The sequence below is a fragment of the Stegodyphus dumicola genome, chromosome 2 (assembly GCF_044657685.1).
Source record: "Stegodyphus dumicola isolate Sdum_Otavi_A_Nest chromosome 2, ASM4465768v1".
In the NCBI taxonomy this organism is placed as follows: domain Eukaryota; kingdom Metazoa; phylum Arthropoda; class Arachnida; order Araneae; family Eresidae; genus Stegodyphus; species Stegodyphus dumicola.
In genome coordinates, this window is record NC_140769.1 from 69,301,872 (window position 1) to 69,446,050 (window position 144,179).

The following is a 144,179-nucleotide window of genomic DNA, read 5'->3' on the forward strand; positions in this document are numbered from 1 at the left end:
GTAATGGTTATGCCACAACCAAGAGAGAATGAATGGGAAAAAACAGGTATAAATATATGTAGGCACACCTAAATCTTTTAAATGCTAAAGGACTCTAAAAGTCTTAATCCCTGACTATCACTAATTAGATTTTGTTCTAAGCCTCATTAATTGAAAATTACCTACAATGAAAATTATTTAAAACACAATATTCTAAATTTTTAAAACATTTTAATTCACAAATCCTAATTCTGAAATCTAATAAATTTACTATGAGCATTTTGATATTTTTAAGGATATTTCAGAAGCATATTACTGTAATATTTTTGAAAAATATAATAATATTCACACAGGAAAAATAACACTTCAAATATAAAATTTTAATTACATTTTAAAAATTTAAATATTTACAATGAGGTGTTATCTACATATTTAAATAACTGCTAAATTAACACTTGAAGAACTCTTCTAGCTCTTTCAAAAACTGTAAAATCAGCTTCACCTGAAATAAAAATATTCAATTTATAAAAATTTAACGTTTTTTATAAAAAATACATACGTTGGGGAAGAGGGGGGAACATGCACTGCATAAATTTGTTTTAACTATTTTCAACTCTTTATGTTCAAGTTTTGTAGAAATATAATATACATTTACTTTAAACATTAAAGCTGAGTTGCTAAATAGTAATAAAATAGCTTTCAGCTAAATAGTAATAAAATGCAAACACAATGAAATTACAAGGGAAGGGGAAAAAATGAAATTAAAAAAAAATATGAAAAAATTAATTTAAAAAAAATAACTCTCTCACTCACACCCAAACAAAAAATTATTTCTTTTTTAAATAATGCATGGTTATTAAATACTTAATTACTTCTTCTATGAAACCTATTTATATTATAAAAATCTTTAATGACATCTTCAAAACCAAATTTCAATAGTTAATGTTATTGGGTTATTCACAAAATCTTGATATCAGCTGTTGATATGTCTCACATCAACTTTGAAATACTAATTAAATGGCATAAAAATTTCTGAGTTCATTAAAGACAAAAGTCCAGAAGACAGTGTGCGAAATCATATAAAAATATTGTAATATATCAGCCAAAGTATCTCTTACTTAAGCACAAGTTTGCTCAAATGCTATCACGGAAAAGTAATTATTCTAGTTTAAAAGTTATGCATGATTATAATTTAAAAGTTATGCAAAATAATTGATTCAGATCAATTTTAGTTAACAAATGAATTTCGATATACAAGGTTCTTAAAATGTTTGTAGTATTATAAAGTCAAGCTCTAAATGAGAGGTTCCTCAAAAATCAAGGTGAGAATTCTTTGATCTCAGATTAGTAGACAAAAACTATTACAAAAAGCTCGAAGCAAGAACAGATAAGATGTAGTTAAAATCACGACTTCGAAATGCTGAAAAATAGAAAATAGGTTCTTTCCGATAATCTGCACATCTTGAAAAGTATTCATAAGGACACAAGGTTTCTAAAATATGCAAAATCTGATGTCTCCCAAATGTATTTATGTGGCAACTCAGGTATGTGCATGCCTGTGCATGTGCATAGCTGGATTGCCACAAAAGGTGGAAATATTCAAATTTGAGTTGCTTTTCTCATAAATATTTTTTTTTTTTTTTTTTTGTTTCCATCTGAGTACATTTTTTTTGGGTCACCCAGATGGTATAGTGGTTAGGGGAGCCTACTGTGATACTAGTGTGGCCCGGGTTCAAATCCTGGAAAATCCATGGACATTCGTAAATGTATAGTTTCTCTGCAGCATGGGGGCACTCTAAATATGCAGCAAGCCAAAAGTTCTCCCAAACGGTTGGTGGTAGGGAAAGAGGGGTGGAAGATGCTCAGACCCATCCCTCTGGGTTGCTCTCCTTCAAAATTAGGGTTGGAAATGAGTGAAGTTGTATTGCCACATGTATGGTGCTGAAGGCTTTGCAAAACGACAGATGCAATCTACCTCTCCTAGCCATGATGAATTCCGTGGACTTGTTTTGATGTCAATGTCAGGGAAGTAAGAAAAGTCACAGCCACACTTTTTTTGTTCAAAAATACAGAATATAAAAATTTGCATTTCATAAAGAAGTACTTCGTAATGATTGGAATTTGCATGAGATGTCAAATTTCTGCAATTCTCTGATTTATTTTTTTTAAAAGATAAAACAGAAAAGAAAAAAGAAAAAGAAAAAAAAAAAAAAGAGTTCTTACGGATGTCTTTCTCATTTTTAACTTCGTTAATTATTTGTTGTTTTATGTAGTTCTTAGTGAGCTGCTATTTTTGAAAACGGTTGTTGCATTTACTGCCTTAACTTAGAAATTGGTTGCCAAAGGTTCGCCACTTTTTGGGAGGGGAATATGGTTAATCATAAAGTACAAGAAAATACTAATTTTAGGCATCATGTAATTGAAGCAAGATGAACAGAAACACTTCCTTATTTACAAATTAATAAATATGTGAAGTAACAACTATATGGGAGATGAGGTAAGGTGACAGAGAAATGCAGTGGTGCTATGCTGAACAATTAAGATTTTTTAGAACACCAAAAATTATATTTTGCAAACATATTTTATAATTCCATGATCTTTTGTTTTTACATGAGCACCCACAGCACTAAATACTTCAAGACTAGCCCTATGAATAACCTTAAATGATATGTATGTTTTATCATTTGAAATGCACTATGTAATTAATTATAATGAAAATGGCAATGAATTTTAATACAATTCAAATACAAAATTTAATACAAATTCTGCCCAGTGGCAGAATTTTCTGTGAAAGACAGTATTATTCACTTATAAAACATTACAGTATATATAATTATTCACTTATAACAGTATTATTCACTTATAAACATTACAGTATATATTCACTTATAAAACATTATTATAGACAGTATTATTCACTTATAAACAATTAATTCTAGAATTTTCTGGAATATAGAGGTGCTACAACATTGAAATGTGGGCTCTCAGATGAAATTTACCACTTATGTTCATTGCGTAGCTGCCAACTTTAAAATACAAAAAACTGAGAGTTCTGGGAAAATTTCAGGCTGCATTATGGCATCATTTAAAAAATAACCCAAGCTGATTTAAATTTGCTTTCTAATGCATAATTCAGGTTTTTCAACAACATTTGAACCCTACTACATTGAACTTATAAGGGATCAAAAATTTGGTTCACTACATCTGATCTGATTAAAAAAAAAAAAAAAAAAAATGGACAACCTCACAAAATAGTGTGAGTGCCACATCTCTTAAAAAGCTGTTAATAACTATTTTTGAAGTGTATTTAAAGTTAATTACAATTATTAGGTACCTTTAGATTATCTGCCTAACCCTGAAAGAATTCATCAGGCAATGCACTGTCACCAAGAGAGGGAACTCAAAACATTATTGTTACGAATTTGGTATTTAAAAAAGCTAATGTTAGTTCAATTATAAATTAAATGGTTTTATTTCTCGCGCAGTGCAGATGTCCAGGCCCGGTTTAAGGGGATGCACCGTTCTGCACGAAAGCGAGTCAACTTGGCGACGGAGAAAGTGAAGCCCAGATACGACACGCGAGCTACTAGACATAGATCCAACAAAGGAGACAAGGTGTGGTTGTGGAATCCGACTCGACGGAAAGGACTTTGTCCAAAATTACAGTCACCTTGGGATGGTCCGTACACAGTCCTAAACAGGCTGAATGACGTCGTGGTTCGGATCCGTAAGTCTACGAACTCTAAACCTAAAGTCGTTCATCACGACAGGTTAGATCGTTACTATGGCCATAGTACATAATGTAAATAATTGTAAATAATATAAGACCATGGTCCATTTTGTTTTTAAATGTGTATTTGATTTGATTTGTATTTAGTATTTGATTTGCATTTTGTATTTGATTTGTATTTGATAGTATTTGATTTGTTTTATTTATTGCATTTATTGTTCATGTTGTTTATTATTGTAATGTAATGCTTATTAATGCATTTACGCCACAATTGTAAGTTTGGCTTCCTGTCCAGGGATTGTACTGCCCGGGACGTGCAGTCCTTGGGAAGGGGGCAGTGTTACAAATTTGGTATTTAAAAAAGCTAATGTTAATTCAATTATAAATTAAATGGTTTTATTTCTCGCGCAGTGCAGCGCGTGACGAATATTAAAAGAAAGCTAACCCGGAAAATTGAAAATACAAGAGCGTGTGCATTAAATAAATAAATATCTCTTTTTGATTTCGAGAAAGTACTGGAAAATTCTAGCGCGTGATTTTAAAATCTTATAAAAGGAGGAAAACATCTCAGTTTGTAGTAGTTGCTTAGTTTGTTGTTGTTTAGAAAACTGCTCTTGTTGATTGTAGCGAATTCGCGGATTAGCATTCTTTAGCTGTTTTGAATTACGTTATATTGGACATTTGAGTAGTTAAAAGATAACTACTGTGAGATATTGTAATACTGCATGATAATTTGAGAAAATTTAAGCATTTTTGTTGTGATAATAATAAATTTTTGTTCATTTTTCATCGGACTTGTGCATTCATTTCATAACGAACCCGTACGCACGCAACATTATGAAAAGGTTATGGGATTAAATATTTTGATTCAAAATGCAGTAATCAAGGTATGCACATGTATGTAGCATATAGGCGTAGATTTCAGCTTTTCAAATATGAATGTCATTTTTCTGGTTAGTGCTGTTTCGATTCGTGTTTGACAAGTTTAAACAACTATTTTCATTGTAAGGAATCATAATGGGACTGTGGAGTTTGCTAGCTGCTGACAAACAAAGCACTGCATTGCTTTTGAAATATGCCATGCTGACACAACTGAATTTGTGCACTGATACTGCAATATGTGAAATGCCCTTTTTCAAAGAAATTTTTCTAATGTGAAAGCAGATCAATATTATATGTTCTTGGAAAAACAACAGCCTGTCTAAAATCATTTGTGCTATTCTTTTCTTTTCTTTTTTTAATGAAAAACAGATCTTAGTGTAGATGGGAAAATGACAGTGTGCACCGTGGGAAAATGACCATGTTGTGTATGATGTCAAGTTTCTACAAATCTCTAACTTCTTTTAAGGTGAAACATATTGCTGTGTACACTGGGATAACAGAAAGAAAAAAAGGTAACTGTTTCGTTATGGACATTTCTTGCATTTTCAACTCTGTTAATTGTTTGTTGTTTTAAGTAATTCATAGTGTGCAGTTTTTGAAAATGGCTGTTGTCTTTTGCATCTTAGTTTGGCTAAAATTTAGACTAATCATTGGTGACTTTTTGAAGGGTTAAGTGGCTAATAAGAAAATATCAATTATTATTATGTGCAGTTACTAAATTTCTTTTCTTTTTTTTTAATCCCAGTTTTACCATGCATTATTAAATTTACACAAAAAATTACTTAGCTTAAAAGTCCTGCTTTAAACCTGTTTTATCAATTATATATTTCCATTTAAAATACGTATTTTCAATTCTGAATAACCATCAGCCCTGAACATAGTGATATCGCAGAGCTCAGTCAAAAAACTTCAACGGAATCAAAAAACCAAGTCAAGCTCTTGTCCCATGGATTAAGGGTTCTTCGGCCCAGTGTGTGACACAGTAGGATTTCCTAGGATATGTTTATTGTGTGTCCTGGTTTGCAATTATTCATTGCTATACCTAGTTCACTACAGCCTTTTGTTTAGACTGCAATAAAGGATGGGGGTGATGATGAAAGAACAGTAACCTATAGGTACATTTTTTCATTCAAACAACAAGACGAATTTAAGGATTAGTAACCCTTTAGTCAAAAATTGCAGAAATCATGCGAAAAAAAAGTGGAAACACACACACAAAAAGTTTTCTCTTGACGATATCCACAAAATTCATTATACCTGATTTTAACATATTTGATGTTTACTATCACATTCGAAGCTTACATATAAAACAACATTATGCGTATAAGAAATCAAACTTGACCAAAATGTTCATTCGTTACATCAGAGGGTTCGTTACGAGCAGGGTTTGTGAGGTTTCAATGTAGCATACTCAAACCTTGCTGAATGTACTCTAGATATTCTAAATTTTATGTTCTTTGGCTAATTTCATTTTGTAATTTTCATACACTTTTATATTAAGAAACTCCTACATAGCCTGTAAGGATCTTAAGTTTTACTAACGTTTATTTTATTTTAAATCTTTACTATCACTTCTTATTTTCTACTTCCGGCCAGAATTATAAGCGTGAAGGTTTTTATGCAAAGTTTGTCTGGCGAACGCCAAGTATTTAAGTGTGGCCTTTTTGCCAAGCGAAAGAGAGGAAGCAGTGAGTCAACGCAGGCCGCTTACCTTAGAAGTTACGCAGTTGCTGTTTGCCTTCCAGGCCAGAGGTTTTAATCCTCTTGATAAATTAAACGTATTGTAGTGTTCACAGTCTCTGTGCTACATACGCTTCATGTTATTATAAGGCCAATCTTCCACGTGTATTATTCTAAAGTTAAATTAGAGTTTAGTTTTATTTTTATACTTTTATGTTAGACCCCGAGTGGCGGGTCATTGTATTCCGAAGTACGGAAGTTGTTGTATATAGAGAAAAATAAAGGGTTTTGTATACCCTTCGTCTGTATCCTGTCTACTTACCACAATTAGTGAACATAGCTTTAGTAAGCTCTCTGTTCCGAGTCAGGTCCTTGTATGTTCCCGAAGAAGGTTAGAAGGAACATTGACCCTGATAGTGGCGCCCAACGAAGAAGAATAACCATGGCCGAGTTTCAAGAAGAACCTGTGCTGCCTGCAGAAACGGCTCAGAATCCAGAAATGCCAGCTGCCGCCCTGGAAGGATTCGGTTACATCGTCCAGACCATGCGCGCTTCGATAAAACCAGAAGCAACGTTTAACGGAAACTCACCGGTAACCAGTTTTTTAGAAAAATTGGATGACCACTTCATGCTCTACCCCGTGCACGAGTTTCAAAAAGTTACCTTAGCTACCAGCGCTTTGAGGGGCCAAGCGCTTAACTGGTTCAAATGTATAGGCAGAAGTCTCTTGGGTCAAGCAGGAAGTCCCACCTATACTTACGAAAATTTCAAGACTGCCCTACTAAAAGCCTTCCCTGTTGTAAGGGATTGTGTGAAATTAGAAACGGAACTTTTCAGTGTATATCAACAAAGAATCGAAAACCTCTCGAGCTTTATTTTAAGAAAAATTCACGTTTTCAAGCTCTTGTATGGAAACCGTCCGGATCCTGAAATAATTCAAGTGATTTTGCCGAGGTTACTGCCGCAAGTGCAAGACTTTATTGAATTAAGAAATCCGACTACACTGGAAAAGTTATTTGAGCTAGCAATCCAGTTTGAAAGTAGAAGAACGGCGGACGTCGAAAGAAGATGCCAATATCAACAGCGAAACCAATTTGGTACGCCAAGACTACAGCAAACTCAAGCACATGACTACGGAGAAAAAGTGAATCAGTGGGCAAGGAAACCCGAGCATTCAAAAACAGCCGGCGAACGTCGACAGTTCAATAGCAACCCAGGAAAAAAGTCTCAAGGCCAGTGGAAAAAGAAGGAAAGCACGGAAAGAAAAAATAATTTAAACTAAAACGGATTTCTGCTGACGAGAGGGTGCGGAAATCCGAAGGCCACGAAAAACCCTCTTCCTACAAGTTAAATACAGTAATGGTGAAAAATTTGACTCTTCCGAAGATTGAAGTCTTGGTGAATAATATCCCGGCCACCGCACTCCTGGATACCGGCGCGCAGTGTTCCTGTGTGGCAGAGGAGTTTTTTAGAAAGTATTTTCGCAAATACCGCATATATAATGCGGATAATACGACAGTATTAGCGGCACAAGGAGAAAAATGTAAGTGCGTAGGTAAAGTACCTTTGTATATCCGTATCAAGGACGAACAAGTAAAGGTGATGTTTTTTATAGTAAAGAATCTGCAAGCACATTTGATCTTAGGAATAGATTTTCTTTCAGACGCACAAGCTACACTGGATTTTAATGAAGCGTCCCTTAAGCTGACAATGAAACCAGTGCGTGTAGAAAAGGCTGAACCGCCAAGGTTAAATCTTGACCACCTGCCTAATGACGAGCAAGATAGAATCCGACAAGTGGTAAGTGAATTTGCTTCGTTATTTAGTGATATTCCAGGATTTACTCAGGTTACTAACCATAGTATTGACACCGGAGATGCATTGCCAGTTCGTCAAAAACCATACCGGTATGATAAGAATAAGGAAAAAATTATAGAATGGCATATTACCGATATGCTACGTAAAAAAATCATAACGCCCATCTTAAGTAGTTATGCTAGCCTGGTGGTTTTATATAAGAAAAATAATGATTATCCTTTGGAGCATCCAAAAAGGTGGAGATTCGCTATTGATTACCGTAAATTAAATTCCATAACGAAATATCCGGTATATCCCTTACCGATCATAGAAGAAATTTTAAGGAACATAAAATCAACCAAATTTATGACGACTTTAGACTTAACGACTGGTTATTTTCAAATAGGGGTGAGGCCTGAGGACGTGCCTAAGACTGCTTTTATAACCAAGTCTGGCACTTATGCATTTTTGCGTATGCCGTTTGGCCTTTCAGGCGCCCCAGCAACATTTCAGCGATGCATGGACATTGTGTTAAGACCTGTTCTTGGAAAGTCCACATTTATCTATTTAGACGATATCATTATTACTAGTAATAATCTCGACCAACATGTACAGGATTTAAGACAGGTGTTTTCTTTATTAAATGAGGCCGGTCTAAAAGTTAACGTCGAAAAGTACAAATTTGCAGCCCCTGAATTAAAATATTTAGGTTACAAAATATCTCAAAAAGGGATCGAGACAGATGAATCAAAAATAATCGCTGTACAAAAGTATCCGACTCCAAACACGGCAAAGAAGCTCTCTTCTTTTCTAGGACTTTGTTCATATTATAGGTCCTTTATAAAAGATTTTGCGGCTATCGCTGAGCCATTGTTAAAATTAAAAAGGAAAAAGGCAAGATTCTCGTGGACGGCCGAAGCCAATAGTGCTTTCGAAAAATTAAAACAAGCATTAACGCAAGCCCCTGTGTTGAAATTTCCTGAAAAGGATGAAAATTTAGAAATTTCAGCGGATGCTTCGGATTATGCGGTAGGAGCGGTACTTTCGCAAAATCAGCAGCCCGTGGCATTTTTTAGCCGAACTTTAAATCAAACACAAAGAAATTCCGCGACCGAGAGAGAGGCACTTGCAGTTCTGTTAGCAGTGCAAAAATTCCGAGTCTATTTTGGAAAGGCGCCGATAACAGTATACTCTGATCATGCGGCGGTAACTAGATTGTACTCAGGGAAAAATTTATCCCCAAGGTTAATAAGATGGGCACTCAAGCTGCAAGAATATAATCTGGTAATCAAGCATACCCCTGGAAAGGAAAATATCGTAGCAGATGCCCTATCAAGGATTAAAATAGACGAACAAGGCAATACCGTAAAGATGGCAATGCTTACAGCGTGTACAATAAATTCCCGAGAAACTGTAATAACAGAACTAGGTAAGGATCCTGAATGGAAGTATTTATGAGTATTTGAAGGATCCTGAAAATTTTAGCCACCAAGATATTGTGGCGATAAGAAATAGGGCGGCCCATTACGAACTAATAGATGGTCTATTATTCTATACAAAAACTACGAATTCCAACAACGAATTTCGACCTGTTATCCCAGCTAGTCTTAGATTAAATATCCTGCAGGAGCTCCATGACAGCCCTTTAGCTTCTCATGCTGGTATTCGAAAAACTATCCAACGCGTACGCGAGGCAGTCTACTTTCCTGAACTGCAAAAGTTAACAAGGGCGTATGTCCAGTCCTGCCCAACATGTCAAGCCATTCATTATATTAATTTCCGCCCGGCCGGGTTTCTAAATAGTATTAAATCCGAATTTCCAAATGAAATAATTGGCATCGATTTATTGGACCCTTTCCCAAAAAGTCAGTTAAATAAAAGTCGCTATCTCCTTGTTATGGTTGATCATTTTAGTAAATGGACTGAAATTGTTCCCTTAAAACGAGCCTCCGCGAAATTAGTTACTGATTCTATTTTAAATAAATATATTTTAAAATACGGGGCGCCCCTAAAAGTTATATCGGTTAATGGTCCTCAATTTGTAAGTAATATATTTGAAGACATGTGCCACAAACTGGGAATACGTCATTTAAAAATGGTCCCGTATCTGCCGCAATCAAATATAGCGGAACGGGTCAATAGAAATATAGTGAAAATTATCCGTAGTTATGTTAAAAATTTTCATAAAAGCTGGGATAACTATGTCAATGAATTTGCTTTCGCCCTTAGGACCGCAAAACATGATACAACGGGCAAAACTCCTGCTGAGTTATTTCTAGGCAGAAAGATTATAACACCGTTAGATAAATTATTTTATGTGCAACAAAGAGCCCCAGAATTTAAAATGGGTGATATAGAAAAACTAATAAAAGAAGCAAAAAAGAATACGGACGTAGCACAAAGAAAACAGAAGCTATATTATGATTTGAAACGACGGGGAGTAACTTATAAAGTAGGGGATGAAGTTTTAAAAATTAAGCATTCACTTTCTTCAGCACCAGAAGATAAAACTGACAAATTTTTTCCACGATTTGAAAGACCATATGTTATAGAAAAAATAACTCACGCTGTTGTAGTGTTAAAAGCCAGAAATGGTGAAACCTGTTCCGCAAACATTGATCAAATCAAGCCCTACTTCGATCGTAATAAAATGCAAATCTTTTCAGATCTTTTGCAGGATCCGGCACGGCAGACACCGCAGGTACAAGCTTCAGAGGTGGAAAAACGACAAGTACAAGGGCAAGCCAATGAGAGACAGAAGCAAGTGAAAAGAAAATTGCCCCGCGGAAAAATTGAAGGTAACAAGAAAAAGAAGCCGTTCCACCGTCCAGAAAAGAGAGTTCACGAACACCCCCAGAATGAAGAAGGGAGAAGGGCAACGTATGAGAAGAGAACCAGGAGAAGTGACGGCAACTATAACCCGGCTTTAAGAACGGCCAGCAACGAGGTCCAAGCAAGAACACGGAAGAAATCTCCCAGTTCCGCCAAGACCAGCTGCCATCAAACGGCCAAGACCACAAGCAGAGGAGAAAAGGAAAGTATTCAAGGGTGGCCGAACTGGCGAAAAAAGGAAGCTTCCAGAGGAAAGCACTGAAGGGCGAGCCCGTACAAGAAGGAGGATAAATCAAGCTACTATCTGCAGTACCTTTAAAGACTGGGCCCAGAAAAGGATGTCCGAATATTACAAAGATAAGTAAAATTTTATGTTACTTTGCAAACTTAAGTTAATCTTTCATTCTTACTGCAAGTTTGAGATTTCAAGAAGTTTTACCTCATGCGAGGTCTACCTTTATCGCCAAAAGGGCGAGAAATGAGTTGTGACCGATTTTCTTATTATGTTTTCAATTACTCGCGCGTAAAACTAAAGTTGATGTATAATAGCGTTGTGTAAAGACTTAAATATTGTAAAAAGTTATTGTATAAATTTTATTTAAAACATTCTAGCAAGAAAGAAGTTTTAGTCTGAAAGACTTTTTGAAATGTAGTATTTCAATGTAGAAAGAATTGGCACTTGCTTTGAAAAGAATAGAAGTTAACAATGTACTACTAATGTATGTTTTCAAATGTGTAAAATTAACAGCATGTTGATATGTTCTTATATACAATGTGAACTGTTATTTTAAATGTTAAGAAATACCGTGATATGGTAAAAGTGAAAGTAATGTTAAAAATTTGTTATTCGTGTGACTGTAAAGACTAAATCATGGCGAATATGTGTTAAAGGTTGAATGATGTAGTTAGGCTCTCTGACGTTAGAATAGTACCTCAGGGTTTAGAGTTGAAATTAGGGTGTGTTAAGAGGTCTCGTTATGTTGAATTTTAACACGTTAGTGTTTTGATTGTAGGAGGAAGTGTGGCACACGTAGACAGAAACACATTCGTGTTTGGTGTTCTTTTACAACACATGTCAGATAGCACGGGGAGAGATAATTAAAATAGTCATGAATGAAATAAGAATGTTAAGAGCAGTATAACTGTATATGTTACTTGCCATGTCATTGTGTAACATTTCATTAAACTAGTTTTCCTTCCAGATCTCTGGAAGGAACCAGAATTGAATAAAAGCTCCTGTTTAGATGCAGTACAGATGAAAAAAAAATTTTGTATCCTGGGAGCTGCTATTGTAACAAATTTCTTTCTTTTAAATTTCTAGTTTCTAGCGAAGTGTGTTTGTAAAAGGTTGGCCTCGCGTTAGATTCTAGAGCTAAAAGTTTTCAACAAGGTCGTTTTAGACCTCAGTTTCAAACTAATTAACTCTGGCGGGAAGTATGTAAGGATCTTAAGTTTTACTAACGTTTATTTTATTTTAAATCTTTACTATCACTTCTTATTTTCTACTTCCGGCCAGAATTATAAGCGTGAAGGTTTTTATGCAAAGTTTGTCTGGCGAACGCCAAGTATTTAAGTGTGGCCTTTTTGCCAAGCGAAAGAGAGGAAGCAGTGAGTCAACGCAGGCCGCTTACCTTAGAAGTTACGCAGTTGCTGTTTGCCTTCCAGGCCAGAGGTTTTAATCCTCTTGATAAATTAAACGTATTGTAGTGTTCACAGTCTCTGTGCTACATACGCTTCATGTTATTATAAGGCCAATCTTCCATGTGTATTATTCTAAAGTTAGAGTTTAGTTTTATTTTTATACTTTTACGTTAGACCCCGAGTGGCGGGTCATTGTATTCCGAAGTACGGAAGTTATTGTATATACAGAAAAATAAAGGGTTTTGTATACCCTTCGTCTGTATCCTGTCTACTTACCACAATTAGTGAACATAGCTTTAGTAAGCTCTCTGTTCCGAGTCAGGTCCTTTTATGTTCCCGAAGAAGGTTAGAAGGAACATTGAACCTGATAAGCCAATTTATTAATGTACTTTTAAAGACAATGAAAATAAAATTACAATCGATGCACATAATATTATGTGGATAAACTTTGTAATGTGCCATACAGTTATGTAAAACAAAATTAAATACAAATATTAACTGCTGTCCACATGTAATGTAAATACAATTCAGGTCAAAGACAATGTAATAATAAATTATGCTGAAAATCACTAGGTGTGAAGGAATGAAGTTTGCACAATTAAGTTTCACTTATTGCTGCAAAACATTTTCCTTAGTATAGGCTAAAAATTAAAAACTTGGGAGGTTTAGCAGCTATGCTATTGCTACAATTTTTCACATGAAAGTGTTCCCAGTTGTCACACCAGAGTTATTTCACTAAGTTTCATTTCATATCACCTGAAATGGTGGAAGATTCAGCTTTGCACTGATTTGGGAGATCAGGCTCCTAAATTATTTTCAGTTTGATGGGCCATTCTTTAAAAACTCCTGCATCTTGATTATTAATTTATAAAACCATGTAGCCTATTGATGTATTTGTTTTTGAAGGCTAATAACTCTATAGAAGCAATTTTAAAAACTTTACCATTTTTTGGCATACCTTTTTGACAGTCCTACCTGTGATGGTGACTTTCATAAGAAAAGGTCATCTTGCCAGTTTTTATCTGCATCTAATGTAAAAGGGCTAAGTGGAGAACAAAGGCCAAGTACTCTAAAGAAAAATAATTTTATTTTTAAGCACTGATGTGATGTTTTAGGTTAGATTTGTCAGTAGGCATACTCTGTACAAAAAAAAAAAAAAAAAAAAAAAAAAAAAAAAGGAGGACGGTTCTGTATCTCCTGTTCTACTGAGCCAACATGTCTCAAAATGCGGATTTAGGATATATATTAGATTTATACACATAATTGCCCTAACATATGCATTTTGACACAAAATTGGACTTTTTTCTGAAATGCCATACTGATTTTTTTTCCATATTTCAATTTTACAACTCACATTATGCCAGAATATTAAATTTTGTAAAATTTGATGAGAAACTTACCAAGAAATTAAAAATTTATCTAGTTGCACTTTTTTCAATTTGCACCAAGAATAATTCACTTGACGAAATTCTTAATTCATGGTATCCTATTTTTCTTTCCTTTTTGTTGTGCACAAGTGGGAAAAAAAGGTACATATATTATAAAAGGTACATACAGGTCTTTCAAATAATTTTAGTAAAGTGTGCAAGCCCCATGTGGGTATGCCAGAAATATATCTACTAGGTGACGGCAGAAATTTTATAATTCAAAATTGTTTTCAAAAAATTTATAAAAATTACTAAAGAATAAAAATTGTAAAAATAAATCAGAAAACATCTGCAAATTTTATTCGCATTGATAAGTTTAATAAAAAAGAGATATTAATAGATATACACCATATTCAATTAACATCGAGAAGCTACAATTTTGAGAGCAAATTTTTTAAAAACCACTCGTGTGATTTTTACAAAACTTGGTACTTTGGCATAATTTGAGCCATAGAATCAAAATATGGGAAAAAAATCGGTATGTCATTTCAGAAAAATGTCCAATTTTGTGTCAAAATACCTATGTTAGAAGAATGCTATACATAAATCTAATATATATCCTAAATCATGCTTTCGAGACATCAAAATTGCAGGTTTAGGGAAGGAACACTTTTATTTATCAAAATACTTTTAAATGAGATAAAAGTAACATTTATAATTAACACACATACTATTGTGAGAATAACTGTATTAATATACTATTTATGGATCTAATACAAAATTAAATAGGGATATTAAAACGATTCAAGATTGGTTGAATCTTTATATAAGATTTCACAAATATTTGTAGTAGGTTAAGAAAACTCAGATAAATAAAATTTAATAAAAAAAATTATGCTGAAAATCAATAGGGGTGAGATAGCAGAATTTAACAATTTATGCTTCAGAAATTCAATAAATTTTATTTATTGATGAGAAACATTTTTTTAGTAAAGACTTAGAAATTAAACTGGATGATTCAATGATCTCTATAAAATTATTATAATAATAAAAATTATACAGCTTACCCATGGAATTTTTTGACTTTTCTTCATAGTCTTTCAGAATATTTTCAGCAATGTCATTTAATCTAGATTTTGCTCCTCCCTTGAGATCAGTTATATACAGTAACAATATTTCAAAATCATTCTCTGAAATCTTTAAACATAAATCAGAATTAAATCTAACGGCATGAGAATAAATCAATCTAAATTCAATTAACTAACAAATATTTAAAAAATACTGTAAAAATTTTGGCTGCTCATACTCAGATCTCCTTAATATTTAAAAAAGTTGTTTTTAGAGAAATAAACAAGAAGTGAAATTTATCAACAATACAGCTGACCAGCTGGAGATATTATTCAAAATTTACAAACTAAAAAATAGATAATTTGAAACTAAATATAACATGGATAACTAGAAAATAGATAATTTGAAAATATTCTGCATATTATAAAAAATGAATTCTTTAGTGAATTTAAAGGAATGACAGCAGTCAAAACTGAATTATATCTGTAAAGTCAATTTCTGCCAGAATATTATGCTCTGTTTCATCAAATAGAGACAATTTAAATGTCATTGTTTCATTAATATTTTCTGAACTTGCCTTCCACTTGCACTGGTTACAAACATTAAGATAAACGCACATCTAGCAATCTCCATATTAGAGGATGCCAAACTAAACATTTTCAGTTTTCAAACTGGAAAACTCTTTATGATAGCGTTTAAAATTTCATTATATGCATAATTGTTATTATGTTATTGCCTAAACAATAATTCAAATAAATAATAGGATAAACACACTTTTTTCTTAAAGCCTGCTATTTAATAATTTTAATTTAGAGGCTGTTGGTTCCCTTTCAGAGACTGTATATGTAAATTACTTACAGGATCTGTAAAATTAGTTGAATAATTTACAGTCTGGTGCATGCTGTATCCTTTTCTGTTTAAAAAAGAACATGCTCTCCAGTCACAAGTATTGTAATACCTTTGCTATAACTTTTTTAATTAAATGAAACCAATTTCACTTGTTTATATAACAAATAAATCATAAAAATATTATATGTAGTAGTAAAAAGAATAGGATGAAGAAATTTGAATAACAAAATAAGATAATACATGCAGAAAATGCATTCTTGGCATTGCCAACATAGAACTACACAAAAAAAACCTGCTATAGTGAACCCAGTTTTTTAAAAAAATATTTTGGTTCTGTCAAGTTTCTATCCATATAATGTTATTTTATGCGGTTATCGTGAACCTCCATGATTATATGAAAATCAGACACAACAAACTTCATGGTAATCTTAAAATGAAATAGATTTCTTCCTATTCTTCATAATTTTTTCCAGAATTTTTGGAAGTTTTAACTGAAAAATTACGCATCCTTAAGGGAAAACTGTGTTACGTGAAATTAATAAGTTTTTATCCAGATAAACTATAGAACTGAAAGCAATACAGTTTTTAAATTTTGGGATAAAATTTTCTTGGAATCTGCATTACATCACCAGGAAATTACAGATTATTTTAGTACTCAAAAGAAAAATTTGCATACATTTTTACACTAAGCAATTTATTAACAAATGGCGAAAGTCAAAAAAGAATTAAAAACAAAATTTAATGACAATTGCAATTAATATATAATGAAGTTTTTTAAAAAAACACTACAATTAGGAGAGCTCAATTTTTTAAATTAGAAGTACTGAGCCTTACGGAAGATTTTCAAGAAAGATATTTAAAAAATAAATATATAAAATAATAAATAAAATATAAACAGATAAATAAGAATTAATTAATTAAATTACATTAATGATAAAGAGTAAGATAATAAATTAAAATACCAGACTTTAATTTATTTGGGGTTCAGAGTAGAATTACGATTTCAAGCAAAAACAGAGAACCTAATTCCAGTTGAATTCAAACTTCAAGAGTTACTACTCACTTCTTGTGATAGCCATGACAATGTTAATTAGCAGTTTCTTCTCTTATGATTCATCAGTCAATCTCTATCTTTTTATAAGATAATCCATTTTTTTTATTGAACTGGATAAAGTGAATTGATCTGGTCTTTTGAAGTTCAATGTAGTGAAGTTTATCCCTATTCCTTTTTGATATTTGCATTCAGAAAATTATTTGCGAAAGTATAATCCAGGTTTCAAATTCATTTACACCAAAAGACGATAGATATTATTAGATTAGTTAAAGTATGTTAAAAGATTAAATAATATACAATGAATATACACAAGAGCTAACATTAGAAACTTCAATACACATTTTGATGTCACATACATAATATTTAAAAAAAATAGCTTATACTGCATTTTGATTATTAATTATTGCATACCATGTGACAGCTGTCTATCCAAGATGCAAATAATCTTGAGAGAGATTTTTGGCTTATGTTTTCTTGGAGTTAGCAAGTAAATATAGGTGCTACTTTGGTAGACGGTTGTACGGCTTTTGGCGATTTTTTTTAGGCTAGCAATTCGACTTATTGTAAACCCATTGCTAGCCAAGTTATTTATGGTAACTGATACTTTGCTGTCATTTTATTTTTAAAATAATGCATTTTATTATGCATAAATTCTGTGCTTTAAATATTATTTATGGCTTCAAAATATTAAAAATCAATTTAATTTTGCATTTTTAATTGAAATAAAAATTTTATTATTTATGATATTTTATGTTGTGGATGATGTAATGAATGACGTCATATTACTTTACAGTCAAAAGTCGTTAACCCATTAATCGCTAAAACTACAAGGAATGTTTCTTTTCTCACGAAAATAATAACAATTACTAAATTAAACATTTATAACATCAATTTACATTGGAAATTAAAAAAATGCTCTTATTTGTGGAAAAAGAGAGTGTTGCGTTCACGCAACGTCAGCGGAATAAGACTACGGATGTTTAGTGAGTAGGACTGTACTCGTGCGATGTTTCTTTTGAGTGGAGCGCAGGATTACTTTTTAGCTGCATAACGTTTCATAAATCTACAAATCACTTGTAATTATCAAAATCGTAAAAAACAACCTTATATTTAGCGTAGGTATAATGAAACACTCAATCGTCCTAAAGGTCCCTCCTCATCAGGAGAAACAAATACATAGAAAGAAGAAAATAGGAGAAGGAGTCACAGAAACACGTGGTCCTTATCAGCACTGCACGTGGTTATAACTAGATTTTTAATCAGAGTTGCACTGGCCGCCTACTTTTACTGAGCCAGGCTATCTGATCAAGCATAAAGAAATATTAGCGAAGTTAAAATAGGGAGCGAGGGGCAAATGAAACCTTACGCTCAAAATCTGAACTTCAAATAATGGAAAGCAACCACTGAACAGATTTTTATAACCTCTGGTAGTACCAAGCGCGAGGAGGTAACGCCATCTATCGTCAAAAATAACTGAATTAAGATAGTAGAATTTTAAAGGCATTAGGAAGGACTGGATTGGACTTCAAATCATTAACTAAACTTGCTAAATCTTTGTGAATGTGAAAAGCCTCAAGAAAATCCAATTCACCTATGGAAGAAGCCTTTTGGATGATTTTTGCAGGCCCAAAATCAAAATTATGGTTAAAAGTCCAACTATGATACGCTATTGAAGACTTGTTAATTTCGCCCTTTTTGACAAAAGATTCATGTTCCTTGATACGAAACTTCAACGCTCTTTTTGTTTGGCCAATGTATCTTAAACCACACTGACATGATATACTATAAATTCCCCAAGAATTCAAGACAGAAACGCAATCTTTTAGAATCGAAGGGTGAATTTTATTAATAGGGAAGAAACCGACTTGAAAATTGAATTTCTGGAGAATCCGTGCAATTTTATAGCTAACAAAAGGATAAAATGGAAGCACGACAAGGTCATTAATATTATTTCTAACAGTGGAATGTCTTCTTTGATGGGAATCTGAAAACTTTTTAACGGCTTTATCAATAATCACGGGAGAAAATCCACGATCAATCGCAACTGCTCTCAAATAATTAAGTTCATTGGTAAGCAAAGATTCAGAGGAACAAACTTTAAGCGTGCGGAAAACATAATAGTAAAAAGAAGCCATTTTTTGCTTAACAGGTGGTATGACTTGGCATGGGGTGGTAAACAAACTGCAAAGGGTTTATGGTACACAGTGGTGCTAAAATCGGTTTCATTGCGGATTATAAGAATATCGAGGAAGGGGATGGAATTGTTGGATTCAATTTCAAGAGTGAATTGGATGGATAGATCAATTGAATTCATAATAGATAGAATCTCGGATAAATCCTCTTTATAACCGTCAAAAAGGGCGGAAGTGTCGTCAACATACTGAATCCAAAGACGAAAAGATAATTTATCAAATAATTTCATCTCAAAATAGTGCATATAAATGTCAGCAAGTACCGAAATGAGAGGATTACCCATAGCCAATCCTTCAACTTGACGAAAATATGCATTTTGCAAAACAAAGTGGGTTTGACTTAGAGAAACTTTAGTAAGCGAAACCAACTCATTAATTTCAGTATGTGTGAAGTGAAATTCCCGAAGCCTAGTTTCAAGACAATTTAGTGCTCTTTCGACTGGAACATTAGTAAACAATGAGTTGACATCAATTGAAACCATAATGGAACGAAGTGGGGAAATATTTTTAAGTTTATCAATGACTTCAACAGAATTTTTTACAGTGTGAATATTGTTAGCAAGTAGAGGAGAAAATCTGGAAACTAAATATTTGGCCAAAGGATATGAAGCAGTACCTATGTTGGAAACAGTTGGTCGAAAAGGAATACCGGTTTTGTGGACTTTTGGAAGAGCATAAAGTCTAGCGCAATTAGTAATAGGCGGAATAAGTGATTTCTTCAACTGAGTTGGCAGAATGTGGGAAGATTTAATAGCACTTTTTACTTTCATGAGGTCATTTAATAGCACTTTTTACTTTCATGAAGTTGAAGGATCTTTAGGGATTGAGCAGTATGGGCCTTCATTTATCAATTTAGAGACTCCAGTAATATATGTGTGTTTGTCCATAAGAACGATCTGTCCGCCCTTATCAGCTTTAGAGATAATGATATTAGTATCAGAATGAATTTCACGTAAGATCTCATTTTCCTTTTTGCTAAGATTAGAACCCAAAGATTTATTGTTAAAATTAACGTTATGAGTAATTAGGTGGCGGATTGTATCCTTCTGCGTTTCCGAAATTTTGGAGAATTTAAAGGCTTTCTCTATAGGGGCGATGATTTGAGGAATTGAAGGTTTAGATGTCTTTGAAAAGTTGAAATTATATTTTAATACTTTTAACTGATCCTCCGAAAGATTACTATTGGAGATATTAATGATCGAGTTAACGTTTACAGTGAGAAGATCAGCTAGATAATTGAGACTATCCGACTGGTGTGTGAATTTTAGGAATTTAGAAATGAGCACAAGCACATTTTTATGCCGTTGACAAACGGTATCGGTTCTGGATGTATGTTCAAATGAGGAAAAATTTTCAGTGGAATTAGCAATTTTTAAATGGAGGTAATATAATTCAAATTCAATTTTAGATAAACGTTTGCATGTGTCCCTTATAATGTGACGAAGAAGTGCCAATTTGAATTTATGCAAAATTTTTTAAATGTGAACGGAAGCTTTAAGGCTACATTTCACATGTATAAATTTGGGAATGAAATTTTGATGTTTGCATTTAAGTAGAAACTGTAGATGATTCAAGAATTTCGTACGCTTAAGGCGTAACTTACAAAATAGGTTCCTGTCAGTGGACATATTGTGAAAAGGGCACAAGCAAGAAACAAGTGAACAAAAGAAATGTAATTCCGAAAGTCCAAACAAGTAATTACTTATAACATGAAAAAAACACCAATAAATAATGAAGACAATTTTGATCAACATATGACAAAAACATTCCAAAAGGAGAGAAATATCCAATACTAAAAACCAATAGCCACGTGGAAAGAAGCAACAAAAGTCAAAATCGTGCACGTGGTAAACAGAAAAAAAAAAAAATATATAGAATTACCTCGAAAATGCCGGTTGATAGCATAAACCAAATCCGAAAAAATGATGGCCACGTGGAAAGAAGTAAATAAAATGGTGCACGTGGTAAAACAATAAACAGTAAAATATTCTCGAAAATGCCGGTTGATAGCACAAACTAGACTAGAAGAGAAACACGCTAATGTGACAATCAAAATCGTAAAAAACAACCTTATATTTAGCGTAGGTATAATGAAACACTCAATCGATTTCGAGGGCAGCTAAAGGTCCCTCCTCATCAGGAGAAACAAATACATAGAAAGAAGAAAATAGGAGGAGTCACAGAAACACGTGGTCCTTATCAGCACTGCACGTGGTTATAACTAGATTTTTAATCAGAGTTGCACTGGCCGCCTACTTTTACTGAGCCAGGCTATCTGATCAAGCATAAAGAAATATTAGCGAAGTTAAAATAGGGAGCGAGGGGCAAATGCACCTTACGCTCAAAATCTGAACTTCAAATAATGGAAAGCAACCACTGAACGGATTTTTATAACCTCTGGTAGTACCAAGCGCGAGGAGGTAACGCCATCTATCGTCAAAAATAACTGAATTAAGATAGTAGAATTTTAAAGGCATTAGGAAGGACTGGATTGGACTTCAAATCATTAACTAAACTTGCTAAATCTTTGTGAATGTGAAAAGCCTCAAGAAAATCCAATTCACCTATGGAAGAAGCCTTTTGGATGATTTTTGCAGACCCAAAATCAAAATTATGGTTAAAAGTCCAACTATGATACGCTATTGAAGACTTGTTAATTTCGCCCTTTTTGACAAAAGATTCATGTTCCTTGATACGAAACTTCAACGCTCTCGCTCTTTTTGTTTGGCCAATATATCTTAAACCACACTGACATGATATACTATAAATTCCCCAAGAATTCAAGACAGAAACGCAATCTTTTAGAATCAAAGGGTGAATTTTATTAATAGGGGAGAAACCGACTTGAAAATTGAATTTCTGGAGAATCCGTGCAATTTTATAGCTAACAGAAGGATAAAATGGAAGCACGACAAGGTCATTAATATTATTTCTAACAGTGGAATGTCTTCTTTGATGGGAATCTGAAAATTTTTTAACGGCTTTATCAATAATCACGGGAGAAAATCCACGGTCAATCGCAACTGCTCTCAAATAATTATGTTCATTTGGCATGGGGTGGTAAACAAACTGCAAAGGGTTTACGGCACACAGTGGTGCTAAAATCGGTTTCATTGCGGATTATAAGAATATCGAGGAAGGGGAGGGAATTGTTGGATTGAATTTCAAGAGTGAATTGAATGGCTGGATCAATTGAATTCACAATAGATAGAATCTCGGATAAATCCTCTTTATAACCGTCAAAAAGGGCGAAAGTGTCGTCAACATACCGAATCCAAAGACGAAAAGATAATTTATCAAATAATTTCATCTCAAAATAGTGCATATAAATGTCAGCAAGTACCGGACTGAGAGGATTACCCATAGCCAATCCTTCAACTTGACGAAAATATGCATTTTGGAAAACAAAGTGGGTTTGACTTAGAGAAACTTTAGTAAGCAAAACCAACTCATTAATTTCAGTATGTGTGAAGTGAAATTCCCGAAGCCTAGTTTCTTCTAGTCCTTCTAGTCCACTTGTAATTAATTTAATATTAAAATATACATTGTATTTCTTTTACAAATACAGATTATTACAACTGAAAGCTTCAAGCATGAAAAGCTTGATTACAATCATGATGTAAAGCTACATTACATAATTTGCATCTGTAAACAGTCTGGCTATGATACTCTTTACAACAAAGTCTTTTTTTATCAACGGACTTTACGATAAAATGTCTACCATCTCCATTCAATGGTTTTTGAATGCCGAATTTACTAGGTCTTCCAGTTGCTGATCTATTTCTAGCTAATTCTACACTCTCAATAGGAGTTTGCAAATGGAATAATGCATTCTCGTGTCTGAAATCTAAAAGAGACTTTTTATTTCCAGTATTAAAAAGTGCTGATATTTAGTAAGTTTGGATACAGTCTCACCTCATATAATTTATCAGTATTGTCAAATTGACTATTGTCAAATGCAAATTCTGCTTCATATTCCTGTACTGCAAACGTGATATCGATTCTCGTACAACAGGAACAGAAATGTCCTTATCAAAAGACCAATACATTTTTTTCTTGAGGTAAAGAATGATATCCGGTAAGCAATAATATTCCAATAAATCTTCTCATATAAGCTTCAGATGCAATAAATTCTGTTTCCCCCCCCCCTGAGTTTATATATGTGTCTGTTCAACGAGAAAAGAGTAAATGTCTAAACCAAAAAGAAAATTGAAAATCGCACTAGTTTTACCTTGTATTTTGTCTTTCATAATTTCTCTTCTATCTCTTTCTTTATGTTCTTCCTGAGGCATAACTAACAAATCCTTTTTTATCCACTTCAAGCTTTCAGTCTTCTGCTTTTTAAACTTTTTAGTATGACTATAACTGCTTTTAGAAGGCTGAAACTTATCTCTTACGTGAATTTCAACTTCCCCAGCAGTATCATTTGGTAAAATATCATTATCATTACTTAAAACATTGCTGTTCCTTTCCTTTTGTCACCAGCTTCTGCAATTTCTGGGGGAACAACAACAATATCAGTTTCATTCTGGTCATTATTAACATTATCATCATCTGTTTCTTCATCAAAAAATCTTTGAAGGGCTTCTTCTAATGTAAGATACCTCGTTCTAGGCATTTTTAAACAACCAGAACATCGAAAGGAATGAGTGATAAAGGAGATTGACTACCTGTTTCCTGCTGACGTTGCGTCAACGCAACACCTGTTTTTCCTTTCTTCCCAACACAAATATAAACATCTGACTGATGTAATGTTCTGATAAACGGTGACCTTGACTAAAAATAGATCACTCATAAAGACAGAGATTCTTTCGTTAAATATTTTCAGCAAAAATACCCGGTCGAAAATTTTGCTTAAAGTATGAGATTAATTATTATAAACAAAATGATTGTTGAAGGCAAATATTTTTTTACAGAAATAATCTTCATAATGTTTCCTACACAAAATCTTTTGCTGGTATAAAATATCTTAGGTAGTTATATTTATATACCTATTGATTTTGACCATTGCGTCAACGCAACACCAGCGGCTAATGGGTTAATCCGGACTCGTCAGGACTTCGGCGATTCCGGATTATCGATTTTTCCGGATTATAGATCACCAGTTTAAATCTGGTAAGATGGCATGCAGAAATTGTAAAATTAGAAATATGAAACCGTAATTTATGAAATAAAGAACAATTATGATCTAAAGAGTATCAAAATTTACAAAAGGAAAAAGCTTAATATTTATTTGCTTACTTTATTAAACATTTCTTTCAATGTAAGTTGTTTAAGTTGCTTTGTTTCATGTGATAATACTTTCTCTTTAATTCTATACACAGACAAAATAATTTCTTGTTCAGTTACAAAGTTCCGCTGTTCAAGTTCTATAATTGCTGTGTGGAGAATACCGACTAATTTATCAATCGAAATTCTTTCATTTTCGAAGTTTCTTCGCTATCGGAAGCGAATTATAATGATGAAGAATTTGATTTAAATCATATCAAAGACAGAGTTCATCGAGATGAAATACTACATTTAGTAAGGAATTACAAGCCAAATAAAATAAAAACATTTGCCCTGAAGATAAGGATAGTGCTGACAGATCAACTTTCAGTTCATTGAGCGGCACAACGTTCCCCCCCCCCCACATACACGCAGAGCAGCGTGAATTTGATAAACAGATTTCAGAATGGTTAGATAAACAAATCCATTATCCTTTATCCATTTTTTGCAGCAATTCCACTTTTTGTTTAATGGACTTCGAAACATACTTTCGCTTTGTAGATCCTTTACATATTAGTAAATATATATCAGAAATTCTATTTGACATTTGACATAATCGAAAGTTCAAGCTTACTTTTATAAAATTGCTCTAACAGTCTGCAAAAAATAATAAGCTGGATCCAATTCGAAGATTAAGGAACAACGCAATCTTTATAATTGTATAATTCAATTTTTATTTAAAAAATTAACACATTGTTTTCAAAAATTGCCGAGATATTTATTGCCACATATGTTTTAACGTTAAAAATATCATAAACTTATTTTAAAGGATTTGAATTTAAGTAATATTTTAATTCTTTTAAACATTTGTGTGATGTTTATAATTCAATTTAAGTAATATTTTAATCCAATTAAACATTTGTGCAATGTTTTTATTCTATTTCTTTGCAATATGAAAGTAATAATTTAACCTTACTTAAGTATTTTATTATCATAGTAAATGTATTTATTTACATTTGCTTGCCATCTTAAAAAACGACATTTGCAACAAAAAATTAATCCATTATTTTTTACAATATTTATTTTTTAAAGTTTCGAATACTTTACTATGCATAAAATACTTAAAAACAGTGTTTTTCAAGATGGCTGACGATTGTAAAAACAGTGCCAACATAAATCTCCAAAAATCCGTGCAACCGTCTACCAAAGTAGCACCTAAATATCTCCAGTGAAATTTTTTAATATTTATCAGTTTACAAGCTGTAAATATTTTGATGTAGGTAATTATGGACAGTACAGCCCAAAATTCAACAATATTTACAAATCGGGATTTTTCAATGCAATTATTAGAAGCTGTGAACTTCTATCAAACTGTAAATCATAAATCTGATTTGGTTAATTTAACTCGGACATACATTCAAAACACTGAAAGGCTTTGGAGCTGCATAAAATAGTGCAACAAGAAACAGGAAAGTATTGGAGAGCAGCACCTAGACACATATTTAACAGAGTTCCTATATTGTTAGACCTGGAAGATGAAAATTCTTTCAATGCAGTTATAGCGGCAACAGGAATGATTTTTAATTAGAAGCAATTATTTTGTGAAACTATTTTATAGCATTTTAATTTCAATGTATGACAGCATTTTTTTTTTTTTTTTTTGTGTTTTATCTTTAGTGCAGCACGTAATTTTTCTGAAGTTAATTTGAGTTCTCTAAGCTAATTTTTTGCTTATTTTTACTTATGGTGCCCACTTTTGATGTTTGGAAATCTATATCAATACATTTCATTGCCAGCAAATTAACCCGAAGTGAATGATTAAAGTTACACCAAATTTTTGCAAGCTTTTCTTATACTGAATATATATGTACATATAATAAAACAATGTGTCAGGTAACCCCCATATTATATTATAAATACAGTAGATGTCCAGAAATCCGCAAAGCTTGGGACCAGAGGTTGTGCGGATTTCAGGACAGAAAAGGAAAATCATAATATTCAGACTCAAAGTGCAAAATAAATAAGGCATATTAGATATATTTAATTAAATTATTATATACATTAAATAATTATTACATATATAAATTGATTATATTAGTCATTGTATTATATGTACACAGTATCCAGGTTTGCTGATTTCGCCTCATGCAAAGTTTTCTGGTTTCGGATTCCGGTGGTAGAATCACTGTTGCTGTAAAATTTCAACAGCTTTTCTTTATTTTTCCATATATCATACACAATCGTATCGCAATTCCATACGATTCTGCTATAAACTGAGGAGTGGAACCTGCCTTCATCTTTTGCAGAATTTGCACTACCATCAATGTTTACGTTTTTCAACATTGCAAGCAGTAAAACCAAGAGTGCGTTTCTTATCTGTCACTGTATTAAAAAGGGCTGAAATTTAAAATATTCTTAAGTTATTCACAAAATATCCGGATTAAAAAAAAAGGCAACACTAAAAATCTTGTGAAACAACAAAGTTCAGAAAATACAACAACGTGAATCGAAGAGTTGAGTGAATCGTCTGCTTTTTTACCTCGATGCAGATTAGAAGGAAAAAAACTTTTATCATGATGCCAATAATTTGGCATTTCTGTTATGACTCATTATTATTCGGTAATTATGATGTCATTATTCGGTAAGTATTTTTCTTCAATATTTCGTACGCAATGTTGCGGTTTCCGGAACCTATAAAATGATTGTTTATATTTTGAGATGCAACGCGGATTTCAGGAGTTGGCAGATTTCAGGTCAGCGGATTTTCAGTATTTGACTGTACTATATAATTAGATATACAATTACTAAATTGCATACACAATTTTAATTTACTCCTCTACTTTCAAAAGAAAGAATAATTCAGAAAATTGAATGGTTGTTCATTACGCACACAATCATAACACCTAAAATGGTTACTCAAAATTTCAGATTATAAAAGACTTATTAAAACAAAATTAACTTACAGTGTTAATATTAAATATATTGCTAAGTAACCAGAACTGCTGCTTCTTTTTGAAGCTCCATGTATTCCGTGAAGTGTTCCATTCGTGAAGATAATTCAAAGCTAATTTTTTGGCCTCAGACACATCCTTTTTTATACTCTTAGCTCTTGCTTCTTTTTTACGTTGTCTCTTTAACCGAGCTTTTTCACGCTTTCTTTCTTTATCAGCCTCTGTTGCTTTCCGAAGAACTGTTTCATTTATGTTATTGTCTTCTCCAAGATTCAGATCTTGCACTGTATTATTATTCCTAGTACATGCTTGGGCTGCTTTAGCAAGAACCAAATTTTTTATACTTGTATGAAGCTTTGATTTTGGTTTCATACTGTTTCTTGGTAGTTACTAAAGGAGAAAAAAAGGCATTAATAAACTGAATACAAAACTATAATCAGACATCTAAATTTATTAAAAAGATTAAATGAATACAGTCAAAAGTCATTAATCCGGACTCGTCGGGACTTCGGCGATTCCGGATTATCGATTTTTCCGGATTATAGATCATCAGTTTAAATCTGGTAAAATGGCATGCAGAAATTATAAAATTAAAAATATGAAACCATAATTTACGAAATAAAGAACAATTATGATCTAAAGGTTATCAAAATTTACAAAAAAAAGCTTAATATTTAATTGTTTACTTTATTAAACATTTCTTTCAATGTAAGTTGTTTAAGTTCCTTCGTTTTTTATGTTATAATACATTTTCTTTAATTCTATAAACAGACATAATTTCTTGTTCAGTTACAAAGTTCCGCTGTTCAAGTCCTATAATTGCTGTCGAGAATACCGACTAATTTGTCAATCGAAATATTTTCATTTTCAATAACCTCTGTCACTTTCTTCGCTATCGGAAGCGAATTATAATGATGTGGCATTTGATTTAAATCATATCAAAGACAAGATGAAATACTACATTGAATAAGCAATTATAAGACATTATTATAAGGATAGTGCTGACAGATCAACTTCCAATTCATTGCACGGCGCTGCGGCGTTAAAGATAAACAAAGTTTAGATAAACAAACGTTAAAGTTTAGATAAACAAAGGATATGCTTTTATCCATTTTTTGCAGCAATTCCACTTTTTGTTTAATGGACTCCGAAAGATACTTTCGCTTTGTATATCCTTTACATATTAGTAAATATATATCGGAAATTCTATTTGACATAATCAAAAGTTCAAGCTTACTTTTATAAAATTGCTCTAACAGTCTGCAAAAAATAATAATCCAGATCCAATTCGAAGATTAAGGAACAACGCAATCTGTAATATTAACGAAAATAGATAATTAGATAATTTTAGCTTAGCTTATCCCGTCCGTTATACATTAAACGCACATTCGTAAACGTATTTTGCGCATGCGCACATGCAAATTCGCAGTGGTGAAGGTCTTATGCGCATTATAATTAATGCGTCAACGTGACGCATGCGCAGAAAGTTTGTAGCTTTTAGGTCCGGATTATAGATCATTCCGGATTATGGGTGTCCGAATTAACGACTTTTGACTGTATATGAAATTCAATCAATATTTAACAAATAAGTTTCAATATAATTTTTAAATGACAGATTAAGAAAATGGATATATTTATGGGTTTCTTCACAGAGAAGATGTTGACTACAGTATTTTTATTCACTAATGGCTCATCAGCAACGATTTCAAACATGATATTAAGCATATATAAGTCAAATGTAGCTTTTTAAATAAATTATTTAGCATATATGAATTAAAGTTAGGAGAAGTTGTACGGCATTAAGCATATGCAAGTTAGGTAAAAATATTTTTACGGGTACCCCTTGGTGAAAATTGGCGGCACATGGATACTGAGTTTGTGAAATTCTTTGACTTGTGTAACGGCGATTTTTGCACCAAAAATTGTCGTCAAAAAAGCCAGAATAACAAGACAAAGAATTTCATACACTCTGTATCCATGTACACATCGACCTATTTTCCCTTAAAAAGTCAAAAGAGCAGACAACAATATATATATATAGGCGTTAAATACTCACTCTAAATCATTTAACTGATAGGGATATGATAATTTATTCCTAAACCTGAGAAGGCGGTATAAGTTGGATGACTGTCAGTTGAAAGATTTGTATATAGTGTAATTACTCAATTGTATATATTGTAAAAAGCTAATTGTCTTCAGACATATACTGTTACTATACTGTTACTAAAAAAATGGGCCTATTTCCTGCCTTTAGACTGTCTACTAGCTCTTGGATAGCGAAAATGCCTTTTTCCTTTCTTAAATTCTTAATCATTGCAACACGACAATTAGCCAGAAATTAATTAATTTCCATTCACTAGTATTTTTAAAAAAATCTTAACAGACGGTCTCTCTCAGATAAGAACTCCACAAAATACATCCCTCAAGAATTCCAAGTCCAACCCACTACCATAAATTTCTTCACCCAAGTCTTGCCGACTGATATAATTCAAAGCCCCTACTGCCGCTAAGAATTTTCGGACACCCTACACTTCTGAGTCAGACACGAAGAGAACACACTGCCAACTCCCCCACTAGAAAGAATGTAAGTTACTTAATACCTTTCTGGCCTTTATATCTTCATGTACATTCACTGATCTTATTTATATTATTTTCTATTTTATTTTTATATTATTTTTATATTATTTTTATGTTCTCTTTGATTTGTTTTTGCAAAGTTTGCATTATTTATCTTTTTTATAATCTTCTATGTTTATTTCAACTTTACTTTGATTTCGATTTCATAATGACAATTTCCAATGTTTAATTTCTACAAATAATATAGTACTCAAATACATAAAGATGATAGTGTCGGGGACGATTACTCGAGTTTTACAAGATTTCTCTACAGTAATTGATTTTTACTCCAAATTGAATTGACTAAAATGCTTCATGAGAATCAGTTCTTTGAGTAACAACTATTCGCGGAAATATTTGGCCTGACTAGAATTGCCGGTTTGGCTTTAATTTATAACTCGAGTAAAGACGAAACACTTTCATATTTACGTATTTCTATCAATTATTGATCATTGAACGGGAGTTGGTTTGTTCCCCTTGAAAAGTCAACTAATTTCCGATCAATGACAATAATTACATGTTTTAATTTTTACTTTTACAATTGTAATATTATTCTTCGTGATGATTTAACTCCAGTCCCCGTTAAAACATTATTAACATTTTGCTTTCAAATTACTTCAAAACATCTTTCAAAATATAACTTACCAGTATGGATGCACACTTTTAAAATAATTCTACTTTAATTAAACTTAGGAGATAATATAATCAATTAATCAATACGGTTTAGGAAATAAATTATTATTAACTAACTTTGCAGCAATTGCGCAAGTAATAATAACTTGTATTCGCACTAAATGGATTTAAGTTCATACAACATTTGATATGCTAAATAGCAGCTATTAGTGCTATTTATCTCTTACCTAATGTACCCACTTTATATATTATCTCCAACCTTTTTAAGTTTTAAAGTTCTTATACAAAAACTTTACTGTATTGAAGGTTAGCAGCCTCCTTACTTTTATATCTTGCTAGTTTAACTCATATTGAAATCACTAAATGTCATTCCACTAGATGACAAACTTGAAAATTTAACGCCATGCCTGCTACAGGTAAACCCAAAAAACAATTTCTATGAAAAACATTTAACTGTATTTACATGATTACATGCGGTACTTGACATATTAAATATATAGGACAGACTAAAAACAATCTTAACTTTCGAATCAATAACCATAGAGCTCAAATCAAAAAATTCAACGCACAAAAAAATAACATTAAAATAAGTACACCATCACAACTTAATACAGCAGAATTAGAACACTTTAAACACCATGACTTCAACTCTATTCAACTTCAGATACTAGATATAATACCCAATCACAAAACACGAATTTTTCAGGAATCTCTCTATATACTAAAACAACGTTCACTTTATCCATATGGACTTAACACTTATATACATAGTCATAGAGATACTTCTAAGAAGTCTATTTTCAGCCAATTTAAACTCTACAGCATCAAAACGCAAAGAGAAAAAAGAGGAAGCAAAATAAAAAATAATGCGAGATTTTTATCCACTTTGGATACACTTGCATTGAAAAAACAATTGAAATGTTTTTTTGACTCAGACTGTTTTCCCAAGAAACTTCTCAACTGGTTACACTCCTGTACTAATAAATTCCTTATCAAACTAAAAAAATTCATTCAAGAAAGCTACGACGACATACAAATCATTAAAGACATGATTCTTGATTTTAGTCTTTTCAGACTCTCTAATAGTCTCACTCAACGCAAAATTTATTTTAAAGTCAATTTTCTGCATCCGCAGTTTGACAATATTCATTTCTCAAGAATCATCAGAGATTGTAAAGATTACTTCCCCGCAGTTGACACTATACCAATGATTGCATTTAAATATCAAAGGACCTTAAGCAACTTGCTTACTAACCACCATGAAATAGATGAACCTGCAGACACCAATTTACAGCAATTACGTAGATTCTCATCACCAGCACATAATTACTGGCAACCTGAATATCATACAAAACCATCAACTAAAAACACTAATGAGTTATGGTACAAAATTTAGACCAGTCAGAAACATGACTACAAATTACTGTTACAAGACTTTCGAAAACAACATCAACGAATTTATAGTTAAAGCAAGCTATCAACTGAATTTTCCCATAGATACCTTCTTAAAATGGAAAGCTAAAATTCTTCAACGCATATCCACAGAAATCAGTCACCTCAAATTTAAAAGTACACTGAACTGGTCGCAACTTACATCTGATATTAGTAAATTAAAACAGCTTTTTACTATTACAAAAATAGATAAAGCAACTAATAACTTTAGCATTATATGAAAACAATTCTACACTGAGATTATTCATAAAGAACTTCTCAACGCAACTACTTATCAATCAGCCAACCTTACAGAAACATCTATAATAAACAGGATTAAAACTTTTCATAAGAAACTCAATATTACTTTCAATGCAAACTACAACAGATTTACTAATCTTTATGCGATTCCCAAATTCCATAAAACACCATTAAAATTTAGATTTATAGCTAATGGAACTAATAATTACAAGAAAAATATAGACTATTATTTTTCAATTCAACTTAATAAAATCTGTAAATTTATTTTCAATGATTGTAACACTAATCATAACTATTGCTGGATCATTCATAATAACACTCCTGTCATTAATACCATTCATACCATTAACATCCAAAACATTAACTGCTATGATTTTGAAAACTTATATACCTCACTTCCTCTAGAAGAAATCTATACCAGTCTACTTGATCTACCAAAACTTTTCCCTAATATACTCAATATCATGACTCTTGACAAATGGAAAACCTACCTAAAATGCACACTTTTTCATAACTACATCAAGTTTCAAAATCAACTTTTTAAACAAGTCAGAGGATTGCCAATGGGCTTACATTCCAGCACCTCGATCTGTAATATCTTTTTATTTGTCAAAGAATTTAACTTCCAAAAAAATCTACAACCACAAGAGTTAAATTACTACAAACACACCTACAGATTTATTGATGACCTTATTACAATTAATAATTTTGGTAAAATTGAAAACTCCAACATTTATCCGAATTGTCTTAAACTTAATAAAACTAATAATTCACAAAATAGCATAGACTTTCTAGATCTTCAAATCATTAACTACAAAAAAATTTTACTTTTTGACAAAACAAGAAACTTCAATTTCAATACTAACAAATTAATAAATTGGAACTCCAACATATCCAAAAAAGTAATTAACAATACTATAATTAATCAAATACAACGAATTAAAACTATATGCACAGATACAATAGATTTACAACGCGAAATTTTGATCCTTATCAAAATTCTCAAAAATAATCTAATTCCCTTTCAATTTATCAACCATTGCCTTAAAAGAGCAAGCGTTAAATACTCACTCTAAATCATTTAACTGATAGGGATATGATAATTTATTCCTAAACCTGAGAAGGCGGTATAAGTTGGATGACTGTCAGTTGAAAGATTTGTATATAGTGTAATTACTCAATTGTATATATTGTAAAAAGCTAATTGTCTTCAGACATATACTGTTACTATACTGTTACTAAAAAAATGGGCCTATTTCCTGCCTTTAGACTGTCTACTAGCTCTTGGATAGCGAAAATGCCTTTTTCCTTTCTTAAATTCTTAATCATTGCAACACGACAATTAGCCAGAAATTAATTAATTTCCATTCACTAGTATTTTTAAAAAAATCTTAACAGACGGTCTCTCTCAGATAAGAACTCCACAAAATACATCCCTCAAGAATTCCAAGTCCAACCCACTACCATAAATTTCTTCACCCAAGTCTTGCCGACTGATATAATTCAAAGCCCCTACTGCCGCTAAGAATTTTCGGACACCCTACACTTCTGAGTCAGACACGAAGAGAACACACTGCCAACTCCCCCACTAGAAAGAATGTAAGTTACTTAATACCTTTCTGGCCTTTATATCTTCATGTACATTCACTGATCTTATTTATATTATTTTCTATTTTATTTTTATATTATTTTTATATTATTTTTATGTTCTCTTTGATTTGTTTTTGCAAAGTTTGCATTATTTATCTTTTTTATAATCTTCTATGTTTATTTCAACTTTACTTTGATTTCGATTTCATAATGACAATTTCCAATGTTTAATTTCTACAAATAATATAGTACTCAAATACATAAAGATGATAGTGTCGGGGACGATTACTCGAGTTTTACAAGATTTCTCTACAGTAATTGATTTTTACTCCAAATTGAATTGACTAAAATGCTTCATGAGAATCAGTTCTTTGAGTAACAACTATTCGCGGAAATATTTGGCCTGACTAGAATTGCCGGTTTGGCTTTAATTTATAACTCGAGTAAAGACGAAACACTTTCATATTTACGTATTTCTATCAATTATTGATCATTGAACGGGAGTTGGTTTGTTCCCCTTGAAAAGTCAACTAATTTCCGATCAATGACAATAATTACATGTTTTAATTTTTACTTTTACAATTGTAATATTATTCTTCGTGATGATTTAACTCCAGTCCCCGTTAAAACATTATTAACATTTTGCTTTCAAATTACTTCAAAACATCTTTCAAAATATAACTTACCAGTATGGATGCACACTTTTAAAATAATTCTACTTTAATTAAACTTAGGAGATAATATAATCAATTAATCAATACGGTTTAGGAAATAAATTATTATATATATATATATATGTAATGCTATTTTTAAATCAATTGATTAAATTAAATTCTAATCATATTGCTTAATAATGTGTTGGCGATTCTTTACCTAAATTGCATCCCTGTTCCTAAATAAACGTATCACTTTATATTCCAAAATTTGTCTCATTCCTGTTGCCCCGGCTACACAACACAAATAACGTACAAGATTCTACATTTCATATATATATATATATATATATATAATCTTAATAAATTACATTTTAAATCAAACAATGAAATGACATAAAAAAGGAGATTCATCTTTGCACTACACAAAGGAAATGTCCATTTACCTTATTTACAAATTAACATGTCTTCAGTCAAACAAAATTCCGTAACAACATCCAAAAACTTCCTAAAATTATTTGAACTAGAATCTGTATACTGGCATCGCCACATAAATTCACAAAATAAGAGTCAAAAATATCCTCTGTAGCCCTGTTTATCATCCGACTTTCGACCATACACATTTCCTTCCTACAAACAGGACACTTAATACTGGCTACTAAGTAAACCCTCATTTACACACCAGCCAAGTAATGTTCTTCCTTTCTTCCCAAATTGCACAGAAACTTCAAATTAATCTTACTACATTCAGCCATTTTACCATCTAAACCACAAAACAAACAACATGCTTCCTAACCAATACACACACGAGCCCTTTCGAATTTACAACAATCATGCAACCGATTACGCCATAATAGGATTTCTATAACATTCAACTAATGTGTTGGCGATGTCAACTATTCAGGCTATCATAAATGAAACAACTTGGTGATAAATGAAACAACTATTTCGCGATAATACAAGGGGTATCCTTCTCTTTGCTCTAAACACAAGTTAAATTTATATTTAAATGAAAAAACATGATATTAAGCAATGTCAAAAAGTTAACTGCTGGAACATGATATTAGGCTTAAAGTTAGAAGGAAAAGCATAATATTAAATTAAATTTAGCAGGTTAAACATGCTACTTAGTACATATGAACTAAAGCAAGGAAGAAAAGAAGTATATTCAGCATACAAAAATAATTCAGCTCATACTTAATATGTATGAGGGTAAGGTGAAAATTTCTCAGCCTTACTCAGAGATAGTGCTCCAATCAACAAAACTTTATGTTTCCCGCCTGGGTGCTGGTGTCATTAGTTTATATGACAAGTTTCAACTTATTCTCAAAAGTAGTAGTTTATTGACACGGATTTTTGCAGTAGATGTCTTGAGTGTAATTCGTTAACACTAGAATGGTGGTAGGGGTCATTTTGACCCCTGGACACTTTTGACCATTGATTACTTTTGTTTTACTGGAAGAAATAGTTTGGAATTTTTTGAATTTTCCAAAATAGATAACAAATATGTGTAAAAAAATTTTCAGCATTCTAGGTTTGTTAGTTTTTGAAATACTGGCATGTATTCCTAGAACGGCAGACAGGGGTCATTTTGACCCCTTTACTTTTATCCCTCTTTCTGCTCAAGGCATTGTCAAATAACCCATAAAAAACATTCACTGATAAGGATTTTTCGATTGCATTCATTCTATCTCCCAGAGGGATAAAAACATGGATGGTCTCATGACTATGTAATGTCTACATAAGTTGCTGTTCCTTAGTTTGCAGTTATTTATTCATTTGAAGAAAATACTGCAAGAAAGGTAGATGCAGGGTTTTTCCTGTTTACATTTCTTTTCAAAAATAGTTTATTTTACAGATGTATTTTACCGTTTGTTAGTTCAGCTTACTTACTGCAGGAGATAACAGTTAGGATAGATGTTTCCTTTGTAATCCCAAATCAGTATTTCAGTACATATGAATTCTGCCATCAAGTTCATTATCACCTTTCCTTTACACTGTGAGAATCATATGCTAAAATATATTCCCTATCGTTTTCTGATAGTCCGGTATTTTTCTACTTTTTTCAACTTTTACAAAATATGCCTAATAAGCAGAAAAGAGGTCTTACAGATGAAGAAATTAAAAAATTGTTGCAGGAGCTATCTGAAAATGAGTCTGACGGAGATGAAATTTCTAATTTTTCTGTAGAAACTGAAGATGAATTCCAGACACAAACTATTAGTGAATCCGAGGACAGCGAAGTAAACGAAAAAGAACTCGTCAGAAATAAACGGGCAAAAATGGATCAGGGTATTTGCAAAATTATTTTTACAGCTCCTGATAACATTACATGAAATGAAAAAATTCCAAAAATTCAGTCCGCGGCCGTGTTCCTGCTTATAACGTTCTAAACGAAACAGCAGGACCAATTTTTTTTGCAAAGAGTCGTGTTTCTGAGGACAAAGTGTCTAGTGTTTTCAAGCTTTTCATTGATGATGATATCTTGCTACAAATAAAGAAATGTATAGAATCCGAAGCTCACTGGCAACTTGGAAATAAAGACTGGAAGTTACCTCTGGCTAAGTTAGATGCTTTTGTCGCTATATTGTATGTTCGAGGAGTAATAGGAGCAAAGGGCTTAGATTTATATTCTTTGTGGTCCGAAGCATAGGGAATACTTTTTTGCAAAGAAACTATATCAAGAGATAGATTCAAAGAAATAAAACGATTTTTAAGGTTCGATGAAAAGACAACAAGATCTACTCGATTACAGACTGATAAATTTGCTCTTGCGTCAGACATGTGGAACAAATTTATTGAAAACTGCAAAACGTTCTACCAGTTAGGACAAAATATTACAGTTGATAAACAATTATTACTATCTAAACCTAAGTGTAGATTTACACAATATATGCCTAATAAACCTGATAAATTTTGAATAAAATTTTAGTTATCTGTCGACGTTGATACTAAATACCTCTTGAAAGAATTTCCTTATCTAGGAAAAGATGAAACAGCTAACGGAGCCACATCTAAACAAAGGAATATTACCACGAATAACTATTTTACTAGCATTAAATTATCAGAAAAGCTAAAATCAAAAAATACAACTATGGTTGGCACAATGAAAAAGAACAGAAGAGAAATTCCTATATCTTTGAAAAATATGTGTAGTAATCTTTATTCATAGACAATAGTGGAACATGATAATATCACACTTATCATCTATCAAGGGAAAGGAAACAAAAGCCTTTTTCTACTAAGCTTATTACATTCTACTGTAAAAACTGAAGACAGTCTCAAGAAGTTACACAATTCAATAGCATTTTCAAACGCAACAAAGTATTCAATTCAAAGATTCAACAAGTATGGTGTGGATATTCGTGATCAGATGTGCTGAAAACATTCAGTTACATCGGCTTCTAGATGATGGCCTGTACATACCTTTTTTCAATATTTTGGATCATGCAGCTTTGAATGCCTGGATAATTTATAAAAGTGTAATAGGAAACACCATTAACAGGAGAGAATTTCTACTGAAATTAGAAGAGTGGTACATATGGCTTCAAAACTCCCAAAGATCCTTCCTGAGTCTTCAGAAAAACACATGTAAAGAAAATGGATATAGAGAGAAAAAAGTGTCAAGTACAGAGATGCAATGGAAACAAATCTCAAGAATATTGCACATCTTGTTCCAAAGTTGTGTGTGGAAAATGCACTGGAAAAATTGTTAAAAATTATTTTTGCATCACCTGCATTAATTTTTAATATGTATGTGTAATCTCTAATATTTTGAACATTAAACAGAATTGAAACGAAATGATTTACATATTCCATTCAGCTACATATATAATGATATAGCTGAAACATCAGAGAACATTTCTCTGATGTTTCAGTTATCAGTTAAATCAATAAATTATCATGTGATATTAAATATAAATTATGAAATATATATAAAGTATGTATTTGTGCCAATGCATGGCATTTAAAATTGTTTTACAGTTGCTATTTCAGTACTTTCATCGAAGGGTCAAAATGACCTTTTACCACCGTTCCAGTAGGTAAGTTTTCCCGCCGTTCTAGTGTTAATCAAGAATGTCTATGTATAGCTCTACTCTTATATGCGCCCTAAGATCACCAAATGTTGCCATATGTGTTCTGTGCTGGTTTTTGACACGTTTCCATGCTGTGGGATGGTCTGGTAGATGATGCTGTTTGTATGGCAACTCTTTTGATGTTGAAACTTAACTCATTTGCTGCAGTTGTTTAATTGCTCGTTGGTTCGTGTCGTGCATGTTTTGAATGTTGCAATGAAAGACGTGGTGGCAAGATTTCAGTCACATATTTTAGACTGTGTGCAAAGTAAATTTAGTATTAAAAGGTACAATGTTGGAATTGTGGACGAGTCTTTTGTTCACAGGTGTGTTTATATGGATAAAAGTGCATTTTTGGAATTTCTGTGGGAGTCAGGACTTTTAAAACAAAGTTTGGCATGTCCAAAATGCAAAGCTGATATGAGAACTCGAACGAAGAATGGTACTTCTGGATAGACTTGTGTGGGTTTGCAGTCAAATGGTTGCTGCTAAAGTATGTTGCTGTCAGCAGAGTTTAAGATTTGGATTGTGGTTTTCGTGCAGTAAGTTAACTTTGGAGGAAGTTTTCATCGTTACTTTCGAATTTTGAATCACGGAAAGACATGTGATACAGCAAAACCGTGCCACTTTTTTTGTTCAGACGTTGTGTGACTGGCAAAATTTTATTCACGTATGTATTATGGTAAGTGCATTTTATTTTATTGTTTTTACTTTGTAGAATGTTAGTTCATTATGTTTTTACTATCAATTTCTGTTGTTATTTGAATTGTTTGTAATTTTGTTGATTTGTGCACAATGCCTAGATTGTGCAATTTGTAAATTTTTTTTAAAGTTTAAACAGAATGCTGTGTACATGGTATTCTTTGAAATTTATTGTTATGTTAATTTATTGAAGCGAGGTGTGCATAGTTCATAGATTCTTTCGCTGCCTAGATTGTGCAATTCGTAGATGTTTTTTTAAGTTTCTCGTAGATGTCTTTTCAGATATTTTTGGTTAGAAACTTTACATTTTTGGGCTAATCTTTGGAATATGGTAACAGGCAGTTTGGCGACATTTTGGTAGGCGATAAAGGTTACTACCTAGGATTTGGCAATAATGTGAGAAGTACCCAGTTCCAATTACGGATTATTTTGCTGAGAGAAATGAGATATCATGAGATATGTCATGTGACATTTATGGACGAATGACAGCTCTTTAATCGGAAAAGGGGGAAAATTTGGAAAAATATCTGCAGTACTTTATAGGATTTTGTATTTAGCTTCACTCTGTGTTGTATGAAACAGTGTTGGTTAATTTTTGGATCCCATGGCCCTATCTAAAGTGAATTCGAAATTTTTACTGCGTTTATCTGATAATCCAAAAGAATTGCTTACATATTGTATGAGTGTAGGATTAATTGCAGATAAGTATGAATGTCCAACATGTGGGAATAAAATGAGATTGTGTGAAAGGAAGGATATTACAGATAAGTTTGAATGGCGGTGCAAAAAATCTGGTGAAAATGGACATTTTGTGATCCGCTATGCACTCAAGATTCTGTAGAAGATTAGGTAAGTTAGTATTTTTAATCATTTGAGGATAATATTTTTATGCATTGTTCTAAATATAAGGAATAAATAAATTAATATGCTATTACTGGAAAATTTTTATTAGCAATGAATTAGTTTAAAGTAATTAAGATTTTAAGTTAATTTTTATTAATTTAATGTATGTGTTTATTTATATTTTAAGTAGTGTTTTTAATTTAATTATATTTTAATTAAATGTTAGTTATTTTGTGAATTATATGTTTGTAGCATTTTGGAATACATTTCAGTAGAAGTAAACGTGCATGGAAATAATTTAAATATTTGACATTAAGTATTTGCAACCATTTTGAATGTCTGCGTTATAAATTTGCAGGTGACGTTTACATTGATAAATTAGTGGGAAAAGTTTTTGGATATTTTATTTATTTTATACATGCAAATGTTCATCCTTGGAAAGGGTATATACTTTTTGGCGATCAGGTAATTTCATATATGTCCTTTTTACAGACTTTAAAAATTCACAAAATTTTCTTGCATTTTCGTGCAAATTTTTCTAATTTGTGAGAAAAAAGGAGTGTACATGGATAAAGTCAAGAGTGTGTGCAATGCCATTTTCGTGCAATTCTGGGATTTTTTTCAAGTAAAAATAGGTCGACGTGTACATGGTTTAATTATATTTTAATTAAATGATAGTTATTTTGTGAATTATATGTTTGTAGCATTTTGGAATACGTTTCAGTAAAAGTAAACGTGCATGGAAATAACTTAAATATTTGACACTAAGTATTTGCATAGTTGCCAACCTATGACACTCAAAAATCAGGAGATTTTTCACAATGTTAAAAAGACTTTTTAAATGATAAAAATATAGTTTTTAATAATGAATTAACTTTAAATAGTTACTAAGTCTTAAATGCAAGCAAAACAAAAATACCTTAGGCATAAAAAACATTTTTATTACTTTCATCGTTTAAAAAAAAAAAAAAAAGGCACTTTAATCAGTTTTCATACAAATGTTACGGACAGTGGCAGATTTTGCTCTCGTTAAGAAAGAAACTTCATAATTTTGTTCATAGCAATTGCCACGTAGACCTGCTTTCGCTAATAAAAGTTTTTCTAATGTGTCATCACTAATATTAGATCTAAATTTAGTCCTCATTTTCGCAACAACACTGAAAATCCTCTCACACTCTGCATTACTATGGGGAACTGTCAAGATGGCCAACATAATTCTAGAGAGTTCACTATATTTTAAAATTCCATCAGCACCTTTCAATTTTCCAATTAACCTCCACTGGGTGTCAATCTTAGCTGATTTTATAACTTCATCCAAGTTTTCTAATTGTAAACTGCGAAATTACTACTGCAATTTTTCAGTTATAACATCATCTTTCATGACTAAATGAAGTAAGACTGGAAATATATTCGAGAAATATCTTATATCAGAAAAAGATGCATTTACTAGAGCAGAAACATCTGTAACGTTAGCATGCAAAATCATTTAATCGTTGATTCGAAATTTATGAAGTATGCAATCACGTACTCGGCAGAAGTAACTTCTAAAATAGATATAAAACTTATTTTTGTCTTAATCAGAAAGGTCTTTAACAATTGCACCTGTTTTGGTCCTTGCACTTAAGTATTTCTTAGCGATTTCACTATCGGGAAACATTTTTCTATATAAAGCTGCAGCGTGATCCGATGCATTCAGTGACAGGTTGTGCTCCAGTAAAAAGGCAGAGAACAGACATTCTGTATTAATCACTTTTTGGTCTTTTGTTTCCGAAGAAAAAATTAATTTTTCATTTTTTCAAAACAACTCATGTTGTCCTTGTGTTTTTGTGTACGCACATGTTTGAGAACATCTGCCCTTCCACCAAGCGAAATCGAAAAATCGCAACGACAGATGGTACACCTTGCAAATTTATTACATTTCCTTGAAGAAATAATGGAAGGAAAGTCAACTGTGTACGATTTTTGAAACGTGCACGAGTATTTCACCTTTCTCGCAGACATATCAAAAGACGATAATTTCTAAAACTATTTCCTAAAGGCACGTGTACTCACGCAACTCAGGACAAGATGAACGAAATAGCGAAAGAACATCCAAAGAACGGCCAATGGCCTTGAGCTTGCTTTGTGCTCATTGGCTAATATATGCCAGATGACACGCAGTGGAGCTCGATGCCCATTGGACAACTGGAGAACGAAGTTTCTGGATACGTATGCTGTCGATCACAAAGCAGAAATTCTCATCTGATTCGCAAGGTTTCATTTTAGATATAATCTAGAGAAGAATCACTTTTTTTTTTTGTTCATATAACGAAGTATTAAGCCAAGTTCCATAAAAATCGTGAGAAATATTAAGAATAAGAAAAAGTCGGGAGAAATATATTGTAAATCAGGTTGGCGGGAGAGCGGTCGAAAATCGGGAGTCTCCCGCCTAAATCGGGAGAGTTGGCAACTCTGTATTTGCAACCATTTTCAATGTTTGCGTTATAAATTCGCAGGTGATGTTTATAATAGATAATTTAGAGAGAAAAGTTTTTGGATATTTTATTTATTTTACACGTGCAAATGTTCATCCTTGGAAAGGGTATATACTTTTTCGTGATCAGGTTATTTCATATATGTCCTTTTTACCGACTTTAAAGATTCACAAAATTTTCCTGCATTTTCGTGCAACATTTTCTAATTTGTGAGAAAAAAGCAGTGTACATGGATAAAGTCAAGTGTGCGTAATGCCATTTTTGTGCAATTCTGGGATGTTTTTTTTAAGTGAAAATAAGTCGATGTGTACATGGTTACTGTGTATGTGCGATTCTGAAAAACGTGGCAAGGAGTTTGCGATTCTGCACTTTCTCCCAATTTTGCAGTTAATATTCGTCATGATTAAGCAGTTTTGTTCCATAAAATTTCGGTGTAATTCAACTAGCAGATTGTTGGAAAAAATGTTGAGTAAATAAAAAGAAAAGAAACCTCTCTTTACTTTATGAGGACAAAATGGCGCCGAAAAAAAAAGTAGAAGGTAGCTGTAGCAGGGTTGGTTGCCAAATTTTCGCCAAAAATTGCCAAGTTACCATAATCCAAAGATTAATGCATTTTTGCTATCTAATATTTTTGTTTTGGAGTTTTAGCTAAAATTGTGTGTTTAAAACGTGGTTCTGCTGTGCAAAAACCCCGTTTGTGGAGACATTTTAACCTTAAAGTTCGAAATGTAGACAACAAATTTAGATAGTAATTTGGCGACCTGACGGCACATATAAGAGTAGTTCCCTATGTACATATTCTTTGTATTAATGATGAGCAGTAACTGAGTCATTTCGGTGATGGCGACAATTTTCAAAATCGTGCCAAGGCCATATGGTATACAGTCAAATACCAAAAATCCGCATTGCCTCTCAAAATTTAAACATTTAGTTTATAGGTTCCGGAAACTGCAACATGGAATACGAAATATCGAAGAAAAAATACTTACTGGATAATGATGCCATAATTACCAAATAATAATGAGTTATAACGAAAATACCAAATTACTGACATCATGATAAAAGTTTTTTTTTCCCTTTAATCTGCATCGAGGTAAAAAAGCAGACGATTAATTCAACTCTTCTTTCAAGTTCATGATTCATGTTGTTGTACTTTCTGAGCTTTGTTATTTCATGAGATTGTTTAGTGATTTTTTTTATCCATATATTTTTTGGATAAATTAAGAATATTTTAAATTTCAGTGGTTTTTAATACTATGACAGATAAGAAATGCACTCGTGATTTTACTGCCTGCAAGGTTGAAAAATGTAAACACGTTACATTGACGGTAATGAAATAAGTGGAAATTCTGCTAAAGATGGAAACAGGTGCTACTGATCGGTTTATAAGAGAATAGTATGGAATTGCCACACGGACTGTGTATGATACAGTCAAAAGTCGTTAATTCGGACACCCATAATTCGGAATGATCTATAATCCGGACCTCAAAACTAAAAACTTTCTGCGCATGCGCCGCGTTGACACATGCGCATAGGCGTTTACGCGTGCGCGTAAGACCTTTTACGACTGCGCATATGAGTGTGCGCAAGTGCACAATACATTTTCGCGTGCGCGTTTTATGTATAATGGATGTATAAGCTAAAATTATCTAATTATCTATTTCAGTTAATGTTGATGATTGCGTTGTTCCTTAATTTTCGAATTGGATCCGGCTTATTATTTTTTGCAGACTGTAAGAGCAATTTTATAAAAGTAAGCTTAAACTTTCGATTATATCAAATAGAATTTCCGATATATATTTGTTAATATGTAAAGGATCTAAAGCGAAAGTATGTTTTGAAATCCGAAATCTGTTTATCAATTTCACGCTGCTCGGCGGGGGGAACGCCGCAGCGGGCGTGTAATGAATTGGAAGTTGATCTGTCAGCACTATCCTTAACTTCAGGGCAGATGTTTTTATTTTATTTGGCTTATAATTCCTTACCAAATTAGTATTTCATCTCGATGTGCTCCGTCTTTGATATGATTTAAAACAAGTTCCTCGTCATTATAATTCGCTTCCGATAGTGAAGAAAGTGACAGAGGTTAGTGAAAACAAAAAAATTTCGATTGACAAATTAGTCGGTGTTCTCGACACAGCAATTATAGGACTTGAACAGCGGAACTTTGTAACTGACTTTATTGCTACTATGTCTGTTTATGTGAATTATGTCTGTTTAATAGAATTAAAGAGAAAGTATTATCACATGAAACGAAGTAAAACTTAAACAACTTACATTGAAAGAAATGTTTAATAAAGTAAACAAATAAATATTAAGCTTTTTCTTTTTGCAAATTTTGATACCCTTTAGATCATAATTGTTCTTTATTTCATAAATTACGGTTTCATATTTTTAATTTTAGAATTTCTGCATGCCATCTTACGAGATTTAAACTGATTATCTATAATCCGGAAAAATCGATAATCCGGAATCGTCGAAGTCCCGACGAGTCCGGATTAACGACTTTTGACTGTATACGGAACAATAAAAAAAAAGCTGTTGAAATTTTACAGCAACAGTGATTCTATCCCCGGAATCCGAAACCAGAAATCTTTACATGAAGGGAAATTGGCAAACCTCGATGCTGTCTTGTAAGAGTGGTTCCGGCAGTGGCGGAGTGATGGAGTACCTATTTCAGGACTACTTCTGAGAGAAATGTGGGAACAAGATTCCTGCTGATTTAAAAATAGAGGAGCCTAATGTAAATGAACAATATAATATAATCAGTTTATATATGTAATAATAATTTAATGCATATAATTAATTATTGTATAAATGTATATAATAATTTAATAAAATATATCTAATATGCCTTATTTATTTTGCTCTTTTAGTCTGAATATTATCTTTTCTATCCTAAAATCCACACAACCTCTGGTCCCAAGTGTTGTGGATTTCTGGACTTCTACTGTACTAGGATTTTACCAAGTAATCCACCATATGAAAATATAAATGAAAATTTGATCAAAAAATATATAGGTAAAAGTTTACAACTGGGTGCACCTTGTGTTTTGGCAATTTTTTTTGACGCCAAGATCGGCGCCAGAAAGACACAATTTCAAGATGGCCGCTACACAAATCCAAAATAAAAAGTCAAAGAATTGCATAAACTCTGCGTACATCGATCTGTTTTCACTTAAAAAAAAAAAAAAAATCCCAGAATTGCGCACTGCTTTAAATTTGTCCATGTACACAACAATCCATTTTTATTTTAAAAAAATCAGGAGGCTAAAGCAAAGTTACACTATCATGGTAACCAGAAATGAGATTTCATTGTCAAAATTTTACAAAAAATTGTCGCTAATCGAAGAGGCACCCAATTCTACACTAGAACAAAAATATATAAAAACATATATATAAAAAAAAATAATAAAAAAAAAACAGAAAAGTTAATTCTTAAAATCTGTAACTAAAGTTTTGAAATGAAAAAATACATTCGCCTATACGTGTAAAGTAATGAATTTAGGAATAATACGAAATTTAAACTGATTAAACTCAATAAGAATAATTAGAAAAAGATTCTATTGTAACATTAAACCGTAACAGTACAAAATGAAAAAAGGAAAAAACGTCCAATTACCTCGATTAGGATTCCAAAAATATAGTAATTTGAATCCAAGTGAAAAATAGTATTAGTCGGCCCTGGTTTTGCATCCGCTAAGTCTTTCTGTAACCGATGGGTGGAAAATCAAGCTAAGGCAAAGAATAGTCATTGTTCATAGACATTCTTTGTCTAAGGTGAGAAGGAAAGGGGGCAATTTTGTGTTTCAGGGAAGAGTAAAAAGGAACTTCGTACGTTTTATACGAGTGTAAAAGACCAGGAAGAAAAGATGGGACAAAATAAAGTTAAAATAAATGGCCCCCCAAAAAAGATCATTCGCTTCGGTTCAACTAATAGGATAAGTTGAAGTTCAACGCATGAAAAATATTCTGCCTAGAGCTTACCTGTTTACTTTTATGATATGAAATTTCAGTCTGAAAAAAAAAGATTCCGAATGATTTAATTAAGTTAAAAATTAAATCAATAAATATGAAGGACATTCAAGTAACACAAATAAGCAACAGAAAGCGTTTGCAATTAATAAAAGTTAAAGAAATGTGTATGACTGGAAGTTAAAAATAAGTAAATTTCGGTATGTTTAGTAAACTTTCCTTCGTAAACTAATCCTTATGACAGATATGTTTGAATTTGAAAGAAAGAAGTCATTTGAAATAAATGTTTGAGTAGCTCGTTAATTCAGTTTGGAAATGAAGTGAATTGACGGTATTGTCATCAATGTTAAAAGGATAATACGGAATGATATGTATTGAATTCTCATGATACTGAGATTTGTACTCTGAAAGGAAGTATGATATCTGGAACTGTTAGGCTTTTAACACAACAGTTAGTTAGACGACGTGTCCTGAATACAAAACCATTTCAAGCTAAACGGAACAGTTCTCATGTGTAAGTAATTTATATTCCTCACGAGGAATGAAGGTTGTTACATTTTAAACAAACTTACAGAGTTTTATGGAAAATTGTACTATGAATCGAAAAGCAGTTCTACTCTTCCCTATATATATTGTGCGTTTAAGTATTAAAATGTTGCTAAGCTAAGCAGTATCCATATAGCGTTTCGTATGTTTTTGGTACATTTTTGAATCATTATATATCAGATCTTTGTAGTTTTTTAAATGCGTACTACAAAAATTTAGATATTTTGTCATCTGCATTTTTTTTTTCATTTATAACCAACTATTTCATAACATTTTAGGGTGAAAATGTGCTTTAACCCACTGCTTGGCGATTTTTAAATCTCAGAATACGTTGCGTAAACAAATAAATATTAAGCTAAGGCGGAGCTAAGTGACGTCCATAAATGGGTGGGACTAAAATTGTGACGTCACAATGTATTCTCTATAGATAGAGAAATAAGTATAATAAATTCTTTATATTTTAAGCTATAATAATGCAGTCAGTGAATTGTAGGAGTTATTAAAACTGTAAACAACATCACAGTCTTTCATATTTGTATTTCATACAGCTTCAGTATTTTCAAAGATTTTAGAATTTATACAAATAAAAAAAGATTTTTATTACAGTCAAAAGTCGTTAATTCGGACACCCATAATCCGGACCTCAAAGCTGCAAACTTTCTGCGCATGCGTCGCGTTCACGCATGTGCACAGGCGTTTACGAGTGCGCGTAAGACCTTTATGGCTGCAAACATGTTTTTGCGCATGCGCATTTAATGTGTAACGGACGGTATAATCTAAGCAAAAATTATTTAATTCAGTTAATGTTGCAGATTGCGTTGTTCCTTAATCTTCGAATTGGATCCGGCTTATTATTTTTTGCTGACTGTTAGAGCAATTTCATAAAAGTAAGCTTGAACTTTCGATTATGTCAAATAGAATTTCTGATATATATTGACCAATATGTAATTTGTATCTGCAAAGCGAAAGTATGTTTTGAAATCCGAAATCTGTTTATCAATTTCACGCCACGGATTGGAAGTTGATCTGTCAGCACTATCCTTATCTTCAGGGCAGATGTTTTTTATTTTATTTGGCTTATAATTCCTTACTAAGTGTAGTACAGTCAAAAGTCGTTAATTCGGACACCCATAATCCGGAATGATCTATAATCCGGACCTCAAAGCTAAAAACTTTCTGCGCATGCACCGCGTTGGCACATGCGCACAGGCATTTTACGTGTGCGAGTAAGACCTTGACTACTGCGCATATGCGTGTGCGCAAGTGCAGAATACGTTTTCGCCTCCGCGTTTAATGTATAACGGACGGTGTAAGCTAACATTATCTAATTATCTATTTCAGTTAATGTTAATGATTGCGTTGTTCCTTAATCTTCGAATTGGATCCCGCTTATTATTTTTTGCAGACTATCAAAGAGCAATTTTATAAAAGTAAACTTGAACTTTCGATTATGTCAAATAGAATTTCCGATGCTGGAACTTCCAAAGGATCTACAAAACGAAAGTATGTTTCGATGTCCAACAAATAAAAAGTGGAATTGCTCCAAAAAATGGATAAAGACATGAAGAATGTGACAGAGAGGTTAGTGAAAACGAAAAAATTTAGATTGACAAGTTAGTCGGTATTCTCGGCACAGCAATTAACTGGACTTGAACAGCAGAACTTTGTAACTGAACAAGAAATTATGTCTGTTTATAGAATTAAAGAGAAAGTATTATCACATAAAACAAAGCAACTTAAACAACTTACATTGAAAGAAATGTTTAATAAAGTAAACAAATAAATATTAAGCTTTTTTTGTAAATTTTGATACCCTTTAGATCATAATTGTTCTTTATTTCATAAATTGCAGTTTCATATTTTTAATTTTAGAATTTCTGCATGCCGTCTTACGAGATTTAAACTGATGATCTATAATCCGGAATCGCTGAAGTCCCGACGAGTCCGGATTAACGACTTTTGACTGTATTTCATCTCGATGTACTCCGTCTTTGACATGATTTAAATCTAGTTCCTCGTCATTATAATTCGCTTCCGATAGTGAAGAAAGTGACCCACAGGTTATTGAAAACAAAAACATTTCAATTGACAAATTAGTCGGTATTCTCAACACAGCAATTATAGGACTTGAACAGCGGAACTTTGTAACTAAACAAGAAATTATGTCTGTTTAATAGAATTAAAGAGAAAGTATTATCACATGAAATGAAGCAACTTACATTGAAAGAAATGTTTAATAAAGTAAACAAATAAATATTAAGCTTTTTCTTTTTGTAAATTTTGATACCCTTTAGATCATAATTGTTCTTTATTTCATAAATTACGGTTTCATATTTTTAATTTTGTAATTTCTGCATGCCATCTTACCAGATTTAAACTGATGATCTATAATCCGGAAAAATCGATAATCCGGAATCGCCAAAGTCCCGACGAGTCCGGATTAATGACTTTTGACTGTATTAAATTTATTGTGGCAATTATATCAGAATGTTGCATATTATTGCATGTCTTTTAAATAAAATAGTATGTTCTCCAATTTACGTTAAATCTATTAATATAAGGGCTTAATAAATTTCAAGACTTGGCCCTTTGAGGATTTTTTTGATGCTGGATTATATTCCGGATAGCTACTAGAAAAATACTAACTTCTTCTTTTGTGAATGATTCGATGTAAAATAAATCATACACATGATTTTGATTTTTGGGTGGGAGGGGGTTATATTGACATAATACAGTCAAAAGTCGTTAATTCGGACACCCATAATCCGGAATGATCTATAATCCGGACCTCAAAGCTACAAACTTTCTGCGCATGCGTAGCGTTCGCACATGCGCACAGGCGTTTACGAGAGCGCGTAAGACCCTTATGGCTGCGAATATGTTTGCGCGCATGCGCGTTTAATGTGTAACGGAGTTATACGTTAAGCTAAAATTATCTAATTGAGTTAATGTTGCAGATTGCGTTGTTCCTTAATCTTCGAATTGGATCCGGCTTATTATTTTTTGCAGACTGTTAGAGCAATTTTATAAAAGTAAGCTTGAACTTTCGATTATGTCAAATAGAATTTCCGATATATATTTACTACAAAGCGAAAGTATGTTTTGAAATCTGAAATCTGTTTATCAATTTCACGCTGCTCTGTGGCAGAGGGGGGGGGGATGCAGAAACGTCATTATTAGATTATGATAGATTAGAAAGATTATGTCAAATAGAATTTCCAATATATATTTACTATTATGCAATTTGTATCTACAAAGCGAAAATATGTTTTGGAATCCGAAATCTGTTTATCAATTTCACACTGCGGATTGGAAGTTGATCTGTCAGCACTATCCTTATCTTCAGGGCAGATGTTTTTATTTTATTTGGTTTATAATTCCCTACTAAGTGTAGTATTTCAGTCTTTGATATGATTTAAATCAAGTTCCTGGTCATTATAATTCGCTTCGGATAGTGAAGAAAGTGACCCAGAGGTTATTGAAAACGAAAACATTTCGATTGACAAATTAGTCGGTATTCTCAACACAGCAATTATAGGACTTGAACAGCGGAACTTTGTAACTAAACAAGAAATTATGTCTGTTTAATAGAATTAAAGAGAAAGTATTATCACATGAAACGAAGCAACTTGCATTGAAGGAAATGTTTAATAAAGTAAACAAATAAATATTAAGCTTTTTCTTTTTGTAAATTTTGATACCCTTTAGATCATAATTGTTCTTTATTTCATAAATTACGGTTTCATATTTTTAATTTTGTAATTTCTGCATGCCGTCTTACCAGATTTAAACTGATGATCTATAATCCGGAAAAATCGCTTATCCGGAATCGCCGAAGTCCCGACGAGTCCGGATTAATGACTTTTGACTGTATTAAATTTATTGTGGCAATTATATCAGAATGTTGCATATTATTGCATGTCTTTTAAATAAAATAGTATGTTCTCCAATTTACGTTAAATCTGTTAATATAAGGGCTTAATAAATTTCAAGACTTGGCCCTTTGAGAATTTTTTTGATGCTGGATTATATTCCGGATAGCTACTAGAAAAATACTAACTTCTTCTTTTGTGAATGATTCGATGTAAAATAAATCATACACATGATTTTGATTTTTGGGTGGGAGGGGGTTATATTGACATAATACAGTCAAAAGTCGTTAATTCGGACACCCATAATCCGGAATGATCTATAATCCGGACCTCAAAGCTACAAACTTTCTGCGCATGCGTAGCGTTCGCGCATGCGCACAGGCATTTACGAGAGCGCGTAAGACCCTTATGGCTGCGAATATGTTTGCGCGCATGCGCGTTTAATGTGTAACGGAGTTATACGTTAAGCTAAAATTATCTAATTCAGTTAATGTTGCAGATTGCATTGTTCCTTAATCTTCGAATTGGATCCGGCTTATTATTTTTTGCCAGACTGTTAGAGCAATTTTATAAAAGTAAGCTTGAACTTTCGATTATGTCAAATAGAATTTCCGATATATATTTACTACAAAGCGAAAGTATGTTTTGAAATCTGAAATCTGTTTATCAATTTCACGCTGCTCTGTGGCAGAGGGGGGGGGGAATGCAGAAACGTCATTATTAGATTATGATAGATTAGAAAGATTATGTCAAATAGAATTTCCAATATATATTTACTATTATGCAATTTGTATCTACAAAGCGAAAATATGTTTTGGAATCCGAAATCTGTTTATCAATTTCACACTGCGGATTGGAAGTTGATCTGTCAGCACTATCCTTATCTTCAGGGCAGATGTTTTTATTTTATTTGGTTTATAATTCCCTACTAAGTGTAGTATTTCAGTCTTTGATATGATTTAAATCAAGTTCCTGGTCATTATAATTCGCTTCGGATAGTGAAGAAAGTGACCCAGAGGTTATTGAAAACGAAAACATTTCGATTGACAAATTAGTCGGTATTCTCAACACAGCAATTATAGGACTTGAACAGCGGAACTTTGTAACTAAACAAGAAATTATGTCTGTTTAATAGAATTAAAGAGAAAGTATTATCACATGAAACGAAGCAACTTGCATTGAAGGAAATGTTTAATAAAGTAAACAAATAAATATTAAGCTTTTTCTTTTTGTAAATTTTGATACCCTTTAGATCATAATTGTTCTTTATTTCATAAATTACGGTTTCATATTTTTAATTTTGTAATTTCTGCATGCCGTCTTACCAGATTTAAATTGATGATCTATAATCCGGAAAAATCGATAATCCGGAATCGCCGAAGTCCCGACGAGTCCGGATTAACGACTTTTGACTGTATTATTTACGTTTTTAGTTTAAAAGGATAATTATTTAAAGAACAATATCCGATTACAGCCGACTCAAAAACTACTAAAAATCGTCGAGTTCAAGTTCTTAAAAAAAGTGCTAGTTCTATGGTTTTCGTCTGGTTTCTCTCTGTTGCCAATACGCTCGAATCAAAAACTATTTCCCTCTTTTTTTTTTTTTTTTTTTTCTTTCTTTTACCAGAGTAGTTGCCAACAAATTTAAATTCATATTATCGAACATTTTAATTTATCAATTTTACAAATTACCTTGTTGCTACATAACGACACAATCCCTTAGGTACTAGTAAGTAGATAATCTTCATTATTTTCTAAAAATTTTAAACTTTAATAAAAAAAATAAATATTTTTATTCCAGATCAACATCATACACAGCTTTCATATCACTGTTTCTTCAATTCTTAAATCACGTCATATTCTATAGTCTTACTAGAATTCTATACATTATACAAATAAAAAGAATCCAATTTCTCACAATGAAAATAAACACTACAAATTTGGAACACTTGAACTCGATTTTTGGTAGTTTTTGAATGACTATTATTCTTTTAATCACATCATATTCTATAGTCTTACTAGAATTCTATACATTATACAAATAAAAATAATCCAATTTCTCACAATGAAGGAAAATAAACACTACAAATTTGGAACACTAAGCAGTGCTTCACACACACACACACACGCACATATTATCAAGTGCAATTGCGATAGCAAATACTACGTATTAAAATAAAAAAGTATAAGTTATTTATAGGGTCAAATTTTGCTACTATTGAGTAGATCGTCGGATTATCAATATTTTTCGGAAAGCATTATCAACATATCAGAACCAAACAATTAAAAAAACAAAAAAAAAAAAAAAAAAAGATGTCTAAAGTATAACTTGCAATTAAAGCAACAATGCAAATTTAAAATACACAAACGACACATTAAACATTGCATATAAAATATGTTACATTACAGCTCCGTGTAACATACAGCCTCGCTTTGTTCATGTGCACAACGATCTGTATTCGCTCGAAAAACTTCAAAGAATTGTAAAAACTTGGTGTTGATGTATACATCCATCTATTTTCACTAAAAAAAAAAATCAGAGAATTACACAAACTTGGCATTGCGCATTGCCTTGGCTTTGACCATGTGCAAGTTGATCTATTTTTACTTAGAAAACATTACAAAATTCCACAAACTCGGCATTGCGCGCTACATTAGCTTTTCCCATGTACACATCCATTTATTTTCACTAAAAAAATCAGAGAAATACACAAACTTGGCATTGCGCACTGCCTTGGCTTTGTCCATGTGCAAGTCAATATATTTTTACTTAGAAAATATTAGAGAATTGCACAAACTTGGCATTGTGTGCTACATTGGCTTTGCCTGTGTACACATCGATCTATTTTCACTTGAAAAAACATCAGAGAATTGCACAACCTCGGCATTGCGCACTGCATTGGCTGTGCCCATGTACACATCAACCTATTTTCACTTAAAAAAACACCAGAGAATTGCACAAACTCAGCATTGCGCACAACCTCGGCATTGCGCACTGCATTGGCTTTGCCCATGTACACATCAATCTATTTTCACTTAAAAAACATCCCAGAATTGCACAAACTCGGCATTGTGCACCACATTGGCTTTGCCCATGTGCACATGGATCTATTTTCACTTAAAAAAAATCCCAGAGTTGCATAAACTCGGCATTGCGCACCACATTGACTTTGCCCATGTGCACATCGATCTATTTTCACTTAAAAAAAATCAGAGAATTGCACAAACTCGGCATTGCGCACTGCATTGGCTTTGCCCATGTACCTATCAATCTATTTTCACTTAAAAAACATCAGAGAATTGCACAGCCTCAGCTTTTCCAGTCTTCTAGAATCGAGCCAAAAAGAAATACAAAATATTAAAAATAAGCAAGTTTAAAATGAACTATACAAGAAAATTTTTTTCACTTATCCTTTCAAGAAAAATGTAAAATCTTTTTGAGGGATTTTATATATGTATATTGAATTTATCTCAGGGGAAACCCTTTTGAATACCCCATCATCTTTAAATAAATTTACTAACGTTTTATACTTCGTTTCCGTAATATATGCAGAAAAAGGCAAAAACCCACGGGGGGGGGGGGGAAATACTCGATTAAAAAAAGAACCACCACATAAGAACATTCAGACCACAATAGAATTAACAAGTAAAAAAATTTTTTTAAAATTAAAGCTTTCAGATTTTACATTACGCCCAAAGGGGCGTTTTTTAATGTTTTGTGTGTTACCTTTCTTTATCAAATATAATGTTCTTTACACTTAAACCATAAAATTCAGTTCAACAGCACTATCGCAAAATAATTTTAAAATGAGCATATCTTTAGAATTTCCGATGCACAGTTTTGCGCTTTGCTCGTAAAAATGTTTTTTTTTTTTTTTTTTTTTTCCCCCCCACGTACTGTGTTGCCATTGTTTGCTTTGAAATCTTTGAGTTTGTTAATCAAAAATTCATTGAAGTTTTACAAAATATCAATCAGATAATAAAAAAAATTCCAAACTCTAAGTTTGGGCTTCCAGATGCCCATATTAGGTTGGAAATGGACGTTATTCAAAATTTGATGGCCCTAGGTATCGTTGTTTTATCACAATGTGAGAAACATTTATGCAGATTTTTCAATATTTAATTTCTTTAAATATAACACAGGGCGATAACATTTAGTGGCAACAGAATAACAACACAACTTCAAAACATCGGGTTAGCCATGTTGGCGCATTTATTGCCCATTGAAAAACAATTTCCAAGCAGTGGGTTAAACCGCATTTCAACCCATTTTAGAAAATAGTTAGCAATTTCAGGTATTATTTCAGAAAATGCATTTTAATAAAGTGATATTAAAATTTATATCCTTGCAGGACACTAAAGTATCTGCAATAAGAAAAAGTTATTATAGCTTAGGTGTTATATCTATGCTGTCAGTAGTGATAATTTGCCAATAATTGCCTTGCTTGTAACCTTCAGTTCTGAACATGGTTGCAAACAAACAGTGGTGTAGCTAGGGTGGGGCAAGGGGAGACATTTGTCCGCGGGGCGCAGCTTTCACGGAGCAGCAAATTGATGTTACGAAATTTTAGAAAACTTTTTTTCCATTCTTGGCACAGAGGAATGGGTGCAAAATATAGAGCTGTCCCTGGGCGCTGAAAACTCTAGCTACGCCTCTGCAAACAAAGGAGATAATTTACAATTTGGTTTTGGGTTAAAGTGTTCTGCCGTTAGAATTTTTTTTTCTTTTTTTTTTTGTTTTTGTCCAAAGGAGTGTTAGTCCAGAAGGCCATTTTGCATCGGTTCACTATAAATGGCATAAGCTCTAGTGTAGAATTGGGTGCCCCTTCGATTAGCGACAATTTTTTTTTAAATTTCGGCGATGAAACCTCACTTCTGGTTACCATGATAGTTTTAACTTTGTTTTAGCTTCTTGATTTTATTTAAATGAAAATAGATTGATGTGTATATGGACAAATTTAAGCCAGTGTGCAATGCCTAGTTTGTGCAATTTTAAGATGTTTTTTTAAGTGAAACCAGATCGATGTGTACATGGACACAGAGTTTGTGCAATTCTTTGACTTCTTATTTTGGTTTTGTATAGCGGCCATCCCTAATTGTGCCTTCCTGGTGCAGATCTTGGCGTCAAAAAAGAATCGCCAAAAAACAAGGAGCACCCGATTGTAAACTTTTACCATGGCATATCATTTTTAAAATTATTACGGTTGATCTTCGGATTATGGTAACTTGGTGATTTTTTGGCGAAAATTTGGTGACCAACCCTGCTACAGCAACCTGCTACTTTTTTTTTGGACGCCATTTTGTTTTCACGAAGTAAAGGCATTTTTTTTTTTAACTCAACATTTTTTCCCAACAATATGCTAGCCGAATTACGCTTATGCTAGAACTTTTATGGAACAAAAGTGCTTAATTATGATGAACATTAGGTGCGAAATTGGAAGAAAGTGCAGAATTGCCCACTGCTCGCGGCATTTTTAAGAATTGCACATACACGGTATCATCCATGTACACGTCAACCTATTTTCACTTAAAAAAACATCCCAGAATTGCACAAAAATGGCATTGCGCACACTCTTGACTTTATCCATATACACTGCTAAAGTCTTAGCTAGTAACCTTAGTCTTAGCTAGTCGCCTTACGAAAATGTCGCCAAACTACCTGTTACCATATTCCAAAGATTAGCCGAATGTTTTCGTTATAAGATTTTGATTTTAAAAAGAAGTTCTTTTAAAACTTGGTGAACGGCATTGAAACACATTTATGTTATATAGCTACCAAAGAAATCCAAAGAATTCCCACTTCCTACAGAAAGGATTCCCACTTCCAATGCGTCCCTGTATCACTTTTCGAATTATAGAATAGATGAGTAAAAGAAGTGAAAATAAGTAAACATACCCTTAACAGGGGGAGGAGCTCTGAAAAGTTTAGGTGAGATGGGCTAACATCTCATAAATCTGCCATTCTGTATGTGTATTCGTGTAGGTCAGGTATTACAAAGTTTTATATTCCAGGTACTTCTCTGTTAAAGCAGGCTCACCAGCGGCCGAGCCATAAAATCACTGAACACTCGTAGTTCCGACCTGGCTTCAATTTTAAGCGAACGGGCTGGCTGCACGGGCGTTTTCATAGTTTTCCTCATTGTATACGAGCCAGCTGCCCTTAGAAAATTTTACACGAAGGCATTCTTTCCATTAGGCAAATAGTCCTAGTGTGTTTCGCCGTAATCAGCTAAGCCTCCACATATTGTTTTGGGGACATCTGATATTTGCATGATACAGATTATACGATTGAATTTGCCAGTTTTGGAGAAGAAGCATGTTGGCCAAAAAAGGAACAGATATATAGTTAGTCAATAAAGTCTGCGTACATCAAGAAAAGTAATATCAAATCCAAATTTTAAGGTGCTAAAATGGTAGTTTCTTAAAAGTTTTATTTTTTAAATATTTAATTTCTTAAGGGACTTCGAAATTATTTAAGTGTAATATTTTCATATCTAATAATTTATGCACACTAATTTTTAAAAGATAAGTGGCCAGAAATCAAAGCCAATAAAGTCTGCATACAACGCGAAGGATGCGGGGGATTTCTTATCTAACTTTTAAACTTCAAACTTGAGAATGCAAAGAAGGTTACACTTCCAAGGTCATTGACTTCTGAAGCAAATTTGACATTGATTGGAAGTTGTTATTTCTATTTTCTTTGATGTAAATGACAACCAATAAAGAAGTTCCTTTAGTTACGAGACAACTAATTATCAAATTGAGAGATGAAGGTAAAACTCTTCGTTATATTGGTAAAACCATTGGAAAACCATTTTTCTAGTGTGCAAAGAGTTATTCAAAACTATCTTGACACTGGTAGTCTTGCTGTAAAACCAAGATGTAGGAGATCGAAGAAGCTAACGCAGAGAGAAGAAAGAAAAATTCTTTTACGACTTAAACAAAATCCTAAACTTTCTGCTGCAAGCATTGCAAAAGACATTTTTTTTTAACTAGCAACAAGAAAATTTCGCCTGAAATTGTATGAAAAGTGCTGTGAAAGGCCGATTATCATATTCCATACCATATTCCTGTTACCATATTCCAAAGATTAGCCATTATTACCACCAACTATTATCATCTTGCAATCTATTTAAAGAAAATAAATAATGAGGAATCTACATGAGTGTATGTTATATTTCTCCAGTTGTGAAAAAACAACAGTACCTAGAGTCATCAAATTTTGAATAACATAATCCCACACCTGAACATGGGCACCTGGAAGCCCAAATTTTCAATTTTAAATTCGTTTTATTGTCTATTTCATATCTTGTAAAACCTTCATGAACTTTTGATTAACAAACTTAACCATTTCAAAATGAGGAATGGCAACACTGTATGGAAAAAAAACACTTTTATCTCTAGCATGCAAGACTATCTATTGGAAATTCTAAAGATATAGTGGTTCACAAAGTGTTTACACACTTACAACTTTCAGTGAAATATTGCTTGGTAAAAGTATAGTTTAGGGTACCCCTTGGCGAAACTTGGCGATTTTTGGCGGTACATGGATACCGATTTTGTAAAATTCTTTGACTTGTTATTTTGGCTTGCGAAGCAGCGATTTTTGACTCAAAAATCGCCGCTTTACAAAGCCAAAATAGCAAGACAAATAATTGCACAAACTCGGTATCCATGTACACACCGACTTATTTTCACTTAAAAAAAAAATCCCCGAATTGCACAAAAATGGCATTGCGCACTCCTTTGACTTTATCCTTGTACACGTCGACCTATTTTCACTTTAAAAAAAAATCAACGAATTGCACAAAAATGGCATTGCGCACTCTTTTAACTTTATCCATGTACACGTCGACCTATTTTCACTTTAAAAAAAAAATCCCAGAATTGCACAAACTTGCATTGCGCACTCCCTTTACTTTATCCATGTACACATCGATATATTTCACTTAAAAAGTCAAAGGAGCACCAAATTCTACACTATAGGCAAACAAAAAATACATAACCTCAGTAAAATACATTTTAAACCTAACAATTAAATAACATAAAAAACGAAAAACATGTTAACCAAAAACAAATATTCACTTACCATGATTTTCGAGTTCGCTTCGTACACCCAGAGCCACCTAAAAATCAGAATATCAATACTCAAATGACTTTTTTCAAACCAGTTACTCTTTCTGATCGAACGCTTCACATAGTGACCATCTGAACCTTTCTTCTTACAAACTCATCCATCTAAACGGTTTTTACATTCGATTAGACACATATCCTTCCTACATACAGAACACTTATAATGTCTGCTAAGTAAACCTTCATTTACACACCAGTCAATTAAAGCTCTTTTCCCCTTTCGCTCCAAATCATACAGAAACTTCAAATTAATCTTACTACATTCGGCCATTCTACTGTCTAAAGAATCAAACCAACACACCACAAAAACGCTTACAAAACATCCTATGATTCAAAATTTCCCAGAATCATGCACCCGATTACGTCACAATAGGGTTTCCATAACATTCAACTACTCAGTCTACCATAAATGAAACAACAACTTCGCCATAATACAAGGGGTTAAAGTCTACTCTACCCTGTTGCTTTATTCATTAATAAAAATTGATATTTGAGAAGGAGAATTTTTTAATAATATCTATAAATTTCTCTTAGCAAACATTCACTAGTTATTTTATGAACATAGTAAAAGTTTTTTTGGGGGGAAAATCAAAAAGTAACAGAAAAGTTACCTCACAAAAGTCTTCATACAGTTTAAAAGAATCTGCATATATTAGTAAATATTGTAGGTAGCTTGCAGCATTTATGATAGCTTTCAAATTGATATGCTTTAAAGGAATCTGCATGTATATACAGTACAAAGTCTTTAATCTGGACTCGTCGGGACTTTGGCGATTCCGGATTATAGATCATCAATTTAAATCTGGTAAGATGGCATGTAGAAATTATAAAATTAAAAATATGAAACCATTATTTATGAAATAAAGAACAATTATGATCTAAAGGGTATAAAAATTTATTAAAGAAAAGCTTAATATTTATTTGTTTACTATATTAAACATTTCTTTCATTGTAAGTTCTTTAAGTTGCTTTATTTTATGTGCTAATACTTTCTGTTTAATTCTATAAACAGACATAATTTCTTGTTCAGTTACAAAGTTCCGCTGTTCAAGTCCTGTAATTGCTGTGCCGAGAATACCGACAAATTTGTCAATCGAAATCTTTTCGTTTTCACTAACCTCTATGTCACTTTCTTCATGCCTTTATCCATTTTTTACAGCAATTTCACTTTTTGGTTGATGGACATTGAAACATGCTTTCGCTTTTGTACATTCTTTGGCAGCTCCAGAATCGGAAATTCTTTTTGACATGATCGAAAGTTCAAGACTTTTTATAAAATTGTTCACTTACTTTTTTAAAAATTGCTCTAACAGTCTGCAAAAAATAAGCCGGATCCAATTAGAAGATTAAGGAACAATGCAATCTGCAACGTTAACTAAAATAGATAATTAGATAATTTTAGCCTAGCTTATACCATCTGTTATACATTAAATGTTCATGTGTAAACATATTATGCACATGCATAAATGCATATGCACATGTGTAAATGCATATGTGCATAAGTAAAGGTACTGTGCATATGCATGTGCAAATTGTTTGTAGCTTTGAGGTCCAGATTATAGATCATTCCAGATTAAAGACTTTGTACTGTATTGGTAAATAATCTAGTATTTTGTAGGATATCTTCCAGCATTCATGACAGCTTTCAAATGTCCGGACATAGAGTTCACCAGTTTTTTTTAAATATCTGCATCAATGTTCTTCCATTATTCCCGTTTTTAGTTCGGTTTTCATTTTTATGTTGTTTCTTTGTACTCTAATTCTTTCCAAATACATTCTGTCAGGTTTTAATGTAGTGATACACTCTATCAGGTTTTAATTTAGTGTTTTCAGAATTTGTGGACAATTATAGACACACCAAAGGCGGACGTTGAGGACCATGTGTGTAGGTTCGTTATCCTGATAAAAAAAATGAATTTGTTTCCAGTATCCACGTTATGGGTGAATAATAATCTGTATTTAATGTTAACTTGGGATTAAGTTCCTCATTTTCCCCTCTCCATACAATTATATGCTCATCAGAATCAAAAATGTTAAGTTTGCTTTCATCTGCAAATAAGATATGGTTCCAGTATGCAACACATCAAAGGCGGACATTGAAGACCATGTGTGTAGGTTCGTTATCCTGATAAAAAAAATGAATTTGTTTCCAGTATCCACGTTATGGGTGAATTAATAATCTGTATTTAATGTTAACTTGGGATTAAGTTCCTCATTTTCCCCTCTCCATACAATTATATGCTCATCGGAATCAAAAATGTTAAGTTTGCTTTCATCTGCAAATAAGATATGGTTCCAGTATGCTTCGGGTTTATTTACCATTGGTGTTATGAAAAAAAAAAGTAAGCCTTCAATTTTTTGCACTTACAAAACATTTTCTTCAAGCAGAGTGCCCATTTAATCAAGCTGATCTTGGTACTCATTGAACAGTTTCAGGTGAAATTGAAGTAGAAAATTTTTCAGCAAAGTCTATGGAAATCTTTACACCATTCAAATGTGGATTTTTCACAAATTTTCTAACTATAAATCTCTGATTACAATGAGTTAACTTTGCCAGATGACCTCTTCTTACTTTATTTTCAATCTAGTTTTCTTCTTTAAAGCATTTTATCACATACTGCATTGTAAAATGGCATAAATTTACTAATTTAGCGATAACCTGGAAAGATTTTCCACCCTTATGATGAAAAATGATAAATTTTCAAATGATGTTTGTTTTTTTCCTTATGGCTAAGACCCATTTTTAAATATTAAATAATATGTAATGAAGTAAGCAAAGAATAAAGCCAAGTGAATTTTTAAACATCATCAAAATGTAGAAATAAAAAATTTTTAAGTGACAGATGATAATTTTATTTATGAAAATGTTTTGGTGTACGATCACTTTTGTGGCATGTTTTATCTATGCCTTCTTACATTTTTCAATTTTAGAAAAAGAAAAAGTCATTATTTAAAAAAAAGTTTAGTTTTATTCAAAATCGCATAAAAATGATATGAAAAAATATTGGGCTTTACATTTGAATTCAGTTCCGGGCTAGAGCTATGTTTCTACAAATTCTTAGTCTATAAACACTTTTGGGAGCCACTGAATGCTGTTTTTTAAATGTTTTTAAAAGGGATGTTAGCCCAAATGCTGTCAAAATGTGTATGTGTGTAAATGAAAAAAAAAAAAAAAAAAAAAAAAAAACCATGCCTGTTTGGGTGTAATGTAAAATCCGAAATCTCTGAGATCCCCCCCCCCTCCAGTCTGCGAGATTTGCTATATAATGAAGGTGAGAAGTGCTTACTTTCACAGGGTATTGAAAAACTGTTAATAAGGTCATTATTGTGAAATGTCCTTATTTATGTATATTGGCAGATTTTGATTATTCATTTTGTTATAAGTAGAGGAAAAGCATTAAAAATGTTCATTTTCTATTATATTTAGCAAACGTGTACTAATAAATATATTAAATAAATTCTGTTGAGTTACATTATTTAAAATAAAGTACTGAAAAAAATTGCATTAAATACCTATGAGATATTTTTTCTCCCTCTTTTCCTCATCGCTTTGAGATGTAACTGGAAGCACACCTGACACGTATTCGGGAGGTCCAGAGTTCGAATCTCAGTGGGGGCATTGATATAACCTAATGACTCTACATGTAGCATCCAAACTAAAAGGTGGTGAATGATACTTTGTCACCACTGAGATTTAGCCACTGGTAGTAAACATAAATGTTTCTTTCTGTGTGTCACATCTGCATTTCTCCCCAATAATGCTGTTATACCACTAAAGAACTTACTTGTTTATAGGTGGCTGACACTAAATTTGCACTTGAAAGCACATTACACCAACACAACACTTCATGTTGAATGAAATTCTCACACACAGCAGCCTCTGTTGTTTTCAAATGAGTGTCATCTTGAATTCATTTCACTGCCTTCTAATGGTCAGGTGATCTGCAAATAAAAAAAGAGAGACATGTTTTGAACCATAGTGTTCTCTGACACTGTTTATTTCAATATATTCAATATGTTCTGATTTTAAAACAACTTGAAATCAAGAAATGTTTTTATGGGCATTCTGTGTTTTATTACTGTGCAAAAATAATATGTAAAATGAATAATTAGAAATTTAATGTAATATTTTTATAAAAAATGATGAAAAATTATTTAATTTATAAAATTTTAATCAGAATTATGTACTTCATATTATTTTAGCATATGCAGTAATCGGAATGCTTGGTAAAGTATTCATTGGTATGATTCAACCATCCATGGGCTTGTGATTGGATGCTTTTGAGTCAAAATTCAGCCTGTTTTAAATTACTGCTGATTTATCTGAATAATAATAGTTACTCATAAATGGCAACTACAGCTGTTGTATTATTGTAAATGGCAACTACAGCTGTTGTATTATTGATATAGGTCTGTGTTTTTTGCAGTTTTTTTATTTATTGAATATCTTTACTTGTAGTAAATAATTTTAAACTGTTGTGTCTATTGGTCATCCATACATAGCTCATAATAATAAGCCCCTTAACTCTTGTAAGAGAGCCAGAGTGCACATAATAACGAATAATATGCAGGTGGTCATTGTCAAGCTGACTGAATAATATTCAAGTGCAAATATTTTTATTTACAGAATATTTTAGATGTACAGGGTTATCCAAATTAAACTTCCCCAACTCAGAGGCCTGTGCAGAGTGTTGTATGGATCATAATGTGATGAAATTTTAAAAACAGACACTTCAGATCATGCGCTCAAGATTTATTAAACAAGAAAAATTAGTACAAGAAGGTGCCGAGAGGTGGCGCTGCAGATCAACAAGACAATCTACAGATGTTCTATATGTGTGCCATGATTCTCCACAGCTCTTTCCATTCGCAAAGCAGTGTGTTCCACAGTGGAACGCAGTAAGTCCACATTAATTCCACGAACATGTCGAATAATTGCGTCTTTCAGATGTGCCAAGGTTGCTGGGTTTTCTCAGTAGACCCGATCCTTTAATAATCCCCATAACCAAAATTCGCATGGTGTGAGATCAGGCGAGAGGGGAGGCCAAGCTGTAGGGAAACAGCGGCTGATCACACATGCATCGGTAAAAGTTGCCCGTAACACCTGTTGAACGCCACGAAGAATATGCCGAGGTGCACCATCCTGCATAAATATCGTGTCCTGGAGGCGTCCATGTTGTTGCAGTTCAGGGATCACTAACATTGTCAACATGTCTTGATACTGTTTTCCTGTGACAAAGCAGGTTTTGAACCCTGTTGGAGTCATCTCTTCAAAAAAATAAGGCCCAATGACGAATGTTACAGTGAAACCGCACCATACAGTAACCTTTGGAGGATTCAAAGGCACTTGATGGATTGAGCGCAGGTTTTCACTTGCCCAAATGTGGCAGTTGTGCGTATTCACTTGACCATTCAGGAGAAAATGGGCCTCATCTGTCCAAAGGATGTTCCACGGCCAAGCAGCATCAACTTCCATTCTGGTAAGGAACTGAAACGCAAATGTTTCCCAAACTACAGGATCCCCGTCGGACAGCTGATGATGATTATGGATTTTGTAAGGAAAATAACTGAGGATTCGACGCATCACCCTCCAGACGGTCGTATAGGGCATATCAACAGCACGAGAAAAAGTTGGCACACCGACAACACCGTGTGGCGATTGGCTAGTGGGGTCTACGACCGCCAAAGCAACGTCTTCTACGCTTGCAGATTTCACAACCTGTCTTCCTCTACCTGGTAAAATTCCCAGCTGTCCCGTTCTTTCGAACTTCTTCATCATGTCTCGTAGAGCATATGGTGTCATTGGTCCTCGGCGTAAGATCTTCAGCCTACGGAATGCTCTTATCGCAGCATAGGAGTTCTCGTCATTCTGGTAGAAAAGTTTCACTAACAGAGCTTTGTCTTTCAAAGTCACCATTGTGCATCAGCTAGCTGGAAACAACTGCCTGTGCAAGGCTTGTCTTCCACTTTTGTGGGGCTCGTCTTTTGGATACGTTGCGCAGAAGCTTTATTTCTCCAAATCACGTTGCTGCAATATGCACATTACTAGTGTTACATTGCTACCGATCGGCAACTTCTTGTACTAATTTTTTTGTGTAATAAATCTCGAGCGCATGATCTGAAGTGTCTGTTTTTAAAATTTCATCACATTATGACCCAAACAACACTCTGCACAGGCCTCTGAGTTTGGGAAGTTTAATTTGGATAACCCTGTATTAGAAGTTATTCAATAATGTTAAAATATTCAGTTTTTAACTATACGTGATTATTTCACCATTTCTTTTGATTTAACTATGAAGATAAGATGTAATGTTTTAAAGACACACACAAAAAACGTTATATGAGGTGGTGTTAAAAAGCACTGAAGCTAGTTCTATACCATTCCAACAGATGACAGTAAAAAGCCTCGCATGTGGTCACAAGGAGCACTGATCTTCAAACGTCAGTGTGCTAAAAGATGTATTGTGTGCATTGATAGCTGTGCAGCTTGTGCTGTTGTAACCATGTGCATTACCACTTTTGCAAGTCCAACCTTAACTGCAAAACTGACCAAAGTGCTGATGAGAAATTTTATGTGAAACTGTAAATCTGCCACTGAGACATTGCACACAATACAATGTGTTTATGGCTATGTTGTCATGAATTACATGAGAGAGGACATTCAGCAAAAGCAGCCAGAGCTGTGGTGCCTGAAAAAATTTATGCCTCAGGATGACAATACATCCTGCCACCATTCCTTCCCTATGTATGAATTTCTCACAAGACACAATATGATCTCACATCTGCATGTACCATACTCTATCAATTTGTCTCCTGCAGACTTCACCTTTTTCTCATGGTTAAGAATCCAGCTTCAAGGGCTGCATTTTGACACCACAGCAGAGATACATCATGAATCGCAGGGGGAATTTCTACACTTCAAGAAGAGGACGCTGAGGATACATTCCAGAAATGGCAGGAATATTGTATTGCTGTCAAAGAGCATAACTTTTGGGAAGCCCACAGGGTGGAACATACCACTAACTTTACCATTTAAAATTTAACAAGTCACTTTACCATTTAAAAATAAAGGAACTTTTTTACTTGTAATTACTTCATAATTTTCATTTTAACATTATAATGTATACATCTTAAAAGATTTTTTGGGCCTAAACATGAATGATATCTTTTAAATGACCCCCATTTTTCTTTTCACAAAGGCAAGTTCTTTCTATGGCATTTTCCATAACTGCTTGGAAACTGACTCTGCTTATCATTCACATTTCCTGATGATATTGTCCTTCAGCTCAGCAAGAGTTTGGGGCTTTTGCTGAGCTGACTGATAATATTCATCTGGAAAGTCGTCTGATAAACGGTCACTTTGCAAGCAGTTAAAGAGAGTGCAATGTAAAGAGCTTGCTTTTGTGAAAGGGAAAATGGGTGTCATTTATCTTTCATGTTTAGGCCAACAAATCTCTAAGATGTGTACATTATAATGTAAAAATTAAATAATTAAAAGTAAAAATGTTATTTAATATTCTAATGGTAAATTGACTTTTGTCCCTTTTTGTCAAGAGAGCTAGTCTAGAAACTTTTATACCCCCTTGTAATGTCTATTTTTATTCTAGGGTTTTATAAGGGATCTTTGCATACAAGAATGACCACTTGTGTAAGCATCATTTTGGAAATATTGTGGTACAGTACAAAGTCTGTAATCTAGACTTGTCAGGACTTCGGAAATTCCGGATTATAGATCATCAATTTAAATCTGATAAGATGGCATGCAGAAATTATACAGTTAAAAATATGAAATCGTAATTTATGAAATAAAGAACGATTATGATCTAAAGGGTATCAAAATTTACAAAAAAAACTTAATATTTATTTGTTTACTGTATTAAGCATTTCTTTCAATGTAAGTTGTTTAAGATGCTTCCACAAAAAATTCAAAAAGTTCCTTTTCTCGTGTCATATATAGTGGACTTTCCAATGCCATACTTTTTGCATAATTTTGAGACGGATAGGCCTTTATCCGTTTTTTTGCAGCAATTATACTGTTTGTGTAATGGACATCAAAACATGCTTTCACTTTGTAGATCCTTTGGCAGCTCCAGAATTCGAAACTCTTTTTGACATAATCGAAAGTTCAAGCTTAATTTTTATAAAATTGTTCTAACAGCCTGCAAAAAATAATAAGCCGGATCCAATTAGAAGATTAAGGAACAGCAGCGCAATCTGCAACATTAACTGAAATGCCTTAGATAATCTTAGCCTAGCTTATACCATCCGTTACACATTTAAAAACCCATGCGTAAATGCATTATGCGCATGCACATAAAGTTTGTAGCTTTGAGGTCCGGATTATCGATCATTCCGGATTACAGACTTTGTAATCTAGTTGGTGTATTCATAATAGTGGTACTGTTCTGTACTCAGGATTGGATTCAGATGTGTGTGTATTGTATGTGTATATATATATGTATGTACATATGCAGACACATACGTATGTAATGCATGCATACATGAATGCATCTATCCATCTTACATGCATACATACATACATTTCTGAAACTGGTCCTGATAACAGAAGAGTACCATAATGGTTTATGTTCTTTAGTTTTTGTTAATTTGTTTATGTTTTTTATAGTTGGGTTTATCGTCAAGAGCCACCTCCAGCCGCAAAATGGACATATTATGCAGCTGATGGAATAAATGCTTTTTTCTGGTGGTGGGTTTTTGTCCATTTATGGTATGATTGGGGACATATTGTGGTATGTATAGATATTTGTATAGTAAAGTAAATTGTGAAAATTGTTCATGATCAGTTTCTTTTTTTATTCTGTCTTCCTCCCCCCCCCCAAGATTTGTATTTTAACATTATGTGTGGTATTTTCTTATACATTATCAAATTTTTGATTAATAAATAAATAAGAAAATTGCTCTCTGGGTATAATGGAATTCTTGCCATAATATATATAATAAGATTATATAATAAGATATAATAATATTAAGATTATAATAAGATATAATAAGATTCTTGCCATGCAAATAACAAACAGATTATATTACGCATAAGTAACAAACATTTAAGATCAACTGACTAATTCCTAATTGTTGTGTTTCTGAGATAATTTCTGATCTTGCTTTTTTAAGTTAAAAAAGGGAAAAGGCCAAAAGATTCTTTTATTCTTCAATGCTTGGCTGATTTGTTTATTAGGTTGAAATTTATTATGAAAAATCTCTTTTCAAACTTGTTTCTTAAATTTCTTCTAAAGAATTGCCTTGATTTAGCAGTTTCTGTCTTGATTTTCACAGATTTTAGCAAGATCTCTGCCATGTATAAAGATCAGCTATTTTATTTGTTTCATCTGTAAACTATAATAACTACAAAAATTGAATGCAAGATTATCATCTAAAAATTTAAGAAGTTTACAAGAATGCACCAGTTTATGTCACATATTTATGGGATAATTGCCAGGTACTGGGCAGCTTTCATAAACTCGATCAGTGTTGTTTTACTGTAATTATGCTTGACATTTCATCTATTGTAAGCTTAAAAACTTTTTTCTTATAATTTTTTTTTTTAAAGTTTAACTGTAAAAAAACTTTTTTTTATTTGTAATGTGTAACCTGTGCTTGATTTTGGGAATACATAGCAAAAAAATTGGTACTATTATGTTATACCAATTGTTAGCGGCTAATTTTTCACCAGCCTAACACGTAAAAAATTGTAGCCATTTTTTAAAAGTGCAGCATGAAAATTACGTAAAACAGTAATGAATCTTTTGTTTGCAGTCATAAAGAAATCTGTGGTAAACTTAACACTGTAGTGTCAAGAATTAAAATGACATACCATATATTTCTGAATTTAAGCTGATCCATGTATAAACCGCCAATGTGTTTTTTCTTCAAATATTTACCCGAAATTCCAAACAACTCATGAAATAATGTATTCCATCCTGTAACATTCAAAAATCCTGCAATATTCAAACATGTGGTGATGAGGATGAAAACTGTTGCTAAGTTAGTAAAAGGGTTGGACTATTATCCAATCAGATCACTATAATCTGTAGTATTTGTGCCAGTCTTATTTTCTGTGTAATTTTATTTCTATCTAAAGGAAGAGCGGGAAGAGAAATTCCTGTATTTCAAATTACAGATGATCACAGTTACGAATGTTCTAGTAACTGTATGGCAGCATGGACATTTCTCCTAGCTTAAAAAAAAAAAAAAAAAAAAAAAAAAAAAAAAAAAAAGTTCGACAGTGGTAAAAAAAGTCTTGAATTTGCAGAGGAGCCAAAATCCAAATAAGGTGGCGCATAGTCTTTTTCCATTAGCCAGGCACCAATTTCGCTAACTTAAGATTTTGCATTTTGACAATGATACAATTTTGAAAGTAAAGCAACTCATTTTCACAAAACCAATAATTCATTCCATTAATTTTTTAAAAGTGCTATATTAGCAATTTACTGCTAACTTTTGGCTAACAAAAAAGTGCTTAAATTTTTTGCAAGATATGCAAATCCATATATATGTATGTATAAGTTGACCACCTTAATTCAGCTTTAGACAATGTTCCAAAAATTTTCACTTTATGTACAAAAATATGTGGTATTGCATAAATAAAATAAAATTATCGTGCTGCTAGTATAATGAGTATTTTGGTAATATAACAAGGCATCCATGCATGCAAGTCTAAATTATCTGTAACTTGCCTGAATAATGGACTTAAAAAATGTGTATTTTCTGATTATCCTGCACTCCTCTTTGAAAAGTTGGCAACTGAATTTTCGCCAAGCTATTACACAAAAAACAACAGCCATTTTAAAAGCTGCTGCAAACTAAGAATTGCATAAAAGAGCAATGAACTAGTAAAGTTAAAAAAGCAAGAAACATCTGTAATAAAACACCTTTCTGAAGAAAACTTTATGTAATTTTTTTTTGTGCGCTGTTGTTCTTACTGTGTACACAGTGATCTATTTTTAGTCCCCCCTCCCAAAAAAAAAGTTCTGTGCACTTTTGTTTTCCCAGCATTCATTTCTTAGTTGCATAAACATTTGAGAATTGCACAAATTCTTCATTGGTACACAAATTTTTATCCATTAAATTCAATCATTTGTGAAGTACAACTTCATGGATGTAAGTTTTTGCATTTTACTCAAAGTAACCTCGTTTCTGAAGGAATGTTATGTTTTCTTTTTCATCAACTGGCAAACTTTACAATCCTATTATAATTCCTTACCAGGGAAAAATTAAAAAACACTCTGTCGAAAAACATATCAGCAAAGTTGAAGGTGGAAATTAACACTTATTTGCTGTGTGCAAACGCAGATGACTGGGTTTCCACATAAATATATTTGAATGCCATCACAGGTTTTCTATTTTGGAGGCATAACATGTGTCTTATAAATATTTTTCAGGGGGGGTCTTGATAATCAGAAAGTGCCAAAAAATGCTATGTTTAAGCTATAATGCTTTGACAGAATCTCGCCAGATACATTAGTACTTTATAACTTCTTTATGTACTTTCAATAATCAGGGTGCATGAATATTGATCATCCATCAATCTGATTACATGTGGTCAGTACAGACATAACTTATTCTCTTAATTTTGTCATTTCAGGATTGGTACATTTCCAAAACATCATTTTGTACCAGTAGTACAATTATAAATCTTGTTATTAAAATGCTATGATGTTATGGTGCATTTAAATGTTTAATTGGCAGTTTCATGTAAGTTCCTTTCTTTCATTAGCATTGTAAACTATTTCAATATTATTTATCATACTATAATTAATAAAGCACTAGCTGGGAGTAATTTGTTCATCACAGAAATCAAATTTCATTTGCTGGTTATATATCAAGTGGCTCAAGATAAATTGAACCAAACATGGAAGACTTCACTTGCTTTGGGTTCAGTTTACCTTGGGCCACCCAGCACCAATGATTGGTTATAATTTCTGTTTTGGTAATGCTGGTCAAAAAAGATTTTATCGTGAATTATGAAGGTTGTTTCTTATGCATTCATGTATGCAGATTTCAAATATAGAATCATATTTTAATCAGGTGTAATTTTTAATATATATTTGTTATTTGATAGTGTATAACTACTTCCTGTAAATAAGAATGGTTGGATATATTAAACATTAAATTATAGTATATATATATATATATATATATATATATATATATATATACAGGGTATCTATAATTAAACTTGAAATTTGCAAGCAGTCGGGGTAGAAAAAACTATGCAGCAGAATTACATGAAAATTGGGTAATGGCAGAATGAAATGATGGGAATTTTATCGAGGGAAAAAAGCAATGAGTTTAATAAACCACCACTAGATGGCATTGTGCAGTGTAAACTATTGGCATATGCAAATGTTGTAACCATAATAATCCTGTGCCCGCATAGCAATTCTATAAAGATGAAAGAGGTGAACTGCAGTCGTACTCATTTCCAAGTCAAGGAAGATGACGTTGACTCTCCAGGAATGTGCTTTACTGGTGAAATTGTTTTACCAAAACAGAAACTCTGCTACTGAAGCTTTGCGGAAATTTCGCTCTTTAAAGCGATTACCAAAAAGTCACTTTCTAGTCAAGGACTAACAAACATGATTAAGAAATTTGAAGCAATGGGAACATTGGGGATTTAGCCAGGAAGAGGACGAAAGTGTGTTGCAGCACAGGTAGTGGATGATGTAGCGACGCAAGCGGAGGAAGACAAATCGCAAACCATCGGCCGCACTAGTGTTCAGCATATTGCAGCATCTGTTGACGAACCTCGTTCCACAGTTCATAAGATTCTTTCAAAAGTCTTATGCTACTATCCCTATAAACTGTTGCTAGTGCAGTGGCTCTTACCAGCTGATCTGGATAGTCAACAAACTTTTTCATTGTGTTTTCTTGCAAGAATTGAGCTCCAGGATGAATGGTCCTGTATCATTTTGTGGACTGACGAGGCCCACTTTCATGTGGAAAGTGCGGTTAACACGCACAGTTGCCATATTTGGGCTACTACAAATCCACATCAATTCCTACAAATTCCATTACACTCTTTTACATTAACGGTTTGGTGCGGCTTTACTGCAACCTTCATTGTGGGTCCATTTTTTTTCAAAGAGGACAGCACCCCAGGGCCTGTACCATGCACCGTCACCAGTCAACAATATGCTTCATTATTAGAGCAATCCGTTATTCCACCTCTTCAGACAAGGTGATGTGATACAACCACAGTGTTTACGCAGGATGGTGCTCCTCCACACATCATCCGTTGTGTGAAACAAGTGCTCCGCCGCCATTTCGGTGATGACAGAATCATCAGCCAGCACTTTCCTACAGCTTGGCCTCCTAGATCCCCCGACTTGAATCCTTGAGATCTTTGGCTGTGGGTATACTTCAAGGCCATGGTCTACCATGACCTTATCGCATCTTTATCCGACCTCATAGAATGTCGTGTGTATAACATTCCCCAGTTTGTGCTGCTTTCAACAGTCGAACATGCGATTTTACGCTTCCAAATGGTAGCAGACAATGGTGGACATCATATCGAGCATGTCTTGTAAACTTTTGTAGATTATTTATTATGTTCTCAATAAAACTATGATATGCCACCTGGAGTGGCTTTTGAAACTTATTGTTTTTTCCTTCCTTAATAAAATTATCATCATTTTGTTCTGTCATTACCCAAATTTCATGCAATTATGCTATATAGTTTTTGCTACAGACTGCTTCCAAATTTCAAGTTTAATTATGGACACCCCGTATATAGATAGATTTAAATATTCACTACTACCCTAGTAAGACTTATCATCAGTAGATTACTAAAGACCTGTCTACAAAGTTGCTCAGTGACACAGCAGAAGTCTTCCTCACAGAACATACTTGAAAGCATTTCATGAACACAGGGCAATTTGTGGCTAAGTTTCTCTGCACTACTAAGCTCAGTTGATTAGTTGTGCATTAAGCTAAGTTTTTACTAAGCTCAGTTATGCAGATTATGTGATCTACATATAATAGGAGACCATTTATTTCACAACAAGTATAATAATTTGGGAAGTTTCAATGGAGTAAACTGGAGGCTTAATAGTAGGCAGAAAGTAGTAGTGATAAAAATGCCAATAAAAATGCAAAATATGAAGATAAATAAAAACTGTAAATTAAAAAATAATGAAGCAGGAAACAAAAGCAATTAGTTTTGTCATGCAATTAATATATATATGTGTGTGTCATTTATTTATATAAGAGGAAAAAATAATTCAATTACTTCATATATAGCATAAAATGTAACATACATTCTTGATAATTAGATTATTAAAGCATCATTTTAAGTGCCTAAAAGGGGTAAAATAAATTTTATCGCTTTATAAATAACTCAAAAATCTAATAATTATATTTGTTTAATTAATGTAAAATTATTATATATTACATGTAAACATTTTAACAATTTTTATATTAACAGAATTCTTTTAATTACAGAAATAATAAAACAGTTTCAATAGAAAAATCAGAAAATAGCTCAACTGATTCTCAATCTGCTGCATTCACGTAAAATGTAACACTTTGGTAAATGTGCCAAAAGATTGAGACTAAAAGCTGAAAAATCATTAGCAATAGAAAATCATAAATATAATCAAATGCAAACAGATGATAAATTAGCTTTTCTTGTTTTTTAGACTTCTCAGAAGATGAGAATATATTAATCCTCTTAAATGGAAAAATTATTCTAAGAGATTTAGTTAATGCTAACAAGTGAGGTAAAAAATTATGTGACGCTATAGTTTCAATAACAGATCACTTGTATTAAGTGATATATATATATATGTATATATATTTATATATATACATAATGGACAACTGTCAAATACTGTATTGTTTATGAAGAAATTCTTGGAAGTTATAATCTAAAGTACACTCACTTCCAAAAGTTAAGCACAGAGAGGAAAATGCTAATTTCCAGAAGCCAATCAGAATTGAAGAGGATGCAATTCTCTGCAGAAGTAGATGGAAGTAGGCAAGTATGTTAGGTAACAGCCAATTGTGCTTTCATGTCAAGAAATATGCAAAAAAGGCAGTCTTATAAGAAGCCAACTTTATGAAGGGTTACAGAAGTTGATTGTAAGTGTTGATAGAAGGTGTTTAAAACTATCGTGCAATTTTTTTTTCAAGACATACGTGTTTCTATGACTTCCAGAAGACGAATGGAAGATTTTGAGCGCTGGCGTGCTGTGGGGCACATTGAAGCAGGACAGTCGATCACAGATGTTGCTCTTTTCTTTGGCATTCATCATTCTGTAATTTCATATTCATGGAAACAATTCCAAACCACACAGACAGTTGTCCGAAGGCCTGTAGTCGGTTGCCCAAGGGTTACAACCCCCTTGGAAAATTAATATATTGCTATTCTAGCCAAGCGGAATCACAGAGCGACCTATACTTGCCTGACATCTATGGTTACAGCGTCCATTAATAAGATGATATCTGCAGCTACTGTACACCGAAGATTACATATAAGTGGACTGTATGCCTGGGTACCTCGAGTTTGTGTTCCTCTATTCGTCCAGTCAAGAGGGGCATGATTACAGTGGTGCCGGGAACATGTCAATTGGAATGTGTCTGACTGGGGCAGTCAGTAGGAATGTGTCTGACTGGGGCAGTCAGTAGGAATGTGTCTGACTGGGGGGCAATGTCATGTTTACTGATGAGTGAAGATTTGCTCTGGAGCCAGATGATAAGTGTATAAGGATATGGCGGGAACAACAAACACACAATCAGTCCCAAAACATCACCGAACATCACGCATTCCGAGGCAGAAGCATTATGGTGTGAGCAGGGATTTCATTAGGATACTGCATCGACTTGCACATCTTTAAATGGGGTTCTTTGATGGCTGTCCAGTGTTGAGATGAAGTCCGAGAACTCATTGTGAGATTGTACGCTGCAGCAGTTGTCCCTACTTTTATTTTAATGGACGATAACGTGTGTCCCCATAGAGCTGACATCGTCGATGGCTACCTGGAGAGTGAAGGTATTGCACATATGGCGTGGCCAGCATATTCGCCTGACCTTAATCCCATTGAAAATCTTTGGGATGCTCTTGGCCGTGCTGTATCTTCACGTTTCCCACCTCCAGCTTCTCTTAGAGAGCTGGAAACTGCTCTACAAGAAGAACTGCTTAATTCTGTGGTGGTTGACCACCTAATTGAAAGCATGGTCACAGGGTGTAAACTTTGTATACAGATGAGGAGGGATCACATACTCTGTTAATGTCTTTTTTTTTTTTTTTTCATTTTTTGCTGTTTATTTTCATTTTATACATAATTCTGTTTAAGTCTCCAGTATGTCATTATCTGATAACTTACAAAAATTTAATATTGTTTTCATTTCTGTATATAATTATTGATTTTGTTTTATACCTAAATATATATGCTACTTTCCTGCTAAATTTTGTGTCAATCAAAGCAGTATTTGTTGATTTTTTTGCATTTTACATCTCCGTGCTTAACTTTTGGAAGTGTGTGTAAATATTGCATCATAAACTGAGTTTGTTAAAACCTTCAAACAGCATATGTTATTTAGCAAGCAAATGTTGATTCAGTCTTTTCAGATATGTGAATTTTCATATGCCGTTTCATTGGATTGTCAAATAAATCTCCTACAACATTGTGTCCCATCATGGTCAGTGAACATGTCTCCTGGTTCGGGTGCCGCTGACATGTATCTGATGTGATATATTTCTGTGTGTAGATACACTGGTGCAGACACTGCAGACTCTAAGAAATACTTGTTTAATGATATGTCTCCTCATGTAGATATGTCTTAACTAAATACTGAAAATCTGTGTTTTTTTTCTGCATATAGAACTTTCTGAAATATAAAGCAGAGAGCTATTTAAACATAAATATATTGTTACGAAATGTCCAACTGCAGTAAGATATCTTCCCTACAAGGCGGGTTTAGGGTTGCCAGGAAATGGCACGGGAATGCACGGTTTTCATATTTGGCAAATAATCGCCTATTTAGTGACAAAATTGGCAATATGCCATAGACGGATGGAGAATCTTCTGAAATGAATTCTTACTGGCTTAGCCCAGAATGTTCTCGATCGCAAGCCTAAAGCTATATAAAACCTGCTGGTATGTGGAGAATCAGTCCGTGTCTAGTCTAGTGAGTTGATCGTCAGTCTAGTGCATCTTGTCAGAGTCTCGAGTTTAATTGTTAGTTGCAGAGTTGCTGTATCGAAAGTGTGCATTGTTGAGGCTATTGTCGAGTGAATCATAAGTTGTGGCATGGAGAGTCTCGAGAGTATCTCGAGTTCCGAGAACAAACAAAACCAATTTGGGAGCTTTACTGTGGTGCTTTGCCATGAAGCTGTCTTTTTGTGTTGCTGATTGTTTCAGCTTGTTTGTCATAGTTTTTTTATGACTGTAAAAGTGTTTTTGGAGCTGTCCTGAATACTACTGGCTAATCAATTTTGTTTTTATTCTTCATCAAGTGTTGTCGTTTGTCACTCCAAATCCACGAATCCATATGTGAAGAAAAACATAACAATATAGAGGTCACACAAATTCAATATAGAGGTCACTTGTTTTCGGAAGTAGAATTTTGAATTCCTATCTATATTTCATGAATTCTGAATCTCGGGACAATAAATGATAGTCAGAGTGAGGCAGTTTTCAGAGTTGATAATATCAAGGCAACTGGAGTGCCAATATGCTTGCTTGAGGATGTCTGGTGGGCCGTTAAAAGCAATATTTATCAGAAAAAACCAGAACAGGAATTTGCATACTTATACCTTTTAATTTTTTTCCCTTCCTCATCATTATGTGCATATGTTTATTTATACTTTTATAAATTTTGAATATGTATCTCAAAAAAAAAAAAAAATCCTTGTGTGTTAGAAAAATTTCAATTACAAATTTGAATCAGCAACAGAAATATTTTCATATTCACTGATTTATGTGACACATAAAGATTCACAAGAAAAAGGAGGGAAATCTTCAATGTAATCAGCAGTGTTATTTTAAAGTATATCTCATGTAATCTGTAGAATTTTTCATGTCGTGATAAGTGAAAAACTGCTGAGAGGAACACATAAACAAATATAACTTAGTTTTAAATTTTGAAGATAATTTTTGTTTTAAAAGTAATGTCTGTTTTCATTACTTAGAATTTTAGTCAGAAAGTTTGTCTTATCAGATGGGAAGTAAAACTGTAGTATACTGTGTATGATTTATTTGCAAAAATTTTTACTTTGTTTGATGTGAATATAAGATAAAATAATTTGTTAAATTAATACTGTTCTTAGGGGGAATTTGAATATCCAGAGGCACACAAATGGACAGATGAAGAGCTTGGTGTTGTTGCTGAAGACTGAATGTTTAATTAATTAGATATCTAAAATGTGCAGAATGTTTACTTGTATATTTAAAAATTCTCCAGTTTCTGATTAAAAGTATTTCAGACCTTGAATAAAAGTCTGTACACTGCAATATATGCAATTTTTTTAATTGACTACTTTGCAAGATATGCATATTGTGAAATTATAAAAGGAACTTATTGTAATTGCATCTAATGAATTTTGTCCCTTATAATAATATTCAGTGACTGAAATTTATGTGTCTGATATTTAGTTCCATATAAAGAATTTCACCTGTATAATTGTATATTGTACTGCCATTTGGTGCATTATTTTTTAGATGAAATTTAAACATGTAAGCAGGGGTGTTTGTGCTCCGGGGAAACCACGGAATTCCGGGGATTTTGCACTTCGATACCCGGAAATTCCGGGGATCCTCGTTCAAAAGGAAGTAGGAATAATAATGAATTATTTATTTTGATAACGCAAGGTCAGTGTGTGTGGTGAAAACTTTTCCTTTCTTTCTCCAAAGGCAGTGATAATGCGTGAAAAGGGGGAAAAACTTCTTTTTTGTTCTTTCCTTATTGCGAGTTATGACTCATTCCCCCGGTTCTCAGACATTCTCTTCTGGATATTTTTCGGCAAGTAGGCGCGGCAGAAAAAAAAAAAGGGAGAGACTTTGTTCGACCAGATGTGCGATCACATGACTCTGGGTTCAAAGGTCTTATCTCTCCTGGCATGGCGCCAATAAGTAGAGAAGGGGGATTTTTCACCGTATTAGCTATTTGTCATTGATCGTTTCTCAGCTTTTTTTCTCCGCTGTGTAAAATTTTTGTTTCATTTATTGATGCACGTGTAAATTTTTCGTTTCGTTTATTGAAATATTTTTTTATTTATGTTCGCAAGAGGATTTCACTATGAAATTTCTCAATATAAATAGTGATATTATACAATTAGAAGAAGGTGTCCGGAATGCATTTAGGTGGAATTGGATTGAACGGAGAGATGGTAATGGGGATACCATCGGCACATGGTGCAAGAAAATAAATGTTGCTGGACAAGCATATTGTGTTTTTTGTAACTCACTGCTGAAGTATGGTGGGGAAGGATTCAAGGCTTTCACAAATCATTCTAAAACTGTGATGCACATAAAATATTCAAAGTGCATTAGACATTCAATGACTTTTAAGTAATTATGCTAATTCAAAAAATACTGATGACTGACTTACTGGAGACTGATGCTCGGCCATTGGATATAGTGACAAGAAAGCACGCCAAGAGGTATTAATAACTTCGTTTATCGCTGAGAATTCTCTTTCTTTCAATGTAGCTCCCAATTTAATTGAACTCTGCAAACAGTTGAGCCGCGATCAGATGGCACTAAACTCGTTGGAAATGTCCAGGACTACTGCATGTTATAAGATGAAATATGGGCTCGCAAAAACTATTAAGGAAAATATCATTAAACTTTGGAAATCAGCGCGGTAACTCTCAAGAATTTGATGTATATAGTCTAAAAATAAAAACGATGATCGCTGCCTTGTTGTAGAAGCTATCGGGATAGAATTAATATCATCAATAGAATTCCAGGCACCATCAACATGTCAAAACTAAAGAATTTATGACTAAAAAAGGTTTGGAACTTTCGGATACAAGTCCCGTTAATGAGAACATAAATATTCTGCTTGGCGCGGAGCATTTCTGGTATATACAAACAGGAAGTAATTCAATGATAAATGATGGTTTGTTTATAGTACTGACGATATTTGGATACACAGTGATGGGTAAAGTAAAAAATAATAATACTCGAATTAATGCGTTGTTTTTATCTACCGCTGAAGGAAACACATTTGATTTGCAGTCATTTTGGAAATTGGATTCGATAGGAATTGAAAATGAGAACAAAACATTTTCGGAAACTGATTTGGATACTATTAAGCATTTTAACGACAGTTTGAAATTGAATAACGGCAGGTACGAAACAAAACTCTTTTGGAAGGACAATAAATCACAACTCGCTGATAATTTTTTCGTTTCTAAACAACGATTTCTAGGACTAAAGCATAAGTTAAAGGGAAATGATTTCCTATATAATGAATATGGTAATATGATTAGAGAACAAGTTGAAAATGAACCTAACTGTTATTATATGCCTCATAGGCCCGTTATACGTGAAGGAAAAGTAACAACAAGAATAAGAATAGTTTATGATGCCTCCTCTAAGTCTGAAGGAGCTAAATCGTTAAATGAATGTTTGATATCAGGCCCTAATTTAAATCCTAACCTGTTGGATATAATTTTAAAATTTCGCGTACATAAAGTTGCATTTTGTGCAGACATAGAGAAGGCTTTTCACCAAATTCAAATTGATAGTGAAGATAGAAATTTTTTAAGGTTCTTGTGGTTTAATCATTTTTACGACGATAGTGACAATAGTTTAAGCTTTCAGGTTTTCCGAATGTGCCGAGTGCCGTTTTGAATGACAACAAGTCCGTTTATTTTGTCCGCCACTATCAAACATCATATTAAGGGTTATGAAAAGAAATATAGCAAAGCTGTTGACATGTTAAATAAGTCCTTATATGTTGATGACCTTATCCATGGAGCAGACTCCGTTGAAGAAATTTTCTCATTATCAACTGATGCAGTTAAAATTCTTCAAGACGCTGGCATGAACTTAAGAAAATTTGAATCAAATTCCGTATAAAAAATCATTGGCAAGATATTGGTTTAATTAATAAGGAAGATAATTTGGATAAGAAAACGTTAAAGGTACTGGGAATAATTTGGGATTTGGATGAGGACACATTGAAATTAGATGTACAAGAACTTTTACAACCAGTTGACTGGAAACACATTACGAAGCGAAAGGTATTACAGATTGTGGCAACAATTTATGACCCACTTGGCTTCATTGCACCTTTTGTTTTCAGAATAAAATTCTTATTACAAGAGTTATGGGAATTGGGTATTGATTGGAACACAATTTTGCCCAGCTATTTGAGTGAAAAATTTAAAACTTGGTACTTTGAAATTGAAGTTATTCTCAACTTGTGTATTCCTAGAAAATACATATTAAATGATGAATGTGTAAATTTCGATAAAATAGAGCTTTTTGTCTTTTGTGATGCCAGCCTCAAGGAATATGGAGCTGTTGCATATTTTCGTGATCCTGATTCTTGCTGTACGTCTTTTGTTCTTTCAAAGAGCTGTGTATCCCCACTTAAAAAATTAACCTTGCCTCGTTTAGAACTTATGGGAGCCACTATTGTCGCAAGAATAGTTAAATATTTAAGGAAATTATTTAATATCCAAGAAGATAATGTATTGTTTTAGTGACTCTAAAATTGTTCTTCACTGGATCAGGGGTACCGCTGATAAATGGAAACCCTTTGTTGCTAATCGTGTATGTGAAATACAAGATGTTGTATCACCTTCGCAATGGAAATACTGTAAGGGAAATGACAATCCGGCTGACATAGTTTCACGTGGATTAAGAGCTTCTGATCTAGTGGAAAATAAACTTTGGTTCAATGGACCAGTGTGGTTAAAAGAGAAAAAATTACCTTCATCATCTTTTCATCCTTTGATCGAGCCTATGGGGGAAGAGGTACAGGTAGAACAGCGTCAAAATACTGTATGTTCTGTTATTAGCCAAGAGGCTGAATTTGAATTGACATCCAGGTTTTCATCCTGGAAAAAATTGAAACGCGTAACTGCACGGTGTTTAAGATTCTGCCACAATATTAAACCTACATCTTGAAAACTCAAGGGTTTTTTAACAGTTCAAGAATTGGATAAGGCAAGCACTTTGATTTTTAAAATCATGCAAAATTCGAATTTAGAGAAGAAATTAGACTTTTGAAAGCAGGGAAGAAATTGAATCTCAGCAGTAAAATCCTGAAATTAAATCCTTTTCTTGATAGAGAAGAAATCCTTAGAGTCGGTGGTAGACTCTGTAACTCGAATCTTTCAGAAAACGCAAAGTATCCAATTATTCTTCCCAAAAGTCACCAAGTTACTGAATTGATAGTCAAACACTTTCACGAAGTGAACCTTCACGGAGGAGCCACATTAACATTATCTGCTCTGCAACAGAAATATTGGATCGTTAATGGCCGAGAAATTGTAAGAAAAATAATTTGGAAATGTATAAAATGTTTTAAAAATCGAACAAGCACATCCAGTCAGATAATGGGCGACCTACCTGCTTCTCGCGTATTGCCGGATAGAAAATTCTCTAATACCGGACTAGATTTTGCAGGCCCTTTTTAATTAAAGCTAGGAAATGAAGAGGGGGAACGAGATATAAATGTTATGTTTGCCTCTACATATGCTTCACCACAAAGGCCATTCACCTAGAAGTAGTCAGTGATCTAACAACTGAAGCATTCCTAGCATCTCTGAAAAGATTTGTGTCGCGCAGAGGGAAACCCAAAAAAATCTTTTCAGATAGAGGAACCAACTTTGTTGGGGCTGATCGAGAATTAAGAAGATACATAGCTACACTTTCCTCTGAGGAAGCATTTCAAAACTACCTGAGCGGTGAAAATATTCAATGGATCTTCAATCCCCCTGCTGCCCCTTACTTTGGAGGCCTCTGGGAGGCTGGAGTGAAACAAATGAAGATTCACTTAAAGCGGACTATTGGGACCAGGTTCTGACATACGAAGAATTTCACACCTTAATTACACAAATCGAGGCGTGTTTGAATTCCAGGCCAATAGTTTCCATCTCATCTGACCCTGAAGATTTTAATCCTTTAACACCTGGACATTTCCTAATTGGGACTACACTGTTAAAAAAAAAAAAAAAAAAAAAAAAAAAAAATCTGTAAGGTTACTAAGAAAACTCATGGAAACTGGGATGCTATGGGTTATTTGAGTAACAGAAACAGGTGTTTTCTTTGTAACATTACAAGAGTTTTGCCTGTAATGGTTACAGATCTTTTTCTTGTAATATCACAGCATATAGTTATGTAAGTAGAACATATTTTTCTCATGTAAATTCCCAAACGATATATCTGTAATGGTTACAGATCTTTTTCTTGTAATATCACAGCATATAGTTATGTAAGTAGAACATATTTTTCTCATGTAAATTCCCAAACGATATATCTGTAATGGTTACAGATTATTTGCGTGTAATATTACAGCAAATAATTATGTAAAAAGGACATGTTTTTCTCATGTAAAATCTCAACAGATATATCTGTAACCGTTACAGGTTATTTGCTTGTATTATTATAGCAAGTTATGTGAGTAGAAGATACTTTTCCTACGTAAAATTCCAATGGTTGTATCTGTAAAGGTTTCAGATTATTTCCTTCTAATATCCCATTAAGTAATTATATGTGTAGAATATATTTTTCATAGATAATACTAAAGGATATGTCTATAAAAGTAATAGATTTTTTTGTCTAAAATGATGCTTATTATAATAAAATATATTGAAATCAAGATGTTTTGAGTAAAACAATATCTGCATGTGTATATCATTATACAGATATATGCAAGTGAAGCATAATAGTTTGGCTTTTTAAATTAGTCAATTTGACCTCAGAATAGCATTAATTTAAAAGATGTGCTTTCAACAGCAATGTTCTTTTTTCAAAAAGTAACATTAGTCTGTTGCAGAGTATTTTTGTTTTATGAAGAGAAACTTATGTTTGATATTATTGAAAGGCCTTTCATATTATCATTTTGATTAATTTAAAGTTCAAATTGATATGCTACTCCTTATATTTGCCCTGTAAAATAGCTGAAAAAAATAGTATGTTTTATTTGCATGTTTTAGTGTCAGTTAATAAGATATGTCCTAGAACTTTCTTTTTAGTAATTTTAGCTAAAATAGACACATGTTGCTTTAGATTTAACTTATATGAGTAAACGTGTTGCATGTTGATATGATCATATTATTACAGTAAAAGACATTTTGTGAAATATTTCTATGAAGAACTCAGAACAGCTGTTCTTCATATTTCAAAAATATATTCTCTCCTTCTAAAAAATGACATTTTCAGTAAATTAAAGAATTCAACATAGCAATGAACTTCATTTTGTTACTACAAGGAATTCAAATTTTGTTCATACGCTTGAATTACAACGTCTAACTAATTTTTTTATTCTTATCTGCACTCAGTGTTTGTCAACAGTCTGCTATTGTTTGAAATAATGCATAACTTTTTTACTTACCTTCAAATAATTTCCTTTGAATTAACAGATAGAAGTCTTTCATTAAAAACCTAATGTCATGCTTTTTGAATAAGCATAAAACTTTGCCAACTGACCTTAATTTTTAAAGCCTTGTTTCCCTTAAAATTCTTAATACAATTATGCCTTTAAGAAATTTATTTCTAAATAAATTGAAACTAAACTGAAGTATTAATTTATTTCTAAAATTAATACTTCAGTTTAGCTTAAAATTTAATGCATTTTAATTTTACCTATAATTTTTTACAAACATAATATGTAATAAATCTAAGCTTAATATTTACCATTTCGAAAGTGATACTAAAAAGTATTCCTAGTTATTATAAATTTCGAGATTCGCATACAAAATTGTGAAATAAACATGTGACAACAGAAAACAAACTTTATGCTCTCTCTATATTACAGCATGTTAATTAAGAAGTTTATTGAATTTATAATTTTATTGTGAAACACTATGAAGCAAATAATATGCTAATTAAAATACAGAAGTAAAAATAATTTATTACTTAATTCATAAACTTTACATAAAACCTGAAAAAGAATTAATTAAAAAATAACATAATATAATTTAATAAACATTTCATAAAACTTCGTTTCGAGTGCTTGGAAAAAATGAATGGTTTTTCCCCTCTTTGTAAACCATGTCTCCTAAATAAAGAAAAAAAAACATTTCTTTTAAAATCATAATCATGCTCTTAAAAAGCTTATAAAAATTATTTTAATAGATGTTTTAAACATGTGCTTATATAACACTTTTAATCATATTTCTTTAAAATAGCTTAATTAATTAAGAACAGCTTAAATTCTTTAAAAAATTGGATTACAGTGAACCATCTCTTTACGACAAGCTACCTCAGTCAATCACTTTTTAAATTTAACCAGCATTCCTCATAAAATAACTAATTAGTAAACATGACTTCTCTGGGATGCCCACTATCATTTAAAGATCAAAATTTTCAGGAATCATGTATAGCTAGCTTAGAGAAGGTTCATTGTACAAAAACAGCCAATATTCAAATATTTTCATAAATGAAGCCACCATAGTTATTAAATATAAAATACAGTATACTTATATTCAGAATTCAGAACTTGAATAAATTTCTCGAACTGTTTTAGCATTCGAAAAATATTATATTTATTACCTTAAATTTCTAAAACAATATTACATATTCGTCCAAAGGAATCACTGGGACTCGGACAACATTTTCCCCCTAGCTTTCTTTTAGCACAGGATTCTGAATATGTTTTAAAGATTTAGGTAATGTTTGTCTTCCTTAAGGCGCTCACAAAACAAGTTACCCTAAATGTTTTGTCCGCATAGTGGTCATTTTCACCTTACTAACTGATTTTCTAGTGGATTTTGGGTGCATGGCCTATCATTGATGAAACAATAATAGTGAACAGCTTCAAGAAAATGGGGATATCTAATGCTCTTGATGCCATATTCCCACTTATTTTTACTAATTTTATCTTCCGAAAATTAAGAGGGAAAAATTAAACGAATAATTTAATTTCCAAAGGACACAGTCACAGTAGGAATATAACAAATGAAAAGTAATCATGGATAAACTACTACTATCACAATGTTATTTATTTAAAAGAAACCTCTATTTCAATAAGAATACACATAATTGCAACATCTAATAAGTTATCTCATTTCTTCTTTATAATTTGAACTTCTGTCATTCTCATTGTTGTTCTTGCAAATCCTTAGGCCTCAGATCATACATAAATAATTAGAGAAGGTTGTGGTCCGATGCTTGCTAGGGTGAACATTCAGCTGATATGGCAAAATTGCACAGTGAATGGCAGTTGGTATTTGCTTTCACTATCATAGATCATTGTTTGTATTAGGCTGACATAATATTCAACAGTTAGAAGAGAAAGATTCAACGGGGCCTTAAGTGTGCAAAAGTTTGCCTTTGTTAGTATGACGAAAACAATCATTATGTTGATAAAACCATTTTAAAATCTTGGGATATTCATTTTCTGAATGCATTAAAAGGGGGAAAATTATGTAAATATTTTTTTAATTTTCAGAATCTGGTTCTAAAGCTGGGTGGGGTGGAATATGCAACGCAATATGGTAATTCTGAAGATCATTGCTCGTGGCAGTACAAACTAAACGGTGATAACTTGCATGCTGTAGAAGAAGACACAAATTGCAGTTCCAGATGCATTAAATGCTTTGAGGTCTATGGAGTAGCAGTGGGCAATACTAAGAGTGAAATTCAAGGTATAGGGAAGTAGGAATGAAAATTACTTTTATCAGATAACTTAAATGGTTATGTTACTAAGCGTTCTTATTGGAATGTAGGTTTCTTTTAAATAATAATACTATGATAGTTACCAGTAGTTCATTCATGAATATTTTTGATTGGTTATGATCTTATTGTAATCACATCCTTCAAAATTAAATTGATTGCTTAATTTCCCCCTTGATTTTCATACTATAATATAAAAGGAGGGAAAAAGTCTGCAAGTAAACATAACTCCTCTTTCTCTCTCTCTCTCTATATATAGACATGTATCTTCGTGTGCAACTAAGCAAAAGAAATGTGACTTTTTCTTCTTTAAAAAAATTGTGTAAAATAGGATGAGAATTAAGTTCATTTCAGAGACTTATGACACATGAAATATACATGATCAAAATAAATTAGAAAATTAAGTTCAAATAAATTTTAAGCTAAATTACGTGTTGCAATGTAAGTTGAAATAATTCAGTTGTAATAATTAATACTAACAAAACCAAACATCATATTCCCATTCTGCAAAGTATAAAAATTCTTCTGCAAAACTGAAAAAATGACCAACACTTTGGCTTATTTGATAACTTTCAAATTCACTCCTTTGTTTGCATTTAGAATTTATAACTTTAATTTTCCACAGAAATTTGTTTTTGATTTTAAAAAATTTCACTGACATAATTTCATTCACTTCAGCATATAGTATTAATAGATGCAGAAGGTTTTTGTACCTTACATAATTTTAAATCTTATGTAAACTAACGTAATTAATAACAAAATCAAAACATAGATCAGAAACAGCATAAAATTTAATTAATAATTACTACTAGTGTCACACGAAATGCTATGAAATTAATTAATAAAATAAGAATGAGATAAAATATATAGAATTAATATTCCACATGTGTGAAGTTTGGAAGTTTTACGTTAAATATTTTTTTTAATTAAGTATTTTTAAAAATGACCCCTTAAAGCATGGGACCCTTCGTAATTAGAACTTGCAAATCCACTTCGCTAGTCTTTCATAACATTGCTTTTCTTTTATTAACAAGAAATATTGCATTCAGTTATTTAATTTAAGATATCAAAAATAATGCTACTGAAAGGCATGAATACTTACTTAAATTTGAAATTAATTTGATTGACTTAAAATAATATTTAAAAAAATAAATCTTCATATATACGTCTAAAAATCAGACCTTATTAATTTTCTTTTATTTGAAAGATATCTGAATTCTGCTTTAGTTTGGACTAGTAAATCATTGGGCAATTAAATGCCAAGCTATAAGAGAACTAATGTAGTTTACAAATGCACTGAATTTTATTTCCGGTATTAACTTTCAAAGAAAGTAAAATTTTCTGCATATTTGCATCATTTGGATTGATAGAATATGGCAAAGCATGCAAAGGCTATCAGCCTAAAGGGAAGTATATATTCATGGGTGGTTTTGTAAGGAAAAAAAGCTTGCATTTCCATTTATTCATGTGTATATATATATATATTTACATTGTTAATGCTAAAATCAATGCTTCATTAAAAATTCATTATTATTTTATTTTTAATACAACATACAGATACAGAATTGTTTTAAATTCCAATAAACAAAATAATTTATTTTTAAGAAAACTTATTTTATGATTTATATATTATATTACATGAATAAGAGAAACATTTGTCAAGAAATGTATTAAACTTGTATTAGCAGATTCATGCTATCCTAGTAACAAGATTATCATACTTCAAAACTGTATTAAAACTGGGCAAAATAAAATCAACATAAATTCTACATTAAATGTTTAAAAACTTATAAGTATGCAATGGTAGTTATATATACAATATAATATATGTTGTCATTTATAAAATATTAATGAAATGATATTTTGGAAATAATGCACAAAATTTTAGTTTTCTTTTATAATTAGTTTAACGAATTGTTAGAAAAATATTTTAGGTCATTTCCATTTTTCCCCTGTTGATATTGGTATATTAAAATATATGGAATAATTAAGTTGCATCTAGTTAGTAAAACAAAACATTACGAAAAGTATGATACGGCATATTTTTAATCAATAATAATTACTTCATTTTTGAATTATAATATTTTCGTAAGAAATTAATACCACTGAAAAAAATATTATTACACTAAAGGAATAAACGAGATTCTCGACCGCGTTGTTCAAGTTTTTGTAATTTTACTTTATAACACATTCGTACATAAACATATTAGACTGAATTATAAACCAGGTATAACTAATTAGATAATCCTAGAAAAAGAATAAACTAAACCTAGTAAGCAAAAAAATATATACATTACATTCAGAATTCTAAATGTTTATATAAACGTTTCTCGCAAGGTCTGCCGGGAAAAAGATGTCAAACGTTCTTTGGTCAGACGATTGGAAAAGAACGCTAAAATGATTAGTTTTGCTTTCAACAACCACATTACCATTTCAATTATATACCACAAACAGTGATTAAATTTTGGAATAATTAGTTTTAAATAATAATACGGGCAATTTAAGGCGTAATTTATCGGATGCACAATGACAAAATACTACTATTAGATCTGCATTTGGAATAAATATTTTGCACTCTTTCAACTCATTAGACATTACGAACACTGATATTAATTAATCGCAAAGCTTAAACGTTTAAATACAACAGTGCAAAGTGCATGAGAATAATCTGCATAAAATGAACAAAAAATATTTCAAGCAGTAATTGTAAACATTTTCTTACTTACCTGCGCTATACAACCAACATGCATTCAGCCATGTTTTTTTCTGCAACTAGCTTTCAAACACTTTTCTCCTGATTGGCTAATTTCCAGTCAGTCACGTGATTCTTCCGCGCGGCTACTGAAACATTATCTGTAATGTTACAAGCAAATTAGCTGTTACCGCTACAGTTTGCTTTCAACCTGTTACCATTACAGGAAATTCTTCTGTAACTTTTTGATTTCTGTAACTTTACAAAACTTTTGCCTGTAAAGAGCGAACTTTGTGTTTACCGTGTACATTAACAGCAATTCCTGAACCTGATCTTACAAATAATAAGCTAACCCCTGCTGAAAGATGGAAATTGACACAGCAAATTTTCCAGAGCTTTTGGAAACGTTGGTCTAGAGATTATCTTTCACAATTACAAGGGCGTACCAAATGGTTGAGGGATAAACCAAATTTAGCCCTCAATGACTTAGTCTTGATAAAGGACGAAAATTTGCCTCCATTAAAGTGGCGACTTGGACGAGTATTTGAACTATATCCTGGTGCTGATGGAAAAGTTCGTGTTGTGAAACTAAAACCTTTATTGGGCAAAATGAAGCGTAATATACATAAACTTTCCCGCTTACCATTGAGTGAATAAGACTCTTAAAAAAAAAAAAAAAAAAAAAAAAAAAAAAAAAAAACATTAACTGCATATTCATAATTTGTGTCTTTACTGTTATTAATTCAATTATGTTTCAGATTCAGAGAATGGACCACAATTGTGGATTATGGTAATTTAGCAGTTTCATTATTTTGTTTTCCTCCTAGAGATTGTAAGTATGTTTTATTTGTAAAATTTTGTGCTAAATTTAATGTTGTTATTCAATTTAAATTTGTCATTATGCATTTTTATTATATATGATATACTGTTGAATGTTTGGAAAACTTGTTTAAATCTAAAATTGAAGATCTTTATAGTAATGTTGTAATGAACTAATGTTCATCGGGGCGGAGTATGTTCCGTCTTTTCGGTAGTTAGGTGGCGCTCTTGATGCGCGCCGTTGAAAAATACACCACTTGACGCTTGAACTTGAAGAATGACGCATGTCATACCTTTTTGATGCTTGATTATGTTTCCATGGCCGCTATAGGCGGAAGTAATATACTATACCATTAAGTTTATCGTTAATAAATGTTATTTCTATGTTCTGTGAAATCTTGAAGTTTTGATTTGAAATTCTAATGCTCTCCCAACCTGTTTCCTGAAAACAAAATCAACTTGAGAAATGATGACTCATGAAGAGACACCATACACATTCAATTAATTCAGTTTTCACTTGGCGACAAGGCAAAAATACATAAAAACTCAAAATATCTGTATTAAAAATTACGAAGTAAATCTTAAACGCTTATTTCCTCGAAAAAATTCCAGAAAGGATTAAGCATGATTTAAGTAATAAATGAAGGCGTTATCTTTGTTGTTGCGAAGCTAAGTTTCTCTAGATTGGCAACAAATCCGCTATCCTACTGTTTCAAATGTAAACAAGAGCAATAGCCGCCATCAAAAACATTATTAGGCTTAGCGGCACTTAAAAAATTTTTAAATTGTTGATAATTCTAAAATTATTGCATACAGATTTACTAAAGCCATAAAAGCCTTAACCTGAAGATAAGAACAACGTAATTCAATCATTTTTAAAGCAAGAAATGTACAATTTAAAAACATATAAGAGTAAAGAAACTGAGATCACTGAGCCAGGTAACAGAGTGATATATATATAAATGTATTTATATACGTTTGGTGCGGCCGATTGCAACCGAAATACGAGGTGTACATCTATATGTTATAGCAGTCCTATATACAAAATTTCACAGTTCTGAGGCTATTCGTTTCTGAGTTATGCGTGATACGTACGTACGTACATACGTTCGTGCAGACGCCACGAAAAATTCTCTTCAGAATTCATTTTAAAGCAGAGAATTCTGTCCTTACGTATGTTTATTCTACATATAAATTGCTCACGGACGGCTTTATATGACAAATCGGATGCCGTCCGATGCCCGCACGTGCCTAGAACAACACAACTCTCGTGGCTTCCCGCGAGGGCTGCATCGGGAATATATTAATGGAGAATATGAGGTTTTGACGTGGCCAAACAAGGGCGTATGCATATATGCTTCAGTATACAATTAATTAAAAGTTTCATACATTGGTACAATGGCTGGTATAGGTACATTAGATACATATGTATATTGGCCTAAGTGGTTAATGAGATAGGCAAACAATAAACACTTATACATTAAAAGAAATGATACACTGATAATGCAACTGGCGCATTAATGCGGAAGATGACAATGAATACATGTAATTGTGTGTCATCCTGTATGCATAAACTACTAGAAATGATATGCATAAGCACTTGTGCATTAATAGCAATGATATTCTAACAACGACACGTGCACAGTAATACGAATAATGGCGATAAATGAAAACACATAATGATGCATTATTCTACTGGGCTATGCACACGTCAATAAAAATGATACATACACACCTGTACGTTACAGAAATGATACACTGAGAATGAAAATTGTGCATCAGTGTGAACGATGACAATTAATGTTTACACATAATCGGGCATTACCTTACGTGGCTGTACATATATATTAGTACAAATGATACACTTATACATTAATGGAAATGAAATATTGAAAATGGCACTTGTACATTATACGATAGATGAAGAATAATGATAACACGTAATCGTGTATCATCCTAAGTGGCTATACATACAGTAGCAGAAATGATACACTTATACATTAATATACATTTATACATGGTAAATGATGCATTTATAAATTAATAGAAATGGTACACTGACAACGAAATTTGCACATTAATACACATAATCAAATCATGTATTCTCCTACTGCGTTATGCGTACATGAATAGAAATGAGACATTTTAAACACTTATACATTGAAAGAAATGTTGCATTGAGTGTAATACTTGTGCATCATTGCGAGAGATGACAATTAATACGAGTATATACACAAAATCGTGTAGCGTCCTACGTGGCTATACATAAATTAGTAGAGGTGATACACTTAAACATTAATACTAGAAACGATACACTGAAGATGATACTTGTAGATAAATATGAAAGATGACAATTAATAAAAATACATGAACATAAATTATCCTACATGACTATGTATACATTATTAGAAATGAAACCTTTAACACCTATATATTAATAAAAATGATACACTGAATTGTGCATTAATGCGAAAAATGACAATGATTATACATAATCGTGTGTTATCCTACATGGCAATACAGACATTAGTGGAAATGATACGCTTAAACACTGATACATTACTACAAAAGATGCACTGAAAATGGTGCTTGTACTCTAAAACGATAAATGACGATTAGTAATAACACATAATCCTGTGTTATTCTACATGGCTTTACATACATAGACAGGGATGACACACTTAAACGAATGACGTAGGCGCGTTGGGTACATAAGTGTGTTGATAGATAGTTAATAACTTAAGTAATGATATGCAACAATTGTTGATGATGCACTGGTGATTAATGAAATAATGAATGACAATTAATGACATGGGTAAGAATGAGTGTCAATTAATGAAAGCACATTGTCATGTGTTATCCTACATGGCTATACATACATGAATAGAATTGAAACACTTGGTACGGGTAACTTTCAGAGCTTAATATAAGTCCATTGGATACATAAGCACTTTGCCATAGGTACATTGGATATATAGCCTGGTTATGTAGAAAGGATAGAGTTGTGGTTAAGCTGACTCACACAAGTCCTGGCCTAATGCCTGCAGTCTATCCATAATACTTTTGAGTTTTTTAAGTACTGCTGGTTAGCGAATAAAGAATCTTTTTTGCGCTGGATCTGTGTTGTTAAACGGCATGTGCCACTCTGCCACTCTCGTGTTAGTGGGCAGGAGGTGATGTAATGGTCCGGGCTACCTGGATGGCCACACACACAGATGTTGGTGTTTGTTATTCTTCGTTCTAGAAAATATTCCGGCAATGGAACATGACCCGTTATAAATCTGGTGATGTGTGGCTGAGATATTTGTTTGTCAAGACTGACTTTGTGAGAGAATTCGTAGGTCTTTCTTCCTTGCGGAATAGAATTCCACTCTTCCTGTCATTGCTCGAGTGCGGCGTTTAGAACAACCTTCTTTACATAGGATTTTGGTAACTTTATTGCCAGTTGTTCCGCTTCGAGATTGCTCGCGTCTTATTTGGCTAGTAAATCTGCTTCCTCATTCCCCTGGTGTACAACGTGTGCTTTAATCCAGAAGATGAGTATGCGTCCTTCGCACTGGCGCAGGGTTTGCTGAATGTGCGACCTGTGAAAATGATTCCGAATTGCATAAATTGCTGACAGGCTGTCGGTTGCGGTGGAGTAGCTAAATTGAGCCGCTGCTAGGGTTGCTTGGCGGCTTCAGCTTCCGCCTGAAAGACTGAGTTGCCTGCACCCGGAAAGCCTTTCCAAGACCTTGTCCGTCGTTCCATTCACCTGGGAGCCGTCTATATAAATCCTAAGGCCATCAGAGTTATCGTTGTTGTTTTCAAACATCGTTGTGTAAGAATGGACATTCTTGCAAAGAAGGGCTGGGTGTACTTCCGTAACTTGTAGATTGTTTTCAAAGTCCTCCGGTGAGAAATGGAGGTTTTGGTAATGGGCAGGTTGCTTAAGGTGTGTATGTGATTATGGCAAAGCCTCAAGGGCTATCTTCCTAAAGGAAGGGATGCCTTTGTGGAAGACTTTCTAAGGGAAACTGGCTCGTATACGCGTTACACATAAGGGAAACCACGAAATTGCCCATGCAGCCAGCCCGTTCGCGGGATTCGAACCTCGGGCCGAACTACCAGTGTTCAGCGACTTTACCGCTCGACCGCTGGTTGGCAGGTTGCTTAAGGAGAGTGACTTTTGCGATGACCGCTTCCATTAGGGCCCGTATGTGCAGTGGAATAAGTCCAGCCAGCACTGTGGTGAAGGGGACAAGCTGTGATGAAGGGTGAAGTCGCTGTGGCGGTCCATGTGAAGGGGACAAAGGAATACAAACCACAGATCATCGGGTCCGTCTTTATCCAGTTGACATAACACAGTTTGGCGGAATATGGACCGACCTGCTGCAGCCTAGAGATGCGACACCAGCTGTTGTGCTCTTAGCGATCTATGTCGTCTTGCATATAGCAGCAGGAAGCGATCATCTTTTGTTAAGGTAATCGTCCAGCATCCAGACTCACATCTGCGAGGACACTATGTTGCACATTCAGCACTCTTGCAACAGCAGATTGTTGTGCAGCAGCTTACGACATTCCAACAGCCCTTCAACACATTTCATCATGTAGATGGTTTCTTCAGCTCATACTTTCTGCTTTAGCTATCTCAGATTACGGAGAACTATTACTGCTTGTGAGCTGACACATAGTTTCGGCATGCTCCTTTTTAAGGCGCTGTGGTGTGACTGCAGGATAGCATTTTATGCTAGTTTTGGATGCCTGTTTGCATTTGGCAATGCAAATCGTACCTCTTATGTTCAGCAGTGCAATTGTACTTCCTATGTAAATTGTATGTTTTAATTATTCTTTTAACATTCATACCTTTTCTTTTAGCATTTGTTGCTTATTTTTATGAGTGTATTTTTAGTCAGTGGAATGAGCTGTCAAGTTAAACATTTTAAAATGAATAATGATCACATTACAGTTTTAATGTATGTGCAATATAAATAGATCCAAAACATTTTAATTCAGTAATAATTAATAAAAAAAATTCATGTGGAAATAATAATTGTAAACATGTCAAAATAAAGTTAATAAATTTTATTAATTTAATTTTTTATAATCTATAGATAAGATAATCTGGTAGAGACTATTAGGTTTTAGATGCAGGAAGGTTAAAAAGCACCTACGTTATCAATGGAAATCAATTACTAGGCTAGATATGCAGTTGGAAAGAAAATTACAATGCTCAAGTTTATATTCTAAGCTTACATTGTAAATTTATTCAATAGTATATTTACTGTGGAAGCTTAAAATATAAATTTTTGCAGTACATTCCCCCAGTAGCAGCTTTTCTCATTTATTTCAAACTATTAAAAAAGCAGGTTGTTTCATACATTCAAAACTGACTACAAATTGCTTAAAATTATGATGTGAATCTTATAAAATTAAGTTTCCTATTAGGTTATGTGATTGTTTTTAATCTGAAGGGGCTTTGTCCCTGAAGGACTATTGTTTTCGTTTTGCGATTTTGCGTTGGTTCAGTATAAATGTCCGTTTCACTTCTCAAACTGTTGCCACCAAATGTTAGAGCCCTGCATTATATTTGAAGAATTTAATTATGAAAATTCTGCATAAATGTATGTATATTTCTCGCATTTTGATAAAACAACGGTACATAGAGCCATCGAATTTGGAATGACGTAATCCTCCTACGAATATGGGCATGTGGAAGACCAAATTTGAAATTTGGAATTTGTTTTGTTATCGATTTTATATTTTGTAAAACTTTAACGAATTTTCTATTAACAAACTCAAGGATTTTAAAACGAGCAAGGGGAACGTTGTACAGGAGATCTCCAAAGCGCGAGTCTCTGTATCCGAAATTCTAAAGATATGCTCATTTTAAAACTATTTTGGGATATGGCTGTTGAACTGAATTTTATGGTTTAAGTGCGAAGAACGTGATATTTAATAAATAAATGTAACACACAAAATGTAAAAAAAAAAAAAGCCCCTTTGGAAGTAATTTAAAATCTCAAACTTTTCAGATTAAAAAAAAATATTTTAATTAAAAATCAGAGTATATAAGGTTGGTTAAAAAATTTCACTATCACATATATATGTGATTATGTAATATAAAATTATTAAATTATTTTAGCAGAACTGAAAATTCTAAATAATTATTGTATTTATTACAATTTGGTTTGTTCTGTTTGCGAAAGCTAGAACTAAAAACAGTTATTTAATAAAAATGCTGAAAAAATTGCGATAAAAAGCGGTGCTTTGATAAATTACAGAATACAAAATTGCTATAAATCATATAGTAAGTGAAGGAGTTTGGATACATTGAGGAAGTTTGATAATTTCATTGGATTTAACGTGTTCCAGACATGCATTCTGTACTCCAAACTTAATCAGAAACATTTTATCATTTCTAATAAAACAATATAAAATTATTTAACGTCTCAAATTTTCATTTGGTCAAGTACAAAATTACTTATGCAGAACATTAATATCATATGGGTTTTGATCAGTAACTGTAATTACTGCAGCCCGTTTCTGAGTAGTAATGTATTGTAGATTTAAAAAAAAAAAAAAAAAAAAAAAAGGTTTAGTTTAAAATTGACCTGGATAAATATTCTTTTCGTCACTAATTAACTAATCGCTTCTTAAAAATAGCCTAAGGATATAATAAAGAATTACAATTAGTGGTTTGTATGTTAGCGTTATATCATAGCAAAAAGTAAGTTCCGAGAATTTATGAAAAATGAGACAAAAAAATAGCGATCTTCATCTCTTGAAATAAACTTCTTTGTTCATAATTATATGGTTCTTACAATATTACTGTTCTTCTAATAATTATAATATTTTACTTATTGGACGGCTGATATTTAAAATTGAATTTGACGGTCATAACTAATTTGTTATTTTAAAAGTTTTAACGTATGTCTAGCATGAATATTTGCTATAAAATTTTAACGTAATTTAATGTGGTTTTTTTAAATGAATCCGAAATTAAGCCAGTTTGTACCCTGCGAAAAAAAAGGGGGAGGGGGAGGGACAGGTCCATATCTCTTGTTCTACTCTGCCGATTGACGAAATTCAAATTGCGTTCTTAATGTCTCGAAAGCCCGAATTAAGATATGTATTAGATTTATATATTGCGTTATTCTAATATAGGTATTTTGACACAAAATCGGACTTTTTCTGAAATGAAATGCCAATTTTTTCCATATTTAGATTCTACGACTCAAATTATGCCAAACTACCAAGTTTTGTAAAAATTGCACGAGTAATTTTAAAACAATTAGCTCTCAAAATTTGTTAATTGCTCCTCAATGTTAATTGAATTTGATGTTATATTTATTAACCTCTCTTTTTTTTTATGAAACTTACTTGATTCCTTCTTCCAGAATTCGAAATTTAGGCTTAATCCAAATATAATTCGCACAATTTTTTTGATTTATTTTTTAAATTTGTATTTTTAAATATTTTTTATAAATTTTTCGAAAAAAAGTGGTATTATATAACCTATAAAATTTTTAACATCATCTTAAAGTAGATGAGTGATAATAACGCCAAACGATAATACGCACTTTGTTAAAATTATTTGAAAGTATGAACGGTGACTTTTTCCCGGCTCCTCCACAATGAAGAAAAGAAAGGAAAATTGGTTGTTATAAATAAAGAAGTTTGCCAAGTAAATTATTCTTGTCGAAAACTGAAAAAACTGCGCCATGATAAATTTTTGAATTTCTCTGTAAATTTCGCACCAAATTTTAGAAAATATAATATTTAGGCATAATTTGAGTCGTAAAGTCGAAATTTGGAAAAAAATTAGCATGGCATTTCAGAAAGTCCGATTTTCTGTTAAAATACCTATGTTAGGATGATGCTATATGTAAATCTAATATATATCCTAAGTCGCGCTTTCGAGACATGGAAAGCAATTTGAATTTCATCAATTAGCCCAGTAAAACGGGAGATACAGAACTGTGCCATTTTTTTTTTTTTTTCGCAGTGTTTTTCTTCATACGTAACTGACATTCAAATGTATCAATGAGAAAAAAACTGTTGAATGGGAGGAACATTAAATTCTAAAGCTTAATGCATCTTTTCTTCTGACTGAAGGTTATAAGACACTTAAGATTGGTAACTTTTGCTTCATCGCCTTCTCCGGGGTTCGTACACATTTCTGCACACGGAAATTAAGGTCTTTTAAGGACCTATGAGCAAATGGGAACTAAATCAATTCTATTAAGAATATTATCTATGCCTGAATAATACCATCCTAAAAATAAAAAAGTAGTATCCTAAGTAGGATGCTTTATTATTAAACATAATTATTAATAAGTTTGAGAACGAAATAAACTTTATGAAATTTAACAAGTAGCATTAAATATTTTATACTTATAATAACTGGACATATTTGAAAGAAGATAAGTGACATTTTATTTAGGGTTTTCTAACAGTTAGCTTTATGTTAATTTTTTTTAATGTCTCATTTTGTCACATACTTGATCAGTCTATATGTTTAGTAAATAGTAAGTAGATTTAATGTCAAACAGCATAGGTTAAAATGAGAAGTTAAATCATAATCAGTATGATTCAAAACAAAAGACTGGCTGTTGTCACCGCTCCTGCTTGCCTAGAGAGAGACCTGCTAATGAGAACAAGCCTGAAAGACCTGATGTAAGCAGGGTTGGGGGGGGCACGTTTTGAAAGTTAGATGGGCTCTGACGCAATTAGTGTCGTAGCTTCGTGTAGAGTTCCAGGAGCTTTAACCCATTTAATATACTTTAAGGTTTCAATAAGCCATTGAAACGCCCGAGGTAATAAGTTGTGTATTATTTTAAGTCTCACTAAACGCAAAGAATAAGTTTTACATTAATTTTTCATTTTCCTGCTTTATCTTCTGACCACGGTAAGGATTAATGAAAGGCAATATCTAGCTTTAATATGCGAAGATAATTTTAATGGTAAACAGTTATAAATAATTACATTAGGTAATTAGATAAGCTTAGTAATTATGGATTTACATGGCCACCCCTAAAATATCTTTTTTAACAATATTTGTTAAAAATGTCCTATTAAAATCACAATCTAATAGAATTTCACAGTTTAAAATACATGTAATTTATGACATTGATTCTTAGACGATATTAGGATAATTACACATTAAAAGCTACAAAATATTTATATTTTGTAGCAACAACGCTCAACACAATATTTATGCGTCATTTTAATTTGAAGCCTTCCCAAACATTTTGGCTAATTTATATAGATTTCCTTCTCTTTAAACATTTTTTCTAACAATTAGAAATTTGTCTCAATACGCGAAACAATGTTCTCACTAGTTTTTGCGTGTTTTATCTCCTAACCTGCCAACCTCTCCACAATGTATCTATGAGGGTTTACTTGATCTGGTAAAAGTTAAATAGTCAAAAAAAAAAAAAAAAAAAACCCCGCAAATTATCGCTATGTGTGAAAATAACTATAAAGTCAGACAAAGGTTTAAATAAGCTTCTTATTTAAAAAGAACTTAGAACATTATAACGTTGCGCGCCTCCAACTTGCACGCAACCAAGAGGTGACTGTGAAAACTTGTATAAAAGATAGAGCCTTGTGAAGGGGTTAAGTCCCTTTTTATTCAACGTAATAAAATTACAATTGCGTGCTCTTGACGCTTACAGACTGTGCCAACTTGGCAGTCAAATAAAAATAATAACCTGAAAAGAAACTAAAGACAAGATTCTAACTACGAGGTTCTCTAAAATAACTAACTCACCGCGTTTTACAATACCGCTGCTAATTCAGCAGACTTGAAGCTCACTGGAACGATTAACACTACTTCCCGCCAAGCACATAGGCCGCAACGCGGGGTTCTTCAATTCTCGCTAACTACCTCCGCGCTCGCTAAGTAAGAATATCACACACCGAACTTGTTTCCTTCTATTTTAAATCAGAATACTTCCGCTGATAATTTGAATCCTTGCGCGTTCTACTAAAATTTACATATTCTGGCATTGGCAGTTCCAGGGGAAAGTAAGGCTTGACAGGAAAGATAGTTTAAACTTAAAATAAATGTTAGTTAAAATAAATATAAACCCTACATTTGCCGCTGCCAGAATTTGGAAAACTTGGAAGCAGGTCCTACAAACGACCTGTTGTAAGTTTATCTAATTCTGAACTAATTGGCGAGAACCTCGTTTACACAAAAAAATATCTTATGTAACCATTTGTATACTAAAATTCTGTTGATCGTTACAAAGCTTTCTTCTTACAGCAACTTTTCCTGGACTTCATCAATCAATCTTGGTCTTTCCTTCCAGCATCTGGAAGGAATAAGTATCAGTATCTTTCTACATACATTATAATTTACACTTTCTTGACACAATAAATTTTTGTTTTTAAACGATTCGTTTTTCTTAGTTATTGCTTACTTCACATTCATTCAATTTTTCAAGCATTAATTTAACTTTACCCTGGCTCTCCACCGTGTGTGGTGTCAAACGGGAATATTCGTGTTTTAGTCTTACAACACTTCCCCTAACCACCATGATTTGTTAGAATTCAACGACCAAATAGACACACCTTACTCGACATTCTACAACTCAATGAGCTACTTTAATATTCTTAAAAATTCAAATGTAGGTGGAGAACCCTACAAAACACATTCATTCTAACTTCCCCCTCATTCATCTTTAAACATGCAGGCTTTCGCTCTAAAGCATGACTTTACAGTTTAATACTTAAATTTTGACTTCATTGCTTTTAAGCATTCACTTTTAGCATCTACAATTTTATGCTTCTAGACTAAATTCTACTTTTACATAACCTTCAAGTATTTACATACATTTACAAAATTTTAATACATATGCTTTTTACAATTTACCATAAAATGAATAAGAGAAAATAAATTTTTACTTTACTCATTCTTCGCCAAGCTGGCGGCACTGAAAGTAAAATTCTTATTAATACAAGAATACGAAGTTATTTTTATCTCCGGCCAAATTTTGGCTTTAACATAACAGAATTAGTCTTTCGACCAACAGAAAATGCTTGTTTTTAGCTTTTACACTTAAAGAAAATAATACTTTTGCCTTAGCTAAATAAAGTAAAACAAAACTAAGTCTCAACCGAGACATATTGACTTTCGTCAAAACATAGAACTTCGTACTTATGCATAACATTTCGGAACAAAAGAGAAAAAAAATTATAGAAGGTTTTAACTTATCTTTGAGTTTTCGATGCTTGAAACTCCGTCATCCGTTTTTGGCAAAATTGATCCCAAGTTAGAGGTTTCATGGATGTCAATCTTCTCCTTATTGATCTCCGAGTGTCGTCCACGTTGCTTTTTCTTTTGCGTCCTCTACATGCTGGCCTCTTGACGGAGTAATCGTCTGGTTGTTGGCCTTGCCGTTTCTGCCTGGGACGGCTGGTCTTGACGTCCTCCGGTCTGGAGTCCTTCTTGAATTTCTTCTGTTCCTCGTATTTTTGTGCCTCCTGCTGGCGTTTCAGTTTCCGGAACGGCGGCCTTGCTGGCACCTGACTCTGTGGCCGTGTGCGCGTTCTCCTTGATGTGTAATTTCTCCTGCTATCCTTTGTAGGTGGTGTTTTTCTCTTTACCACAGTTTCTTTACCCGGTGCATCTGTATTTTTGTTTTTCTTAAACGCTGGAGTTTGAAAATTATTTTTTCTTTTTGATACCGACGTCCGGGTTGTAGAAGTGCTAGGTCTCTCTTCAGTTCTCTGTTTCTTGGGTGGTGGAATACTTGTTGTAATCTCTGGCCCTTCTATTTCGTTTAGATTGAGTCCTGCAAGAACTTTTTAAGGATTTCAAAATCATTTGGATTATAGTATTTTTTCACCTGGTCGGGACTTGCTTTACAGATTTCCCCTCTCTCGTTCTTAAGATATAAGACTACTCCTTTGATTTCCTGAATTACATAGGGGCCTTCAAACTTTGGAGCTAGCTTTGCCATAAAATTGTCTGGGGCACTTGATAAAGAAAATTTCCGCTTCAATACTTTATCCCCAACTTTAAAATCTGCTTCACGGCGTTTTCTATCGTAATATAGTTTCTGCCTATTTCTTGCCGTATCCGAGGTTTTAAGTGCCTGATCAATTAACTTTTGCACATCTTTTTGTTTAAACTCCTGCTCTCTTTGTTGCACAAAGAATAATTTATCTAAAGGCGTAATTAACTTTCTGCCTAAAAATAATTCTGCTGGAGTTTTTCCCGTAGTATCATGATGTGCCGTTCTTAAAGCATAAGCTAATTCATTTATGTAGCCATCCCAGCGCTTGTGATGTGTGCTCACGTAACTGCGAATTATTTTTACTATGTTTTTATTAACTCTTTCTGCTATGTTAGCCTGTGGTCTATACGGAACCATTTTGATATGGCGTATGCCAAGTCCATTGCATATGTTTTCAAATATTTGACTAATGAATTGTTTTCCGTTATCGCTAATGACTTTTATCGGTGCACCGTATTTTAAAATGTATCTGTGTAAGAATGCATCTGCGGCTGTTTTGGCTGACGCGCGTTTAAGTGGAACAATTTCTATCCATTTTGAAAAATGATCTACTATTACTAAAAGAAAACGATTTTTATTTAACTCGCTCTGGGGGAAGGGACCAAGAAGATCTATGCCTAAAATTTCATTCGGAAATGTAGCGCGAATGCTATTTAAGTACCCGGCCGGGCTGTAATTAATATCATTTATTAACTGACATTGATTGCAGGACCTGACATACGCCGTTACTATTTTGTATAATTGCCGGAAATATACCGCCTCGCGTACCCTTTTTATAGTCTTTCTGATCCCGAGGTGGCCCGCTGTTTTTTCTTCGTGCAACTCCTTCAAAATGCTTAATCGAAGCGAGGCTGGGATGGCTGGCTTATACTCAAGATTTTCGTTTGTTGTTTTCGTATAGAATAATAAATTATCTATTATTTCATAGTTTTTTGCTCTATTTCTTATCGCATCGATATCTGTATGCTCAAAGCTTTCGGGGTCTTTCAAATAAGCATAGATATTTCCAAATTCAGGATCAGCTTTCAGTTCAGTAATAACCGTATCTCTAGAATCTAAAATTTTTGAAGTCAACACAGCGCATTTAAGTTCATTTCCTTCATCGTCCAGTTTTATACGAGAAAGTGCGTCAGCTACATTGTTTTCCTTACCCGGTTTATATTTTATTGTGATATTATATTCTTGGCGTTTTAAAGCCCATCTTATTAACCTGGGCGTTAGGTTTTTTCCCGAGTAAAGTCTACCAACAGCCGCATGATCCGAAAAGACTGTTACTGGCGATTTGCCGAAATAAACTCGAAATTTGTGTACAGCCATTAATACGGCTAATGTTTCTCTTTCTGTAGCTGTATAATTCCTTTGTGTCTGATTCAACGTTTTACTAAAAAATGCCAGCGGATGGTTATTTTGCATAAGAACCGCACCCACCGCATAGTCTGGCGCATCTGCTGCAATTTCCAGGTTTTCGTCCCCCTCCGGGAATTTTAAAACAGGGGCATTAATAAGCGCTTCTTTTAATCTTTCAAAAGCTGTGTTAGCTTCCGCTGTCCACGTAAATTTACCCTTTTTTCTTTTGATTACTAAGAGTGGTTCAACAATATTAGCGAAATCTTTTATGAAAGATCGATAGTAAGAACATAACCCAAGGAACGAAGAAAGTTTCTTGGCGGTGTTGGGCGGTGGGAAATTCTTAATAGCTTTTATTTTTGAATCTTGTGTTTCTATACCCTTTTGCGAGATTTTATAACCGAGATATTTAAGTTCTTTAGTTGCGAACTTGCATTTTGAGGCGTTAATTGTAAGACCGGCCTCTTTTAATAATTTAAAAACTTGTTCTAGATCATTAATGTGTTGTTCCAACGTACTACTCGTTATAATTATATCATCTAGATAAATTAAAGTTGATTTTCCTAGGACAGGCTTTAGAACAATGTCCATAGCTCTCTGGAATGTTGATGGGGTCCCACACAACCCAAAAGGGCATGCGTAAAAATGCGTAAGTGCCCGATTTTGTTATAAACGCGGTTTTATGTATATCTTCGGGTCTCATAGCTATTTGATAGTAGCCAGACGTTAAGTCCAAAGTAGACATATATCTTGTCGATTTGATCTGTCTAATGATCTCGTCTATAACCGCCAAAGGGTAAACTGGAAATTTGGTAATACTATTTAGTTTTCTGTAATCAATAGCAAACCTCAGAGCCCTTTTATCCGAAGGAGGAAACTCGTTCTTTTTCCTACATAGTACGACTGGACTCGCGTACTCACTATTTATGGGCGTTATTATTTTATTCTTTAACATCTCCTGAATATGTTCTTCGATGATTACTTCTTTTTGTTTGTCATAACGATAAGGTTTAGTCCTACACGGTCTTTCGGCATTTAATTGAATCTTGTGCGTAACTATTTGGCAGTTTCCTGGTTTTTCTGAAAACAAATGAGAAAAATTACTCACCACTTGCTGTATTGCTTTACTTTCATGGTCATTCAGATGGCTAAGGTCCACTTCAGGTGTCTCCACAGGTTCCACCACCCTCTGGTCCATCTCCAACACCACGGAACTATCTTAAAAATTTAATTTGGCCCTCGCGGCCATACCTAAAATAAGAGAAAAATAGAAAGTCCATACCTAAAATAAGAGAGTGTTGTAGGTCTTTCACCACAAAAATTAATATTATATATAGTTCGGAGATTTTCCTCTTTTACCTGTAAGTTTAATGATAATTTCCCGATGCAGTGATATGTTTTTCCTTGCGCCGCTATAATTTCCGTATTTTTGGTTTTAAATAGTCATATCCTATAAAAATTCTTTTTGAAGAACTTTTCACTCATAAAATTTCCTTCTGCTCCTGTATCGATGAGGGCTTCTACTGGTACATCGCCAACCAGGACTTGTATAATTGGTAGCTGTGAGTTTTTTACGATGACCGTGTTTAAATGTCTATTTGAGGGTTTTTTTAAAACTTCTGTGGTCTGGACCCTCCCTTTCACAGGCCCCTCTACTCGTTTAAAGCTTTCCTTTCAATCTGTGTCTTCTGGGTACGCGGATGTTTATTTTCAAATTTTCTTTTTGGGCCTTGACCTTCGAGTTTCGATGCGTTAGCTTGATAGTTCTTTCCCCCATAAGAGCGATTTCCATTTCTGGTTTCCTCCTTCCTTCGGGTACTTTGAGAATATGTTTCCCCTCTCGCTCTTTCCGCTATTCTGCGATTTTAAAACTTCACCGCCAATTCGAAAAGTTCCTGCAATGTGCTTGGGTTTCTAATTTCAAAGTAGTCTTGGACAGCGGGTAACAATCTTGGTAATATTATTTCAATTATCTCCGCATCGGGTTTTTTTCCATACAGCATATCCGTTAGCTTGATTTTTCGTAAAATTAAGTCCGTCAATTGTGCTGTATCCCGTTGATAGAAACTATATAATTCGGCTTCCAGCCGTGCGCGATCTTTCACTATGGGGAAGGCCTTTACTAACGATTTTTTGAAATTTTCAAATGTATACGTCGGGCTTCCAAATTCACCTAGAAGAAATTTGCCTATATTTTTCCACTATAGCGCGGCCTGTCCTCTTAGTGCTGATGTGGCGATGGCAACTTTTTGTCTTTCAGGCACAGGGTAGAGCTGAAAGTGGTTTTCTAGACCTTCTAAAAATACCGCCACCGAATTTTTTCCGTCGAAATGGACGTTTGGCTTGATTGATGCTCTCAAAGTCTGGACCAGGTATCCAAATCCTTCTAACTGAGTTGTCATTTCTTGGTGTTGTCCAGCGGCTTCCATCCAATTTTCGGCCATTTCAGTTCGATAATTGTTCGGGCGCCAATATAACGTTGCGTGCCTCCAACTTGCACGCAACCAAGAGGTGACTGTGAAAACTTGTATAAAAGATAGAGCCTTGTGAAGGGGTTAAGTCCCTTTTTATTCAACGTAAAATTACAATTGCGTGCTCTTGACGCTTACAGACTGTGCCAACTTGGCAGTCAAATAAAAATAATAACCTGAAAAGAAACTAAAGACAAGATTCTAACTACGAGGTTCTCTAAAATAACTAACTCACCGCGTTTTACAATACCGCTGCTAATTCAGCAGACTTGAAGCTCACTGGAACGATTAACACTACTTCCCGCCAAGCACATAGGCCGCAACGCGGGGTTCTTCAATTCTCGCTAACTACCTCCGCGCTCGCTAAGTAAGAATATCACACACCGAACTTGTTTCCTTCTATTTTAAATCAGAATACTTCCGCTGATAATTTGAATCCTTGCGCGTTCTACTAAAATTTACATATTCTGGCATTGGCAGTTCCAGGGGAAAGTAAGGCTTGACAGGAAAGATAGTTTAAACTTAAAATAAATGTTAGTTAAAATAAATATAAACCCTACAACATAAAGGCATGATTTTATGCTAACAAAGTCAATTACAGCTCGTGGTGATGTAATTAAACAAGAAGAATCAAATTCAAAGTAAAAATACGGACCGGAGGTCAAAGACTATAAAATTTAATTTCATTTTAAGCTGGCTCAGTAACTCTATCGTCATAACAAATTCAAAAGTCGGCAGCGGTAATTCAAAGACGAATAATTACAAATTATCAGAGCTGGCAGGAACTAGTGCAGAGAGCAAGTGGGAGCCAGAAACACTTTCTTGTCTTACACTATATATTAAAAAAAAAACCACTCAGTTTAAAAACTGTCTAAGTGATTTGCAATTATAGTAAAGACTGAAACCGTAAACAACTAGGTAATTTACGTAATAATAACTGTACATATCTTTGAAGAATAATTTTCTTTCTCTTTATGCATTCGGTTTCTTTTTTCCACGCTTCCTTTTCATTTGAGAATTTTTGAATTTAATTAAACATTTCTGTTATTCTGAAAAACCTAAATGCATTTAGAGTGTACAGAAAAAGCTGCTAAGTTTATTTCTTTACTAATATGAAAGTTCAGAAGAAATATGCAATACATATAGTAAGATCCGGTTACAGAGCTGGTGTGGCATAATTTTTAGAATTTAGTGACACACCGAGAAACAAAATCTAGAAAGGGCAGAACTTTTAGAATTTAGAACAAGCATTGGAAACAGAACTTAGAAAGGCACCAGGTAGCAAAATTTAGGATCCACAGACATTGCATTAGGTGAGAAAAATGCCTAGCGCCAGCCCTGTATATGATACATAAAGACATATTAGATTAATCTTCTAAATTGTCAGTTTTTTAATTTCTTTATTAATAAAAAACTTCTTTTGTATAATAATGAAAAGATTAGAACCATTTTTTTATATTTTCCATGCTTGTGTCTAGTGAAAAGTAGAGAAAATAAAGGGAAGATAGAAATGTGTTAGAAAACGATTCTAGTATCAGAAGTAAAACATTTAACTATTATGTTTTCATTGTTCTTCCAGACGTTCTTTAAAAAGTAAGAAACTACGTGTTAATACCAAGGAGACATTTTTCATTTTGTCACATTTTTCTGGTCTATAAATTTTGCCTTCAAATTTTTCTAAACTTTCCAAGCTGCAATGTCTAAAATCCTAAAGAAAAATTACCCCTACCAATTCTGTAACAGCAAAAAACCAGAAATATTTTTGGGGAAAAAAAATCGGAGGAAAATGTGTAAAATTAATTTTGTAGAGAAAACTGATGTATATTCTGAGATAATTACATTGGAAATATCTTACCTTGAAAAAATTAAAAAGACATTCTTAATTAATTACATACTATTTTGCTATTTCTAAGAAATGTTTCTTAAATTGTGGTTTATAGTATAATACCTTGCTTATTTTTCAGATTCAAAATATTGTATAATAAGTGGCCAAAAGGGAACTTTATAATATGAAAGCGAAAGATAAAAGTGCTTTATTTTAATGTTATTTCTTAACTATAATTACAGTCCATTACCATTATTTTAATGAAATTTATCTATGTTACAATGCTCTAAAAAAAATCGTCGAAAAATTCCGAGATCTAAAAATAAAAATAAAAGCTGCTTTTATTTTTAACTGACCTAAAAATAAAAGTTGCGAATCAAAATTAAAGGGTTGCTCATAGGAGGTCTTAATTAAAAAGAGTTAAAGGAAATGCTATCAGCTAATAATAATACACTTGATCAAATAGTCAATCAGCTAATAATATACACTTACTCACTATTTGGTCAAGTGTATGACAAACAGATATTTGGCTTTTGTAAAGAAATGAATAGAGAAGTTGAATCAAAATGAGCTATATTTTCGTTTTTTCGACTTAAAAACCATCTTAGGTTGTTATCATCATCTTAAAAAACAGATCGAATTTAATCTTTAAATTGTTCTAATAATATTAAAATAAATGGGGGGCATTATTATTAACGATAATTCACTAATGCAAGCCCTATTTTGGTTTCAAATAGTTTTCATTAGTTTTAATGATGTTAATATTTGTAGAAACTATTACTAAAAATAGTTATAAATACTTTAATTTATGCTTATGTACTGTGTTATTAAAAAGTTTATTTTTTAATTACCTCAATCTTTATTCAGTTAAACAATAAAATATTATGTGAAAAAACAAAATAAAATTAATTATTTGCTAATATTTGGGAAAATTTCATCAGGCAATAAATATAAAAAGTATCTGTAATTGTTTTTAAACGGCCCACTTCCAGCTCCATTCAAGTTTTTATTTCTTATATCTTGATACTAAAAACATCTTTCTTTTTCAGTATATCTCTCCTTATAACCCTTAACACCCTCATTTACTTTCCCGTTCGTAATTAACGGCATTCTTCCCTTCTTGACAGCATTTGCAATGACTCCGTTGAATTACCTCTCAATAAATGCTCAGAGAGCAAACGTTTGAGAGGTAATTCAACATCAGTAATAGAGCTTTCTTTTCAACGTAAAATGATGGAGCCATCGCTTGCGACTTTTAAGTGAAGTCGTCAAAGGTGTGCAAACTCACTTATTCTGTTTAAGTTTTCTGGGAAAGTGCTTAACACTGGTCTAATGGGTTGGAAAAGGGGTGATGAATGAGCAGTGCAATTAAGTGTAAATGACAAGCCATGTTCATGATTTTATCATCTGACGTAGTATTGAACGGCCAATGATAAAGTGATTGTAAATTGCGCCAATCTTAACTGCAGTAATTTTTTTCGAGTTACTTTCAAGGATTCCTCGAACGGAGTTAATACAAGGCAAAAATTTTATCGCACCATGAATATTAACGATTATTTTCGCGAATTTTACGAGATTTTCAAAGATTTCGGCATATTAGTTTTTTCTGCGAATATATAATAAATCTGCAAACTTCGAAACTTCTCCTCACAGTTTTTTTTTAAATTTCCGTTATAATTGTTATATTATTTTTAAACTTAAATATTTTTATGTTACTTTACATAAAATTCTTCTAAAAATGCAGTACAAAATAATCTTATTTCAAAATCCAAACAGGAATACTGGAATACTTAACTCTGAATTATATAAAGATTTGCTGGACTTCTTATGGATTATGAAAAAAAAAATTTTTTCTCCAACCTAACGTAAAATAGTTCTTCATCGTGTCTGACAACTGTGGCAAATATAAGTTCGATGCTGAAGTTTAAAAATATATATATATATTGTTACGAAATGTACAGGCGCGGTAAGATGGCTTCCCCGCAAAGCAGTTTTAGGGTTGCCATAAAATGGCAAGGGTAGGCAGGGTTGCCACAATTGGCGAGAAATCGCCCCTTTGGCGAGAAAATTGGCGATATGTCATGGACGGATGGAGAATCTTCTGGAACGAATTCTTACCGGTTTAGCCCAGAATGTTCTCGAACACAAGCCGAAAGCTGAATAAACCCTGCTGGTTCGCTGTCAGTCATTGAGTGTCTCGCCTAGCGAGCTGATAGAGAGTGTGTCTTATCAGAGTGCGAGTTAATTAGTATCGAGTTGGTGTCTCGTCTAGGAAGTCAATCCCTGCGGAGTCGATCGAGTTGACAGCCGGGCAGCGAGTGCCGAGTGGGTCGTCGAGTGCACCGAAAGTCTCGTAGTGTATCGCGGTTAGTGCATCGCGAATTGTAGCGTGGAGAGTCTCGACAGTACGTGGAGTTCCGAGAACGACCAAGCAGAATCGGGAGCTGTACTCTAGTGCTTTGCAGTGAAGCTGTCTCCACCGTGATAGCCTGATAACCTGAGGCTGTGTCGCTGATTGTGTCAGCGTGCTTATAGTAGTTCTTCGACGACTGTAACGTGATTTTGGAACTGTCCTGATTAACATTGGCTAAATAAAGTGTGTTTCGATACTTCATGAAGTAGTGTCGTCATTATTCACTCCATACGAACTCCGTACAAACGTGAAGAAAAAAAAAATAACGTAACAATATATATAGATATAGTATATAAACGGCAAATTTAATGAAAAAACTTTGTACATACGATTCATTTAACTATTAGATAAAACATATTGCGGTAAGTATAATTATTGGATAAATTTCGAGACTTACAATCTTATTAATAAGATTATAAGATTTAAATTTTATTGAATTGTAAATTTGCTGTTCATTTCTACTGTTTTTCTTATAAATTATGATTTTATTTATCATGTTGCGATTTGGCTCACAAATTGTGTGCAAAACTGCTAAATTACCTTTAAAAAAAGCTGGACAATTCTGCTCAAGTTCTTCAACTACGTATGCATGCATAAAGTGGCAATCAGAGCACGAAATGTCGGTTGATAAAACATAAAACGTTTCTGAATATTCCATACAATAAATTTTTTAACGCCTCAAAGCCGTGGTATTATTTTCAATATGCAAATCTCGTATATCTAAAATTAAATTTTCTTTTCACTTCTCATAAGGAAAATATCTGTAATTAATTTTCTGTGCAAAGCTTTTCAGTGAATAAATGTACCAAACAACATTTTGAATAAACAAGGCTTTATAAAATGAATAACTAGTAACTAAGTTAAACGAAGTTAGTTACTTAGTTAGTAAGTTAACTATCTAACTAACTAACTAAGTTCGGTACTACTAAGTTCTTTATTAAATAGCAATAAAAGTCTCCACTAAATTATGATAGAATAATATCATAGCAAATTTTTTCCTCCTATCATTGACATCACTATTTTGAACTTTATTTTTTTAAATATGTCGGAATATTTAAGTTTTACTAACTAAGTATTGTGCTGATTCTTTCCTTCATGCCTCGTTTCGTCACGTACTCTCTCAGTCTAGCGTTTTATGCAGATATTATTGCAAGCGGCGTAAGTTAAAATGAGAACATAAACGCCTTGATTCGTAGTTGAAGTTTGCTTTTGCTTTTTAGCCCAAAGGGCGTTAGCCCAGAAGGATTATAACTTCGTTTTGTCATTTTGCATCAAAAACTTTAAAGGTCCGTTTAACTTTTCAAATTGTTGCCACCAAATATTATCGCGCTATGTTATATTTAAAGAAATGAAGTAATGAAGAATCTGCATAAATGAATGTATATTTCTCGCATTGTGATAAAACAACGATACCTAGAGACATCAAATTTTGAATAACGTAATCCTCCATCGAATATAGGCATCTGGAAGCCGTAATTTGAAATTTGGAATTTGTTTTATCTATGAGATATCTACTATATTTTACTTGATTATTATCTAATAGACGCTCCGCGGCCAGCCTTCGTCTTACTTTTAAATGTACCAGCAAAATGCCCAAAGGGAACACCAAACATTAAATTTAAAAACTGCACTGAGCAATAGCAATAATGCACAGAAAAAAAAAAAAAAAAAAAAAAAAAAAAAAAAAAATCTCTAGCGCTCGAGACTGTGTATCGGAAATTCTAAAGATATGCTCTTTTAAATATTTTGCGATGTTGTTGTTGAATTGAATTTTATGGTTTAAGTACGAAGAACATGATATTGAAAAAATAAAGATAACACAAAAGCGTTAAAAAAAGTCCCTTTCGGCGTAATATAAAGTCTAAAAGCTTTCAGATATTTTTTTAATAGGTCTATTCAAAAATTTCAATCATTTTAAAATGTAGTGGTGGTACTAAGGTTTTCAATTTTTTGTTTAGATGGTACGTGTTAAGGTTGAGAACCGCTTGTATAGATGGTATAGCGTAACACAAAGTAGTAGTCAAAATTTTTCAGGAACTCCTCCGCTAAATATATTTGTAACATAAAAAAAAAAAAAGCTAGTTTTGAGTCAAACCTTTATCTGCCAACGATTATTCATTATATTTTATTAAGTTTATTAAAAATAATTCTCTTCATTTTAAAAAGAAAAACGAAGTGCTTTTCATTGATAACGAATATCTATTAGTTGAAGACAAGCTATACAATTGACTAGACTTATTTTTTACAAATCAGCCAATCGAGGACAGCACTAAAATGAATATAAAAATATTTATATAATGTTGCCATCTATTGGCTAACTTAAAAGATAAAAGCAATCATTTAAAAATTATTTTGCGACATTGCTGTTGAATTGAATTTTATGGTTTAAATGAGAAGAACATGATTATATAAAGCTAGCACACAAAACGTTAAAAAAAGCCCCTTTGGGCATAATGTAAAATCTGAAGGCTTTCAGATTTTTTTTTTTTTTTTTTTCAAAGAGAGACAGACACTAAATAGACGTAAACGCCTGACTGTGGAACGTTTGGTAATTGCCTGAAAGTTGCTCTTTTAAAGTTCTCTGACTGATTTAGTGGTGTAGCTTCTTCTGTAATTAATTCCTGCAGTTGAAAGCATTCATATTCTTTGATTGTAAACCAGTTAATATATTTAAGTCCTAGTCCTTAATGAAGTCCCAGCAACTCGCTGTCTTCAATGAATATCTTGTTTTGTGTTATTAGTTATGTTTGTGTTATTATTGAAGGTCTACCAAGAAAGAACTTGGCGCACCATAACCTTTTTAGGTAATGTAGCATTAATATCCAGTGCCCAATATCCAACTAACAGACAAGAGAAACACGCTTAAATAACTTAAAATTAGGCAAAATAAGTCTTGTATTTGGCGTAGAATTTAATTGAAATTCTGTTGATTTCAAGGACGAATAGGTACACTGCGGGGGGGGGGGGGTGGCACAGTTCTACATTTTCCGTTCTACTGACGAAATTCAACTTGCATTTTTCATGTCTCGAATGCGCGACTTGGGATATGTATTAGATTTATATATAGCATCGCTTTAAAATAGGTATTTTGACTCAAAATCGGATTTTTTTCTAAAAAGGCATGCCAATTTTTTTCCATATTTCGATCCTTACGACTCAAATTATGCCAGATTGCTAAGTTTTGTAAAAATCGCACGTGCAGTTTTTAAAAAATTAGCTCTCAAAATTTTAGCTCCTCCATATTAACTGAATTTGGTATATATTTATTAATATTTCTTTTTAAATTAAACATTTGTGATTCCTTCTCTCTTTCATTACAGATTAGATTTTGTATTTAACACTCATTTCCTTTTATTAATCACAGACACAAAAATGTTTAATAATTGAATAATATATAAAATATTTTCTTCCTCCTTTCCGCATGGCTTCGTAGTGTAACTGAAAGCATGTTCGACGCGCATCTGGGAGGCCCGGAGTTCGAATCCCATCCAGGACAGTGTGAATTTCTTCAGTTTCCTGGCACTAAAAAATATTAAAAGACTCTAAAATGGCACCCGAACTAAAAATCTGATGGACATAATTCGTCACTACCAGAATTTGGTGATTGTGTCCCCTCATTCCCAGTCGCCCTGTAAAAGGGGGAGTATACAGGGTATTTTCTCCCTCCTTTCCTCATGCCTATGTGGTATAACTGGAAACTTGTTTGACGCGTATTCGGAGGATCCGGAGTTCGAATCCCAGCGAGGGCGTTGCTCGTATTTCACATTCCGGGATCGATATAACCTAATGACCTTACAAGTGTTTAAAGCTATTTACAAGAAGGATTTTTTTAAATACATTAATTACGCTAATTTTTAGAATTTTTTTTAAAGTAGAGGATTGCGCGGCCAGCCATCGGTGAAGTATACGTATCTGTCCTGACCGAATGCATGTCAGATGTCGTAATGTATTTAAGAAAAGCATTATTCACAGAAAAACAAATATACGTGCATTTCAGCAGAATAAAGTCAAAGGAAGAACTTCACATTCCGGAGCTGGGTAGCACAAAGCTGCCTGGGAAAGAGAGAATAAACTAAACTAAAATAAAACAAACCTATAATAATAATAATGCATTAATAAAAATGGAGAGGAATTGAGTTGGAATTACATTATCAAAGGTATTATAAGCCCCTCTTTTTATAAATTTAGCAAGGGCATCCCACGCTGTAATTACTATGTGATATATAAAGGTGTAGATGAATTATGTGAAGAGAATTATGTAATCACTTATTCCCAGTAAACTTGTAGAGTGATTAGAAATTTTGATCCTGTAGACGTAAAAAATATGCAGTGCCTTCGCCAGGACTCGAACTCCGGACCTTTCGGATACGCTTCGTATATGCTTCCAATTACACCACGAAGGCATGCGGAAAGGAAGGAGGAAATACCTTATAAACTATACAATAAATTTGTTCTTCCGTTTTAGTTCTTTAATCATTTTACGAGCTACTAATGAAAGTTTACTTTGCAGAATCATTTAAAAATTTTTTTTATTTTTATTAATGGTACAATCGATTCTTACTCGTAATAGGACGACGTAAATCAGATGCTTAAATAATCATGAATCAAATGGAGTATTTGCTAAAATGACATGCATGCCAGATTTTAAAACTAAATTCCAAATTTAATCTAGATCTTAGTAAGCGGGTGTGCTGTGTGTATATTTTAGTAATTTTCCGCATGTTAATATTAATAGAAGCCAGTTTTGCTGATAAAGTTCTCCATGAAAGCCTTCTTTCCCTTAGCCGTAGAGCGCTTTGCCATAATCTAATAAAATCCAATGAAAGCATTCTTCCCTTAGCCCTAGAGCGCTTTGCCATAATATAATAAAATCCAAATCTTAGGTATCTTTCATCTCAAGCACCAAAAATTCTATTGTAGAGAAATTAGGTATTTTTGGAAGCAAGCAAGATGAAAAATTAGCAACGCCTTCACCGGGAATCGAAACGTGGAACTCTGCAATTCGCGCCCAGCGTGCAGACCATCGCACCACGATGGCATGCCAAGAAGGTGGGAGAAATACCTTATGTACTCCCCCTTTCAAAGGGCGACTGTTTCCAGGGGTCCCCAATCGCCAAATCCTGGGTGTGGAGAATCATCATCCCTTTTAGTTCAGGAGCCACTGTAGAAACATTAAGTTAATTGGAGGCTGGAGAGATAAAAAACGAGCACGCCTTCGCCGGGAATCGAACCGCGGACCTCTGGAATTCGCGCCCAGCATGCAGGCCACCACACCACGAAGGCATGCTAAGAAGGTGGGAGAAGTACCTTATACTAAAAAGAAACGCAGTTGTTAGGACGGATTTTGGATAAGTAAAAATATTCGTTTAATGATAATGATCCCCGGGGATGGATGTCGATGATTTTGAGGATCTCTGCCCTTTTCCTAAAGATAAATCCTCGGGTAAAATCGAATGGCACAATGTTTATACTACAGTAATACTATTTCAAAGGTGCATGCCAGGTTAGTTTTCGATCTATTACTAAATATATTGCATTTTTTTCCTTCAGTTGTGCCAAATGTGAAATTTAAAACAGAAGCATTTCTCTCGCTGCCGTCTTCATTTTACGCGCCAGATGTGAAAGTTATTCATCGTATCAGTAACGAATCGATGTAAACGAGCCTCTCCCCTCCCCGCATCTTTTATTTCACTACAACCTACTCTAATCGGACTTCGGCAAAATTTTAGACTAGCTTCTGTTGGGTGACATCCATATGGCCACCCCGAATGCCACCCGCGCACTTCACTTGCTGCACAATGGAGCACTCGAGCAACAGGTGCTTCGGTCGTTTGGCCTTTTCCCGCCAGTGGGCGCGAATTTTACCTATGTGGGAGGGAGTTAGACACCCAATCAAGTACCGATTGTTGGTGCGCAATAGCGCGGAAGATACATAGGGGTACTTGGGGGTAAGCGCAGCACCTCATGGTGTTTGTTGACGTCATGAATCCTGCACACACAGGAATAGTACTTCATGATAAGAAGTGCTTATTCAAAGTCGACTCTTTGTACATATATCTTTAATGGTTATTTTAATGAAGGCAGAAGAAATAGCCATTCGGATTGCTTTTGCTTCCTTCCGTTCAAATGAAAATTAAGAACTTCAGTGCAGTAGAAATGGAAACAGAATTGCATTTTTCGTTTTAGAGCGTCCATTTGTAAAAATTAATTTCATTGGTTTATTTTTAATTGCAATAGAAATGAGTTTTGCATTTAGGCAAATAAATAACTTTGTAGTTTTTTTTTTTTTTTTTTTTTTTTTTTTTTCTCCCCGAAATAAAAATACGTTTTGTATTTTGTTTAATGGGAAAAAGAACGTTTCATTTCTTATAAATATACAATCTCTGTCGAATTAAATTATTTTTTAAAATAAAAATTAAATTCTCTCTTACATTAATATAAAAAAATTGTTTCGATTTTTCCAGGATTTGGATAGGTTATGAATTAGAATTATTCGGAGCTGTACTGCAGTTTCAGATATTGGCTTCCCAACGAGGTAAGAATTTAGTAAAAAACAGAGTTTTTGTGTTTTTATCTCTTAAAAATTAAAAGTTGCTCTTCCAAATTAATCAGAAAAGGAAGATGCTAAATAAAATAATAATTAGAATAAAAATTACTGCGTTAAGCACTAACTTAACCAAAATAAAAAGCTCTTGTTTTTAATCATCCTGATCTGAACTTTAGACATATCAAATCCATGAATGTTACTGTGGCCAACAGACAGGAAGTTGTGCTTGTCATAAGCCAAAACTTCTTATATCTTAATCCTTTGTAGTAGAAGCCTTTTTCGCTCGGAGATAATTTTCCGCGCATTTGGTAAATTTTTTACAGCTAATTTTAAATGAGTTCATAGAAAACTAATGGTTCGTTTATGTCTGAAGATATTTGCGGTCTAGCGGCTCTTTCGCCGGATCTAAACTATTCTTTACGGTATTTCTTCGGATTCTGTTCACGTTATTCATTCTGAATTTTCCTGTCTATTCTGCGGAATCACTGTCGCTTTTATATTCACTATCTATTATCCTGACTTTTCTCCTTCTTACATTTTTTATTTCCTCGCTATCTTCATTGCTTTTTTCCTGTTTTGCCGTCAAGTATTATATCCGTAGACGCAATTTCGTTGAGAAATCGAACTCATCTTCACTTGAAGTAATTCCTTCGTCGTATCCATGCTTATTGGGCTCCGTAACTTATAAATAGTATTCCTGTTGCCACGGGTGTCGAGTTCGAACTAACGTCGAAGACGCATAGGTAACAATAAATCTAAAAAACGTGTTTAAGTTTAATGATTGGCAGTTGTTTTATACGCATGTGTTGCTGAATACACTCATGAAGCGATATTGCTCAAACCTAAACTAATAAACCTAAAACTAAATAACCTAAAACCTAAACTAATAAACCTAAAACTAAATAACCTAAAACCTAAACTAATAAACCTAAAACTAAATAAGCTAAAACCTAAACTAATAAACCTAAAACTAAATAACCTAAAACTCAAACTAATAAACCTAAAACTAAATAACCTAAAACCTAAACTAATAAACCTAAAACTAAATAACCTAAAACCTAAACTAATAAACCTAAAACTAAATAACCTAAAACCTAAACTAATAAACCTAAAACTAATAAATTGCTCCTCTAAAACTAAATAACCTAAAAATAACCTAAAACTAATAATTCGCTCACCTAAAACTAAATAGCCTAAAACTAATAAATCGCTCAAACCTAAAACTAAATAAACATCGATACCGCTCGAATTATTGCGCCAAACCAACTAGTGATTGAAGGTCACCTCTCGAGTTACCGCATCAAATCAAGTGGTGACTGAGAGTCACTTCCCGAGTGCAAAGGGTTGATAATACAAGCTTACCCAGAACGTTCCAGTTTTCACGAAGAACATCCCAGGAGATGGATTTGAGAGACTCTTATTCAAATTTTCTAGACTCTGGTGAAGCTTGTGGTAGGTAAAAGGCATTCCGGTACTATCAACCTCCTCAGAAACCGCTTAGCTCGACAGTACTTTACGTACTTCCACTCCGCAAAGACTCACAGACATCCGTGCCTTCTAAACGATTCAAACCCCGTCTCAAAGGTATGGCAGCCGATTCGCTAACCGCCATGGCAACACAGTGGCAAAAAGTAAAATAGAAGTAATAACTAATAAAAAATTAATGAAATAATAAATATTTAATGCATGTTCTACATTGACAGCAAGTAATACTACAGAGTTTAAAAAAATGAGAAACAATAAATTAAATAACTAGAAATATAAATGAATTGAAATTTGATTTGTGTCATCAAAACTGCTTGGAAAATGAATAGAGTCTTTTCAATAACCTGTTTGCAGAATTCGTTATCAATAAAATAACTTTTTGTATGTTGCTTAATTTTTGCTGCAACCTCTTTTATTTTTCATAATATTCGTAATGTACAACTGTGTTATTGAAATATTTACAAATATTTCTTCATGAATTTTCACAAAATTACCTCTTGCCATCATATTTACATATATTTTCCCCCTTGTTCTTGCTTATATATATATATATCATGGAGGTAGGAAAGGAAGGAGGGGCCAGTCGGCACTAGAAGTGAAGCACTACTTTGTAGCTTGGGTCACCAGATGGGGTGTTCTTTGTTTACATTCAGAAGCTCGCTTGACACGGTTCTGATAGTATTTCGACACACGACAGTTCCATACAAATCGAAAAAGGGACACTTTCGCATGAAAGAAACATTTATAGTGTGATGGATAATAGCAATTTGTATAGTTTAGTGACATTAACGCAAAAATCACATCTTGGTTATTTTTCGATAACTAACAACATCCTTTGTAGTAGCGCGATTTTAATTATGAATTTGTTTTATAAAATTCTAAGCTGTTGAACTATAATCATATAGATTTTAAGATAAATGTTATGCTTAAAGAATGAAAAATACCTTAATTCGAGCGGTATCGATGTTTATTTAGTTTTAGGTTTGAGCGATTTATTAGTTTTAGGCTATTTAGTTTTAGGTGAGCGATTTATTAGTTTTAGGTTATTTGGTTTTAGAGGAGCAATTTATTTACATTTAAAATTGTATACGTCTTTCGATACCCTTGATAGAGTATTCGCTACTTTTATTTTATTTTCCAAACGCCAAAATGTTTTAAATAAAACAAATTTTTTTCACATCCATATATTATTGTTGCGTATTATTGCAAAAAGTATGTATCTGCCTTTGACAAAATACATAAATATTCATTAAATTATTTATAAATGTATTTGAAATGAAGAATTTATTCACTTATAAACAACTGTGAAAGTACTGTGAAGAAATCTAATTATTAAATGTATCTAATTTATAATGATTATAAATGTTATCTAAATATATAATAACCTTAATATTGAATTGTAAACATAAATTGAAATCCCGTTGACAAATACGTTATAAAACTATTTAAGCAAGAATTGTTCGTATTGGAAAGCAATCTGTTAAAAGGTATTGTAAAGCAAATGCTATGAGATGCGCACTTAAGAACGTAATAAAGAGTTTTGGAATATGTATTGTTGAAATGAAGGGTAAAAAAAAAATCTGATAAGTATAATTAAAAGAATTAACCCCCTTACATTTTATAATAACTCAGTTTTAAATAATACTTAAAAAAAAAAAAAAAAACTTATTTTATTCCGTTTCAGAAATGTTCAGAGAAAGTCAAGTACTATTTAAAGTATTTCGCTAATTCCTAATAATTCTCTAATTTAAAATGAACCGAATAGAGCATTAATTATAAATTGACTTACATTTTTCGATTTAAAAGAAGCCAAAAAATCATGTCATATTTAAGAAAGTATTTTAGGAAGAATCTCTATAAATAGAAAAGAAATAATGCATAATTTTAATATTAATAATGCAATAAACTTTGATCTTAATTTTTGTACCTTAACCGAATAAAATCGAATTACCTTAATTTTTTTTTCTAAAAAAATTAAGGTAATTCGTTAAAAAACTTGTGAAAATATTTCATTCAAATTAAACCATTCTTAGAAAACTGTCCTGTGAAAAGTATAGTATTTAATTCCGTTCAGAATGAAATGTTGTTTAAAAATATGTTGTTTTCATATACTTAGGTCTCTGAAGTGTTGTAGAAAAAGAAAATTTATACATTTATATGTATATTTACGACGTAATTATAAAATATTTACATCCGAACGTGTCAAATCCCATTGAACTCAATGGTAAATGACCCAATGTTTTAATCACCACGTAGGGATCGCCGGTGCTTCAGAGCAGGGTACGGGAGAAACTTGTTTAAGGCAACTCCATCTTACTTCCTACCTCCATGATATATATATATTCTTTCATTCTGCTATTATTTACCGAAATTACAAATATCTTTTGTATTGTTATTCTTATTGTGACTTAAAAAATCATCCAATATTTTAGTAGCATTAGCAGGTTGAAAATTTGAATCTTAAGCTTTCAGTAACGACATGATTCATTGCGTAATCAGCTGATTATTTATAATTGTCCAAAAAATTCTAATCTATGTACATTTTAGATCAGAATATTTAATTTAGACAAAACATAAGAGGACTTTATTTACCTAAGCTCTGTGAAAGTTTTAACTAACAGCAAGTAAATAAGAAAATGCAATTAGAAAATCTTGCATCTCTTCCTCTACCACCGCGCTCTCAAAAAGAATTCCATTTTGACAGATTTTAAGTACCCGCATTCTGCAAAAGGCTTTGCAGACACAAATGCAGGCATATTGCAGGAACGCTGGTGGGGCGCTATACTTTGAAGAAGAATCTTTATAGTAGATTTCAATACAGTCAATAATTTTATTGCTTTTCTTTTTCTTTATTTTTGGTGCGGGAAGTAAAAACAACAGTTGCACAGTTATTCTTTGAGAGAGATTGGTGACAGAAATCGTGACGACGTAAGACGTAGCACATTTTTCAGCAGTCAAAATATTAAATTAAGAAGGGTCATGCCAGCTATAATTTTCATTTAACGAAATAAATGAAGTTACAAAAAATGGCTTAATGAATGTATATAATTTATATCACAGTTATGAAAGTAAACAGTCTTGTTTTGTTTGTGTTCACAGAGTCTTGCAAAGATTAAAAAACTTCTGTATTGCAGACTCCTCTGCCCTGTTTTCTGGTTGCTACTACTTGCTGCTAGTTTGAATACAATTCTAGAAAAAGACCTGATAATATAGATCCTAGTTTCGATGACGCTGAATTTTTAATACACTTCTGAAAATTTCATATTTATTTTCTGTGACTTTAGTTAAAAATTTTTCAGTTTTTCAATAACGTTTTGATTTTAAATTTACAGAAGATCGTCGGGCGATTCCATTCAAACGCGTCCAATCACACAAAACTCTTTTTCTTTATAATTTACTTCTATTATTTTTTAGAATTACCTATAAATTTCATTAGGGCTATCTGCCTAAGCTCACTCCCAATTTAGATTTTTATGCAAAGAGATGAAGCCTGAGGCTCTGTAACCTTTTTTCTTTACCACAGTCTCTCTTGAATGCATTCGCTAGCCAGATTTTAAATGCCCCTAAGTCGCAAAGATATCACAAAGTCATTAAATTCATTTCACAACCTGCAAACTAAATGCAACAATGTTAGTCCAACCCAGTATAACTGCAACCTGAGCCAGAAGCAGCCGGAACTACTCAACAGGAAAAGGAGTGATCAATCTTCAAGAAAATATAGCGACCCGTACAGAAAATACAAACACAAAACAGGAAAGTATACCATACAAGAACTCAAATTTCATAACAAGGTTCCAATAAAACAAGCAGTATTCTCCTACACGCAGTTAGTAGGATAGCGGATAGGTGGAACAACGTAAATTATGTTAACGACAGAAGAATCTACGTATGGTGGTCCTCGGAGATAGAGAGGAGAAACGAAAAATACAGACATTTGACTTGCGTTTAAAAGGAAGATTTGCAAGGAAAAGAAGTTTTTGGAAAGTTGTCCTTAGGCTTCTTTTCCAAAAGAAAATCAGGAAAGAGTAATAGGTCTCAGATTACTCTTAAATTTTGAGAAAAAAACAAATTGTCTAACCTACTAATTTCAGTTACAGAAAAAAAAAATAATTGACGTATTACTTTCTAAATGTAAATATTTTCAAATGAATAACAGTTGAATCATATGTTTATATTGTTACAAAATGTACAGGCGCGGTAAAATGGCTTCGTCGCAAAGCAGGTTTACGGTTGCCATAAAAAGGCAAGGGAAGGCAGGGTTGTTATATTTGGCGAGGAACCGCCCATTTGGCGACAAAATTGGCGATATGCCATGAACGGATGGAGAACCTTCTGGAACGAATTCTTACCGGTTTAGCCCAGAATGTTCTTGAACACAAGCCGAAAGCTATATAAACCCTGCTGGTCCGCAGTCAGTTAGTGTCTCAGAGCGTGCCTCGTCGAGAGGGCGAGTGTGTGTGCCTCGTCTAGCGAGCTGATAGTCAGTCATTGAGCGAGTGTCTCGAAGTCTAGCACCGAGTTGGTATTCGAGTGCATCGAGAGAGTCTTTTAGTGCATCGCCGAGTTTTGTCTTAGACTGTGCTGAGTCGAGAGCTATACTATTGTATATCGTCGAATGCATCGCGAGTTGTAGCGTGGAGAGTCTCGAGAGTACGTGGAGTTCCGAGAACGACCAAGCAGAGTCGAGAGCTGTACTCTAGTGCTTTGCCGTGAAGTTGTCTCCACCGTGATAGCCTGATAACCTGAAGGCTGTGTCGTTGATCTTGTCAGCGTGTTTATAGCAGTTCATCGACGACTGTAAAACGTGTTTTGGAGCTGTCCTGACAATACTGGTAAATAAAGTGTGTTTCGATACTTCCTCAAGTGTTGTCGTTATTCACTCCAAATCTACGAACCCCGTACGAACGTGAAGGAAGAAAATAACGTAACAACTGGTGTCAGAAGAAAAACGCAACAATATTATATGAAAATTAAACAAAAAATGGCGACTGGTAAATTATTTGTAATTTGTAAAATGCTTTTTTGTTTCTGAAAAGGTTGAAATCCCAAGGAATACTTCTTGAAAATTCATTTTGGTATACCATATCGTTCTAATATAAAATTACGCTCTTATAAACCTAATTCATTCATATAAAATATGTTAATTTTTATACCTGCCCCCTCCAAAAGGTGTATTTGACGTATACTTTGTTTTCCCGTACCAGGTATCCAAAATGTTTGTGCCAATGGAGCGAAAAGTGAAATTCAAATGGCAGATGTCAGCCATTCTAAGGGAAAGATGTTAAATATTGAGATTCCTGTCAACCATCAGTTAGTGCAGAATTGTGAGGCATGTCGGTCATATCGAAAGCAGTTCTGTAGGAACTACAGTCCTGGAGTGAACATATAAGTGTCAAAGAACATATAAAGTTTCATAACCGATGCTTTACGGTCGCGTTTAGTTCATGAGTTCAAACTGTGCAGCAATGCTGCAGAAGCTGCTCAAAAATATGCTCCGCATTTAGAGAGATAACCATAAGTGAGCGCACACTATGAATGCGGTTCATTCGATCTGTATCGGGAGTAGAGAGCCTCCAGGGCACGTCTTGAACTGGGAATCGAGAGTAAAACCCACATCGAACGTGCAAGGATTTGGAGTGTCGGAGGAAACCCTTCGATTGCATCTGCGGAACCCTGGGAGAGACATGAAAGTGGGTTCCTCATGCTTACTGGAGCCGCTGGAGTAAATTAAACTCCAGCTACTCCCATTTGCTCTTTGTTTCACTGTCACGCTACAAGAAAGTCCCATTCCTGGACCCAGCCATAGACATGTGACGAGAAGTAGGTGATATACAATAACCGCAAAAGAAAGCGTCTTAGGTCCTTTTTTAGTCCCATGGTATTTGCCCTCCCCCAAACAAAACATTCATCAACAGAAGATTTGTGATTGGCTGTGTGCTCCGTGTTTGAAGGACCAACACCGCTATTGTGCACTCTGAAATGCACAATACCAATGTTAGTCCAACCCAGTGCAACTGCAACCTGCGCCGGAACTACTCAACGGGAAAAGGAGTGATCAGTCTTCAAGAAAACAAGGCGAAAGCGATCAAGGAGGTAATCAACACACTTGGTTCACACACTGCGGAACCCTGGGAGAGACATGAAAGTGGGTTCCTCATGCTTACTGGAGCCGCTGGAGTAAATTAAACTCCAGCTACTCCCATTTGCTCTTTGTTTCACTGTCACGCTACAAGAAAGTCCCATTCCTGGACCCAGCCATAGACATGTGACGAGAAGTGGGTGATATACAATAACCGCAAAAGAAAAGCGTCTTAGGTCCTTTTTTAGTCCCATGGTATTTGCCCTCCCCCAAACAAAACATTCATCAACAGAAGATTTGTGATTGGCTGTGTGCTCCGTGTTTGAAGGACCAACACCGCTATTGTGCACTCTGAAATGCAATTTTTTGGTTCCAAGAACAAGAACTTTTACAAAAGCCGGATTCAAATGCTTGTAACTCGTTGGGAATATATAATTGAAGCTGAAGGAGGTTATTTTGCTGAACAAAAAGTACTTGCAAGAAATTTCTGGGTCGTTATTTCCCCCCCCCGAAAACTACGCCATTTGTGTTTTTTTTGGGGGGGGATACCTGGTAGTACAAAGCTATTCATCACACCAAATGCAAATTTTCAATATTTTCCTGTTTAAGACTTACAAGATAAAGTTTACTGATAAATGCACTTATGGATTTAATTTATATTTTCACGACTTAAGATCGAGTTCATATAACTGATCTTTTAAATTTCTCGATACATCAACCCGCTGGCGAAGATGTAAAATTCTATTTTCCTTTAATATTTTTTGCACTTATCTAGATTATGGGGTAAATTTTGAACGAATTTTTGCTTTGAACAGCATTGGTTTTCTTGCGGATTTTGCAACAGCCTCTCATTTTCAAGTTTGCTTTTTAAAATGTTTTTTGCATTTGCAAAATTTTTTTATATGCAAATTCATTATTCCATAATCAAATATATTTCAAATTGCTTAGCTTGTGTTTTGAGTTTAATAAATATTGCAAATAAATTAATGCAGCTTATAGGAAATAAATTAGGTTTTGGTTTTGAATTTAATTTGGCCTTCGTTTAAACTTTTTAAGCTAGAATAGGGTTGAATGCAGAGACAATTATATATTTTGTCGATCCCCATAGAAATTTTAACTGAATCGCAAATAGGCGGATCTTGGTAGGAAGCTTTACCCCCAAAGATGAAACCTGACACTAGAAACAGTTGTATGAGGTAAATGCAAATGGGATGACCACAGATAAGGTACATTCGCTATAGCTAATGGCATGGAATTTTCAAAAAAACATTTACAAGGAGAATCATATTTTAAGATAAATACCTTATAAGGAGTACATAAAAAAGTAAGAAATAACTTTTTTGGTATTTTTGTAACTTTGTAAATGAAATCCTGTAAGCTGCACAATTCTGTGGTAAACTCATTAGCATCAATAAACTGGAGGCCTTTAATATATTGCCTTCAATCATTGTTTGTACACAAACAAGTAGAGAAATGGTTGCAGTTTTTCTCTGATGAATTCCTATCCGATTTTTCAAGATCATAAAAGAATAACCAGCGTAAGTATACCAAATAAATGGTCAGCTCATGCAATGATTTGAACAGCTTAAATCAATGCTTCAGTATGAAAATTGATCTAATAAATCTGATGATTTTTGGAAAAATTTTAGGAAAAGGATCTACAAAACTGCAATATATCTGAATATCTATAAACAGTTACAAGGAAAAGAAATTTCTATTATATGAAACAAAACAAACAAACAAACAAACAAACAAAAAAATTAATAGTTTAAACATAATAGCGAGAATACTTCTTCTGATAGACAGGCTGTAACTTAACACAGTTATAAAAGCTTGTCTGCTTCTACAAAAACGTGCATAAAGAAATTGTGCATTATAACTTATTTAAACTTTAGAAATCTTTAACTTGTTTAGTTTAAATTTTAGAAATCAAGAACTATTTAAAAATTGCTAAAATGAAAGCTAAAGATATTTTTTTAAATTGAGAGTAATAAAAGTGTTTCAGTTTAATGTTATTTTTTACAAAAGAAAAAAAGTAATTTTAATACATGTTCAAAAATCCATCATGAAATTGACAAGGTCACTGCATGAGCACTTTTTTTTACAGAAATTGGTCTTAAAATCTTAAAAATACGGTGACGCACAGCAAAGTAATCAAAAGGCTAAACTACAATAACTTGTTTTAAATTTAATAAAGAACATACATTAAAATGGGGTGACTCGTAAAAATTACGAAAAAAAAAAGCATTCGTGAAAGATGGCAAGTATTTTTGTTTTTAGTAAGTTTCTTGAAACTATATTTCTGGATCTAATGATGTTTTTCAGAATTTTCATAACCGAATATATTTTCTACTATTGCATTTTAATTGTTTTTGAACACAGGTTAAGATGTAAATGTAAAATTAAAAAAATATTAGCATAAGGAATATAAAATAAAATTAAAATCTTAGGCATGTTTTTTTTTAAATAAGGAATAGGTTTTTAATTTTAAAAAATGCCTTTTTCACAAATCAGATAACAAGCTATTCAAAAACGAAAGAAACAGCTCTGCCTTTCAGGAAGTAAATTTCTTCAGCATTCAAACATATCGCAGTTCATGCTTAACATCAAACGTCCTGATACTGATTTTGTAAGTAGATTTAACGATACAGCACGCAGTTTTAACATTTTACCCTTGTTGTTCCATTAAGTTGTCCCTCGTGGGAAAAACTTGGTTGGCGCCCTTCGTAAATCGCCAGTACGGGCGGCTTTCTTATTCCGGCAGCCGGCCTGTATTGTGTTAATTTGTCGCATCATTTTCCTGCTACAACTGCTTCTATGTATTCTATGTACTAAGAGGGTGGTCTATGTGGACGCAGACAACCAGGTCAAAATAAAATGCGTGGGTAGAAACGTTTTGTATTAGAATACCGCTAAAAGCGAGTTCCACTGAAACTCAAAGAGTTGTATTAGGAGTTTAACAATAAGTTCTGACACTGAAAGGCACCTGAAATTGAGAGTAAAATGACAAAAGAGGTGAAGGGACATTTTATCTCAGAAAAAACTTAGCAGTTTATGATAGATAACATCCTGATAGGAAAGCAAAGCTTAATAGGAAAACAAATGAAAAATAACAGAAGATTTGAAATGAGAATATATTGATACGAAATTATAGGCGAATAATTTAAATAACTGAAAATCAATATTAATATTTTTAAAAGATGAATTGATATATGGTATCAAGACTAAAGCCACTGGCTAATTTTTAACGTTTTAGAAGGCGAAGAAAAAAATTACAACAGTTTTCTTTTTCGATGAATTTACTGTTGACGAACTTAATGTATTCCTCAGTTTATCAGTTTTCAGATCTTTATAAAGACTCTTATATATATATGATCTCGATAACACGTCTTTAGAACTTATTCTGAGGTATTTGTAACTCCTATAAATCTTAACCTTTTTAAAGACTGAGAACACATAGCTAAATAAGTTCTAATCAGCAGATTGATTTATCCTGCCTTCATTCCAACAATTCATTAAAATGAACATATAAATACTCTAAAGGGAAGGTCACTTTATTGAATGGCCATTTTATGTATTATCCTGGAGATAAAAATGAAATTACAACAACATGCTTTTCTTTTTCACAATACTATTATATTAAAGCTTATACAAAGCATGTTCAACCCCTGACGAATCCATATTTATAATTGTTTCTTTGATGTGAAATCAGTATGCCATAAAACATGATATATTAAAAAGTTAGATTATCACAAAACTTTCTAATGTAGTATTAAGGAGAGGGCACGGTAAAAACTAAACTTTTTTCCCTACTAAATAAATCCACAGTAATAAACTGAGTAATAAAGAACTTGTTAATTTGCTCACTTTTATAAATTTATTACAAAGATCAATATTAATTTATTTTACATCATTAAAAAGTTTAGAATTCTGAAGAACTGAAGTAGTAGATGCACAATATATTTATTTTGTGAAGATAAACTAAAAATAAGTTGTTAAATTGAGGAAGAAAATAAGCATTGCATGTTGTTTTTTTCGGTATTATTTCCTGTTCAGTATCTGAAAAGATAGCTAAACTTTAATCTCATTGCTTATTAAAATTTTAAGAAAATGTGTGGCAAGTAAAACCCTTTACCAGCTAGCCAACTTGAGTCTGAACTGATTACGAGCCAGACTATCTAAAAAATTCTTTTTGTAGAAAGTTTTGTTAGAACACATCAGGGACTGAGTTTTTTTCGCAACAGTGCATGTATTGAAAGCCAGAATAACAGATACTATGTCAAGTACTATGTAGCAAAATGTGGAAGAACATGGGACGAGAACTGAAATAACCTACTTAACGTTTTCCAAGCAACAAAGAGGACGCACATTGAAATTTACTGTTTATGTAAAAAATTGCTCTAATTACAATTTTCAAAATACCATATACGTCTATTGACAATAGTTTTCGCGTAATAAATTTTAATAAACAGGGAAAGACTTCATGCCTACCTTGTGTTTTGTTTCAATGATGAAAAAAGAAATTATTTAATAACAAATTTTTAATTGATATTCTGAAGCTTGATGCTGTTCGATTTATCATTCCTAATTAGGTTTAAAACAAGCTTCTTCTTTATTAAGGTAATTGATTTCAATGACTAAGATATTTCTCACTGCTGATATTAAAAATTACTAATAATTTGTGACAAGTAAGAGCTTATTAAATTCACTTGTAAAACCAAAGTAAAGGTAGATCATGTGGCTAGTTTTTCAGTTAGAAGAGATCAGTGTATAAGAAATATACTTTCCGCTTGAACCCTGTTAGGTGTTATGCAAATTGTATTTTTAGTAACTGAGTAGCGGCACAAGCTCCTAGCAATCCCCCCAGCGAAGGGGGGTTGCTAGGAGCTTCAGTTGGTTAGTTAATTTTTTGGAGGTCCCAATGACGTATAGATATTCTTTTGAGGTGTGCTTTGGTGTAGCAAGGTGGAATTCCGAGTTTTTCGCTGTGTTTGGCGAGTCGCAGTACATCAGCCTACGTGACGTCTTAAGAAGAAAATAAACGAATTTCAATCATGTCAAACGGTTTGAGATTTCTTTGAGTTCTACTGAAGGTAGAACGACAACACGTCCGCAGAATACAGTTCACTAAATATCAAAAACAGAATATACGATATTTGAAGTCAGAAAAACGGACACTAGTAGATATGGAATGATACTCTCTTAACACACTTGTTTTTTTACAAATTTATTACAAAATATTTTACAAGATTGAGTGTATAATACTCAGAATTATTGCGTTTCATATGATGAGTGCGTTGTCATCAAATGTTTTGTAATGAAAATAGCGACTACAGAGAATATTATGTAACGAGCATCTTTAATTTTCACTTTGGCATAAGCAGGATTAAATAAGGCAAATTAAACGACATAAGTAATATTGCTCTTGAACCAAACAGTTATGAAAAACAACAGTAGTAGAAACATCACTCTCAATATTGATTCTGCTGGTGTTAAATAATTAGAAATATATGTCATTCTAAAATTTTACAGAAATATGAGTCATTCTAAAATTTTAGAGATGTGGAAATACCGAATTAAAATTTAACCTACACCTTTTTCATTTCAAGATTAGCATTATTCTCACTTTCTTTGTCAAAGACAAATAAAGGATACATCCCTGGTTTGGGTATTATACTATCGAGAGATTGACTGCAAAAAATTTCATGACAATAAAGTTCGTTATGATCATTAAGCTAAATAAATTAAGAACAATTCGCAAATTAATGAAAATTAACAGAATTTAATTGTCTGCAGCAATTTACGTTGCTTTAAATTGCAGTAATTTTAAAAAAACACGCGGATTAAAAAATTCATTAGAATCAGTATATGAAATAAGGAAATGTATCTCAGTAATATCAGGAAACTATTTCATGTTCTGATGAAAATCTCGAGGTGCTCCATGTCTCAAAATGCAAATACAATATCATAAGGAGCATTTGTAACCTTGTTATAAGTTCAGTATTATTAGTAAATACAGCTGTTAATGTCTATTAATAGTATAGATAATATATGTACAATTAAACAAAAACGCATCTTAAAATGTGAGCAATGACCCATATTTTTACATATATAGTACAAAATATCTGACACACAGCAGGACAGTGAGCGAGTATTGTTATTTTAATGTGCATACAGGCGTGCACCTGTAGTTCGACAGGCTGTGGACTAGTTGGACCATACTATTGTGATGACATTTGACAAGGCAACAACATGGTAAGATGAACAATAGTTTTTATTTACAATGAGTGAATGAAGAAACGATTCAAAAGATTTATCTGCAGATGCATTTTTTCTGAATTTCATATGGAAAGAGAAAAAGAAATGTCATTTGTAAAATCATCAATTTGTGGGTGAAGGACGCCAATATTAAATTCTAATTTTAAAATGAGTTCCAGTTCAAGAATTAAATAATTCATATTAAGCTTTGAAAAGAATTAACACATAAACTTCAATTATTTAAAATACTTCTACCATAGACATTTCTACCATAGACTACAAGATGTTTTAGTATCAAATACCAAATTCAAACAACGCAAATATTTTAACACGATATGAAAATGTACGCATCAGTAAAACAATACAACATACAGTAAACAATACAATGTACACAACATCAAAAACAAATTTACAGCATTTAATTAAATATAAAATCGAGTCGATAAACGACATGTATATACATACACATATGTATACAAAATATCACAATGTAGCTGTGGATATACAGTAATCCCTAATTATTCGTGGTCAAGAAAATTAGAAATGAATTATAAAAATTAACATTTTTGTATTATATGTTATAACATTATTTAACATAATAAAATCTTTCGCATGATTTTCTTTTACTTGTTCAAAACTTTTTCAGAGATTAGGTTTGCTCGTAAATTTATTGCTTTATCTGTGTATCTTTTTTTACTTATGTATAATTTATTATTCTACTTCCGATATTTGGTTTGCTTTTCATTCAAGTATACGTGACATGCCATTAGCATGCTTCCAGACAAAAATAAATTGAAGCCATTTAGATTAGGAAGGAAGTTTGTCTATTCTATATTCTTAGAAATAGGTCATAAGAATACAAAAATTACGTTTTCGTCACCAGGTACCTGAATCAGGACTGACAATCAGACAGAGCTGGAAAAAATTACTCCATTACATATTATCTCACTTACATCAGAGAGTCGAGAAACCAAATTAAATGTCACATTATTAATGATTTATTAGTCCAAATTTCAGTGTAGTTGGCAGGAGTTGTAACTGCCAGTGGAACTCTATAGAGTTCCACTGGCAGTTACACCGACAGTATAAGAGTACGAGGAGAACTCACATTGTAGCTATAGCAAGAAGTGTAAAGCAATAAATTAAACAAATAGAGAAGAAATTATTTTATACTATATACATTAGGAGTTGAAACTGGAGGAGCAACACTAGTTTATCACCTTTTTGAGCGAAAGGGAACAGAACTTTTCAATAATAATAATAATAATAATAATAATAATAATAATAATAATAAATAAAAAAAACCTTAAATGTGTATTTCTGTTTTTTGATATGACAATTAACTTAACACGTTTTTGGAGTTAAGAGGAAATTAAAACCCAAATTTACTGAAGCCAGAAGAAAGATTGCATAAAGAATAACTATCAGACAGAAAATATAAAACTCTATAAGAGATTTTTAGATAAATTATTTTAGACTAACGAATGGATTAATTATTGTTTGATATTTTTTGAATTAATTTTCATTGTTGAACTCAAAATGAACGTTCTATCTATTTCTATTGTTATTACTCGAAAGAAAATTGCTTATTGTGTATGAATGGTGAAAACTGCACCAAATTCATTAATTTATAGACCGTTATCATTTTTCAATTTCTTCACCGTGTCATAATATGAACTTTCCTTATCTGCGTAACACTGGGAGAACTTGATTAAAGAGGAAAAATATTGACTGTATTATTCAAGCTTAATGAAAAATGGAGAGTCTTATCGAAGAGGATATTTAAGTACAAATATTATGCCCTTGAATTACGATGGAATCAAAATAATGTAAAGAAATTCTATAAAAAGGAGAACTTTACAAAACTTATTAAAAAACTTCAAAATGATGAAAACACTGTATCTTTGTCAGGAGCTGAATAAGTAGAGAGAAAACAGTAACCTCTTCGACAAGTCTGTCTTCTAAGCAATCCGAGGAAATAAAATATCTTAATATTGCTTGACCTTGACCAGCAAATAAATTTTCTTGTAGAAGCCATGTAGAAGGAGCTTATTATGCAATTAAATTTCTGTTACGTTGCAGAATTGGCATTGGAGTATGAATAAATGTGTAGTCCGAAGAACCGTTGGAAAGGAACATTTGATTCTTGTATGCTGTAAAAGAGAAGGAGAAAGCATTAATGCAATATAATTCACAAACTTAACGCATATTTTTATTTATTTATTTATTTTGTGAGTTTTTTATAGTTTTTATTGAAAAATTTTAGAAAAGCGAAATTCAGTATCAGAAGCTAGTTTATAAGATTTTAATTTTTAAATGTCAGCAATTTTGTCACAGCTATTTAAAACAGAAATCAGTTGGTCGTGCTGTTCAGATACTAAAACTTCCCGCTGTGAAAGAATTTCAGAAAAAATGTGAGGTAATTCCAACAAAATTCTGTAGTACGGCTACGTAATGTATAAGGTATGTGTATTAATAATAAGAACATTTCAGTAACGGTGTTAAACTCGTGATAGAGACAAAAGCAGAGGAAACCATAACTTTATATGAATGACTATCCAAATGAGTTATTTTTTTTTATGTCAAATTTTTATTGTTTTATTGTTATAAGTAATACAAATTTCCTAATGAGAACGAACTGTATTAGTATAGTGTATACCAAAGACTCCTAAAATGCGGGCCTCTAGAAGATGATTGGTTGACTGATTATTTAAATATCGAAAAACATAAGAGGTGGCTATCTACCTAAAGAAACGAACACGTTTGTGGAAGTTTTCTAAGGGAAACTCGGCGTATTCACATTACATATGGGACCCACATAAAGTCGCTGAACATTGGTAGATGGGTCCGAGGTTCAAATCCTTTGAACGGGCTGGCTGCCTGGACGTTTTCGTATTTTTACGCACGTGTAACAAATGTATACGAACCAATTTCCCTTAGAAAGTCCTCCACGGAGGCATTCTTCTCTTAGGCAGATAGACCTCGAGTACTTTGCCACAATCAAGTAAACCAAACCGAACATTTCATACTCGAATCCACTAAAACCAACCACACAGCCATTTTGTTCACCCTGGGTTCAAAACCCCAAACTACCAGTATTAAGTGGTCTTAACCGTTCGGCAACTATCAAGAGCAGATGGTCGCGAAGTAATTTTCAGCGGATTGCAAAAGGTTTCGCAGCATCTTGTTTTGTCCTAATAAAAATTATTAAATTAATTGTAAAGTATTAAAGGTATTTAATCTGTTATTTATCGCTGCTAGATTATTTTCTTCGCTTCTTTCTATCAATAGAAATGTGAGCTGAGGGCGCGATAGTAAGTTTACAGACGCGCAGATGCACACAGGATTAATGAACAGATAAATATCTCTCCTTGAGATACCTTCAAGTATCTGCATTCATAGGAAAATTATGTTAATTAACATACAAGTTACAGGCATAAAAATATTTACATAAGTTCATTAAGTCGCTTGAATAGAGAAATGCCATATTTACGAAATGATTCCAGCAAATTATAGAAAACTTCTGCAATATTTCTACATGGAATTTCGTTATTCTACGAGAAAAATATTCAGTGGCTTAATGTCAGTTTACAATATTCTGGAGTAGAATTTCTGAAATTGAAATCGTACTGGTTCATAGGATATTATCCTAAACTAAATACTGCTGCGTGCGTACGGATTCGTTATGAATTGAATGCACAAGTTCGATGAAAAATGAACAAAATTCATTATTATCACAACAAATAAAACAAAATGTTTAAATTTTCTCAATATTCGTACAGTATTACAATATCTCACAGTAGTTGTCTTTTATCAACGCAGACATTCAACAGAACTTAATTCAAAACAGCTAGAGAAAGCTTATCCGCGAATTCGCTACAGTCAACAAGAGCAGTCAACAAACTCTTAAAATAACAATTAACTAAATAAATGAATTGAGAGGTTTACATGCCGCTTATGTAAGCTTTTTAAATGCGGCAGAATTTTCTGGTATTTTCTCGAAATCAATAAGAGATATTTATTTATTAAATGTTAAATGCACGTGCTCTTGTATTTTTAATTTTTCCGGCTAAGCTTTCTCATAATATTCGTCACTCGCTGCACTGCACGGGGTATAAAACAATTTAATTTATAATTCAACTAACATTAGCTATTTAAATACCAAATCCGTAATAATACTATTTCATGATTTCGTAAACTACATTTTTTTTACTTAAAAAATTATTAATTTTTATAAATGGATTTTTCACAACTTTTTGACACAAATGATTTATAATTAATTGAATTAATGCTCCACTATATCGAAAAAAGTGCGTCTTTTATTTTGTGTTATAAAAACAAGAGTCAGTTATTTTTTCTACCGCACTATCTTTGTGGAAAAGAATTTCGGTGAGATTCTTTCACTTTCATTACATTAACCTATATTTAGCTTTTAGGTGGCAGGAAAAAAATTACCAGAAATTTTTTAATATCCGACCCGATGTGATCTCACTCAGTCCAAATATTAAACATTATATTCTACAGCTAGCTGATACGTTTAGAGAAGAAAATTCCTAGAAAGCACAGTTAATATCCTGCCTTATATAAATACATTATTTATAATTATATAAATACAGTATCCAAGGTTAGACGGAGCCATCGGAACTTCAGGAAATTTTCCAAGGCGCTGGTGGCTGGGGCTCCGCTTAGACATCTGATATCAATGGTTTAAAAACGGGATGAAATATTAATCTCGACTGTAAGATTCATGCAACACAGAACAATAAGTTCACAAAAAGAAAGAGGCTTAATAATACCCCACCACCACCAAAAAGGCGAAAATAATGGTAAATTTATTATGTAGATCGTTTTAAACCCGGTGTCGTTAGCTTGTGGGATCTAATCCTCTTTGCTAACATACAATGAAACAAGATTTACTTAAAAGTCTAAATTGCGACTTCTCGCAGTCTCAAAAATAGATAGAACAGATAAGATAGAACGGTGTAAAAGACCCTTTTATGAAACACTATAGTTTACAGATGGCACGGACTTACGATCACAGTCACCAACTACTTTGGTGTTGAATTTAAACGAAAAGATAAAGCAAGCAGTGGCAAAACTGTACGGAAAAAAACATTTTTATCTCCAACGCGCGAGATTGTGTATCGGAAATTCTAAAGATATGCTGTTTTTAAATATATTGTGATATTGCTGGTCTATTGAATTTATGTGGTTTAAGAACATGATATTTAATAAATAAAAGTAACACACCAAACGTTAAAGAAACTCCCTTTTGGGCGTAATATAAAATCTGAAAAGTTTCCCTTACGGTGTGTGTGTGTTTCGTTTTGAACACCTGTTATATATTTTGGGGAGAGTATATACTTAGTATTTTTTTATACTTCCTCTACATAAAAGCGGGTCACATTCATTTATGCAACTGTAAAACTGGAAAGTTGTTAGTCAAAAAAATGCAATAAGTTTTATTTTTATTTAGTATAAATTAATTTGTATAGATACGTTATATTAGCATATACGGATATTGTAACAAATTTAAAAAGAAATTTTAAGCAGCAAAAAGTAGCGCAGCGAAATGATGAAGTAGCAGAAAAATCGCAAATTCGATAACATAAATTTTAGCAGCACAAGTTTGTCAAAAACTTGTGCTGCTAAAAAAAAAAAGTAAAAAAGTAGCAAATTTGCAAAAAATCGCACGATCTGAGTTTGTGTTTGCACATCTAATTTTAGAAATTAAGCTTGTTTTCAACAGTATCTGAATACGCATAAACGTTCAATAATTTCACAATAAGAATATTAAATGAGTCTGTGAATTTTAACAACAGCACCTTTCTTTGCATAGTTTGTGCTGTAGGCAATGCGTATTGATATTTTTTTCAGATTGGATAGATTTACAGACAACTGCATTTACAACGATTACCTGGCAATTAATTTCACTTTCCTATGTTTTCCTTTAATTCTGCGTGCCGGGATAAAAGATAATTCAAAATTAAGAAGAGACAGCTTTAGATTAAAACTAATAAGCTACATTCTTTTAGTTTACTTACGGGAACCAGAAGTATTGCAAATCAAACTGCTATTAGCATACGGGGCAGGATAGCTAGACTGTGCATTTGACATCCTTGGTAAAACCATGCAAGAAGAATTTGCGTCAAGAACCTAAAAGAAAAATAAGAAATTATCAGATTTAATCAGCGTTATTGGTGATCATTGTTAAACACAACATCATGTCTTCGTAAAATTGAGTGTTAAGATATATATATGTTTTAATATTCTTTAAAGATTTTCTTCATTTCACTATTATTAAACTGTTGAAAAAAATTTTTGGTCAATATTTTGTATCAAATCGACAAGTCAGTAACACTAAAAAAAAAGGTAGATTATTTTCGACCTGTACTTATTTTATATCGTAACAGTATACTTTACATTTTAAATGGAATTTCATATAGCTTGAATTATTAATTTTTTCATTTACTCACAATTAAATTGAAATTTAAATTAATTCTGATCTCAGACTTAATTTTAAAGTAATTTATGTATAAAGTGTAAGCGAAAATTGTAGCAAAAAATTAATTAAATTCAAAAGAGCAAATGTATTAATAGAGAAATATAAAAGCGTTTCATTAACTCTTTCAGACATGTACGAAATATTGTATTGTAACTCAAAAATAAGCGCCTTTCAAATATTCGCCAAATAATAAACCAAAATATTTTCATTGCAAAATGTGTTTCAGAGAGGGTAAATCAGTTTCAGAGAGGGTATCAATGTACTACAAAATGTCATTTTGTAGTACATTGATTGATTCAAACAGTTTTCGGTATATGTTGTTTTCCTTGTGAACTTACGAAGGAGAACCACTATGCTGGATGAACTGCTCCCATAAGAATCACGTATAACTTTACTACTCTCGCATATGACCAAGCGATACTCTCCAAGTCTGTTAGAGCTTGTTACTACTTTATGCTACCAAAGAAAGTCAAACTCTGTAAGTGTTTTAAATGCATCGAGTGTCCAATGTTAGAATTACCCAGTCTGAGAGAGCTGCACTGCTTAGAGTAGGCATTCTTCGAAGGTACTTTTGTTGAGTGCTCTCAAATCCGGTACAATGAAGGAAACGTTACACAAGCTGAAGTTTGCTGAAGCTTCCAACACTGAACTTTGGTTTTACTTGAGGCAGTTGTGCTTATTCAGAGCGCTTTTACGGCTACGCTAATATTGTTAAGTTCAAAATTTTGCCCTAATTCGTGCATTTACGGTATACTTAAAATGATCATACTTAAAAACCCATATTTCGCCTGCTCCTTCAAAATGATATGAACTTTCTTTTAAGTTAAATTTAGACCTCAGTAAAAGTTGCTTAAATGATAGACATTTTTCATTCTCAAGCCAGAAGCAACTGCAGAAGCTTCCACAGATGTTTATCACTTCTTACAGCAGTGCTTGTCAAAACCAATAATGTGCAGAGACAGCATTACTGTACATTATGCCTGGGATTAACTAAAAATGTTTCACTGGCATTTCAATACGTTTGTAACGAAATAAAAAGAAAAAGAATTTGACAGTAAGTTAAGTTTTGATTCCTTCTAGTAAGGAAAGAGCTGGAAGGGAGAAAAGGAGTTGACAAAATTAACTACTGAAACTACCTACAGTCTTTGAATTTGAGAGCCTATGCACGAAGTATTGCTTTTTAAGATAAAATTACAAACAACTGGCTTAATTTCGAATTCGTTTTAAAAAGCAAAATCATACTAAATTACGTTTAAAATCTTATAGCAAATATTCATGCTTGACACACGCTAAAACTTTTTAAAAATAACAAATTAGTTATGATCGTCAAGTTCAATTTTAAATATCAGCAGCCCAATAATTAAAATATCATAATTATTATAAGCTCAGTAATATTATAAGAACCGTTTAATTATGGGCAAAGTAATAGGAAAAATCTGTGAATGAGGATTAGTTGAAGGAAAAAGAATTTTTGATTATCATAGTAATTATCTATTTGAACATTGCGTTGCTAGTGATTTTTTCCAAAGAGAAAACACTTCGATTATCCCTAAAAAATTTACAAATTACGATAATTTTTTCTCGTTAAAATCTTCTTTTTGGATGCCTATGGAAGTAACAATGCTAAGTTTTTGAATGTTGGGCCATTTTAAGCAATGTGACTTACTTGATCTGGTCCGTTTAATGAAACTGGAGAAACACCGGATACGTCTACAGAAGACACATTTGATTCTTCGGAAACACTTTGATCTGCTAAAACAAAATAAAATATACAATCAACATTGATGTTCCTGTAAATATTGCATCATTACTTACAGCACTGTTTCTTATTTTACATACGTAACTACTAATTTCAATACCCAAAGTACTGTTAAATGTTAGATATTATTTTAGATTTTTGCTATCCAGCAAAAAGATATGATATATATTTTAATAAATTATTTCTTGGAATCAGCGAAATTAACATTTATACATGGTTTAGAGTATAAAGAGGGTGTTGGCTGCTCATGCGTATTTTATTTTTATGGCCTGGAAATCGATAGTAAATGTTAATTCTCTTCTCCATTAAAGAAGAATCTGTATGTATGTATGATGTGTGCGCGTATACGTACGTATGTATGATGTGTGCGCGTATACGTACGTATGTATGTAAATGTGTATATGTTCCTTGTACTGCAGGAAAAAATAAAGGCACCTACAGCTAGCAAATTTTGAATACAAGTAGTCCTTAACTCCAAAATGTGCACTTCGAAACCATAATGTTGAATTTCAGATTTGCTTATTTATTTCATATTTTGAAAGTCAGTGGTAACTAGTAACACTACTCGAAATAAAACAGTGCTCCAGAATGTTACCTGTGTGCAATATATAAGATACTTTACCATTCAGTTTTAATAAAAAAATTCGGCTATTTAAAAGTACTGTGTGTATCATTGCCTGAAATAAAATAATTTTATCTTCCATGCGCCAGCATGTTCTCATTCAGTTAAACACTGGAATTTCAAATTTAATCTGTCTGCTGTAGATTAACAAATTAAGGGATTTAAAAAGCAATAAATGCAGTTCTGAAGAATATTACTTCTATTCTTTAATTTGATTGATTTAAATAAAAATGCATTTAAACCATGAGATGTCTAATGAAAAATATTAAATATTTTTATAAACGCGCTAGCTGAACTCATTATACATTTTTTTTTCTTTTCATTATAACTATGCTAGGCAGCTGGCCACGCAAGCGGCTAGTATTACAAAACATATACTCTGTATACCAAGCTGAACTAACTGTAATTGATTGTCCTCCTGATTGGATCTCTTCTCGTTTCAATGTTAAACATAGAATAAATATGTATAGAACAGCAATTACTCTGCATCAATAAGAAATGATTTTTGTTGAAATTGCTTGTTTTCTAGCGAGAAGTATGTTAATTATATCATATATTTGGAAGTGTGTTTAACTAAAAAGGTTTTGAACTAACCACATACGGTAAATAGCGGAGCAAATTGCAAAATATTCTGCATCCAACCCTACCGATATCCAGCTCAGGAATTTCTATTATAAGAAGCACGGCTGGTAAATACATAAGATAAAAAGACTAAATGTCAGTGTGATTAACTAGAGAGAATAGTTATTCACTTGTGTGCAAAATTAAGAAAATTTGCCCATTATGTCGATTTTCTAAAAAAACTAAAAAAACTATAAAAAAAAAAAAAAATGGGACAGTCCTATATCTCCCGATCTACTGGGCCGATTGACAAAATTCAAATTGCGTTCTTTATGTCTCGAAAGCGCGACTTAGGATATATATGAGATTTATATACAGCACTATTCTAACATAGGTATTTTGACAAAAAATCGGACTTTTTCTGAAATAACATACCAATTTTTTTACATATTTCGATTCTACGACTCAAATTACGCGTAAATATGAAATTTTGTAAAATTTGGAGCGAAATTTACGGAGAAATTCACAAATTTATGTTGGCACTTTTTGTCAGTTTGCGCCAAGAATACTTTACTTGGCGAACTTCTTAATATATGGCAACCTAGTTTCCTTTTCCGTGAGAGGAAAAAAAGTCACCATCGTTCCTTTTTTCCAAATAATATTCTTTATATTATATTTTTAATTATAACTTATTATTTTAAGTAATTTTTTCTTTTTCGAATTTCATTTTAATTGTTTTAAGTTGCACTTTTTTTTTTTTTTTTTTTTTCGAATAACTGTTTTAAAAATTTCTATTTACCTATTCGAACTGCGTAAATAAAGGTGCAGCGTTTATTTTATTTATTTTTTTTTTCAAATAGTTTTCTTTATAAATATTTTTCGTCATAGTTATTATTTTAGGTCATTTTTAAATTATTATACTTTTATTTTAATTGTTTGTGTTGCATTGTCTCTTCAGATAATTGTTTTAAAATTTTCTATTTATTCCTTCGAACTGAGCATTTTAAATATATTTATTAATATCAATTTTCCAGAATTTGATTTTATTTATTTGAACTGCGTTTCTTTCGGAAGAATACTTTGTAACCCAGACTACGATGCGTTTGAAAACTGCATACTATATTAAAAGAGAAAATACAGTAAAGCACAGTTTTACAGGCCTTTCAATGTTCCGTTCAGAAAAAATATATATAAATAAGAGAGATGTATAACCGATATTTTAACTTACGATGACTTGCATACACTACTTTAAACAGTTTTATCATTGTGCCCATTGCTTTACACAATTTTATCCTGCATTTGGTTTCTTAAAATGTTATTCATATTTTAGTCAAATATTTTATTTTTGAAATCGCAAGAATCAAATATCATAAGATTGAAAAGTTTTAAATTAAAAAAAAAATACGAATACTAAATTTTACGAAAAAATTTATTTTTCTTCTCTTTTTGTTTAAGCATTCTGAAAGTATATTGAAAAGTATACAACTTTAAAAAACATTTTGGTATTTCTGACAATCATTTTAAATAAAGTTATCGCCTTCCATTTCATAAAGGCCCACAAACGGCCGAGCGGTAAAGTTGCTGAACACTGGTAGTTCACTCCGGGGTTCGAACACCGGGAAACGGGCTGGTTGCATGGGCGTTTTCGTGGATTATCTCATGTGTACCGCGTATGACAGTTAGTTTCCCTTAGAAAGTTCTTCACGAAGTATTTCGTCAGAGCCTTTATCAGTCTTTAGAGGCTAAACATTTTGAAGGTATTAGATGAAAGGAAAGACTGGTTTCATCCAAAGGTTTTGGTTTATTTTATTATGACAAAGCACACTACGGCTATCTGCCTAAGAGGAGGGATGCCTTCCTGGAGGACTTTCTAAGGGAAACTGGCTCGCATACACGTTACACATGGGGAAAACCACGAAAACGCCCATGCAGCCAGCCCGTTCGCGGGATTCGAACCTCGGACCGAACTACCGGTGTTCAGCGACTTTACCACTCGATCGCTGTTTCATCAGGAAGGGAAAAAAAAAACATCTTTAGGTGACATCCACATACATCACTGGATAAACTCCTGAATCTTCAAATAATTTGACTGAGAAAATCATGGGATTCACCATTTATGATACGATATGATGTTCTATAACGTAATTTACACAACCATATAGTTTAAAACCAGTCGCTCTTCACTTTAATCTGCAATGATATCGTTTTGTCTTTTCTGTTAACACAAGCTCAACTGATGGTATTTGCTGGTGTACACGTCCAAGTGTTTTCTCTTTGAACACCTAAATTCTTTGAAGTATTCTGAAAGTATATTCGAAAGCGTCCAACTTTTTGAACATCTTGGTATGTCTGATAGCCAAATTTCCCTGCAAATTTTTTGCTTACTTTTCTCCCTAATTTTCTTCTTTCCTTCTACAGTTATTTTCAGTGCTCACACAAGAAAATTAAGATTTTTCGACTGCTAGACTTTCATACATTTTGCATTCTTGTCAATTTTTTAAAATATCAATTATATGAATTGCGTTTCAGCTAAAGACAGCTTTTCATTTTCTAGTCATTTTAGCTATAAATAAAGTTTAAAGCGAAGTCCAAAGGATAAATATTTTAATTAAAAGATTTTTCTCTAAATGACAAAGAAATAAAACAGTCCAGCAGGGTTTATTCTGTACCACCGAGTGACCCGATTCTTATATCGGCTGAAACAATCTAAATCATACTAAAGATCATGTTTTTTTTTATACAGTCTATAACGCGAGAGAAAAATTAGCTTCTTAAAACATTCTTTCTAAGAGAATTAATATAAAAGATTATATTTATATATATATTTTTAAAGCTGGGATTTGAACCAAACTGTGAAACTTTTAAAGTTTAATTTACATGGTGGTTATAATTAAAGTTTCAATTTGAAATGATCATAAAAGGAAAACTACCGGACCAAATGTTATCAAACTTGGGAATCGTGTAAAGGAGGTTATGGGAATTTATTTTCGGAGGAAAAAAAAGAGTTCAAAAACTCACCATCAGGGGGAAAATGGCGCTGTATACAATATTTTTAAATGAAATAAGACACGAAAACATCTTTTTAAATGTGTTTAATATTTTCCGAAACGTGTTACAAAGCATGTTCAATGTAGCGTCCAGCATTTTCCGAAAGCAAGTTAAATCATGTTACTGCATTCTCAACAGCAGCTCTTAGCATATCAGGTTTGGTTTATTAGATTACGGCAAAGCACTCGAGGGCTATCTGCCTTAAGGAAGGGATGCTTTCGTGGAGGACTTTTTAAGGGAAACTGGCTCGTATACACGTTACACATAGCATATCAGGAGGAATGTTATCAGTGTATCACATTTTTCATTTCTGCCAAATTGTTTAGATTATCACCATAAACAGTGCTTTTGAGATAACCTCATAGACAAAAGTCACAGAGGTTGAGGTCTGGTGGGAAGAGGGGAAGTGTTGGCTTAGAAGACGTTCATTCGTGAAATGTTGCCTAAGTAACTATGCGACACTCTTGAGGTGGTGCCCAGCCCTGCATAAAAATCGTAGTATCTAAAATGCCACGTTACTGCAGTTCATGTATCACGAAACATTTTAATATTGACTCTAAGTGAGCTGCAATCGCAGTGGTCCAGCTGTCGGCTGCTCTTCAGAAAAAAATGGTTTTGTTATAAAACTAGCTGTCATTCAACAGTAAACGGTGTGAAATGACTGTTATGCAATCGAATGCAGTAGGAGAATGCAATGGAACTAGATAGATAACATGAGAGATTTCTTTGGCCCAAATCGATTAAAAGCGTTTTGAATCAGTATCTTCATGTTTTAGTGCCGAATTCAGGCTTAAAAAATTACAAATTAACGATCTGTAAGAAAACGATTTCCAAATTGTACGCACTTGTGAGAGTGATTTGCGATCTCACATTTTCTAATCGCTAATTCGTGGTTTTCACGGACGAAATTCTCACTTACAGGGATGGCGCACTCGACATTTATCGAATTTAACGTCTTTAAATGGTAATTTGTCTACTTCAAAGTTTCTTAAGGGTATACAACATATTAAACCCGTTTAACAAAAGGTTAAGTTAGATTCCAACCCATATTTCGTTTAACAATATTGCATACAGCGCCATTCCCCCCCCTGGTGGTGAGGTTTCGAACTTCCTTTTTTTCGCGGAAAATAAATTCCCATGACCTCCTTTACACGATTTCCAAGTTTGATAACATTTGATCCAGTAGTTTTCCTTTTATGACCGTTTCAATGTGGAACTTTAATTATAACCACTCTGTATATTATTAAATTTTAATTTGAAGCTATGCGTTATATGTATACCATGCGTAAAATTTTCTCTTTTATGGAAAAATAAAAAATCGAAGCAAATATACTTAGTATAATGGACCAAAACTGAAAACATTTCCCCTCCCTCCGAAAATAAAATATTGAAATTTCGAACTTGAATTTATTGGGTTATCGAAATATTTAATTTGACTTATCTTCTAAGTCCTAGTTCCGACAACAATTCCGTCAAAAATTCCGAATTACTTAAGCTAAAGTAAAAGATTTAGTATATATTCACTGTATGTTAATAAAGTAATCAGAGTGTAATAAAATAGATTATAGAATTTACGCTGATGTAACGTTTTGTCTGACTGCACAACATGTAATGGAAAAGAAGGTTTGTAGAGATCTGTTTTTGACATGCCTCTAAAAGTAGATGTCATATTAATTTTGTCTCTTCAATGTCAAAAAACTTTCCTTTGAGAGGCAACATTAGTTTTTGGGAAAGAAAAAAAATCACAAGAAGACAAATTTGAAGAACATGCAGGACGATTGAGTACACATACTTATTTTCGGAACACAAGCGGTTCTCCGACTGGTTATTGAAAAATGAAAAGATGCATTGTCATGGAATACAAAACATTTGGAATACGTTTTCTGGCT

At 32.9% G+C, this 144,179-nt stretch overlaps 2 protein-coding genes and 1 long non-coding RNA gene across 8 annotated transcripts; 1 reads left to right on the forward strand and 2 right to left on the reverse strand.

Moving 5' to 3' along the window:
- Positions 1–338: 338 nt before the first annotated feature.
- Positions 339–46,429, reverse strand: LOC118190584 (cholesin). Of its 6 annotated transcripts, none has more exons than XR_015039447.1 (5): positions 46,132–46,429; positions 27,243–27,620; positions 14,976–15,105; positions 13,500–13,610; positions 339–481 (listed from the first exon to the last, which is right to left on the reverse strand). XR_015039447.1 is itself a non-coding variant. In XM_035361337.2 (5 exons), the coding sequence occupies exons 3-5, from the start codon at positions 27,600–27,602 to the stop codon at positions 423–425; spliced, it is 549 nt and encodes a 182-aa protein (XP_035217228.1). In that variant the 5' UTR covers positions 27,603–27,620; positions 45,063–45,247; positions 46,132–46,427; the 3' UTR covers positions 339–422. The 6 variants fall into 6 exon arrangements, 5 of the variants coding, with proteins under 5 accessions (XP_035217228.1, XP_085666887.1, XP_035217226.1 ...); XM_035361337.2 differs by lacking the exon at positions 13,500–13,610 and adding an exon at positions 45,063–45,247 and having other exon boundaries at positions 46,132–46,427; XM_085810761.1 differs by lacking the exon at positions 13,500–13,610 and adding an exon at positions 45,129–45,223 and having other exon boundaries at positions 46,132–46,426.
- Positions 46,430–46,801: 372 nt separating this feature from the next.
- On the forward strand, positions 46,802–77,508 carry LOC146998469 (NADH dehydrogenase [ubiquinone] 1 beta subcomplex subunit 2, mitochondrial-like). Its single transcript, XM_085810763.1, has 3 exons — positions 46,802–46,998; positions 67,662–67,785; positions 77,325–77,508. The coding sequence occupies exons 1-3, from the start codon at positions 46,901–46,903 to the stop codon at positions 77,391–77,393; spliced, it is 291 nt and encodes a 96-aa protein (XP_085666889.1). The 5' UTR covers positions 46,802–46,900; the 3' UTR covers positions 77,394–77,508.
- A 53,308-nt stretch (positions 77,509–130,816) lies between these two features.
- On the reverse strand, positions 130,817–135,945 carry LOC118187186 (uncharacterized). Its single transcript, XR_015039311.1, has 2 exons — positions 135,840–135,945; positions 130,817–131,948 (listed from the first exon to the last, which is right to left on the reverse strand). It is a non-coding gene; the product is annotated as an uncharacterized LOC118187186 (long non-coding RNA).
- Between the last annotated feature and the right edge of the window lie 8,234 nt (positions 135,946–144,179).

Bases quoted from the DNA above. Each gene is read 5' to 3' on its own strand.
- LOC118190584 (XM_035361337.2), bottom strand. From the start codon at position 27,602: ATGAAACCAAAATCAAAGCTTCATACAAGTATAAAAAATTTGGTTCTT. The intron at 15,106-27,242 runs GTAAGTTAATTT...TTATGTTTAAAG, and splicing joins ATATATTTAATATTAACACT to ATTTCAGAGAATGATTTTGA. The intron at 482-14,975 runs GTAAGCTGTATA...TTTTTATTTCAG, and splicing joins AAAGTCAAAAAATTCCATGG to GTGAAGCTGATTTTACAGTT.
- LOC146998469 (XM_085810763.1), top strand. From the start codon at position 46,901: ATGATATCTGGAACTGTTAGGCTTTTAACACAACAGTTAGTTAGACGA. The intron at 46,999-67,661 runs GTAAGTAATTTA...TGTTTTTTATAG, and splicing joins AAACGGAACAGTTCTCATGT to TTGGGTTTATCGTCAAGAGC. The intron at 67,786-77,324 runs GTATGTATAGAT...TACTGTTCTTAG, and splicing joins ATGATTGGGGACATATTGTG to GGGGAATTTGAATATCCAGA.